The sequence below is a fragment of the Selaginella moellendorffii genome, unplaced genomic scaffold (assembly GCF_000143415.4).
Source record: "Selaginella moellendorffii unplaced genomic scaffold, v1.0 SELMOscaffold_6, whole genome shotgun sequence".
In the NCBI taxonomy this organism is placed as follows: Eukaryota; Viridiplantae; Streptophyta; class Lycopodiopsida; order Selaginellales; family Selaginellaceae; genus Selaginella; species Selaginella moellendorffii.
Genome location: NW_003314267.1, coordinates 2,415,865 through 2,543,968, shown reverse-complemented (window position 1 = coordinate 2,543,968; position 128,104 = coordinate 2,415,865). Strand labels below are relative to the sequence as shown.

Genomic DNA, 128,104 nt, shown 5'->3' with positions numbered 1-128,104 from the left:
GGCGAGATCGCTCTCGTGCCAAGAGCAGGAGATCGACAGCGATGTGTGGAATTCGCTCATGGCTGTGTGTTCTTGGAATGGGGAGGGGAGAAGGGGCTTGGAGATTTTTTCTGGAGGATGCATCAGATGGGAGTGAGGCCGGATGGATTTAGCTTCAGCACAGCGATTGGCGCGTGCACGGCGATCGGCGTCTGGATCGAGAGAATGAGATCCTCGCCCGAGATGCTTGCAAAGAGCGGGAAAATTCAAGAAGCCTGTAGCGTCTTCCAGCACGTGAGAATCGGACGTGAACTTATCTTGGGAACGCGACGATCGCGGCGCTAGCGCAGGGTAGCAGAATCGGTGCTGCGCTCCGGCTCTTCGAGATGAAGCGTCCAGATGCCGTTTCCTGGACGACGCCGCGAGGAGGAGGCGTTCCAGCTCTTGTGCAGGATGGATTTGGAAGGTGTGAAGCCAGACAGAGTCACATTCGTCGCGATCGTGAATGCCTGCTCTGATTCCTTGAGTAGCGTCCGGGAAATCCACTCCAGGATTGTTGGATCGGGCTTTTCATCCTTCTTGGAGATCAAGAACGCTTCTCGAGAAGATCGATCTGGCCTCCTGGAGACCACTGCATTGGGAATATTTCGCAGCGGCCAGCACAGGGACGTGATCTCGTGGAGCTCCATGATAGAATCGTGCGCCCACCACGGCCGCGGCGAAGAATCCCTCGCTCTCTTCCGCCGGATGCAGCAAGAAGGCGTCGATTCAAACGCTATCACCTTCTTGAGCATTCTCTCTGCGCGCCGGCAATCTGGATTCCTGGACGGAGGAGGCGCTGGGTTGCGTGGGAGCGATGGAGGCGTCCTGGGCAAGAAGGCCGCCGCGCTTGCGCCGTGGATCTTCTTGGAAGAGCTGGGCGGTTGAAAGAGGCCGAGAATCTCATCACCGCTGATGGGGAAGTGTCGTCCGGACGAAGCTGGAGCAGCAAGAACACATCTTTTTTCACGAAGAACTTATGCGCAAGCTTACCTGTCATGGATACTTGTCAGCGAACCAAGGTCCGGAACAAGCACTCTCTCGTCCTTCTCTTCCGCTCCAGCCCAGTAAGAGATGTTCCCAAGTTTCTAAAGAACAAACAAAGAGATCATGAGAGGAAGCTAAGAAGGGTATTTAGCAAGAAGGGTTTAGCAAGAAGGGCTGGTTCAGCAAAGAAGATGCAGGGAAAGGGAGATCTGGTTTTGTATGTGACAGTGAACACTGCATAGTTGAGTAGAGAGTTTTGTGATGGGCTTGCCATGGAACATCATCTCTTCCCAGACGAGGTAATTGATGCAATCATTGATAGGGCAACGTTCTCGAGTGCATGGACGTTTTTCAAGCGCACGGGCAGGGGGCATAATAGGATGGCAAGGAGGTTCCTCAAAGAAAAATTGCCATTGCAAGCTCTGGACACTCTGGATGAGACTTGTGATCAAGACACGTTTGAAGAGGTGCTTAGTTATCCCTATGACATCTTCGACTTGTCACTTGAACAGCTCATTGAAAAGATGGACATCACGAGGAAGAAAGGTTACAAATGTGGACCCAAGGTCCTTTTGAACGTGCTTACCTTGCTATCAAAGTGCAATCTGGGGAAGATGTACAGCAGTTATATGCAAAGTCTCTTCTTTGACATGATTCGGGAACACCCAATGTTAGTGGCAAAACAAGAGTTCAGCCAAGTTGTCCTGGATAATAACCTGGACAATTCCATGCTTATTAAGCAGTTGATTTGCAAGGAGGCATTCACATTAAATGGTATGGTGGATCCAGAACTATTGATCAGCACATGCGGTTGCAAAGTTGACAGATATGGCTGGAGAGAAACTCTCCATTTGTTGCTTGAGATGGTTGAACCAGAACGAGCATATCAATCAGCTTTGGATGCAGCCACAGGTGATGAAGTTGTATTCTCTATCATAAGAGAAGCCATGCATGCTAAAGTGATTGTGGATCCAACTGAAGCACTACTATTTACTTGTAGCAGGGATATTTCAGCAAAAAAAGAGCCTTTAGCATCTGGCTTGAAGGCTGGTCTGCTCAAGTTAAACGATTATATCATATCCCAGATGATTCCAATGGATGCCGAGGCTGTTATGTTGTTTGAGCTAGCAGGCAAAGGTTCCTACCCTTTGCCTGAATCTCTACGAAGTGTGCTAGATATGCAGTGTAATATTGGAGTGACGTTGCTATTCGAGGCATGGTGCAACCTAGAGAAAGCTGATAAGGAGACGTGTCTCAAGCTGGCGGAGAGACTAACAGCGGAAGTATTGCCAAGAGAAGCTCTGTTTATATTGAATACACACCTCAAATTTGACAAGTCACCCGAAGTAGCCGAAGCTGTGAAAGCAGCAAGTGAAATGGAAGCTACTGTAGCTAGTTTATTTGATGAAAGAAGGCACTATCCTTATTGTGTGACTTAACATGGGTGACAAAAAAATATGAAACGCTTCTTCCAATATAAATTTTTATATTAGTTTAAAAATAATAAATATTTATTTTACCTTTAGTGCCATATATACTCTTGAAAATAGCTTTTATAAAAAGTACACCAATAATAGTATCAACAAAATGCTTAAAGGTTCCACCTGGTATGCACTAATGAATCACTATATATTGTATACAAGTAGAATGACAATCTATACCTCTAAATACCTATTGTCCAGGTACTCTTCTTCCACAGTTAACTTACACTTACCAGATTTCACTTCATCAATTTGCCAGGCAATCTTTTGAGTTTTCTCTGTAAACTAATAGAACAAATGTCATTAACTTGATGATGGTGCTCTTGTCTTCTCTAGAGCAAGTCACTAATTGTTTTTCTCTCACACTAAAGCTTGAAAATTCTATCTTAAAATTAAATAAATAATTTTTGTAAATAGGTTTACTAGTTCTAAGTTATTAAAAATTGATTACAAATAACTTAAATAATTTACTGTGCTGTGCAGCATATTTGATTTTTATGAATTTATAATATTTTAATAAATAAGGGGGTGGGGGGGGGGGGGGGGGGGGGAGAGAGAGAGAGAGAGAGAGAGCGCATAATATACTAATTATAATAGTATAGTATATGGATGATCTATTGAATTGAATTTAATCCATTCATTCATGTATATAAGCAGGGGTCTACACCTTAACATACTTATTCCCATATCCTGAATATTCACATTTGAGTTGAGGGGCAATGCAAATTATCTTTGGAAGGCAAAGTCTTATATTAGTGATTTGCTTAGTGTTTAGGATTGTGTTTTTGTTCTTATTCTTTTGTTCTCTTTTAGATTTAGATTTGTATTCTCTTTCACTAGATTTAATATTGTATTTTTCCTTTAATTTTCATTGCATTCCCTTCTTCCACCATGTTATGTCATCATTGATTGAAGGGTATATCATTTAAGGTTATAATGGATGTCATTATTGTCATATGGCAATGTTATTTCTACTACTATATCCTCTTTAGATTGATTTTTTGATAATGTGAGGTATGATCTTATTAATGCTTCTCGGTGTGTTTCCATTTTCAACTTATGTGAGGTATAATTACATGACTTCTATTCTTAGTGTTTTACCATCTTCTGTTAATATAATGTCAATTGGAGAAGCACAGATAATGCAATTCAATTCTTGGAGAGTATTTAAAGATTAAGCTTATAGGAAGACAATATTCACAAGCTTGAGTGGATTCCCATTAACAAAAAATTTGATTATTTGAAGATAACTTTAGAGACAAATTAAAGATTTCATGAGGTAGGTGTCCATCCTTCAATTTGCCATCTAAAGTATTGGTAGCAAAAGCAGAAAGAGCTACACTATATGCTATGAATGCCAAAATCAACTAAGTATTATTAATTAATTACAACTACATAGCATTAAGCAACTACACCAATTATTGCTCAAGGAGTATGTTATTCTATGATGAAAATGAGCTGTGCAATTTAGTTCTTGGATCTTATAGGAAAACGATGTTTACAAGTTTGAATAGATTTTTACTAATAAAGAATTTAAAGTTTAAGGATAACTTTGAAGATAAATAAAAATTTCATGGGGTATATGTTTATCCTTGAATTTACCATCTAAAGATTGGTAGTAAGACCAAGAGGAACTACATTATATGTTATGAATACTATTATTAACTTAGTCTAATTAGTAAGTTGCAACCATATAGCATCTAGTAAGTGTAACAATTGCTACTTTATAGTTAAAGAAAGAGTATGTTGCTTTGCCATGAATATAAGTTATAGATAATCCTTCAATCTGCCATTTAATCTTTCCTCTTTGCCTTTTACTTTTTCCCATTTCTTTTGTTATTTCCCGGTCTTTATTATTCTTAGGTTTTTAGTGTTTTTTTCCTCATTTGCAAAACTTTTTTTTATTGGTACATTAGTTTGGACTTCCAAGAGGTCATCCAACTCTGTACTTCTCAAATCAAAATATCCTAAAACCCTTAACTATTTGGAAAAGGAGGTGTATTTTTATTTATAGGCCCTTTCTCTTTATATTTAAACTTTTATAAATTATCTTTTAAGTCATTCTCTTTAATTACTTATAATTTATCATATTTCCTTACAAGTTCACACTCTTGTGAAAAGAAGTTAAGAGTTGCATTTCTTTTGACAACCCCACTCTTTTAATACCTTATAAAATATAAGTTTTTTAAATTTAACCTCCTAGGACATTCCCTTTAGTTATTTATAATCCATCATATTTCCTTACAAATTCATGCCTTTCTAAATAGAAATTAAGAGTTATAATTCTTTTGACAACCCCAATCTCTTAATACTCTACCCTTTGGGTAAGTTTTTTAAATTTGGATTTCCTAAAAAATCACCCAATTTAGTACTATTTAAACCCAAGGACATATAACTTTAAAGATCCCAAATATAAACTTTTTAAGTTTGAATCTCTTAGGTGGTCACCCAACTTAGTATTATTTAAACCCAAAGATGTTTAACTTGAAATATCCCAAATATAAACTCTTAAGTTTAAACTTCATACCTAGTACTAAAGACATTTAACTTTAAGTATTCTAAGACCTTTAACTAATTAAAAAGGGGGGGTGCACTTTTATTTATAGGCTTTTTTTCTCTATATAAATTTTTATGGATTGTTTCTTTAGCTATTCCTTTTGATTATTTAAATTTTTAGTAAGTTATTTTTGAGAAAAATTAAATTTATTATATTATTATTAAATATTATTTTTAATTTGAAAAATGTAAGCTCATAAATTTAGACTTCCTATGAAGTTACCTAGCTTACTACTACTCAAACTCAAGGATGTTTAACCTCAAATATCCTAAAACCCTTAACTAATTCAAAAAAAGAATGCACTTTTATTTATGGGCCCTTTCTCTTTATATTTAAGCCATTATATTTAAACTCTAATGAATCATCTCTTAAATCATTCTTTTTAATTGTTTACACTATCATCTTTTATACCATCTACACTTAAATGCTTATTTTCAAGGTTCTAAGATGGATAGGAAGATGGGCAACCTCCTCTTCTTATTAGCATCCTTGACAATGTCTTATTTACTACCATTATTTATAGTTATAGTTTATAACCACTTCATTGTATCTTTAATCCTCAAGAAATCATAATATTGCAGAGAATTGGAGTAGTGTAAGGAACTAACTCCCTAAGGTGTCGTAGGCTAAAGGATCCCCAAAAGCACGATTGAAATGATAAAGAGTTTATCGAATGGGACCGAATCCTAGATCAAGTCCAAGACTGACTCTGAAACCGAGTTCGAAATAAAGTCTGGGATCCAATCTGAGGCCGACTCCAAGACCGAGTTTGAGACCGAGTTCAAGATAGAGTTCGAGATCTGAGATCGGGTTCGAGACCGAGTCCAAGGTTGAGTCCGAGGTCGAGTTTGAGATCGAGTCCGAGGTAGAGTCTTAGATCGAGTCCAAGACCGAGTCTGAAGTCGGGTCCGAGATCGAGTCCGAGACCGAGTCCAAGTACTAATACAGGTCAAGGGGTGGAAGCCCAAAGCGTGTGTCTCCCGGGGGGGGGGGCTGGCTGTAGGGGGTTCCAAAAGTATAATAGAGATAGTGAGGTTTAGGAACTAGTTTTGAAGGAAATCTCTAGTGGTGCTTCCAAACTGACTTGAGGTTGAAATTGGGACTGAGGGGCCTTGGGTGGGAGTGAGCATGGACTCAGGTGGTGCTAGAGGGGCCAGCCAAGGAAGTGCTCAAGAGTAGCTTCCACTCCCGGAAGGGAAACCGACTGTAATGCTCTCGACTCATATGGAGTGGTGCCTCACTACCAGACCATCAGGCCATGGTGTTTTGCCCTAACATCCTGAAGCAAGTGTTGCACTCAAGGCTTGGGATTTAAAGGGTCCCATGATCAAGTTTTGTTGTACTAAGGGATGTTAGGAACCTGGAGGTTTGGTGTGTTTGGCTGCTTGTGCTTGCAGGGAGTGTAGCCAAACTTTAAGTTCAATCTAACCCGGGGAGGGGGATTGGGAGAGATTTGGGAATCCGTGGATGGATGGCTAATGCTCCATTGCTCATGTAGTGAGTAGTTAAAACCAAGTAGAATTAAGTAGGAGCTGGTACAATAGGTGAGAACCTTGGCGAGGGAATTTAGCTCAAAGCCAAGACAGTGTTGGTCGGATAGATGAGGTAAGTTGGCAAATTGGAAAGGAAAAATTTGTGGCTTACAAGTAGGCTTAGTGGTGGCAATCTTGGTGATGGTGGTGGCTTTTACAATTAAGAGGCAATGAGAAAGAAAACATACTACTCAACTCAATTGAAATGCCAATTCTAATAAATATGTTGTGGATCCTCTTACAATACATACTAGTTAAAAAAGATGAGGCTTTCACTTGCATTGGTAAGTTGGTAAGTTGTCAAATGGAATGTTGATCTAGCACAATCTCATTTTCTTCCCTAGTAGCTTTCTTAGTGGATAGTGCTAAATTTGGCAACTTGTTTTCACCCTTTATTTTATAGTGATTTATTATAAGATAACTACATGTAAACCTTTGGCCACATATCCAAAGGCAATGCAAAGGAATATAAATTTCAAGGCTTTGTGCCACTAAACGAAAGAATGGAGCCAAACTTCTAAGCATATAGCCAAAGATTGAAACAACCAAAGTATAGAATAACTTTTGAGCATTCAGCTTAACGAATGAAGGGACAGGAGCATGGAATGACATTAGAACAATTTAGAGCATCCAACATCCAAATATCAAGATTAATATGCAAAATAGAGCCAAATAAAATCTAGTATTATTTAAACATATTAGTGGCGTAATACGAAGATATAGGTACTATAAGCCTAATATATTTAGGACAATCTCTACATTCTAATTAGCAAATCTAGAGATTTTGCATAAATAACCAATAAAACTAAAAAAATAGGGTATAATAGCAAGGGTGTTTTGGCAAATAATATAAACTATCATTTAGCAAGTATTGAGGGATCAAACTTAATATCACAAAGGTCCTAACACTAGCAAGTGCAAATCAATTAATGAATTTCTTTAACTAGATCAAATATGCTTGACTAATAGCATTTAGAAATTTCATTTTTATACTCTTTTAGCCAAATCCACATGTAATAACCAATTTCTCAATTAGGTTGAGTGGAGACTGATAAAGGATCTAGAAATACCGACCTCTTGCTATCATGATAGTAAAAAAATAACATTTAAAAGTATTTAATGACAAGTAATTTTTAATACTTGCAATCGCATTCACAACATTGAGCCTGATCATGGCATAGCAGCCATAACCTGGCCATAGCTCTTACAACCATAGCACTAAAGCTTGCTCAACTTTAGTTTAGGAGCTATGATATTAGAAGCTTGGCAAAGTTATTTTTTAGCTACTAAAGAGATACCCTAAACCCTAATCCCACTAAAGTTTTCTTAGAAGTGCTACTTATAAAATGAGATTAAATCTAATGTATTTTTCATTTCAGATATATCTATCAAATTGAAAAGATAAAATTTGATAATATTAGATATATCAACAATAAATATTCTATTAAGAAATCATCTTAAATTTTATTTTCTATTGTGAGGTCCAAGTGTACAGCTATGATGCCATATACTAATATTAGTGCAATGGGATTTTGGTAGTTGTCGGATTGGTTTCAATCTGGACCACTCACTCTTGTATATAAATTAGGATTTTTGGGTTAATTGATATACATATTTTCTATATTCCCTTTCCATATTGTATGCATTCACATTGGTGGAGATGAGGGGCACTTTGGATTGTCTTTAAAGAGTGCTTAGATTTGGAATTTTAGTTTAGATCTACATCTAAATCTAGCTTTTTCCATTTCCTTTCTTTTGTTCTTTCTAGGATTTAGCTTTTGCATTATCTAAATCTCCCTTTCCTTCTAGTTTTTTTTCATTTTTTTTCTTTAACTCTTTCTTTTTCATTCATCTTCATGGCAAAGTAGTAGTTTCTTTCTCCTTTAACTCTAGAGCAGTAGTTGGTACAATTGCTTGATGCTATGTGCTTGCAATTAAACAACCAAACTCAGTTGATAATGATATTCACAACATGTGGTATAACTCCTCTTGCTCTTGATGCCAATCCTTGCATTCGGCCAAAATTCTTTTGTGGGAATCTTGGGGATAATATGTACTATTGGTTTGATCACTTCACAGTGATTGCCATATATCATTTTTAGGATGATGCTTGATATTTGCATGAGTTTCCCACATGTCTTTAAAGGATGACACTGTAGTGGTACAATGGTTTGAGTGCAACCACTCGTAGGGATTATAGTGTTCTCCCGGATGTCTTCAAACACACATTCTGACATGCCGAAAATTCTGATGACATCTTCCAATAACTGCATTGTCTTTGTTAAGGGACATTTGAGTTGGTGATGCAATTTGGTGTTCATTTCTAAAGCCTCTTGCTTCGTGCGAAGCCAAATATATCAGAGTGGATCAAGTTAGGAATGTTGTGGTTAACACTTCATCAAGATCTTGTCAGACTTATGTATACACTTGCTCTAGCCACCCTTGATGATGTTCTTCGCTTGATACAACGTTATGAGATGTCACCTCTTCCACTTTTTGCTACACATCCTTCAGTTCCACTTTCTATGGGTGATGGTCTTGTTCCAATGAAAGTTGATGCTACTACTATCCGAGCCTAAAAACAAGGGAGAGGATGTGGTCGTGGCCGTGATGTTCATTGCTAAGTATATGATGAAGTTGGTCACACTTATCAGCGTTGTCAGCATTTTCCAGATTAGTAGCCTCCATTTCCTAGGTGGAGACCTTGGTGTTAACAACGTTCTATTAGTGTTGCTGTAGTGGAGGGTCTGGATACCGAGATGTATCTGGGAAACGAGGAATCACACAAGTAACAGAGGGACCTTGCATGAATAAGTTAGTGACCTTTCCATCTTTCTTTCAAGAGTATTATCAAAGGGTTTACTCGGCACTAGTTCATTCAGTGTTTACTTTCCAAGTTCATTTTTATAACAAGAGGTTTCTTATTATTCTCTCCATGTTGGTTGATATAGATTCAAATTTATCTTCTATTGCTCGACCTATTGCCACACATTGCTATCTACACTTGTGTTGTGTGGTAGAGTTTTTTATGGCAATGATCGTACACATGCATGTGCATGGGATGAAGTGGACTTAGTTGTGCATGTGGGCAATCTCGTGCTTGGGTTATAGTCATTGCAAGTGATGTCAACTTTTGACCTCATCCTTGGTATGGATTGGTTGCAGCACAATCATGCGAAGTGTGACTTTGAGGCTTCTGCCCCTTATCTCATATTTCCTTATATTTCATCCATTCCTCTCACTTTTGTACTTCATCTCTATATTTTTACCTTTGCTTCCATTATTTTTATCTCCCTACTACTTCCTCCTATGTTTCCATCTTGTTCCACTCTTCCCTTTTCCAATCCCTCCGACAGTCTTTGTGTTGCAAGGGTTAACTGGCTCATTAAGGAGTATGCTGATCTTTTTGAATATGACTTATCATCTGGGGCCAAGATTGCCACATGTCATCCAATTCCAACTGAGGATGCTCATCCTATCAAGGTTTCTGTTTGTTGTCGATCACCCAAAGAGATCAAGATTTTACATCCAAACGTCAAGGGGATATTGGAAAAAGGTGTTATTCAAAAGTTGCAGAGTCCTTAGGCATGTAAACCTCACCTTGTGATGAAGTTTGATGGGAGCATTCATTTTTACATCGACTATTGTCCATTAAACGAAGTGACAATCTCAAATATATACCCTTTTCCTTATATTGCTAATCTTTTGGATTGTCTAGGGAGAAGTTGTTGGTTCACCAAGCTAGATCTTGCTTCTAGGTACTGACAAGTATTGATGGCTGAAAAAGATATTTCTAAGATTGATTTTTGTATATAGTTTAGTTTATACAAGTTCTTGGTGATGCTGTTTGGTTTGAACAATACTCAAGCAACTTTTCAGCAGATGATGAATGAGGTTCTTTACAATATGCCGGAGGTGACTGCTGACTTCATTAATGATGTCTTAATCCATTTGGAGGGGACATGGAAGGAACATGTCTGTGATATTTGTAAAGTGTTGGATTGATTATGGGACATTCGTTTAAAGCTGAAGTGATCAAAACACGTGTTTGGGTCCAAGAACACGACTTATCTTGGGTATTGTTTTTTTGTGAGGGTTTGCAAGTTGATCCTAATAAACTTGTGGCTATCCTAAGGTTCCCTACTCCAAAGTGTGTGAATGATATGCAATGCTTCCTGGGCAAAGTGCAGTATCTTAGTTGTTTTGTTGATCATCTTTCTGATCACACTGCACCGTTGTGAGTGTTGTTGAAGTCATTAACGTCATCTTTCATCTAGTCTCTAGATTGTGAGTTGGTGTTCATGGATCTAAAAAATCTATTGATGATTTTTTCAATTTTGGCATATCCTAACTACACTTAACCTTTTATTTTGTGCATGAATGCTTCTGATATTAGTCTTGGAGGAGTGTTGATGGAAGAGAGCCCAAGTGTGTCTGGCCAGTGCCATCTTATTGCATATATAAGCCATATGTTACAATCAATGGAGGTGAACTACTCCATGATGGAGAAGGAGTGTTTAGCAGTAGTTGAAACTTTATACATATCTACATAGTTCTCAAACGTTATTAAAAAATGATTATGGTATCGTTACTTTATTATTAAAGCAGAAGAACCTGGTTGGTCATACTACTCAGTGGGCTTTGAAACTTCAGATATATGATTTTGTTCATCGCTTAGAGAGTTCTATGATTGATACTAATGCTCTTTCTTGAGCTCCTTTTCCTTCTTCACTTTCTTCTCATGTTTTTTACGAGTCTATTGTTTTAGCATCTGTGGATTTTCTAAACAAGGATTCTGTGCCGTCGACAATTATTGTACTTAATGTTTAATATCCACAAGGTGTAGAGTAAGATATACCTTCTTTTGATGAGGTTCACAGTCTCAAAAAATTAAGCCATGGATTTGAAGGCCTCGAGATGGGTTTAAGAATCCTACATCACTTGCTAATAACTTGCCATTCCGGCATTTACATTCTCAATATTGCCTTAAAGATGGCCTTCTTTATTTTGTAGGGACGAATTTTGAAAATCATTTATGGCTAATGGTGCCTTCCGTTTTTATTCCATAGTTTTTCCATGCTTACCATGATTCTCTTGTTCTAGGTGAGTATGGGATATCATCGTATGACTAAGAAGCTACACAAGTCTTTTTATTAGCCGGTATGATGTTATCTAGTATGTGCGCAGTTGCGTTTGGTGCCAAATTCGTAATATTCCCCCTTGTGCTGCAGAAAAATGGTTGGAGTCAATTGCAATTTCCTGTCCATTTGAGTTTGTGGCATTTGATTTTATGGAACCTTTTCCACAATCGACTTTTGACAACAAATATGTTATTGTTGCTTATAATTATTTGATTCATTGGGTGGAAGTTAGTACTCTTGCTAGTGCCTCTGCAACTACTGTTAGATACTTCCTCCTCAATCGAGTGGTGTTCCAACATTCTTGTCTAGAGCGGATTCTTTCGGATAATAATCTCACATTTATGATTGAGGTATTTCATGTTTTGATGTCTTAGTTGGGGATACGCTACACTTTCATAAGTGCTTATTATCCACAATCAGATAGTTTGGTGGAACAACTTGTTCAAACATTCAAAGGAATGATTGCGAAGTACGTGAATTTTCAGTATTTGGATTAGGATGGTTATTTGCCATCTCATATATAGTCCCCGCATATGTCACAGGGGTGTAGAGTTTTGTTGGTCTTTCACTAAACAAAACTCTTATATAGTCATGATCCAATATTACCAATGGAGCTAGGTTTACCTTCGCAATTGCCACAAGCTGCTGATGCTAGGTTGTGGGATCAGTATTTGATGAGTATTCTTCCACTTGTTCGAATGGAGTTTGCCAAACACTTAGGCCGCACACAAATGGGATAATAATGGTGTTACAACTCCTATCATCTTCCACTTACAAAGTACAAAATGGATGATTGTGTTAATCTGTTTTTCCCATCTTATGGTATATGATTTATCTAGGGGGCTCCTTGCTTAGTAGAAAGGACCGTATTGAGTGTTGTAGCAAGTTGGACCATAAGTTTATGAGGTTTAGCATGATGTTTAACAAACTAATCCTCTAGAAATTATATATATGCACAAGTTGAAATGCTTTGTACAACAGGATCAGGAACAATTAATACCACATACAGATCCGTTGATGCCTCCTCATAACATTCCTCCAGATCCCAGCCCATCTACAAAAGAACCCTGATAGTCTTATGATATAAGGTCTAAGTGTATGGCTATGATATATTAGTGTAGTGGGATTTTGGTAGCTGTCAAATTGGTTTCAATATGAACCACTCGCTCTTATATATAAGCTAGGGTTTTTGGCTAATTGATATGCACATTTTCTATATTCCCTTTCTATATTCTATGCACTCACACTATTAAATTTCTAGACTATTTTTTATATTATATTTTAAAATGTATCACTATATTAAGGCCATTATAAGCCACAACACTATTTATACTAAAAAAGTAATGTATTCTATTTCATGATTTCTAGTACTGTCCATAATTGATATGGATAATCTTAATAACTATATTATGTAGTTTTACAATAGTGTTTGAGAGAATTAAATATCACATGAAGTTATAGCTTATTCATCAGGATTTTGTATATTTTTACTTATGCTTATCCATGGTTTCTGGTTCTATTTTTTCCATGGTTTCTATTGTAAACCATAATCATCAATCAATATTTATAACATCTTGATAAATTGGCTACAACCTTGTCAACAATTAGTAAATGCTTAAGCCACTTGCAATCCACTAAACACACTGCAATAAATGATAAACCCTATCTTTACATTTTCCTTCTAAGCAACTTTAAAGACTTGCATTAACTCAGACTAAGAACTTTCATCATCATCTAACATAACATATAAGAAGTCATGCTTATTTTATTTGTCCTTTATATCTTTAATATCCCATTTTAAAGCATAAATTTGTTTCAACTTGCTATATATGTTATTTACTTAACTTCATTTTGTTTGGGCCAAACATTTCATTGGTCTTGTTATACTTGTCCTCACCCTAAAATCCTAGTTGTATACCATTATCACTCATCCTCACTCCATTTTTGGGGCATCTTAAAATAGATGTTATTTATCATGACTCTATACTATTATCACATATTTTCACTCCATCTTTAGAGCTGAATTCCTATCTATAGCTCTCTACCTTAAAAAAAAATAAAAAATTTAAAGCATCTAAATAACTATCATGAATGTGATTATATTGAAAATTACTTGACAGTGAGTCCTTTTGAATATTCTTTCCTTTGTGCCACAAGGTTAATATTATTGAACCCTTTATTAATCCTTCTTGTTCAAGTGTTAATAAACTTGATTTAGCATCTATACTTAGTCGAACAAGCATAAGGAAGGAATTCCTAAATGTCCATTTAGCTAAATATATTTAGTTCAGTTTGTTAGTTCTTTTTTACTTTGTCATGCACTGGCTTGATAAGATATTGAGATTGGTCTTTCAATACTCATTAAATGATAGTTTATTATATCTACCAAAACACTCTCGCTATCATGCTCTTTGTGTTAGTTCTATTTGGTATTATTGACTATTTATAGAAAGTGTTTAGATTTGCTAGTTGGATGTAGAAATTTTCTTGAACATAATAGTGTTGCTTTCAAGTTTGTAATCTAGTGCCATTCCATATTTAATAATTTTCATAATTGTGTTAGAGACTAACTCTTGACACTAAGGGTAAAAGCTCAAAGCATGCATTCCTCAAGGTTTAGTTTAGCTCTTGCTTATGTGCCTATCCTTGTTCTACATTCGATCTGAGTCTAAACCCAAGTTCCATACTATACTAATTAGTAGAGTACCCATATCCTTGTGTGAAACCACCAGTATGCTAAAATAGCATTAGACTCTGTTTAGTTTTATTTTACATATTAGTTTTAGCATTGGGATGTTAAAAGCTCTAAAATTGTTCTTACATCATTCTTTGTTTTTGTCCCTTCGCTCCTTGGGTTGAACACTCAAGAGTTGCTCCATACTCTAATTCCTTCATTCTTTGGCTATAAGTTTAGGAGTTTAACTTTGTTCTTTCATTTAGTGGCCCAAGGCCATGAAACTCAAGTTTTACTTTATTGTTTTTAAACATGTGGCATATAACACATGGTATATAACATGTGGCACATAAAGAGTTTAGGTTTTACTTCATGGTTATCCTATAGTAAATTATCATAGGATAAAACGTAAAAACCACATGCATTATATGAACAAGGAGAAAGTAAAGAAAAATTGATGAAAAAACAACATAAAAAAAGAAAACATAGAAAAGGAATTTTCAGTAGCTATTAAGCCAAAAATTGAAAAAGCAAAAGATATTTGGATAACAAAGGAACTTATGTTATAAAAGACTCTACTTAAGTAAAAAATTTGGATAATCAAGAATATCTTATTACAAAATACTTCTACCAAAATGAAATAGTCCAGAAGTTCAACCTCCTTAACATCAAACTCAACACTTGCAATGTGAAAATAAAAAAGAAACTCTGAAAACTCTCCTCTTTAACAACAACAATAAAACAAAAATTCATTATCATATAGGAAATATAATCAATTTTAAACTTTTGCAAAAGTAATTTAATCCTTACTTAACATAAAAAATGATCAAAGATTCCACCAATAACATACAAACAAAATTCTCTATGATATACACACTCTAAAAAATCTATATAATTTTGGGGAAAATAAGGAACATTTAACTTAATAATACATTGAGAACAAGATCAACATGCTAAAAGAAGAAAGTATTGTACTTCCTACAGATATAGCATCTCCAAGCTGTGGCGTGCAATGCTCTGCAACCTCAGTAGCAACGACAATGATTATTATACTGAGAGAGTGTTGTATGGTTTGCCCAAGAAGAATTTTGGCTGGGAGATGGAGATGTGTGATGGAATAGAAAACGAGCTGCCAAAACGTTTCTCGGGTCCTTCTTGGATTACAAGACAATGACTTGGGAGCCACGAATTGCAACACTAGCTCAGTCTGACGACTTGGACTTCGTGCCAGTTTCAATCAAACGTTACCCATTGATACAATGTTGTGGAGAGTGTTCATGATGGACGACAGGAAATGCTCTCCATTCCATTTGGGGAGATGGCGATTGATCTAAGTAAGGCTTGGATGTTGACGACATTGAAGATTCTGGACGATGTGGATGAAAAGCAGAAGGAATCCACTTGGAGGTCATGTTTGATGAGTATGATTTGGATCAGAAACTCTACAGTAAATAAAAACTACCATAAGCTGTGTCTAAAAAGATTTAAGATGAAAAAGAATTTTATTATTTTGAGGGTAATTATATAGACGAGTTAGATTGGGAAAGGCAAAGAAAATAAAATTATATGGCAATTTAAAGATTGGCATCCTCTCTTATTTGTTTCAGCCTTTATTGTTTTTTGTGTTTTTAGTGTTGTGCTCCAGGAGAACAACTGCTTCCGCCATCGCCATAAACGCCATGAACCAGTTGTAGCTCCCAAGCCTGGCCAAAAGAAAAGCCTCCCTCGACTTTCACCAATAAACACCTCAGGTAATCAGTAACAACCGCTTTATCAAGATGCGTCAACTTTGAGCTGGTTTTCTGGGGCCAAACAACTTTCGAGAGGATCATAAGTAAAAGCCTTCGTCATAGCTGGAGCACTGCCAGTCTTAGTGAGGATACGCTCATATGTTATGAGATCCCAATGCTGTCAGCCGGCAACTCGAGTGCGGTTTGCATCCTAAGAGCATTATCTCATCGGTAGTCTTCCCCGTCTTCTTACCATACCAAACCAGAGCAACCCGCATCCTGTGAACAATCAGCCAAACCTCTAACAAATCATTGATAACGTCCATAGGCGCCACCGCATCTCGATGAAACTCGTCGCGGCCATGCCTATGTAGTTTATATGGACTAAGATTAATTAGTTTAATAATTAATCAAGGACAGTCAAACATCCTTAGAAAATGTTAAGTATACATCCTTACAGAGCTTCTAATCGAAATTACTTGGTGATCAAGAAATAGCGCCAAAGCAGATTTGAATTTCTTACAAGTCCTCCTCAAATCAGGGCTTCTTGAGAAGATCCATGGAAGGATTCATGGGCTCTGTCTTGAGGACGTGAAGTAGAGCCTTGGAGCTCTCCAAAATCTGCGAGATATGGACAATTTGTGATCAAGTTCAATGGAGATTTGTGATTGAGATTGATCGATCGGTATGGAGTTGTTCGAAGGACGAGGAAAGAGAGACGAATTCGAATCGAGCGTGACATACCTTCGCGTAAGCGGATTCCACCTCGCGGATAGTCTTGTCATACTCGCTCGAGTAGGCGTACTTCCGGGAGAGGCTATCCTCCAGTTCCGCTAGGCGCTTGCTGAGAGCCGCCAGATCCTTCTGGATCACCGCCTTCTCCTCCTCCTCCAGCTGCATTATCCTCTTGATCTCATCGCGCTTCTCCCTCAGCTCCTCGATCCCTGGAGAAGAAGAACAAGAGACCAAGAACACAGCCGATCGATCAAAAAACATCGATTTCACCTACGATGAACCAGCTCCAGATTGTAGTTTTGGAGCGCTGCCGCCCTCCCCATATTCAATGCACCCCCTCCTCCTCCCGATCCGGCCACCGCCGCGCTCTGCCATTCCATCACCATGCTGTGCGATCGATTCTCGATCTTCCCTACCGCATCGTCCGAGCGTTCCTTCATGGACGACGCCGAGGAACCCTAAAACTAAAACTTGCCATGTGGACACGCATAACTGGCGATGGTTTACACGTGGAAGGCAGCTAGTGGCTCGTTCTTGCCACGTAGCAGTTTAACGGTATTTTTCTAGGGCAATTTAAACCGTCCCATGGAATGGGGGCGCCGACGAGGAATGCGCCGCGCTTGTGCTAGTCCATGTTGCGGCGATTCTCCGGCGCATTCGACGAAGAATGGCCGTGACATCGACCATGGCCGTGGACGACAAGGTGAAGAGGTGTCCGACGGTATGGAGTGTGATCAAGCCCTTTGTGAATGGCGGCACCGCGGGGATGTGCGCTACGGCTGTGATCCAGCCCATTGACATGATCAAGGTGCGCAGATCGCATATCCGTCCCGAAATATTTCGATTCGACTGGATTTTGCGGTGTGCCAGGTCCGGATCCAGCTAGGGCAAGGAGGAGCGTTCCAGGTCGCCAAACAAGTGATCAAGAACGAGGGATTCTTCTCTCTGTACAAGGTACTCCATATTTCCATCCTTGCACTCGAGCTCCGGCATTTTCATTTCGAGGAGTGTCATCGAATTTTTTCTCTCGATTGTTTGAAGTTCTATGTTTTCTTCTATGAAGCCTTCCTTCTTCTAATTTTCTTCCATGCAGTCCTTAGACGTTTTTCTCTTGGCTGAAGCTCCAATTTTATTCTTTTCTTTGTTCCAGGGTCTCACTGCTGGATTGCTGCGTCAAGCAACTTACACCACCGCTCGTCTCGGATCTTTCAGGTACAAATCGAGAATTGTTTACTCTAAAACCTCTATTTTATTTGTCTCCTTGACTTCAGACTTGGCTTTGCTCTCTGCGTGTGAAGGCTGCTGACCGCGAAAGCCACTCAAGCCAACGATGGAAAGCCGCTCCCGCTCTACCAAAAGGCCTTTTGCGGTCTCACTGCGGGAGCGATCGGTGCCTCCGTTGGAAGTCCCGCAGACTTGGCACTCATTCGCATGCAAGCCGATGCCGTGCTGCCCCCAAATCAGCGAAGGAATTACCAGCATGCGCTGCACGCTCTCTCTCGAATCGCTCACGACGAGGGAGTTTTGGCACTGTGGAAGGGAGCTGGCCCGACTGTTGTTCGTGCCATGGCTCTCAACATGGGAATGCTGGCGTCTTACGATCAGTCCGTGGAGTTCTTCAAGGACACGCTCAATTTCTCCGAGGTCCAAACTGTTGTTGGTAAGCTCTCTAGTTTTTTCTTTGTAGTTTTGCGTCAAAGTTTCCTCTTTCTACAAGTTCCTTCTTTGTATTCCGTCGATGAGCTCATTTCTTCCTATCTATACTTTCTTTCGCTTTTGTGGTTCTGTGTAAGCTTCAGTTTCGTTCTTTCTCGTTTCTCTCTTCAGACTTGAGAGCTCCTCCTCCTCTTTGTGTGGCTGGTTTTTCTTGCTCTTCAAGCTGGTAAGCTTAAATACTTGTCCCCTTGCTTGTCTGCTGCGGTGCTCTCTCTTTGAACTTCGTGAGCTAATCGAAGACATATCGTGTGTCTCGCAGGTGCCAGTGCTGTGTCGGGCTTCTTTGCGTCGGCATGCAGCCTCCCTTTCGATTACGTCAAGACTCAAATCCAAAAGATGCAGCCCGGCCCGGACGGCAAATACCCGTACTCGGGCTCAGTTGACTGCGCTGTCAAGACGCTGAAAACTTATGGGCCTTTGAAGTTCTACACTGGCTTTGGGACATACTGCATTCGGATTGCTCCTCACGTTATGGTACAGATACAATCTTTGTTTCCTTCTTTTTTCTAGTGTTTAATTGGCCTTGCTACTTGCAGATGACTTGGATATTCTTAAATCAGATACAGAAATTCCAGAGAATCATTGGTTTGTAAATGCAAACCGGTGGATTTGCTTTAAAATTTTTGAGAATCAGTCAGCCGCGAGGTTTTTGTTCCTCCTCTCTAGGATCTCACCAGTGACAAAACATTGGAAATCAATTTAACCAGTGAGGAGATCTATGAACACCTGGACAAGGCAGAACAAGAACTAAAGAAAAGTAGAGCTTTGACTTGCGGGAACAAAGAGAATTTTGGACACGTAAGCATGAAGTTGGACTTTGCTTGATCGTTTGCTGTCGGATCCCGCGAAGACTCTGCATGCATGCGCTGTTCCATTAAATACCACGAAGTTAATGCAAGTCGAAGAACACCCAAGACGTGAAAAGTTGGCAAAGCCATGAGATCAAACATCAATGCTCTTGTTTATGGTTCTTTGTTGTAATTTATTCACACAGCAACCGTGTAGCTTCCACCAGGTTGTAGAGGATCTAAAGTCAAGCCTTGCTCGCTCGTGGCCACCACATGACCTCTCGGATCTAGCAGCACGGCATTGTCTCCAAAGTTACTCCTTACGTTGATTCTCCCTGGTTTTACTTTCCAGGCCTTTCCATTGAGCATGACGACCGCGTAGCGAGTTCCTGGAGAATCAAACGAAAAAAATCAGAGAGTGCCTGGGAACCGAGAAAAACGATCGATGAAAACTTACCAATCGCTTCGGTGGTGGTGTTGCTTTGATCCATCTGGAGCTGCTGCTGCGGCGTGGACGAGCTTACTTTGCTCCTCTTTTCTTCCGGCGAGTGATCTCCATCGGTCTCCACTTCCGATTCGGCGTCCTTGTGCTGCGAGGAGGTGGTGGTCGTGGAGGGGGTCGCATTGTTGTGTCGTTGCTTCCTCTTTGCTCGAGCCTTCCGGTTCTGGAACCAGTTGTAGACATTGGTCTCGGAGATTTGGCCGTGCTGGCTCAGCTCGCTCGTGATCTCCTTGATCCTTTGCCGGTTTGGCGTCCCATTGCCCTGCTTGAAGAGCCTCTCGAGGATCCTCAGCTGGTTCTGCGATGGTGTCCATCTTTGCCGCGACGTTGGCTTGTGGTGGATTCCCAGGAGCATTGGAGACGAGTCCTGGATGGCAGGAGATTGGTGGCCGAGAAGCAAGCCTGATCAGGAGCACACGCGGCGAATGTTTCAAATTATCTAGCGAGATTTCCGCGACCGAGAAAGAATATGATCGAGAGGGAAGAGAGAAGGGAGAGAGTTCTTACCATTGTATGTGTGCTGGTGTGAGATCGTTGCCTTGTGCATCTCCACGAGCTGCTGGCAGATCGTGGCGTAGACCGAAATCTGGCGCCGCAGCGTCTCAAGCTGCTCCTCGGTCATCACCTGCGCGGGATTGGCGAGGCAGCTTTGCGCGAAATTGTGAGGGAGATTGGGAGGAGGGAGCAGGAAATGAGGCATCTGGAACGCATCGTCGACGACGACGCCCGCGGCATCGGCAGCAGCAGCAGCCATGGCAGCTGAATCCTCCGTCCAGATCGATTCCATGTCCACCAATCCATGGTGCTGCTGCTCCTCCGCTGGCGGCGGCTGTGGCGGTGGCGACGACGACGACGCTGGCGGCTGCGTCTGGAAATGCTGCCGCGATCCTAAATCCATGGGGCGCGCGGCGAGGTAATTCTCTCAGCGCTCGGATTCGCCAAGACCTAGAGAAGAGAAGGCGCCCACGATACTATTTTTTCAAACGCTCCTCGCAGAGAGAAGCTCGTTATGAATGTATCCATCCATTCATCTATGGGCATGGCATGGACCATGGCGCAAATTCAATGGCCATGTGACCATCGCATGTGCCATGCCTCCCACGAGGCGGCATACATACGTGTGCCCTAAGTTGATGACGTCAGCGGCTCCACATCCATCTCATCCGTCCATTACACCCATACATCCCAGCCGTCCATTCATTCACATCCATCCATCCATTCTATTTAGGAAATATTTGTTTCCATTCCAGGAAGAAAAAACTCGCGCCATTTTAACTTGCCCGTTTATTTACAAATCTCGTTTTTTGCCTAGCTGCAAGCACTGTGCTGAGAAAGAACTAGAAAACTTGGAGGAGAGAAAACCAAGGTAAGAAGAAAGATCAATCGAACAAACCTCTAGCTCTTTCTTGTCACTAGCTTTGTGTACACTCGAACGGATGAACAGCGGCTTCTACTCCTCTAATCCGCTGGAGAAGTTCTATTGGCCTGTTCCAAAAGAAGACAAATACACAACACACAAGCACGAGTTAGTACACAATGAAAGAACGTAAGGACATCGATGAAAGAAAAAGAAAGGAAGAAACCAAAACGACGAGAAAGACCACCATAACCAGAGCACAAGAACAAGAAAAAAAGAGAGGCAAGGATGGAATGAATCCCAGCACTCAGTCGGGGGATTAGATCCGGTTTCAGCACCACCGAGGTGTCCATTCTCTGGCATAAATTCGAACCGCCTGGCACTCCACCATTGAGTAATCAGCAAGCTGTTCAAGCCAATCGATCCAAAAATGTTAAGAAAAAAACAGCGAGGAGCGAAACAAACGACCGAGGCACTCAGTTCTTGTTAGTAATGCATGAAACGAGTGAGCTGGAACCAAAGTTAAGTTGGGCCCAAGGACGAAAAAACACACAAGAAAGCAAATCGCTAAAGAATGGAGAGAGCCAGGGACTTACAATCCAATCTCACGATGGCGGCGCATCTGTTGTTGGTTGTCGGCCATGATGCGAAGAGCGTCAGAGTCGGCTCCTTTGGCACGCCGAGCTTCAGTATTAGAACTGGGTGACCAGAGCTGCATAAAAACTCATTCAGTTGGCTCTCAAATGAAAAGGAGAACAAAGCCACCTTAATAGTGTTGTCAATGCCGCTCGTTGCCACCAAGCAATCATGAGGATGGCACTGTATACAATTTACAACTGCATCCAAAACTATATGTGATAACTAACCGAAAGAAAAAGACGAAAAGCTTCACAAACCGACCGCTATCGTCTCCGGCTAGCATCGTTACAAATCTTCCAGTTTCTTTCTCCCAGATAAACCACAGGCCATCGTCACTACCGCTCGCAACGAATTTCCCTGGCAATCAAGTTTTGAGAACTATTCTGATCCCAGAAAAACCTTCGAACCTCTTTCTCCGAGAAAGCTCGCCTGCTTGATGTCTGTTCCGGTGTTGCAATGCCCCACGTATCGCTGCCGCATGTCCATAGCAATGTCCGTCTTCCGGAAAAGTAAAAGCTTGTCACAATCTCAAAAAGAACTAGATTTACTTACTTGTAGTTCTGGTGCTCCTAAAGCCACCGTATTTGCCTGCTTCTCTCGAACACCATCACATTTTCTTCGAACTCTTAAGTTCAAACTACTAGGGGCTCCGCTTTCTCGGTCTCGATCATTGTCCTCAGTGACGGACATCTCGATCTCCATCTCCATGTCCTCTTCTTCAAGATCAGAGTCATATCTTTCTGCTCTCCTGCTTTCGTCTGAAGAATCACTGTGATCTTGTTCCTGTCTAAATAAAAATTCTCTCAAGGATTGAATCCTTGAAGGGCGTCTCTCCGGTTTTGTTTCTTCGTTATTCCAGACGTTCCGAGCTTGCTCGGCTAAAATAAAATAAATGAATCGAAACCATGAGAACCGAGCATTTAAAAGTGTCTTACCAGCAACAAGCTTCGCATGCAGCTGCGTCACATGATCGGAAAGAGTACCATCTTCAGGATCGAGATGGTGAGCTCTCGTTGCGAACTCCCACGCTTCCTTATGTCTCCCTAACTAATAGTCCCGAATCATAAGTTTGGAAAGCGACGCTCAGTATTTTCGAACCTGAGAAAGTGCCTCGGCCATTCTGTGATGAGCCACTACTGACATGGGATCAATAAGTCGAGCTGCATTGCTATCGCGAACAGCCATATGCATGTCGTTTTTCCATCCTCTCTGAAACCACGATTCAATCTCGATCATCAAACAGTGAGAAAACTTATACCTTCACAAAAGCTCCGGCGCGAAGGCACAGCAAATCATGCCGAAGCTGTGGTTCTAGGACAACTCCAGTAGTTTCAAGAACTTCACTTGTCGTTTCAATCGCACAGAATGAATTTCCTTCTTCTAAGGCTCTCCGTGCCTCTTCCAAGAGCTCCTTGCATTCCTACAACGGTGATGCCGGAATCAGTGACAGAAAGAAAAAAAAATGGAATGCTTTAACCCGAAGAAGAACTCTTTTATTGCCTGAAGGCACTTCTTGTGTTGAGGGTACTTTATACTGTTGACCATTCACGATAGGGACTAAGGCAGTCCTTCTCGGAACATCACCGGCAGCATAGACAACGCTAGCATCATTCCCTGGAAAAGAGACACCAAAACACTAGGCCACCCTTCGTAAATAGTTGCATACCATTGTACGCATCTAACAAGTAGACGTGTTCTCCGCTGTAGCTCAAAAGTACCTCGCCGCCATCAGGGCTGAACGTAACATGTGTAAGGTGCAAACTGGCACGCTGCATGAAAAAAGGGGGTTTACAAATATGTGCATCGCAAGGCTTTCAGTACTCACATCAGAAAGATGCATTGGACAGTAATAGCAAACGCATGCTGGTGGTTTAGATTGCTGGCCAGATGGAGTCAGTGGCGGAAGCATCCTTCTATCGTACAGACGGGCAAATGAATCGCTGGAGTAAAAAAAAACAAAAGTGAGATACAATCACCCAGAATGTCAACAAGTACCTGCCACCAATGAGAATTTGATGCGGACGGGTCGGATTTATAGAGCATGACTTCAGAGCAAAAGATCCTTTGGGAGGATCAGACAGGGTTTTTTTCGCTCCATTTCTTAAATCGAGCTAAACATGAAAACGCTTCAGATGCGAAGCTTTCGATGCAAGAACAACTTACGAGAATATTACGGCATTCCTGCTCCGCTCCGCACGTCACGGACTGGCGTAAGTCGTGTTGCCTAAGAGTACCATCTTCACTGGCACTCCAGATTAAGTGTGGATTTCCTTCTTCAACCTGCACTTTCGGACAACATCAAACCGCTTGCTGCCACCAAAAATAGCTTACAGCCAGTTTCTTCACGCGCTTGGAATGACAACGGAAGAGTCCAAATGGCTCACTGCTTCCAGTAGCAGCCACACGACTCCGTCTGTGTATCCTCACCTAGGCACCCAGAATCTAGTTGAAGTTAAAAGCAAACAACAAAGATTCATTTTTCTCACCTCCGAATCACCGGCTCCAGACACAACAATGTCGTCCCCGCTAGCCGGTAAGAACTTTGTGCAAAAAATGTTGGCGATGTGACCGGAATCAACACTTTGTAGGAGCTTCCGTGTGTTATAGTCCCAAACATTCACCTAAGAATAAGTCGGTCATAAAAACAGAAGAAAGCAAAAGGAAGAAAGAATGAAAGACTGTACCCTTGTGTCATCAGAGCCCGAGAGTAACAAGGAACCAGTCGTGTTCCACGCCAAAGAATTCACACATCCATTGTGACCCTGTGAAGAACAAAAATCTTTAAATTCCTGCAAAGTATCTTCCATCTACTATCACCTCGAGGGCCTTTTCGCGTTGCAAGCGAGCTAAAAGAGCTGGATGCATTTGGAGCGCTCGCATTGGATTGTGCTCCTGGTATGGATACGGCACCTGGGAAGAGCCAAAAACAAGAAAAATTCATCACCAAAGAACCTAATCCAGCTAGAAGTCACCGATCGCGCGAGGAAATCACGAAATATCGCTGCTCGACCGCCGTTTCCTACCCCAGACCTCATCCATACCTCTTGCGAATCGATGCTGCGGCCATCGACGAGGCCGAAAATGTTCCTGTCTCGCGCGCTCACCCGCGCCATCGCCGCCGCCTCCTCCCCCTAACCCCAGCAATTCCGCCACGCGCTCCTGCCACGCACCGATCAGCGCCGCCAAGATCACCGGCAGCGCTGCCACTGACGGATCTTCTTCTTCTTCGTCCCCAGCCCTCGCGCTTGAGCCATCCTCTCCTCTCTTAACAGCTATGATATGGTAGCGAATATTCCCTCCATTTGGTATTCTAGGGTTTGTGCCAGAGCTCGCCCCCTTCAATGGCGGCGACGCGGCTGTCGATCAGGAGCGGCATTCACAGGCTCGCACAGCTGCGATTCAGTGCGTAGCTGATGGATTTCTCCGTGCTATCCGCTTAGATTTCCCTCTTTCTCGCAGGTCTGGGGCCGCGATTCTATGCCACCAAGCAGGAATTCGACGATGCGTATGAGAAGGAGGACGATGAGGAGCTCCGGGCTGGAAATGCGGACAAGTTTGGGATGTCTAACAAGCAGCGTGAGCAGCTACTGGGAAGGGCTGCGAATCAACGTTCTCGGCAGCAAGAGCCTCTTCCTCCGATGAAATGGGTAAGATTTCCTGGATTGAGAGCATAGATTGTGAGCGTTTCTTTGTTCTTCCAGCAATTCGATATGAGAGTGGTGGATGTGAACCGGACGTTTAGAGTGACAAAGGTACCTACATTGTTGGTTTTTTGGAGTTCTTATGGTCTTTAGAACAGGCTGGTGGGATCCAAAGCTTCACGGCCTTTGTGGTGTGTGGCAACTATGAAGGGATCGCCGGCTATGGCAAGGGTAAAGCCTCGGATGTTGGCTACGCTGTTGACAAGGTGATTCTTTTTACTTCTTTTGCTACAACTTTTTTCTCTCTTTTTCCAGGCTTACAGGAGATCGCTAAGAAACCTTCACTTCTTTGACATCTACATGAACCGGACCATTTATCACAGCCAAAGAAGCAAGTTTGGAGCGACACACGTACGTATGGTGTTTTCTTTTTTTCTTTTTTTTTCTTCGTTGGTAGTGATGTAATTGATCACAGGTGAAGTTGTGGCCTGCTGACAAGGGGGTCGGCCTAGTTGCAAGCGATGTTGTTGGGGATATACTGTTCTTGGCAGGATTCAAGGACATGAAGTCCAAGGTACGTCCTTACCACGGAATAAGCCGATGGCAGCTTTTGTTTTGTCAGGTGATTGGGTCTCGTCACCCTCACAGCACAGTGAAAGCTCTCTTTAAAGCCTTGTGCGAGGTAAAATTGCTCCATCCTCGTATCACTTTTCATTTTTCGTTTCAGGTCGAAACTCCTGAGGTTCTACCAGCCATTCGACCCCAAGGTCTTTTTTCATGGTCATTGTAACGAAGCCATGGTATGACATGCATGAATTTTTTTGCGAAGCTGAGAGTTTTTTTTATTTTTTTGGAAGTTTGACCAGATGCTGGATAGAACAGTTTTGTTTCACTCTGTACATGGTAAGCTTGTGTTTTACTCCTCCTCGACGAGAACTTGATTACAGAAATTCGTCCTTGTCCTCGCAGGATAGAAGATGTTTTGTCTTCTGTAGAAGGTGTCCTTGATGACGGGCTTATTGGCAAATTGTGGCTTAGCGTAGTTGAATGTCTTTGCTGTTCTTCCGATCTCATCATTGGCAGTTCGATAGCCACCACTTTCCTGATCACGCAAAGACTTCCACAAGGTCAGAACTTTTATTTCGATTGAAAACTTCAACCTTTTCAATGCTGGGATTGTTGCAGCAATAGGCCGCTCTGTGTTGGCAGTAGTATGTCTCGTGATGGCATTTGGAACAGAAGGGAGTAATTGACAAGCCTGGTTTTCCAACATCGTACAAGTACTTGGGTCCTTCGAACTGCCATATAGTAAACGAGCTGGTCACTCTCTCCAGATGCAACAAATCTTCTGCCGTACCCGTGTGGGTTTTCTCTCGGATTTGGTCGCATCCTTTTCTAGCTTTTTCATTTTCTTCGCCATGGTTTCCAGCGATTTAACCGAGTGCTTGTAGTCCATCTGTGCAGGCAGAAGACAAACAAGCCTCAAGCGTTTTCCTCACGCTCCACGTACCTTGAGCTGCTCCCGATACTGGTTCGTTCGCACGACATTGCTAAACTCATCTCTCTTGGAAAAGTCTGACGTTAAGAAACCTTTGTATCTTTCAGGCTGGAGCTCGGCGTACATGATCCGATCAGCGTATGGGTCTCCCTGCGGGGATCAACAAGGCAAGTCTTTTCAATCACTAGGCTGGTTTCTGGATATCCTCCTTACATCGGAGACCCAAGGGTGCTCTTTCTGGAAGTAGACATCGATGGTCTTTCCGTGCTTTCCAGGATTGGTCATAAATTGCTTGCCAGTGAGCTGAGACGGCAGCGCTGCACACAAAAGAGCAAATTGAAGCGAGCAGCTTGAGCTGCGAGCAAGAAATCCTTGCAACTTACGAGGCCGGTGTCCATATTCGAATGGATTGTCTTCGGTGCCCACTGTGATGTAACTCGTGATCTCGAAGACATCGCGAAGCGCTCTCTCGGTGAGCAGATTCTTATTCATCTTCGGTCACTAAGAAGGAGAAGAAGAAGATCAATCGCGCTCTCCACAAGAAGATTGCCTGAAACGGAGCTGCGGCAGCGGACGTGTCATTCCTCTGAAAACTCTAACCGCCCTGAGAGATAATCTTTTCAGCTGAAAGGAAGTTATAATCAGCTGAAAGGAAGTTATAATTGATGACTATGTAAAAAAGCCACAGCTTAAAACACATAAAATGATCTCCTTTCACTTCATCTACATTGAGAATCTTGTCATTATAGATTTTTGTCAAATTCTCCATGGACAGCTTTTATTTATCTTTTAGTTGTCTAGGGTTTAGACAAAATAGTTATTTCATAACAAAGATATCACACTAATGCAAGTGGTGAACTTGATCTAGTTGAACGTTTATAAACCTCATGTCGTGGCAAAGCTTGATTGAAATTATGTAATCATCCCAGAGGTGTACACTCTTCCTTTTTCTGGATCATCTGGCAAGAAATCGTTGATTCACCAAATTAAAGCTGCTGATCGAGATCCACCGAAAAAATCTTGACAATCTGCTGTGACAGGGTGTGGCAAATGGTTTGGCCATAAATAACTGCAGACACGTTGGTCCTTTTGTTGGGCTCCCCATTCAAGAGAAGTGCGTAGAGAGCCTTGATGTACGCAGGAAATTCATATCTGCTGTTCTTGGTTTGCGAGAAAAAGAGCCTGGAGGAACTCCACCTACAAGACAAGATCGAATGGAATATATTTTGGCCTTGCCGAAAATAACTTTCTTTCTGTATGCGTGATGATGTGCACGAAGCTGGATTATAATGATAAAACTCGCTCATCAGCTCTAGTGATCATCTCTGCTTCATCAAGCATCACTTATGATTGTGCTGTTAATCATCTCCACTCTAGCAGAGTTAAGCAGAAAGCTCAGATACAGTTCCCTGCGGTCTTTTGTTCGCAATCCAGAAAAAGCAGATGAACACGGGGGAATTTCCTGCAGATCTCAAGTCTCTCTATTGGGGTGGCCGCCAGCAATCGACCAATGTGTCAGCAAAGATCTATGGTGAATCTTACACAGTTATTTTTTCTCAAATGGCACAGCTCGAAAATGCTTCTCCGAAGAGCTCGACAGATTCCAAAAGTGAGTTCCATAATCGTTTTCACCTTTGTGGAACACGTGTTGGAGTATTTTACATTGTAAGGAAAGAATTACCGATTTATCCAGGTTGTAAGGCTCCACCTCCTTGGTCTCGAGGACGCTCTTGGGGCATAAAGGCATCCACCATAGCCATTAAAGTCGGCTTAGAAGAAGGCAGGATTGTACAAGAGAGAATGGGGTGATGAAAAGCTTTGGAAAACACCAGAATATCTTTTCAATACTGTTATCTATGGAGGCTCCATGGACGGACTCCATGGATGCTTGCGTACACTCAGTGACGAAGCAATAACACATGTTAAGCTGACAAGAGCAGCGAGTAGAGATTTCAGATCCACAGGAAATTCACCGTGTTCATCTGCTCTTCTTGGCTTGCGAGCAAAAAAAGCTTGGGAAACTCCAGACAGAAACAATCTGCGCGGAGGATGAGCTGTTTTGACATCGATATCACGAATACCAGCAAAAGACCAATGTGTCCGAAAGAATCTATGCCAAACCAGTTGCTACACCAACTTTGGGTGTAGGTATCTGCTTGTCGGCTAGACAAAGTTACCCCTTGCATTAGGAGCACAGATTTGCGAGGGGAATGGCGCGCGCGTGCTATCTCTGCTATGAAATGTATACATTTTGGTCACCTTTATTCACTTCCAAAGCTGTTCAAAGATGTAAAAAGTACTAACAAAAGGGAAGAGAACTATTCCATTATTTTAGTATGCTTTGTGACTTCAATGTTATTATTTTTACTGGCTATACTATTAACGTAAAGTACATATGCACTGCGGTAGGACTGTTGGATCCATCCTCAATCTGTCGTAAAGACACGCTAAGAAACACTTTCCTCGATCGGAGCTTTGCATCTAAGAAAACTCTAAGTAAGCAAATATGCTTAAAGATATTCTTTTCAGCTGAAAGGAAATTCTGATTAGCCAAACAAACTTAGGAAATAGTCTCCAAAATCTATCATCTCTCAAGCTGATAGTTTTAGTATTATCTTTGGGAAGTCCGTGACGATGTCCACGAAGCTCGATCCATGGCAAAACCCTGTCTATGTTGTGGTGTCCAAAGCAATTATGATTGCTCTGTTGATCATCTCCACTTTGGCAAGCTCATCCTCCGTGAAGATTGTTCCTGTCTGTCCTGCAGGTGGAGTTTCATCAGGCGCTGTTGCTCGCAATCCAGGAACGGCAGAAGAACACAGTGAATTTGCTGCGGATCTGGAGTCCCTTTACTCGCAGCTCTTGATGGGGAAGCCCAGCAAAACAACCAATGTGTCTGAAAGAATCTATGGCCAAACCATTTGCTACACCGGCTTTGAGATCAACGAGTGTGTAGATATCTGCTTGAACCACTTGAAGCTTCGGCTGGACGAAGTTGCACCCCTTGCATTAGGAGCACAGATATGCGAGGAGAATGGCCTGTGCTATCTGCGCTATGAAATGTATAAATTTTGGTCAGCTTGATTCATTTCCAAAAGCTGTGCAAAGATGAAAAGAGACTACCTTGACAAAAATTATTACCTGGAAAGAAACTACTCCATTACTTACAATTATCTCAGCGTAACTTGCAGCTGCTTTGCGACTTCCTCCCTCACTTTGTCCTTGGAGAGGAGAACAACTTAAAATTTAGCAAGAAAACTTGGAGCTTCGTGGCTTTACCTGAATGGCATTTACTTCCTCATCCGTCAGAGAGCGCTCCATGGATCGGTAAGTTATTCGATAGCAGTGGCTGGAAATCCCCTTCTTGTTTGTAAACTGGTCGATGAGGCTCACTTCTTCGGCAATGTCACCAGCGACATCTCTGACGAGCTCGCACAGGTTGTTCTCCGTGAAAGCATCGGTAATCCAGAAGCTTATGTCCTTGTAACAGGGAGGATACTGCCAAACCAGAACGAAAGTTAGAAGAAGCGAGCGCGTATGGCGTACCTTTGAAAAAGGCTTAAACTTCGTTCCAAGTTGCCCGGCTTTGAACTGCATCCAGAAATTTCGGAGAGATGTAAACTGCGCAAAATGTTAGAAGAGGTTAATTACTTGAGCAGTGAAGCGAGGATCTGACGTCCAAAAGAGTCGGATGTCCGGTATATCAAAGAGAACCATGGCGAGGCGCTCGAGGCCCAGACCAAATGCCCACGCAACTTTACCACTTTGTCCATTGCTTTTCAAGATTTCTTGCTCGGTGACTCCGCAGCCTAGAACCTCGAGCCATTTTTCCTGTCCCATCCACACATTTGATTGAGCACCTAATGGAAAGAAACGAAAAGGTAGAAAGAATAGACACCTTGAAGAATATTTCCAGCTCAAAAGACGGATTGGTGAATGGGAAGTACGTGTCTATCCATCGCATCTCTACGTTCCCTGCCATTACAGCATAAACAGATTGATGCACAAGTCATGATTTCATCGAGGCTTACCAAAGCTTACCAAAGAGTCGTTTGGCAAGACCCTCGAGAGTTTCTTTCAGATCCTTTACAGCTAAATCTGTACCATCCAAACCCGTGTCTTTCCATTCCGACTCACTAAAAACACGAAAGCCTTCCATCTGCCAAAAGAAGCGAAGATAACTTACTGTAAACGCAGGACGCAAGGAAAAAGAAAAAGCGAACTTGCCTGGTGGAAAACTGGATAGTGTGTCGCGTCGATAGCATCTCTTCTGTATACATCTCCGGTGACGAGGAAGTGCGTGAGGCCATCTCGAAGCATTTGCGCTTGGTGCGCACTCGTATGACACCGCAAAACTGTATTTCCATCGACATAGTACGTATCGTTGTAGCTTCTGCTTATGTGATCGGGAGGCACTAGAACATCATCAAAGTTCTAGAAAAAAAAAAGGAGACAAAGTCGAGCCAAAGAGCCAAGAAGAAAAGATTTACGTTCGACAGCACTCACAGATTTGACGGAAACCACTGGACTCAAGTCATCGAATTTCCGAAACAGCCCGGCAGGGAATTTCTCGTCGAAGAAGCTGTAGATTTCGTTCTTCAGGATCCCCAGAGGATGATCGGGCCTTCTATGGAGCTGGAGTCCAATCTTTGAAAAAACCGAGTCGGGCACATTGTTTGTGGGATCGTCCTGCCTCACAACCTCTGGAAGAACAAAAAATAAAAGAAATGCGAGCGTTTCCTCGATATTCCATCACAGTCTTACCTTCGCGAGTGAGCGTGACGCCGCCGATTTGCACCGCTGCTACAATTGGCGCCGATCGCTTCCGGGAAGAGCGAGAATCGATCGCTACCTGGCCGATGCCGCGCCTCGCATGCCCGCTCCTGAGCGCCAGCACGCGGTGGCAAAATGTGGGAGCCGACGACAGCGCCAGCGCCATGGCCTGGGCGCCACACAACCTCAAAGCTCGCTTAAACCCTAAATTCGAGGGGCAGAGAAGATATTCCCCCATTTCTACGCTTGGAAACCCTACCACCTTTTTTGCGTGGGGGAATCTTTCAACTGGCTATAGTGCAGTGCGCCAGGATTCCGAGATCCTCCATCATCACTTTTGTGATCTATGTGGAAGGAATCATATCAATTCCCCCAAATTCCTTTTTGGCAATTTGATTCCTGCCGGAGAACACACATGCTGATGGATCCGTGGAAGCAGGATGCCTTTCCACGCACTACACTGGCAGGAATATTTTTCTATATTTTAGATTTCTTTTCCTCTCTTTTTCTCATTATTTTCCGCTTTTAGAGACAAAATTTGCACAAAATGTACAAGGTTGTCTAGCATATCATAAAGCCCAAAATGAAAGGTTTTGCAACTCTCTCCTGGTCTCTGTTAATGGATCATGAGCTCACTTAACATTGAATGACGACTTCGGAGCTTTTTACTCTCTTTACCAAAACTGTGGTTTTCTTTCTTTTCTTTTTTTTCTTTTTCTTTTATCATTGGAATCTTTGCTTGCGTTGCTGTTGTTGTTGTTTGATTTGAGAGGAGGTATATGATTGGAATATGTCTTGCGCGATGAGTCGCGCATCCTTGGAGACCCCCAAAATCCCTTTTCTGGACAGTCCAGCCACATATAATCCCCGCTGGCCTCGCCACCCGCAACTGGGGAATCCATCGCTGGAAAAGTTTAGGTGAGGATCCTGGAAGAACAAAGCACCCACATTAATTGGATCCACTATAGAAGATTTAGAGAAATCTAGCGAGCTTACCTTGAGCCATTTGGGAACATTTGGCTTGTAACCAGTCGCCAAGACGATTGCATCGTAACAATGCTGCTCTCCATTCACGAATTTGCAACCAGAGGCCGTAAAACACTCAATCGCCGGTTCTACCTGTGACAAGAGGAGAGAAAGAAAGAAGATGTTTGAGAGATCATGCTATGAGCAAAAGCTAAAAGAGTAGCAAAGTTCCCCATTGTTGTCACTTCTTTGGACGTTGGATCGCTCGAATTTTGCTAGAATCGATCGATCCAACTTCCAAAGAATTGAATCAAAACAAAGAGGAAGATCAAACATCGCAAGCAACCACCAATCCAATCAATGGAAACAAGAGAAGAGAACAAATTCTCCAAGAAAACAGAGCTATGGCGTTACCTTGATGTTGCCTTGCTTGATGTGAGCCAAGGTTCCCACGTCCAGGACTGGCGTCTTGCCCATCTTCTCCTTCATCTCCAGAGGCCCTGTTTTAGGGCGCCGGATCCCATAGCGCGATGTATCGCCCAGCGCCAGGAGCGCGTAGAGCAGCAGCAATCGATCCGTGAGCCACAGCGGCAGGAACTTGAGCATCGCCACCGAGACACCAAATGTGGATTTGCCTAGCATCTCTCGCGGAAGGATGTGAATCTGGCAAGAACAAGAACCACGCAAAACATTTTAGCCCGGGCCCCCGGATGGAAAGAATTCGCGATCTCTCGCGAGGAATCGCGATGCTTACCGGGCTGCGCACCACAATCGACGGCCTGGCATCGTGTTGCACGAGATCCATGGCGATTTCCATGCCGGAATTGCCCGCCCCGACCACGAGAACGCGCTGGCCGGCAAATCGCGCGCCGCTCTTGTAGACGCTCGAGTGCCGGATCTTCCCGGCGAAGAGATCCATGCCCGGGATCTCCACGGGGATCCGCGCCTCCGCATTCTCGCCCGTGGCGACGACGATCCATCGGCCCACGTATTCCATGGTGGAAAGATTTCCTTCGCTGGAAATATTTCCAAGATCAGGGTTATTGATCTTCATCGTCTGGACGCGCCAGAGCTGGAGGCGCTGATCGAATCGCGCCGACTGGACGATCTCGCCGAATCGCGGCCGGATGTGGAAGCGGCGCGCGTAGTCGTGGAGGTAATCCAGGAATTGCTGCTTGGCGGGATAGATTGGGAAGTGGGATGGGAATGGCGCCAGTGGGAGCTCGCAGAATTTCTTGGGGAGATGGAGGCGGAGGCGATCGTAGGTCCGCTCTTGCCACAGCGATGCGATGCAGTCGCTCTTCTCGAGCAAGATCGAGGATGTGATCCCCAGCTGCTGGAGGCATGCCGCGGTTGCCATGCCCGATGGGCCAGCGCCAACGATTATCGCTCCTTCCACCCAGGTATATGGTGTTCTTGGTGTTCTTGGAGGGTGGCAGCATGGATTTATGGAGAGCCTGAATTCTTCCACTCCTCGTTTGTGATCTTGGTGGCACGTCTCTTCTCTTTGATCGCTTTCTTCTCCTCTAGAGGCTCTTAGAGAACTTTGATCCTGGCCTTCTTCTCTTGTTTGATGAGATTGCTCCTTGTTTTCTTCTCTTTTTTGATGATTTTGATGTTTTGCTTGAGGAAAAAGCTCATTCTTCTTCAGGTTCTCAAGGTGGTGAAGCAGTTGCTTGTGACTGAAAAGATTTCTCCACCACTCCTCTGAATCTATGGCACAATGTGGAGGCATGCTTTGAGCAATGCAGCTCTCTTGATCTTGATGGCTTGCCTGCTCTTGAAAGCTTGCAACTGCAAACTCTTGGAAAATTCCGGGAGAGACTAAAGATGATTCAACACAGAGCAAGGAAGGAGTAGTGCTGCTAATCAGCATCACCAAACAGCAATCAAAGTTTTGGAGAACTCTCACAAGACAAGGGAGAATTTTTGGAAAGGGGAGACTTCGCTTTTTTGGGAGCTTGACTTGGAAGGAGTTTCTAGAGCTGCTCCAGTGTCTCTCGGACTGATCAGTGGTCTTTGAAAAGATGATTCAACAACTGATGCGGTGATGCATTGGCCAGAGTAACATCATCACCAATGCTCATCTCCTAAAATTTATAGATGATCCAAAAGGAGTGATGGGATCCAGAGATCTCAAGAAATCTCTCCTAGTCTTCCCTCTCAAATATACAAATTCAGATGGGCTGGAACTACCAAACTTCTGGCCAAAAAGAAAGCTAGGAAAGAAGTTTTTATAGCCGCCTCAAGCCCGGAGGAGAGGCCACCTCTCAACAACAAAACAATGCAGCTGAATGAAAAGAACTCCAATCCACAAAAGCTTTGGAGAGGAAGATCAAAGCGTTAGAAGATCCGTCCCACTGAAGAGCTTTCAAAAGAATAGTTTGATCAACAAGGCAAAGAAACAACTACAAAGACAAAAGAGCCCTTTGGAAGAGAAGACGTTTGTTCTTATAACCCCACTCTATGGATGCACTGGAGGAGAAAGTGGGATGGAATGGATTGAGTGTTAAGCAGAAGCACAGCCGAAAGCAACAAAAGGGAGAGAGAGAGAGAGAGAGAGAGAGCGAAAGAGAGAGAGAGAAAGAGGAACTGGAAGTTGGAATGACAGGTCAATTATTTATTTGTAAACTAGCATAACTGCTGGGCTTGATGAGAATTGTGTGGGTGGTGGTGGCGGTGGTGGCAAAAGAAAGGTGGTGGAGGAGGTGGAGGTGGTGGCACTGGTGTTGCACGAGAATGATCGATGATCGGCCTGCTGTATATAAAATCAAGGAAACAATGATTGAGAAGGACTTTTCGGGCTTCCTTGTTGTTGCTGGTGCTGCTGGGATGTTGTTGTTTGCGTCGTTTGCTAGGGGATTTGTTTTCGTGGGCATTTGTTTATGCAGCTAGCACGCAGCTAGATTGGCGTTGGCAGGGAGATCCAGCCATGTTTTCATGCACCACACAGCAATGTAATTGGGCTTGACATGTTCAACTTGGTTGGATCTCGGGCCCGTTTCGTTCCCTATTTACAGATTTTGAAATCCCTTTTTGGGTGAGTGCCAGAATTGAGATTTCCACGACACCACTTTCGTGCAGCCTGAGTACGTAAAATAAACAAACCTTTGTTCTTCGGAGTAAATATCACCGCGCATTGGGCATTTAATTTATACATAAACTTTCCTGGATTCCAGATCACTCAACTTTGAAATTACAAAGAAAAATCTAGAGGCAAAAAGTACACAACAGATGCATCATTTGGATGGGTTCCTTTTAGCTATCAACAGAGAGTTTACCAACTCGATGATGATTTGAAAGAATGAGACCATATCCAAGCTGGGTAAATTCAACGCATGCCTGAAATGATCTCGGGAAGAACTGCTCTTTGAACAAAAGTGCCGAGGTCTTTTAAATGGTTTGAATCACATGAGGATCTACGACAAGAGGACAAATCCAATGACCGATAACATGGTGTGTGACATTGAGGCTTTTCCGAATCTGGGCTTGTTTAGCAATTTATTTGTCAACCAGGGCCACAAAAGCACAGCCACGGGGATTAAACTATGGGCAAAGCTTTGCATACACATGTATGCATAGTGCTTGTCGTGCTCAAGGAACCTCTTTGTGCTTGTCCTCAATTGGGCGAGCTTAGAATTTCTCCTCTCGCTCGCTCGCGCGCGCGCTTCCATCTATTTCACACCTAACTTCGAGCAAATCCATACACACAAAGACACTTAGAGAAAGTTGGTAGTAGTTTTTTCTGGATGCCAAGTCAAGAATGGCGGTGCTTGTCGTCTTGTCAACTTGTAAAATCCGTCTTGTCAACCTCCAATTGACAAACAGCGTCAACTTTGTTTTAGCACCACCGCCTTGGAAAACCCTTTTCTAAACACGTAGAGACAGTCGATCTATCTAGCATGCCGTCTTGCAGCAGATTCCATCTGGATCAATCGTGAAAGGTCGCGAGTATCGAAAATGTAACAATCGGATCGTCAATCAAGAGCACCCATTATCCCTGTGTTTAATGCGACACTAATGCATGCCTGGATCAAAGTTTGTGGGGCGTGAGGGCTATGGAACGTTATGGAGGATCAAAGCTCACCATCATGGAGTAAGTGTTTGCCAAGGAGATGAAAGCACCGGCGCCGCCATAGTTCTTCGAATTGCCAAGTTGGTCACGCAGTACTCGCTCGGCCGCGTGAGCTCCACGGCTAGCATCGCTAAACTCCACACAGGAGCTAAGAATGGTGGTCCAAGCTATAACATCCGGATCAAACGGGACTCCCGCAAGAAACTCGATCGCAAAACTCAGCTCTCCAGACTTTGCCAAACCATCCGCGATGCAGTAGAAGTGATCCTTTGTCAATTGGATTCCAAAGTCCGGGAGTATTCTCACAAACCAATCTCTAGAACTTTGTAAATCTCCAGCGTCCTTGAGCGAAGCTAGCAAGCTCGTCACACACACCGGGTCGGGTTCGATTCCCTCGAGGCCCATTTCCCAAAAGCGCCGGTAATCCCAGCTTAGAGCCGCCGACCACGAGAATCGATCCCTGACCGGCATGGCGCCAAAAAGCAAGCATGCCTTTTCAAGATGCCCGGAGTGGGCATATGCTACAAGCATCGAGTTCCACGCGACGAGGCCGTGGTGGGGCATCTTGGAGAGAATCTCCTCGGCGCGCGCGATCTCCCCGGAATGCCCAAACCCACGGACCAGGGAGTTCCACGTGGCGGCATCGCGGGCGGGTATGGAAACGAAGATGCTCCACGCGCCCGACAGATGCGACGCATATTCCCCAAATGCCGCGATTGTGGCGTTCCACGCGACCAGATTCCTGGCAGGCATCCTGTCAAAGAGAGATAGCGATTCCTCGACTCGCGGGCCACCGTCGATCCCGCCCCGCGCAACGGCCACGATGAGCACGGTCCAGGAGAAGACGTTCCGTACGGGCATCTCCGCGAACACGCGGCGCGAATGGCGGAGAAGGCCGGCGCGCGCGTACGCGTCCATCAGGGCCGTCCACGTGGCGACGTCCCGGTACGGCATTTCATCGAAGAGCTCCTGTGCTTCGTCGCTGCCAGTGGCGCTCGCGGCGATTAGGGCGTTTAGGGCGAAGACGCTCCACCACGGCATTCGATCGAGCAGCGCGCGCGCGTCGTGCGAATTCCCGGCCTGGGCGATGGATTGGATGGTACACGACCAGGAGATTTCGTTCCTCTCTGGCATCGCATCGAAGAATTCGCGCGATTGGGCGCTGGATCCGAGCTGCGCGAGCGCCGCCGCGATGGTGTTCCAAGTCACGATGTCGCGAGAAGGAGCCCTGTGAAAGATTTCTTGCGCTTCGTCAATATGCCCATTCTGGGCATACGCTGCCGCCATCGCGTTCCAAGAGATGAGATTCCTCTCGGGCATTTGGAGGAAAAGAGCTCTAGATCTCGCGACGAATCCGGCCTGAGAGTATCCCGTGATCATCGAATTCCAAGCGATCACATCCCTCTCCGGCATCCTGTGAAACACAGCCTCGGATTCTCGCAATTGCCCATTCTGCGCATACGCTGCCATCAAAATGCCCCAGGAGAAGGCATTGCGGCGCGCGATGCCCTCGAACGCCCGCCGCGCCTCCTCCGGGCTCCCACACCGCCCATACATTCGCACCACGAGATTGCCCAGAAACATATTCCCGGGCTCCACGGCCGCAACGATCCTTTGAATCCGGCGCGCTTGATCGAGCGCTGTGCACGATCGCAACAGCCGCGCCACATCCTCGAAGAACATACGCGTGGATCTCTTCCCCTTCCATGGCGCCCTGGCCGCGTCGAGCTACATGGATCGATCCAAAAACCCTAAAATTTCGACTCCAAGAACCCTAAAATTTCCCTACCAGATGCCGGAGAGTCAGCCGGCAGAGGCCGGTCAGATCCACGGCACGTCGTGCTGCCACGTGTCTGACGATGTCACTTGCCGGCGGAATATGCCGCGGGATATTCCGCCGCCATAGCCATGGCTCTTTGCTAGCAGCTTCGCGGAGGGCTTCTCTTTCTCTCCTCGTTGCTTGATCGTGACGACGAAGGGGAGGGAAATCGCGAGGAGCGCGCACACGTGCAACGCATCGACGCTCTGACTCTTCAAGGCAAGGCCGCCGCGCATTTTCCACATTTTTCCGGCAGGGCCGCGCTAGGATCCAGCAACAACAGGGCAAGGAAGGAGGAGCGCCATAGCTAGGCGCCGCGGCAGGGACGCGAGCGATGAAAGCGCCGTCGATATTCTCCTGCCTCTACAATCTCCCCGGCCATTGCCTGCTCCAGAGCAATCCCGCGCGGCTGGGCTTCTCGGATCTTCCTCCGGCGCCTCCCGCGGAGGAAATCATCCCCACAGAGGTAGAATCTCTCGCTCTTTCTCGCGGATTTCGAAATATTTTTGGGATTTTCTTGGATGGATGGATGGATGGAATGGATGGATTGAGAGCTTCTATCTGGCATTGTTTCGCAGGACACGCATGCCAAATTGTTTGCCACAGAGCCGGTGTCGTTGCCCGGAGGGATTATCCTTCTCAAGGTCGGTCGAGTAGTACTAAACAAGAGAAAAAAATCTCTAGTTATGTTTTGTCGCTTTAAGAAAGAGCTCTGACAGGATCATCTGGTTGTCTCCATTTCTTCTTTCTTCCAGGGCCGGATCACTAACAGCGATGTTGCCGGCATCCCCAGCGCTGATCTAGTTCCTGGGACGTACGAAGGTAAGCTGTTGCTTTCCGATTCGTATGATCAAGTGGGCATTGCTAACGACTTTTCTCTTCTCTCTTCTCCAGGAGGATTGAAGCTCTCGGAATGCGCCACCGATCTCGTCGACACGCTGCGACGTGAGATCCAAGACGGGCAGCTCTCGTTTCGAGGAAAGCGGGTGCTTGAGGTGCGTGGTCGACTTGATCAACTCTTTCGTTTCTATTAAGTTATCTTATGCTTTGTTTGAATTGGCCACCACCAGCTCGGTTGCGGGCATGGACTTCCAGGCGTGTTCGCTTGCATCAAGGTAGGCTAGAAGAAATACGTGCCCGGCATCTTGACTCTAGCCAAGTGTAACACTCGTTTGTCTTCCAGGGTGCCTCCACAGTCCACTTCCAGGACTTCAACATCGAAGTTGTCAAGCGGCTGACGATCCCAAACGTGTCAGCTAATCTGGACTATGCCCGCGCACGAATCTCTCGCCACAATGGCTCGCTCACCCCGACGAGGAGCATGGCCGTGTCGCCCGACCTCCGCTACTTCTCCGGCGACTGGGCCGACGTCCAGAACCTCCTCTCCCAGGCCAGTCCGCCCGACTTGGACAACGACACCAACGTCGACTTTGGATTCAGCTTCGACTACTCGTCCCGGCCATCGACGCCGCTCGGCGAGCACTCGAGGCCATCGACTCCGTCGACTCCGGTGGGCGACAGGGAGCCTTCGCGGCCATCGACGCCAACCGAGAATGGTGGACGCTCCAGGAGGCGCTCGAACGGGAGCCGGGCTTTCGAGAGCAGTCGAGAATGCAGCGGCTACCAAGAGGATGGCTACGACATCATCCTCATGTCCGACACCATTTACAGCTCCTCGTCTCTCTCCAAGCTTTACACCCTGCTCAAAAAGGTACTGTGTTCTTCTCTTTGCTGTCCCTTCCTTGGTTTTCTCCGTCCTTATCTTTGTCTGTTTTTTCTATTTGTTTTCCACTGTCCACTGTTTGACCCCGTCGGCTTTTGTTGCAGTGCCTCAGGCCTTACTACGGTGTCGTGTACGTAGCGGCGAAGAAGCACTACTTTGGACGTGGCGGTGGCAGCCGGCAGTTCAAGAACATGGTCGAAGACGATGGTAAGGCTCTTTGCTTTGATCGATCGCTTGGTTCCATGGCTGAAAGAAAGCTCTTGCTGTGACAGGCATTCTAGGCGCTCATCTCGTCGCAGAGTTTCCCGATGGCTATTCGAGCACGCGGGAAGTGTGGAAGTTCTTCTTCAGGTAGAGATTCTTTTGCTCGTCCGGTACATCGCTGACTGTAGGGGAGATCCCTCTCTCACGATTCGAGTGTTTTGCGGGGAAATGCCACGTCTCGACACGGCTAAGCTAGTTTAGAAATCCCCGGCACCTGGCATTTGTAACCCCAAAGCGTCAAGTCAGCCTTCTCGAGGATATGATCCAAGTGGAAGTATTCTAAAATTTGATTACCTTTCAGCTCCGCAGAGGCAGGGGATCTTCTGATCCTCGTGAGGAAATTTGTAGTCGTATGTAAGCTCGGTCCCGGGAGCAATGTGTGTTCTTGCGTAAATAAAAACACGTTTCTGTCCCTCTACTGTGATGATCTTGGCATAGCAGTTTGGCTGGTGTTTTAAGATGAGAACGTTGTTGTTACAAAGACTTTGGAAACTCACCTCGCAGGAGTGATTTATAAACCTTCCGAGTCCTCCGCGCTGGGTGGCATCAATCTATACGATCAAACACACCAAGATTTTAGTCCCAGATCTGGGGTGTAAGAAACTGATTTACCACAAAGCCATCGCCAACGCGGAAAAAATAGCTGCTACCAAGTCCCTGCCTTAAATATCGAACTTCTCGAACGTCTGCCACCTTAAGAAAAAAAAAGAAGAACCATAAGTTTTGGAGAAAAGAACGAAGAAAAAAGGAACGGTATTACCTTTGGACGAAGAACTTCTCCAACGTACTCGACAATGAAGTCTTCAGGCTCAATGAACTCCATAGCCACCACTCCCCATGCGTGTATCTTGCTGCGCTGGAACTTTAGCAACTTTTTGCGTGCTCTCATCTTCTCCATAGCTCTTGAGCCGCCGAGCTTGCGAACCCCAGCTCTGTTCGATCGTGCCGACGGTAAAGTCCCAGCTCTCTCCTTGGCCCTGGATTGCTTGCGATCGATGCAACAGTAACTCTCGTAGCTGGTCTTCCATAGCTTCCACTCTGATCCAGGCAGTGAGCTTCGTGCACAGCCTGGAAGTTGCGGTTGTCTAGCCTCGTCCTGCTGCAACAATATAGCTGGTACAGGCCGCTTGGAACTCAACGATTTTAGCGGAGAGCCTTCGTTTTCTTCTTCTTCTTCGCTGAGTGTAGAATCACTAGATTCATCAGTCTGTTCCTTGATAGTAGCGAGCTTTGTCTCCGATTCGGAAGCTAAACTGACCATCCAGTCAGAGAAAACAATGAAACGAAATGAATCAAAAGAGACAAGACGTACCTTTTGCATCGGTGAGCTCCGTGAGCTTCAGCGTTCGTTTCTTTGCCACGGCCTTGTCTGTTTCCAACGGAATCGCTGTCACCTTAGTAGTGTCATTTGGCTTCTTTGTCTTGCGGAAAACTTTTAGTACCAGCTGCGGAGGTTCACTTCCAGAGACGGTGTTCTTCTTCTCAGCCGGAACTGAAGCTGGAGTCGGAGGAATGATCTCTTTCACCACCTTCACCGGTTCAGCGACTTTTTTCTTCTGAACAGAGTCGAGATTGGTTGGAGCTGGAGGAATGGTCTCTTTTACCACCTTCAACGGTTCAGCGACTTTTTTCTTCTGAACAGAATTGGCTGGAGCTGAAGCTGGAATGCTCTCCTTTACAGCCTTCAACGGTTCAGCGACTTTTTTCTTCTGAATGGAGTCGAGTTTAGCTGGAGCTGGAATGCTGGTCTTTCTCGAGTTCTTGATAACAACCTTCAGAGGGCAGCTCCTCGGTTCAGCCATTGTTTTCTTCTTCTCGTCGACTAAGATCGTAGTTTTCTCATTCGCTAGAACTGGAGCTGGAGTTGGCACGCTGACCTCAGTTTTTTTATCACCAGTGGACCTGTTCAAGCTTTTGATGACAACTTTCAAAGGACCGCCTCTTGGTTCAGGAACTTTTCTCTTCTTCTCGTAAGGCATGAAAAAGTCGAGATCGACTGCATCTGGAGCAGGAACGGTGGGCTCTTCTACGGCTTTCGAAGGACAGTTCCTCTTGAGACGCTTGAAAACGGTAGTTTTGTTCGTTCCGACAGGCGTAGGAGACGAGTCTGCGGTAGCTTTACTATCTTCGCTGTGCTCGTGCTTGCTGTCTTCAGAGATAATCTCTACCACCGGTGAATTGGGCATCGATGTCAAGTTTTCTTCTTGTGGTTCCTTGGTCCAGGTGGCCATTGCTGCCGCGCTCTCTACCGCTCTTTCGGCTCTTTCCTTCAACCTGTTGATCCTCCAAGATACCAGAGAAGTCTCCATTGCTGGCGTGCTGTCTATGACTTCAACCGTTTGCTCCTTCCTGTCTTTGTTCTTCCTCACGCAAGGGGAGCTTTCCATCTCCGACGTGTCCTCTCCGTCTATAGCTTTCTCCTTTCGACCAGCTTTCTCGTAGGTCCAATCCTCTATAACTGACGTGGTCTCAATCACCTCTATCACCGGCTCCTTCTGGCTCGCTTTCGCTTTTCGTTCGATGTCCCACGTGTGCAGATACTCTCCCACAATGGCGTCTACGATACCTCCTCGTGCTGCTTCAAGCACTCCGGAATGAATGCACTTCTGAATTGCCGCCAGTGAGTTGGACATAGGATCTTCCAATGTCGAGTCGGTAACATACTTCTCACAACACTCCACCAACATTGCTGACTTCTGTGAATGTCCTTCCTGTAAAACGAAGGCGTGAATTAAAAACACATAACAAGAAACGACGTAGCATGTACCATTTCTTTCGACCCTTGAACACCATCGGGAGAGGAGAGCTCGCAATCTGAGCTATGAGGTGGTCCGCTACCATCAGGATCAGAATAGTCCTGAACAACGAAGCTGTTGAGTGTGAACAGCAGCAGAAAATTAAAACGGATGGACTTACCTCCGCGGTTTGGGAAACTTGTTTCCCCCAATACTTTCTCGCTGTTTTATAAGTCTGCAATGCCTCGTTCATACTGCTGATAAAAAACCACCGAACCGTAGTTTCATAGATGTCGAAATGAAGCTTGTTCTGGAAGGCCGATAGAGACTTATCCACGCAGCTCTGGGCGTCCATCTCCTCGCCGAGGAATGATGCCGACTCCGGCATGCATCCTAACAGCGAAAGCACCGTTTTGCTTTTCGAAAATTTTAAAAGTGTCTCGAGAGGGATTGGTTTGATGTGTTCATACATGTGACGAACCTGACACGAATTCAACGTGTTAGACCCCAATACCGAAGAGTCAGTCTAGCCATACCAGTACATTCTTGTCCATAATGCCCTCTTGAAGTCGGGTTGACATAAATGAGAGCGAAACTGGGCCATGCATTTCCCCGTTATCATCCCAGTAATTCCAACAGGCACTCTTCAGCAGCTGTAACCATCGGATGATGAGGCCGTCCATAATCAAGTGAAGGAAAGAAAATGGTACCTTCAAGGCAGACTTGTGCTCGCGGTCCTCGAAAACATACTCCAGTCGCTTCTCGGACTGGGGGCAGCTATAGTATGGATGGCCCGACTTGCCGCACGTAAAGCATTTGTTCTGCCTGAGGTACTGGTTTTTCTCCGCGTCAGTAAGTTTCGTCTTGTACAGAACACAGGCATTATCCGCAGCCGATCGAGCGCTTTCGTTTCGAGGGGCATCACCATCTGAAAACATCGGGCACTCGAAGAGAAGGTGACCACTCTCGTGGCAATTGAAGCATCGCTTCTCATCCGCACGTCTTCCACCATCTTCCTTGTTGGTTACAGAAACACTGACTTTCCTTGGGCAAACTCTGCTCTTGTGGCCTTCTTCACCGCAGTTGTAGCACTGCTTCCCACGGCCTCTCTTCCTGTCATCCTCGGACGGCCTCAAACGTTTTGGCGATCGTTCCCCTCTCTCGGTCTTCAGCGGGCACTGGGCGCTCAGATGCCCAACTTTACCACAGTTGAAGCATGACCTCCGGTCTCGTTCGTCATGTCGTCCTGGGCTCGGAGATCGTTTGCTCTCAGGCTTACGTTCAAAACCGGGAGGCAAGTCCTCCTCACTTCTCGCACGGGCTTTTGCCGCAAGTAATTCAGCATCTTTTCTGCCATCGTGATGATCTCTCCAACTACTAGCATAGTAGTCATAAGGCTCCCTGTCCGGCGATCTTTGTCTCTCTCTCACGCGCTGGTAATCCTCGCGCTGGTAATCCTGTAAAGAAAAGTAGTTAAAAGAGAGGTACATTTTCTTTACAAAGCTCAAGTTGCACTGACCTTTGCAGGAGGGTAAAAGTCCGGAGACTCTGCAACAAGGAACTTCAAGCTGTGAGAGAGAAAATAAAAAATAAAAATCTACTTACCTCGACCAGAATAATGGCGTCGCGCGGAAATGCCGCCCAGAGAGCTGGAGGACACGAGAAGAACTTACGAAGCCAGAGTTATAAAAGAGAGCTTACCGTGGTGGTGGCATTGGTCGTCCACCGAGATCGTCATATCTGTAGTCTTCTCTTTTGTGAGTTCTTGCTCGCAGATAATCATCCTCAAAATTGTCATAAATTTTGGGAGAAGAATCCTCCTCCGAGTCCCAGAGGTCGTATGGATCATACCGTGGCAGCTGCTTCCGCTCCCAAGAAGAAAAAGAATCCCTGCCATAGCCATCCTGGTAGCTCTCCCTGCCATTCTCAGGGTGGGATCTGGCGTTGGAATTTCGAGCACGAATCGTCATGCCACCGCCTGTCCATGACACGGAGCGGTTGCCAAGGGATTTCTGGAAAGATTGAAACTCCAACTCATCCTCCTCGTCCCAGCCAAGCTCATCCTCCTCGTCCTCCCACGGCATTGACGAGTAGCCCCCATGCCGAGAGGATTCCCTATCCTTGTCGCTCCTGGAGCGCTTCCTGTCGAGATTCCTACATTCTATGCGGCAGCTCCTACCTCCATCGACCGCAAAGACCTGCCTCATCGCGCTCGCGTGCCGGAAAATCGCTCCGCTGCTAAGAAACCCTTCGCCAGAGCACCATTCCGAGAATGCCAGGCACTAAAGCCCTAGCTCCACCATAGCCGAGAGGTTTTAGAAAAATCCTCATTGATCGGGCGGCCAGTAGCGCGCCAAGTGGACAGCGCTTGATCTGGGACGGCATATCCCTGTAGACTAGATATTTTGGCAGTGCTCGAGATATTTTCGCCTTGAAAAAACCCTAAACCCTTAATGTGTTTGGCGGGAAATGGATTTCAAACAGAAGAAGGCTGGGCGTCGAGAATTAGGGTTCTTGGGCGGGCCAAGAATCTCGCCCAGCTGCGCCAGATCCATGGCGCGATCACCGCGAGCGAGCACAGGCACAGCAGGTACTTGGCCAATCTCATCATCGACGCGTATGGGAAATGCGGTAGCGTGGAGGAGGCCCTTGCGGCGTTCCAAGGGATCGGCAGTCCCAATCTGTTCTCCTGGAACACGATGATCGCCGTGTTCTCGGAGAATTTCCTGGCAGTTGAAGCCGAGGGGATCTTCTGCGGCATGCCGCTGCGGAATCTAGTCGCTTGGAATTCGCTGTTGCTGGGGTTTGCCCTCCAGAGGCGATTGGATCGAGCTCGTGGGGTCTTTGATTCAATGCCCGAGAGAGACGTCGTCTCTTGGAACACGATGATACAAGCTTATGCTAGTGACCGTGATATCGGCAAAGCGACGGAGATTTTTCTGGCCATGCCCGATCCCGACATTGTCTCATGGACGTGTATGGTTGGAGTTTATGCCCAGAATGGAGATCTAGAACACGCTAAGGTACTCTTTCATCAAATGCCTCAAAGGAATGTGGTTTCTTACAATGCTCTTCTTCCAGCTTTCTCTCAGAGCTTTCAAGTTTACGAAGCAAAGAGGATGTTTGACTCCATGCCAGAGCACAGTGCGTTTTCTTGGAATGCGCTGATGCTCATCTGTGCTCGTCATGGACTTCTCGGAGAAGTGGTAAGAATGTTTGACGAGATTCCAGAAGCTGGGATTGTAACTTGGAACATTTTTCTCCAGGCTTACATCCGAAAGGGATTGATCCGAGAGGCAAAGGCTGTGTTCTACCGAATGCGTCTGTGCAATGCGGTGTCATGCACCGCGATGATTTTAGCCTGCGGTCTTAACGGAGAGATGGAGGAGGCCACAAAAGTATTTCAAGGTATGGTGGAGCGAGACGTAGTGGCTTGGAACACGATGATCCAAGGTTTCCTGGAGAACCATCTATGGACAGAAGCTAAAGCTCTCTTTGACGAGATGCCTCACAAGGACGTGACTTCTTGGACGAGCATGGTTTCGGCATTTGGTCGCCAGGGAATGGTGGAAGAAGCAAGGAAGATGTTTGAAGCAATGCCAAAGTACGACGTGGTGTCCTGGAACGCTATGATCCAAGCTTACGTTGATGCCGGGAGATTGGAAGAGGCTAGAGCCATCATGGACAGAAGTATGCCTGCGACGAACGAGTTTATAGAACCATGGACAGTTTTGATGGTCGGGTATGCTCGAGCAGGCCAAGCCGAAGAAGCCAGAGAAGTTTTCACGAGAATGCCGGGGAAGAATGCTGCTGCATGGACTGTCATGCTGGCTACTCAAGTCTCACAGGGAAATGGTGGCGACAAGTTACTTGAGTCCAGGAAAGTTTTCGACGAGATGCCGGAAAGGAGCCTCGTGTCCTGGAACCTCATGCTGGGAGCTTGCTTTCAAGCTCGCGAACTCGAGCAAGCCAAGGTGGTGTTTGAAACAATGCCCGAGAGAGACGAGATATCCTGGAACACAATGCTGGCTGGCTACGGTGTTCATCACGGGAAACTTTTGGAGGCCCAGGAGATTTTCTACACGATGCCAGCTCGCAGCATTGTCTCCTGGAACTCACTGCTCGGATCTGTCACTGGAAACGGCAACTTAGAAGCGGCAGCGCGGTTCTTCAAGCGTTTTCCCGAGAAGAACGTCGTCTCCTACAACACCATGATCGCGGGGAATGCTCAGGCCGGAGAGCTAAGCTCTTGCTTCGATCTGGTGGCGAGCATGGCAATCGAGGGACTCACTCCGGACGAGCAATCCTTCTCCAGTGTTCTCGCTGCGTCCAGCCATGGCGGAAAGCTAGAACAGGGACTCCGCCACTTCGTGCTCATGAGCGGCGACTTTGGAATCACAGCTTTGAGGGAGCACTACGATTCAGTCACAGACATCCTGGGACGGGCCGGGAACCTGGAACTCGCTCGCGAGGTCGTCCAAGCCATGCCATTTCTCCCGGATCTTCTGGCTTGGGGATCGCTACTCGGTGGCTACCAGATGCAAAGTGGCCAAGGCCTCACGCAACGAGCAGCCAGGAGCGTTTTCGAGCTGGGCTTGGGGCGAGCAAACAACCATACCAAGTGGTAGACAAATTCACGTTATATCATTGTATGATCCGTATGATCAAACTACACCCTGGTTTACATTTATCTCTTCATGTACTAACAGTAGGCGCTCACCAAGTTGGCTGATGGAGGCATGTATTTAACACACTCACTTTGCATCTGGTAGCCACCGAGTAGCGATCCCCAAGCCAGAAGATCCGGGAGAAATGGCATGGCTTGGACGACCTCGCGAGCGAGTTCCAGGTTCCCGGCCCGTCCCAGGATGTCTGTGACCGAATCGTAGTGCTCCCTCAAAGCTGTGATTCCAAAGTCGCCGCTCATGAGCACGAAGTGGCGGAGTCCCTGGCTCGTCACCTCCGGGGCCATATGCTTCCCGGTTCCACAGCACTGCGACATCTCCCTGGGGTCGTCCATGGCCACGCCGAGCGCAGCATTTGCTCGAGGAGATCTAACACGCTGCTCGTGTCTCCCGCGTGGCTGAGCAGCGAGTTCCAAGTCCCAGATCCTTGCTGCCTCGATCCATGGAGTGGAAGACTTGGCGAGCTTCGTCCACGCTCCCCCACTTGCCATAGAAGCTGACGAGAGAGCTCCCAAGGACGGGATCGTCCCTCTGGAGTGATCCAATCTCCTCGGCATGGATCTTCCTCCCAGTTTCCAGGTCCCCTAGGCTTCCACAGGCTTTGAGCACCTCGGCGAAAGTTAGAGCGTCGAGCTCCACCGCCAGCCTCACATCGCCACTCTCGGCATAGCCGAAGATGAGAGCGTTTACACAACAGATCCTCGATTGCGAGGACTGAACTCTGGTAACAAACGAGCTCGTGGAAGTTCCATAGGTGATCAGAGATGGATTGTCTGCGAGGCAACACAAGGTTGTGGAGATGAGAGGCTACTGCATCACGCAGCTCGTTCTCCACAACCTTCACGTGAATCACAAGCCCTCTCTTAACGACAGCACGGTCTATTTTGGGGAAGCATGGGTTCCCCGCCAACTTCTGGTTTGTTTTATCTTTTAGTTAAAGGTCTAGAAGTATTTTTATTTTAAAAGTATTTTCGAAATCTTTTTGCTAGGGCATATTGGTATGAGAGGACAGGAAGTAGTGATGATGGAGAGTGATGTAAATAGTTTTTACATTATCTTGGAGGAGCTGGGTCATGGTGGCTAAGCGGTTAATGTACAAAATTAAGTGCAAGGTGGATGGTGAATTTTTCACATGCAAGTTGATTTCAGTGAGGGATTATTTAGCTAAGGACTTAATCTTTGAGTGAGGGATTACCCAACTGGGGACTTAATCATTGATAACACACTCCCGGATAGAGGCCTACGAGGGGAGGCTGAGGCAGAGATCAAGGCACTAGCCCATCTCTCAAAGATGCATAGCCTACATCATAGATCAAATAATCTTCCAAAGTGCAAAACTAAAAGAGGCAATGAAGCCATAAACATATGTTTGTGGAGGCTTTTAAGGACAAGCATTAGTACCATGGAGTTATGCCAATATTTGCTTAACGATATGTTGCTCAAACAAGAAAGGCTTAGCAAGCATGAAGCAACGATAAGAGTGAGTGACGAATTTAAGAGATTCATCTTTCATTTGTTCAACATAGACCTTGAGAAAAAACTGTCTTTGTAAAAAGTGAAAAAGCATCCTTGAATGATGAGGAATTTAATGAGTCTATAGCACATATTAACAATGGAAGAGCTCTAGGATCAACAAATGTAGAGAAGATAAGTTTGAAATTAGTTTTCCAGCAGTTGGAACTCAAGAAATAATGCGTAAAGAGGAAGTGAAAAGAAAAGCAATTAAAAATTGTAAAGATAAAGTCAATAAAAATTTAGTTGCAATGTGTAAATAGAGCATACCAAACAATCTACTAAGAAATCATTCACACATTCTTTTGTAACCAAACTATACACTTATGCATGAAGAAGTAGGGCTAAATTTCTTTGTGGATATGTTAAGTTGTATAATGAAATGAAGAGCCAGAATACATTGATATATCACTAAACTCTTCCATGACTGCTACTAGGACGAGCAAAGTAATTTTATTATTTCATAAAATGAAATTAAAGTCAGTTTTGGAGCGTTGCCATTCTCATGCTAAGGCTTTGAAACGGTTATTGTTCAGTGGCCAATCAACTGATGTTTCAACTGAAGCTGCAGAAAGCTGGTTGTGCGAAATGCTGGGAGTCGGATGAAGGAAAAATAAATAAAAAATGTCAGAGCAGCAGCACCACCAAAATCTCTCCTCCCATCTCCAAAATCACCACCACCACCACGAGAAGTCGGGCACCAGCTCTGCCTGAGAAGCTTGCGAAACCGCCGGCGGCGCTGCACGCCCGAGTGCCTGTTCGCCCCATACTTCCCGCCGCCATACATACGTCGTATGAAAAGCTTCTCCACTTTTTCCAGGCCTACTCGGAAATATGCAAACAAAAAGTTTCAAAACAACAAAGGTGGCTCACCCTGTCAGAGCTGCTAAAGTACGAGCTTTCGCAAATAAATCGGCATTGCTTTCCTGCCAGTCACCTAAAATAAAAAACTTTCAGAGCTTTCTCTCGAGTCCTCACAGATTTTCACCCTGACATATTTTTTCAAGATCTTTGCGAATGCCACCACGTTCAAAGAGCTGTAATCAGATGGAATAAGCACGAAAGGATCTTACACAGACTAATTTGGAATAACCTGAAACTCTTGAGCAATCCAAGGCCATGATGATTAGTGGCAGCCACGCGACCAAGAAAAAGGTTCACTCTGCAGAGAAGGTGCTGCGCTTGGCATTCATCGAGTAGGCCGATCGAGCTGCTTGGAGAACTTGACCATGCTGGATGACAAAGATGATGCATCCTTTTCTTCTCGTTCTACTTCTAAATGAAAGACCAACTCTCACCAAGTAAAGCGGTGCCACTGCCAGTCCACACCCCATTTCCCGTGAATCGATCGAGCGAGCAAAGCTTGCCTCGGGTTTTCTGCCTGTCATGGCGGGGATTGGGATCTGCCGCTGGAAATGCGAGGCCTGGCCGTGGATTCAAGGCGCTCGCGAAGTCCAGGCTCCAGCATTGCCTCCACAGAAGCGGCAATGCAGGCGCGGTTCTCAAGCACCCATTTTGTATTCCTTTTCGTTTCTCTCGCATCGCAGCGCTCTGATTTGGATGGATCGAGGGCAGCAACAGGTGCGCGGCGTGTATATCGATTGCAAGGGGCTGAATTTCGAGCAAGCCGTGGCGCGCTATGGCCGGAAGTTGCGACAGGACAAGACACTAAGCTCAATGATCTAGTACTACGTAAAGCCGTCGGAGCAGCGGCACCAGGCGGAGAAGGAGCGTGTCAAGCGAACCAAGAAGAGGTTCTTCCTGGAGAAGCTCAAGTTCGTCTTGATGCTGCGAGCAAGGTTTGCATTCCTCCTTTTGTTCTTCATCCACCATAGCTGGTTTTCATTTCTTCTTCCTTTCTCTTTCTCCTCGGAGAAATCCATTCTTTTCCTTTTTGCGAGATGTTGAATTGCTTAGTGATGATCTTCTTCTCGTTTTTCCATAGGGCTGTGATCGAACTTTGGTGTCTCTACTAGAGTAGAGGTACTGTTCTTATGAACCAACAAGAGCCCTAAGTTTCTTTTCTATCATGGCCTCGGGAGGGCCTCTTCTCGCTCTCGACGATCTCATCCATGATCTCAACAAAGACCAAGCTTCACCGAATTTCCCCTGGTTGGATCGCCCATCAGCAACGCAACAAGATGATCATCTCCCTCAGGATCTCGATCTCGTAGAGGTGCTTCCTCTTTCTTTCAATCCCTCGATCAGTGCTCAGGAATACCACCGTTGCAGGAAATCCAGGAGACCTGCCGCGATCTCAATGCCGCATTGGAGCGCCCCGGCTACGCTTGGACCTCGCTCAACCAGAAGGTGGGTCGCCTCCATCGGTCGATTCCTCCCCAATTTCTCATGTGGGTCGTGTGGGAAATCTCAGCTATGCACGAGCCTGGCCGCGGCAGCCGAGATCGTTCGAATCAGCCACGCGAATTTCGCGCAATTGCTCCAGAAACTCCAGGCCCTGCGGGCGATTGTTAGCAGGGGAGAAGGAACCCTAAAGATGATATAAATGCCGAGTATATTCTCTTAGGGCAGGGCGTAACAATTTTGCAGTAAAGTAAATCCTTAGAATATGCTCATTTCAACTACGCGCGGGAAGTCTCGATTTCGTGCTAGAAATCTTGATTTCTACTGTAGGAATTGTGTGCTCGCCAAGGGAGAATCTGCTGTGTGCTTTCTACCCGAATTTTTTCGAGTACCAGAATTAATGGTTTTTTGTTCTTCTCTTTTATATCCAGATCGAGGGTGTGAGGCTTCTCCGAAGAGGGCAATTGTTCTAGAATGTTTGGAGGTGGATACAGGAAAGGCAATGGATTGCCTGCTGTAAGCACCGCAAACATTTTCTCTGCACTTGAGCGAAAATCCAGCAAGAAGAAGTCGGACAAGCATGCATTGCAAAGCAGCCAGAGGAGGACGCTGGCCAGTTTTGGGTGCCAAGTCTGGCTACCGTCAAGTCTTGGGCCAATGTCGAGGATGACGATGATTACTTTGCGACCACCACGCCAGCAATAACAACAAAGGCCTCGCAGGAATCCTCCGTGAACCATAACTTAAATCACTTGGAGGTAACCATCTTTTTCTGTAGCTCTCCTCTTTTTTCTTTTCTGTTCTTCCTGATGATATGTTTATTTTCTGGACAGGATTCGATGATGATGCTGACTGAAGAGGTTGAAGAAGAGAAAAGTGAAGGAGCTTTTGTCATAATTCCATGCCCCATGTTGTTTGCAACATACCATGATCTCAAGCTTTTAATTTTGGAAACACTACTACTGTCATTTTTATTTCTAAAGAATTAGAACAAACTTAAACATAAAAAAGGTTTTGTCTAAAAAAGTGTAAATATTTGCTTGTGAACCTTCTCGCCTTTACCCATATTTCTTAACACTAATGTCTGGCCCAGATTATTGTATACACTTTCATTTCTCGGAGAAAATGCCCTAAACCCTAAACCTAAATTTTCGATGGTCACCCTTTTTCGATTCACCTTTACTGCGACTATAAAAGAGAGTGTTTCTCCATAGGGTTTCTCCATAGCTTGAGAAATGAAAGTGTTGGGCAGATATAACTATGCGTCTGGCTATGACGAAAGCTCTGTGGTGGCGCATGGATATGATGATCTGGGCGAGAGAGTAGTGATAAAAAATATGGGCAAAGGTGAGGAGGTTCACAAGCAAATCCTCAAGGAGTTTGAGATCATGGTAAATTGCAAACACAAAAACGTTTTGGACGTGATTAACATGGGGCTAGACAAGGATGGGAATTACTACATGGTATTCGAGCATACTGATGGTAACATGTTGGAGTACCTAGAAATGGACCTTTCGAAAGCTGGCAAAGAATCTGAGCTTGGTTTGAGGATTTTCACCAGGGAAGAGAAGATCAAGGAGATAATGCGCCAGCTCCTTTTAGGGCTTGCCTGGCTGCATGAACGTGGGGTGGCGCACCAGGGCATGACAAAAAATAACGTCCTGGTGAAGGTCAAAGGATGCAATTTCAAGGTGAAGCTGGGCGATTTTAGCTGTGCAAGGAGGCTTTGCAACAATCCCCCAGAAACAACCCTGAAAGTGGGAACTGCGGTGGACATATGGAGTGCTGGGATATTGCTAGCAGGGATGCTCTTGCCATTGGAAATGCCTGAGCTACCAGAGAAAGAGGCTAAAGGAGAGGTGTTGGAGACGATCAACAAATTTCTCCGGGCTTTGGATGATTTGATCAAGGACAAGGATGCCCTGGAGTTAGTCAAATCGATGCTAGCGTCTGATCCAATTACTGCCCGGCAAGCCTTAGCTTTCAGGTATTTACATCGCAATACCCAATAACATATGAGAATATCTTAGATACAAAATATTGTAAGAAGTATAGATTACAACACTAAGTAAAAATATGAGTTACACAAGAAGAATATAAGTAAAATAGACTAATAATAATAAAACTTAAGCAACCTTTGAATGTACTATACTAAAAAGTGTTTAGGAATGTTTTAAATTAAAAGTATGTTTATAATTATAAATACAAGATTAATCTCAACATTGTAGAATATCCCAGAATAATTAAAAATATACTTACTAAAATAAAGAATAAAAATTAAAAATACATAATATCTTAATTAAAAATGATATTATGAAATTTATTATAATTATGTTTTTAAGATCGCACTATTTGAATTTTAATTTTGTCTCCTGGAACTCAGTGCTCGGATCTGTCACTGGAAACGGCAACTTAGAAGTGGCAGCGCGGTTCTTCGAGCGTTTTCCCGAGAAGAACGTCGTCTCCTACAACACCATGATCGCAGGGAATGCTCAGGCCGGAGAGCTAAGCTCTTGCTTCGATCTGGTGGCGAAGATGGCAATCGAGGGACTCACTCCGGACGAGCAATCCTTCTCCAGTGTTCTGGCTGCGTCCAGCCATGGCGGAAAGCTAGAACAGGGACTCCGCCACTTCGTGCTCATGAGCGGCGACTTTGGAATCACAGCTTTGAGGGAGCACTACGATTCAGTCACAGACATCCTGAACCTGGAACTCGCTCGCGAGGTCGTCCAAGCCATGCCATTTCTCCCGCTTGGGGATCGCTACTCGGTGGCTATCAGATGCAAAGTGGCCAAGGCTTCACGCAACGAGCAGCCAGGAGCGTTTCCGAGCTGGGCTTGGGGCGAGCAAACAGCCATAACACAAATTCACGTTATATCATTGATTTTAAAATAATATTTTAAAATCAATGATATAACGTGAATTTGTGTTATGGTCAAACTACACCCTGGTTTACACTTATCATCTTCATGTACTAACAGTAGGCGCTCACCAAGTTGGCTGATGGTGGCATGTATTTAACACACTCACACTGCTCTAACTTTCTTGACAACCAAGTCGCTACTAAAACCGGGAGCACTCCTCTTCACTCCACAGCGCCTCCTGCTTTGAATCGTCTTCTTGATCTTACTGCTGCAATTCTCCACGATCCAGGGATGCTCCAGCACACCATCCAGCGTCAACCTCTCGCTCGGCTCCACAGCCAGCATCCCGCAGATGAGATCCTCCACCTCGTCTGAGAGAGGACAACCATCCGGGAGTTCCCCGGCTCGCAGCAACTCGATTTCCCTGGATTGCTTGTAGCCTCTCAGCAGCTCATATGCGATCACTCCCAGCGCCCACACGTCGATGGCCGCAGTGTAAAAGCTCTGCGACCTTGCGTCGCCCTTGCAGCTCGTCACCTCCGGGGCCATATACTTCCCGGTTCCACAGCACTGCGACATCTCCTTGGGGTCGTCCGTGGCCACGCCGAAGTCTCCAATCACCACCTCGTGCACGGCAGTAGCGTCCAGCTTGACGAAGATGTTCTCCGGCTTGAGATCCCGGTGGACGATGCCGCTGCTATGTATCCCCTTGAGCGCCTCCGCCAGCCTCTGGATGGTCTTGGCGGCCTCCTCCTCGTCCAGCGGCCCTCCCTTGATCAATCGATGGAACAGGCTAGGACCGCACAGCTCCATCACCATGGTCCCGTAGCAAGCCCCGCCGCTCCTCTCCTTCACGAAGCCCGCCAAGGAGACCACTCCAGCGCAGCCGCGGAGCTTGGACATGAGCCGGAGCTCTCTCCCGGCGTCCCTCCCCGCTCGAAACATCTTCCCGGCGTAGCTCGTGGCACCCTTGAGCACGAAAACCTGGCCCTGGCTCCCGCAGCCCAGCCTCTCGCCCCTCGTGTAGATCTTGAGGAGCTCGGCACAATCGTCGTCCTCAAACTCAACGTCTTGGCGCACCATCGCAGAGCTTCTCCTCTCGCGCAAGCTTCCTTGAGATGAGAAAATAAAAAGGGTAGAAACCCTAGCTTCTCATAACGACTATTTGTCGACGGTTGGGATGGCGTTCTACCGACGGCTGAGATGTGACTGCGATCTTAATTGTTTATTGAATATTCACTATTGACCCGTCACCTTCTTGGGAGTTGACGTCCCAAGCTTGTTCTTGGGGTTGTGCGTTGCCAGACCAGCTTTTGCAAGTTCCCCAACCTTCCCGGCAAACACATCAAAGTTCTTCCTAGTAGATCATCCACTCTGCATGCGTTAGATCGAGGAGTGAAGGTTTGGAAACTTGCCTTTGTATGAGAAACACGCAACTCCTTGAGAAGGAGCACGAGCTCCTCCAGTTTCCAGTTGATTGCAAGTCGTTTATAATCCTAGAACAAAGCTTGCAAGGTGAATCCTTGTGAAGAACATGAAAGCTTTGTAGAGGAAGCAAACCTTGTATCTTTGGTCGTATACAGGACATGCCTCCAGTTTTGGGAGCCTCAGCCGCTCCCTGTGCTTCCAAATCCTCAATGTCTTGCTCAATAGAAGTCCTTTTAAAAACCAACATGTTAAACTCATTTAGAAACTTGTTTTTTATTTTTTTTAACAAGTTTTTCTTTAATCTCACTTAATGAGTTTTTCTTAATCATTTTAATGTCTATATTTCACCATCAATGATTCTAACCAAGATAATCTTTTCCGATTTTGATATGTAAGTGCATAAATGTTTTCAGGCAAGCCTTTCACGTGTTGCAGCCAAGTGACTTGGCCTTCCTCTCTACTTCAAAAACCTGATCAACATAAAGGTGCTCTCACTTGAAGAATATCATGAGATTTCGGCCATATTGGAACAACATCCCCTGATTCAAGAAGTCTACATGGTAGCCTTGAGGATTTTACATCTTAAACAATTTGAACTCTACGCCATTTTCCATCTGGGATTAGAACCACACATATCTCATGCTCTATGAGCTCAACAGGTTCAATGCAATCAATGCGTAACTTACACATTGTGCTTGTAAGCAGATGCATACTTGAAAGCTCACATTTTTCTGGATGACCATTTGTTATTTCATAACGAAAATAATCTGCTGCACAGTAAACCTGCAAAAGAATCAAAGTTCTTCGTAGTAGATCATCCACTTTGCACATGTTAGATTGAGGTGTGAAGGCTTGAAAACTTGCCTGAGAAACACTCAAGTCCTTGACAAGGAGCACGAGCTCCTCCAGTTTCCTGTCACAGGCTGATTGCAAGTTGATCAAGTTCTTGGCCACCACCAAGTTGTCGTGCTTGTCCCAAGTTGAATCCTTGTGAAGAACATGAAAGCTTTGAAAAGGAAGCAAACCTTGTAGCTTTGCTCGTAACTGTGACAAGCCTCTAGTGTGCTGCTCCCTGTGCTTCCATATCTTGGATGTCTTGCTCAATCTTTTTACCAAGAAACATGAGATCAAAAGATTTTATATAGCTAGAAATGTTTAGAGGTTCACAAGAAGCACTTATTTTTGGAGCGTTAATCTCAATTTACAACTATGTTGTTTTGTTTTTCACAGACTAATTTATTAAGTATAAGGGTACCTAATGAGACTGGTAAGGATCAATCATATGTTTTTCTATATTATTATCTAGTACCATTTAAACATAGATATGATTTCTCCTATGCATTTATTACATAAATTGGTGTATTTATTTTAAGCCTAAAAATATATTATTTATGAGAAATATGAAAATTATTAAAATATAAATAATTAAATAATTCCATCACCATACCTCTATAAGGTTATAAATAGCATTACAACCTTTCACAAGGAAATTATTAAAATTTTAATTTTTTATTTGTAATACCATGGAGAGGAACAACTCAATAACAAATAGTATGAGCATTATCAAATTAATGAATGAAAAATATTAATTCTATTTCTTTAAAACTCTGACATTTTTTTAATAATTGTTTCCAAGTCATCATATATTTTAGAGATTTTTTGAGACTATAGTGGAGTGGAAGAGGAAGTAATTGCAATAAATAGTTCATATTTTTTGAAATGGCTATAATTACAGTTATAGTGAGTAAAAAGCAAAGCCACTAGATTAGTGAGTGAAAGATATAGTTGTGACACTACTAATAGTTACACAAATAAAAAATTGGTGAGTTTATTTAAAAAAGAGTGTGCTCAAGTTATAGTGGTGTTGTAATGTATAAATAAAAGATTGCATTATTAATGAAAAACCAAAGACCAACACAAAAACCAAAAACCTTAACAATATTAGTATATTAAGCTTTAGTAGTTTTTGGTAGTTAAGCCCACTATTCTTCACTTTTAAATTTTATTTTAGAAGTATTTTTTTGCAATGATATTAAATATTTAACATAAATAATAAATAATGTGAAATTTACTAAGAAAATATTTCACTTTCCTTTTCTATTGAAAATACTTTGTTTTCTCTTCAATCAAATAGATTTTTTACTAAATTTCAATAATAAAGATTAAAAATATAAAATATAAAACAGGTAAATTTATTTATCTAATATTTAAACAAGGTTAATTATGACTTATAATATGAAGTTCCTAAATCTCATTATATTTAATGATAAATAGAAAGTTATGCCTGTATAAAAGCTTGTGGAAGAGAAGATGTGTTAATTAAAAATATTTATAATGATTAAAGAGAAATATTTTTTTTTTCTTTTATAGATTTCATGAATATTATTTTTTTGTCATTAAACTCTATCTCTTCATGATATTATTCATCAAAAATTGAAATGTTAAAACTTTCTTGAATTATATCACCATTGTAGTGGTGGAAAGATAAACAAATTCTAAATATAATTACTTATATTTTAAAAATTTACATGTTACTCTCTCTCTCTATATATATATATAGAATAACTAATTTCTAGCTTAAATAAATTAACTAGTTCTATGTAATAAATAATAATACTTTAGAGAATCATGTTTATATTTAAATAGTACTAGGTAATTTTCAAAGTTTTTGATAAAATATAGTAGAAAATAATACTAACTAAATCCTTATAATTTTTTGTTTATTATTCTTTATTGGTCTAATTAAGTACCTCTAATTTAATAGATTGGTGTGTGTTATCTCTAGACAGGTAAAATAACATAGTTATAAATTGAAATCAATACTCCAAAAACAAGTACTTGTTATAAACTTCTAAACACTAAAAGCCAATATACTGAGTTTTAATGTTAAATTTGAGTCAAGTAAAAACGTAAAATCAATATGAGTTTGTATCATATAAGTTTTGAAATATATGTATTATTACTTAATTATATAAGTATTAAAACACATATAGTTTTACATATATAAGTTTAGAGCTTAATTAGACTTATACCATGGTTTTCAGGTGCTTATGTGCATAATGAAAGTTAAGACATCCTCTTGGAGTCAATGGGGTTTACAAAGCTTGTTAGATATTTACAAACAAAGAATCAAATAAAGGTGTTTCATGTAATTTTAAAACTGAATTTTTTAGATCCTAAATCATTTTTTGTTTTTCTTTTTTTTAGATGCTACGAGCTCCAGCTATATATATATATATATATATATATATATATATATATATATATAATCATAGAAATATTGAACTTATGGTGCAAGTTGACTACCATCAACTTCAATGATCTTCAACATAAACGTGATCCAAAGATGGAGGGTACAATGAAACAAGTTTGGCATAGTTCAAAATGGATAAAGTACTTTGCATTCTGGGGTAGTGGTAGAACTTTTGAGCTTCCAATTCACTGCTTGTCATGCAAGAGATGGATTCAGACTTGGCCACAAAGACATATAACGTTCTCTAGCCAATAGTACAATTATTGTCATGGTTGTAGTTTTACTATATGCCCAGAATGCAGCAGTGATGTCCCATGCAATCCAAGGTTTGCAAATGGTGATCCACAAAATTTAGCACTAATGCTATATGCTGATGGTTTTCAAGTAACATCAACTAAAATGAGAAGCATAATATTGTCATGCTCAATGAAGGGACACAAGGCATTCACGAGGTTAGGATGAGCTACCTAACAATATGGACAATGCAAATGTTTTTGACGTCTTTTTAGATCATATCATGCAACAGTTAATTTGTACCTGAATGGACACGCAACTAAATATTTAGATTTTAGGGCTTGAACAAAAGTTCAGCATGTGAGCTCACAGATTTTAGGTATGGAAAGAAATTCATTTTAGGGCATTGTAAATGAAGATGAGCTTTAGTAAGTTCTTTCTTCTATTTAATCATTTGTAACCACTTTATATTTTCTATTCTTCTGCAGTGGGAGGAAATCCATATAGATATTGCTCAATTCGTAATACTAGAAAGTAGAAACTTTATAGAGATGTTTGGCAGAAAACCAAGAGACTGAGATCAATGTCAAACGATGGAAGAAGTCGAGGTAGCTATTAATCATCTTCAAATGGGAAATACCTCTACAGAAAAGAGTTATGGAGCAAGAGGCAAGTCTGCTCTACATTGGGTTTACCATCAGCAAGGTCTAGACTTACTCCATGATTCTGTTTCATACTTTGGCAAGATACAAATAATATGATGTGGAAGAAAGTCTGAGAGGCTATTGACCGCTAGAAAGAATGCTTAGCTTTTTCGAAAGCATGTGAGCATCATAAGTTTTTTCTAGATGATCTTAAAAACACTAAAGATTTTTTATGACTTTGGATGAGACCATGGTTGAAATGTTGAATCATTGCTAGTTTTGGACGGATGGAGAGTGTTATTGGTAAAATGAGATCATGTATTGTAGCTAGGCATATGGTTCAAGATATATTTCATATTGGACCACATGATGCAACATGGTGCTAAGAATGTTTGATGATATTAACAACATGAAGACAAATCACAAACGAGGACACATTACTTTTTTTAGGATCCATAACAGGTGCTTCAAATAATAATAGGATAAATCATTTCTAATTTGTTTTTTTCCCAGGTTGTTTTTTACTAGAGTACAAGCTTTACTCTTTCAAGATCATGATCATCTTCTTCCTCGAAACCATTGGGAAGGATTGGTTGTAAAATGCTTGCAAGAAGTTAAAAACCCAATGCAAATCAAACACTTTCTTTCTCTGCAATGTTTTCAATCCTTTTTCCACATGATGTATTGGAGTATTTTGCCAAGCAGTAGCTAAAGCTTTATTTGCAGAGGCTCCAAACTCTAACAGGGACGATCTGATAAAGGAGAAGGGAATTATTATTGGCAAGGGAGTTAAGTGACCTATTGGTGTTCACAAGCTTAATGCAATTGCAGGATTCAACAATAAAAGTGAGGATGCATAGTGCAATGACAAGGTGATTCACTTCAAATTTATTTTCACAGTGGGATATATCTTTGGAGGCTAAAATGTTCACATTGTAGTGAAGAATCGAACTTGGGGAGAACTTCCTTGGATTAAGAAGTTTAGATATGCTTTTAGTCATAAGTTTGAACAAAGCTACAAGGTAAAGCATATTTTATTTTATTTTATGTTATATTCTCTTGCAGGTTTACTTTGCAGCAGATTATTTTCGTTATGAAATAACAAATGGTCATCCAGAAAAATGTGAGTTTTCAAGTATGCATCTGCTTACAAGTGCAATGCTTAAGTTCAGCGGTGATTGCATTCAACCTGTTGAGCTCATAGAGCATGAGATATGTGTGGTTCAGATCCCAGATGGAAAATGGTGTGGAGTTCAAATTGCTTAGGATGTAAAATCCTCAAGGCTACCATGTAAACTTCTTGAATCAGGGGACGTTTTTCAATATGGCCGAAATCTCATAATATTGTTCAAGTGAGAGCACCAAGGACATCTCATGAAGCTTGGTATGTTTATGTTGATCAGGTTTTTGAAGTAGAGAGGAAGGCCAAGTCACCTGGCTGCAACACGTGAAAGGCTTGCCTGAAAACATTTATGCACTTACATATCAAAATTGGCAAAGATTATTTTGGTTAGGACCATTGATGGTGAAATATAGATGTTAAAATGATTAAGGAAAACTCGTTAAGTGAAATTAAAGAAAAACTTCTTAAAAAAAAAAACAAAACAAGCTTAAGTTGTTGATTTTTAAAAGGACTTCTAGTGACATTGAGGATTTGGAAGCACAGGGAGTGGCTGAGGCTCCCAGAACTGGAGGCATGTCCTGTATACGACCAAAGCTACAAGGTTTGCTTCCTCTACAAAGCTTTCATGTTCTTCACAAGGATTCACCTTGCAAGCTTTGTTCTAGGATTATAAACGACTTGCAATCAACTGGAAACTGGAGGAGCTCGTGCTCCTTCTCAAGGAGTTGCGTGTTTCTCATACAAAGGCAAGTTTCCAAACCTTCACTCCTCGATCTAACGCATGCAGAGTGGATGCTCTACTAGGAAGAACTTTGATGTGTTTGCCGGGAAGGTTGGGGAACTTGCAAAAGCTGGTCTGGCAACGCACAACCCCAAGAACAAGCTTGGGACGTCAACTCCCAAGAAGGTGACGGGTCAATAGTGAATATTCAATAAACAATTAAGATCGCAGTCACATCTCAGCCGTCGGTAGAACGCCATCCCAACCGTCGACAAATAGTCGTTATGAGAAGCTAGGGTTTCTACCCTTTTTATTTTCTCATCTCAAGGAAGCTTGCGCGAGAGGAGAAGCTCTGCGATGGTGCGCCAAGACGTTGAGTTTGAGGACGACGATTGTGCCGAGCTCCTCAAGATCTACACGAGGGGCGAGAGGCTGGGCTGCGGGAGCCAGGGCCAGGTTTTCGTGCTCAAGGGTGCCACGAGCTACGCCGGGAAGATGTTTCGAGCGGGGAGGGACGCCGGGAGAGAGCTCCGGCTCATGTCCAAGCTCCGCGGCTGCGCTGGAGTGGTCTCCTTGGCGGGCTTCGTGAAGGAGAGGAGCGGCGGGGCTTGCTATGGGACCATGGTGATGGAGCTGTGCGGTCCTAGCCTGTTCCATCGATTGATCAAGGGAGGGCCGCTGGACGAGGAGGAGGCCGCCAAGACCATCCAGAGGCTGGCGGAGGCGCTCAAGGGGATACATAGCAGCGGCATCGTCCACCGGGATCTCAAGCCGGAGAACATCTTCGTCAAGCTGGACGCTACTGCCGTGCACGAGGTGGTGATTGGAGACTTCGGCGTGGCCACGGACGACCCCAAGGAGATGTCGCAGTGCTGTGGAACCGGGAAGTATATGGCCCCGGAGGTGACGAGCTGCAAGGGCGACGCAAGGTCGCAGAGCTTTTACACTGCGGCCATCGACGTGTGGGCGCTGGGAGTGATCGCATATGAGCTGCTGAGAGGCTACAAGCAATCCAGGGAAATCGAGTTGCTGCGAGCCGGGGAACTCCCGGATGGTTGTCCTCTCTCAGACGAGGTGGAGGATCTCATCTGCGGGATGCTGGCTGTGGAGCCGAGCGAGAGGTTGACGCTGGATGGTGTGCTGGAGCATCCCTGGATCGTGGAGAATTGCAGCAGTAAGATCAAGAAGACGATTCAAAGCAGGAGGCGCTGTGGAGTGAAGAGGAGTGCTCCCGGTTTTAGTAGCGACTTGGTTGTCAAGAAAGTTAGAGCAGTGTGAGTGTGTTAAATACATGCCACCATCAGCCAACTTGGTGAGCGCCTACTGTTAGTACATGAAGATGATAAGTGTAAACCAGGGTGTAGTTTGATCATACAGATCATATTTTAAAATCGATTATATAACGTGAATTTGTCTACCACTTGGTATGGTTGTTTGCTCGCCCCAAGCCCAGCTCGAAAACGCTCCTGGCTGCTCGTTGCGTGAAGCCTTGGTCACTTTGCATCTGGTAGCCACCGAGTAGCGATCCCCAAGCCAGAAGATCCGGGAGAAATGGCATGGCTTGGACGACCTTGCGAGCGAGTTCCAGGTTCCTGGCCCGTCCCAGGATGTCTGTGACTGAATCGTAGTGCTCCCTCAAAGCTGTGATTCCAAAGTCGCCGCTCATGAGCACGAAGTGGCGGAGTCCCTGTTCTAGCTTTCCGCCATGGCTGGACGCAGCCAGAACACTGGAGAAGGATTGCTCGTCCGGAGTGAGTCCCTCGATTGCCATCTTCGCCACCAGATCGAAGCAAGAGCTTAGCTCTCCGGCCTGAGCATTCCCCGCGATCATGGTGTTGTAGGAGACGACGTTCTTCTCGGGAAAACGCTCGAAGAACCGCGCTGCCACTTCTAAGTTGCCGTTTCCAGTGACAGATCCGAGCACTGAGTTCCAGGAGACAAAATTAAAATTCAAATAGTGCGATCTTAAAAACATAATTATAATAAATTTCATAATATCATTTTTAATTAAGATATTATGTATTTTTAATTTTTATTCTTTATTTTAGTAAGTATATTTTTAATTATTCTGGGATATTCTACAATGTTGAGATTAATCTTGTATTTATAATTATAAACATACTTTTAATTTAAAACATTCCTAAACACTTTTTAGTATAGTACATTCAAAGGTTGCTTAAGTTTTATTATTATTAGTCTATTTTACTTATCTTCTTCTTGTGTAACTCATATTTTTACTTAGTGTTGTAATCTATACTTCTTACAATATTTTGTATCTAAGATATTCTCATATGTTATTGGGTATTGCGATGTAAATACCTGAAAGCTAAGGCTTACTGGGCAGTAATTGGATCAGACGCTAGCATCGAGATCCGAGCATTGAGTTCCATGAGACAAAATTAAAATTCAAATATGCGAAGAGATATCATATCTTAGAAATATAATTATAATAATTTATATAATATCACTTTGTGAGGGCCAAGTGTACGGTTACAATGCCGTATACTAATATTAGCGTAGTGGGATTTTGGTAGCCTTCGGATTGATTTCAATCCGGACCACTCGCTCCTGTATATAAGCTAGGGTTTTTGGGCTAATTGATATGCACATTTTCTGTATTCCCTTTCCATATTCCAAGCACTCACATTGGTGGAGATGAGAGGCATCTTTGATTGTCCCTGGGGAGTGCTTGGATTTGGGATTTCAGTTTAGATCTAACTTTTGCATTGTCTAGATTTAACTTTTTCCATTTCCTTTCTTTTGTTCTTTCCTTTCAGAATTTTGGTTTAGATTTAGCTTTTTGCATTGTCTAGATCTACTATTTCCTTCTAGCTTTTTGTCATTTCTCTTCTTTTGCTCTTTCTTTTTCATTCGTCTCCATGGCAGATCAGCAATCTCCTCCTTTGACTCTGGAGCAGCAGTTTGTACAATTGCTTGATGCTATGTGCTTGCAATTGAACAACCAAACTCAGTTGATGGCGGTGTTCACGGCACATGGTACAACTCCTCCTGCTCTTGGTGCTAATCCTTGCGTTCGGCCGGAGTTCTTTCGCGGGAATCCTGGGGATGATGTGTACTATTGGTTCAATCACTTTACGGTGATTGCCATATATCATTTTTGGGATGATGCTCGACGTTTGCGTGAGTTTCCCACGTGTCTCCAAGGGACGGCGTTGTAGTGGTACAACGGTTTGGGAGCAGCCACTCACAGGGTTTAGAGTGTTCTTCCGGATGTCTTCAAACGCGCCTTCGGACATGCCGATGATTGTGATGATGCTTTCCAACAATTGCATCGTCTTCACCAAGAGCCATCTGAGTCGATGATGTAATTTGGTGTTCGTTTCCGAAGTCTTTTGCTTCGTGTGGAGCCAAATATGTCGAAGCGGATCAAGCTAGGAATGTTGTGGCCAGCACTTCGTCAAGATCTTGTCGGACTTGTGCATGCACTTGCTTCTGCCACCCTTGACGATGCTCTTCGCTTGGCACAACATTATGAGATGTCACCTCTTCCAGTTCTCGCTACACGTCCTTCAGCTCCACTTCCTGTGGGTGATGGTCTTGTTCCAATGGAGGTTGATGCTACTGCTGTTGCTCCAGTCCAAGGCCAAGGGCGAGGACGTGGTCGTGGCCGTGATGTTCGGTGTTAGGCATGTGATGAAGTTGGTCATACTTATCGGCGCTGTCGGCGTTTTCCAGATTGGCGACCTCCATTTCCTGGGTGGAGACCTTGGCGTCAGCAACGTCCCATTGGTGCTGCAGTGGAAGGTTTAGACACCGAGATGCATCCGGGAAATGAGGAGTCGCGCGAGTAACGGAGGGACCTTGTGCGAATAAGTCAGTGACCCCTCCATCTTTCTTTCGGGAGTATCATCAAGGGGTTCACTCGGCACCAGTTCATCCAGTGTTTACTTTCCAAGCTCGTCTTTATAACAAGAGGTCTCCTATTATTCTCTTCGTGTTGGTTAATACAGGTTCGAATTTATCTTCTATTGCTCGACCTGTTGCCACATGTTGTCGTCTACACTTGCATCGTGCGGCGGAACCAGTTTTCATTCTTTATGGCAACGGCCGTACACATGCATGTGCACGGGATAAGGCAGACCTGGTTGTGCGTGTGGGCGATCTCGAGCTTGAGTTGCAGTCGTTGTGGGTGGTGCCGAGTCAAGCTTTTGACCTCATTCTTGGTATGGATTGGTTGTAGCACAATCATGCCAAGTGTGACTTTGAGGCTTCTCCCCCTTGTTTCATACTTCCTTATGTTTCATACATTCCTCTCACTTCTGTACCTCTTCGTCCCTCCACTTTTACCTTTGCTTCCATTACTTTTGTTTCCCCACTATTTCCTCATGTGTTTCCATCTTGTTCTGCTCTTCCCTGTTCCGATCCCTCCGAAGATCTTTGTGTTGCAGCAGTTGACCGGCTTATGAAGGAGTATTCTGATCTCTTTGACTTTGACCTATCGTCTGGAGCCAAGATTGCCACACGTCATCCGATTCCAACTGGGGATGCTCGTCCAATCAAGGTTCCTGTTCGTTGTCGGTCACCAAAGGAGATCAAGATTTTATGTGAAAATGTCAAAGAGATGTTGGAGAAGGGTGTTATTCGGAAGTTGCGGAGTCCTTGGGCATGTGAACCTCATCTTGTGATGAAGCTTAATGGGAGTATTCGTTTCTACATCGACTATCGTCCATTAAATGACGTAACGATCCCGGATGTGTACCCTCTTCCTCACACTGCCGATCTTTTGGATCGTCTGGGGCGAAGTCGTTGGTTCACCAAGCTAGATCTTGCTTCTGGGTACTGGCAAGTACCGATGGCCGAAAAAGATATTCCTAAGACCCCTTTTCATACGCCATTTAGTTTGTATGAGTTCTTGGTGATGCCATTTGGTTTGAACAATGCTCTAGCAACTTTTCAACGGATGATGGACAAGGTTCTTTGCGATATGCCAGAGGTGACTGCTGACTTCATTGATGATGTCTTGATCCACTCAGAGGGGACGTGGGAAGAGCACGTTCATGATGTTTTTAAAGTGTTGGATCGGCTACGCGACGTTGGTTTAAAGCTGAAGCGGTCAAAGTGCGTGTTTGGATCCAAGGACACAACTTATCTTGGGTACCGTATTTCTCGTGAGGGTTTACAAGTTGATCCTGACAAACTTGTGGCTGTTCTAAAGTTCCCTACTCCGAAGTGTGTGAATGATGTGCAATGCTTTTTGGGCAAGGTGCAGTATCTCTGGCGTTTTGTGGATCATCTTTCTAATCGCATTGCACCATTGCGAGTGTTGCTGAAGTCATTAACATCATCTTTCATTTGGTCTCCCAATTGTGAGCGGGCGTTCGGGGATCTCAAAGAGTTATTGACAACTCCTCCGGTTTTGGCATATCCTAACTACACTTGACCTTTTATTTTGCGTGTGGATGCTTCTGACATTGGTCTTGGAGGTGTGTTAATGCAAGAGAGCTCGAGTGTGCTTGGTCAGCGCCATCCCATTGCATATATAAGCTGTACATTACAACCAGTGGAGATGAACTACTCCATGAAAGAGAAGGAGTGTTTAGCAGCAGTCTGGGGTTTCGAAAAACTTCATGCATATCTACATGGTTCTCGGACGTTACTTGAAGGTGACCATACTGCTGTTACTTTGTTATTAAAACGGAAGAACTTGGTTGGTTGTACTGCTTGGTGGGCTTTGAAGCTTCAGATATATGATTTTGATGTTATTCACCACCCAGGGAGTTCTATGGTTGATGCTGATGCCCTTTCTCGAGCTCTTCTTCCTTCTTCACTCTCTTCTCATGTTTTTGACGAGCCTGTCATTCCAGCATCTGTGGACTTTCTAAACGAGGATTCTGTGCCGTCGGCAGTTGCTGTACTTGACGTTTAGTGTCCACAAGGTGCAGAGCAAGATTTACCTTCGCTTGATGAGGTTCGCGAGGCTCAAAAGATTGAGCCATGGATTCGAAGGCTTCGAGATGGGTTTAAGAATCCTGCATCACTTGCTGATGACTTGCCTTTTCGGCATTTACATTCTCAATATCGTCTTGAAGATGGCCTTCTTTATTTTGTGGGGACAGATCCTGATGATCATTTACGGCTGGTGGTGCCTTCTATCTTTATTCCACGGTTTCTCCATGCCTACCATGATTCTCCTGTTCTAGGTGGGCATATGGGACATCGTCGTGTAATCGAGAAGCTATGCAGGTCTTTCTATTGGCCAAAGATGCGACGTGATATTATCCGGTATGTGCGTAGCTGCGTTTGGTGCCAAGCTCGTAATACTCCCCCTCGGGCTGCGGAAGGACGGTTGGAGTCAATTGCAGTTTCCCGTCCGTTTGAGTTGGTGGCGTTTGATCTTATGGGACATTTTCCACGATCGACTGCTGGCAATGAGTATGTTATTATTGCTTCTAACTATTTGATTCGTTGGGTGGAAGTTGGTGCTTTTGCTAGTGGCTCTGCAACTGCTGTTGGATACTTCCTCCTTAATCGAGTGGTGTTCCAGCATTCTTGTCCAGAGCCGATTCTTTCGGATAATAGTCCTGCATTTATGGCTAAGGCATTTCATGTTTTGACGTCTCGATTGGGGATTCACCACACTTTCACGAGTGCTTATCATCCACAAGCAGACGGTCTGGTGGAACGGCTCGTTCGGACGTTCAAGGGGATGATTGCGAAGTATGTGAACTTTCAGCATTTGGATTGGGATGGTTATTTGTTGTCTCTTCAGTATGCATATGTTATTGGGGTGCAGAGTTCTATTGGTGTTTCACCATAAAAACTCCTATATGGTCATGATCCAATATTACCAATGGAGCTGGGTTTACCTTCGCAATTACCACGAGCTGCAGATGCTAGGTCATAGGATCAATATTTGACAAGCATTCTTCCACTTGTCCGAGTGGAGTCTACCGAACACTTAGGCCGCGTACAAGTGGGACAACAATGGCGCTACAACTCCCATCATCGTCCACCTGCAGAATACAAAGTGGATGATTTGGTGTTAGTCCGTTTTCCCCATCTTACGGCATGTGCTTTATCTAAGGGGCTCCTTGCACAGTGGAAAGGACCGTATCGGGTGTTGTGGCAAGTTGGACCACAAGTTTATGAGGTTCGGCATGACGTCCAGCAAGCTGATCCTCTAGAGATTGTGCATGTGCAGCGGTTGAAACGCTTCATACAAAGGGATCAGGAGCAGTTAATGCCATCTACAGATCTGCCGATGCCTCCTCCTTATGTTCCTCCAGATCCTGGCCCATTTACAAGAGAACCCTGTGTAAGCGACTAGATTTTCCATTCTACTTTAGCCACTTAACCCCACCTTCGACCACTTGGAGGAGTCTCACTCACAATCTCCATAAGTCCTATTTCGTACTTGGGCTTGCTAGCCCCAAAAATGGCATCCGTGCCACTCAACCGTTGCACTTGGTCCAAGTGCTCCATGTGTTTGGTCCCATGGCCGACACCCAAAGATACCACTGACATATCGGCCCATTACGCTAAGGCCATGCCCATTCACCTTTGCTGCACTGGTGGTCCAATACCAGTTGCGTCACAGTCTTGCCTCTCCAAGACTGGGCCAACCATCCATGAATGGTCATCACAGATCCACTCCTTAGCATCCTTCAGATTCCCACCGACAAGGAGAATAGCCTTCCCCAATATCCCTCTTTCAGTCCCAACCAAGTCCTGTCCTACTCATGGTTGTGTTCACCAACACTACCACTGGGTCAAGGCCCACATGCCCAACCACTAAGTCCTAATGCCCTCTGGGACTTCCTCACCATGTGAATATGTCCTTAGTCACTGTGCCAGAGGTCTGCTCCTCTTCCTTTCCACAGTCTAGGACTTTGGGGCAACATTTCGGAACACTATGGCCTTACGCGAGCCACCTAGGTACTCTCCCTGCCTTCTGCCCTTGGGTGCTCTAGCCATGGGCTTAGAGCGAGGTTCTATTGAGCCACGCTTGGTATCCAAGTAGGTAGTGCCACCCACACTTGGATTAGGAGCATCGGCCAGTCGATCTCCCAGGGGAACTAGAGCCGGCTCTTGAACACTTCACCAAGCTACCCCGCTTATCGGTCCGTGTTCACTCTAGTCTTGGACTTCCCAGTGGGCAACTCATCACCCAACACTGGGTATAGCCTTCCTGGGCCAAACTAGCCTTTCCTGGCCAAACTGGCTCCACTGCAGTCCTCCCCCTTACTATACTTTTGGAGCTCACCAAACCCCCCAGGGTTTGGGAGACAAACGCTTTGGGCTTTCACCCTCTTAGACTCAAACTCGGACTTGGACTCGGGCTCAGACTCGGACTCGGACTCGGGCTTGGTCTTAGACTCGGACTCGGGCTCGGTCTCAGCCTCGGCCTCGGTCTCGGTCCCGGTCCCGGTCTCGGTCTCGGTCCCGGTCCCGGTCTCGGTCTCGGTCCCGGTCCCGGTCTCGGTCTCGGTCCCGGTCCCGGTCTCGGTCTCGGTCTTGGTCCCAGTTCCGGTCTTGGTCCCGGTCTCAGTCTTGACCTCGGACTCCATCTTGGGTCCTTCTCGGACTCCATCTCGGATTCCATCTCGAGTCCATCTCGGACTCAATCTCGGACTCCGTCTTGGTCCATCTCGGACTCCATCTCGGGTCCATCTCGGACTCCATCTCGGGTCCATCTCGGACTCCATCTTGGGTCCTTCTCGGACTCCATCTCGGACTCTACCTCGGACTCCAACTCAGGTCCATCTCGGACTCCATTTCGTGTCCATGATTGTAAGCAACCAAAGGGAATGACTTGAAAGACGATCCATGGGGTTCAAATATAGAGGGAAAGGGCCCATGAACAAGAATGCACCCCCTTTTCCAATCAGTTAAAGGTCTTAGGATATTTGGGGTTAAGCGTTCTTGGGTTTGAATAGTACTGGGCTGGGTGACTTCCCGGGAAGTCCAAATTCAGGAGCTTACATTTGCTCTTTGCTATTTACCATCCCTCTCAAGCATGACCATCAATTGAATAACTACCACTTACCACTTGAATCCTCCCCTTGACTTCATCATTTGTCACTATCAGCATGCCAGTAGCAACATTATCATTTGAGCCAATTATATATACAAATCCATCATCATCTATAGATAGTATTGTTGATTTACAACTTTGACAATTAATATCTATAAACCATATGTCTACATCTTTATAATCTTTTATTACTAATTTTCTTGTCTCTAAAAGTAACTAGCAATCAATATCTTTGTTAGTGGTCAGACTTTCCCATAAAATATGCATTCTCTTCCATGTTAACACTAAATTACAATTTTCCTGAAGAGTTAATTCATAATATCCATTTGGAGAAACTAGTGAATTCAAATTGAGTAAATAGGATCCTATCTCAAATTTTTCACCACTCATAAGTGTAGACCTGTAAATCCAACAATTATTAACAGCTGTATTTATATAAGTTTTATTATTATTTGCAGCGATACTCATAGGGTTATATCTTCTAGCATTTAATAGTTTGTATTTTATACCAACATAATCCAAAGTAGCAGCTATAAGACCATAATTTCCCACTCGAGCTTCTTTTAAGATATCAAATAAAAGCTGATTAAGTTTTCCAATAATTTCTTCTCCTGATGCCCCTATCCCTGACTGTCTCCATGCCATATTACACATCCCATTAGGATTTTTACTGTATATCCATATGGTAATTTCAATAACTTTATTTGATAAAGAAAGAGTTTCAGTCCAAGTAAATGCATTATAGTATTTATATGTTTCTTCGATTTTAGTATCCATCATATCCACTAAAAACTTTCCAATTTCATTAATATCACTTCTAGTAATAAAACCATAAAGTGTAAGAGCATCCCAATTTACATCTGCTTGAACAGTCAAATCTGCTAATCTGAGAATCACTATTAGAACAATAGCTAGCTTCATGGAAAATACACAGAAATGTCCAAATAAAATAATTACCAGCTATTTTGTATCCATCAGAAATAATATTATAAATGTCCTAAAATCACCATTACAAGACTGTGAACCATTAGCTTCATATAGTGTATTGCGTGTCTCGCGGCTAATAAAACAATTTTCATAGGGGAAGCTTTAGTTTCTTCTTCCTTCACTCATCAACTGTGTCGTTATAGCTGTCATTGGAGGATCTGAGAAGGATGACAAGCTCTCGCCCGCACTCACCCGCACTCACGAATTCGACAAATGCCTCAGGATCAGTGACCTTGATCACCTCAGAGCTGATGCCCGACGAAGAATTGCAGCTCAGCATCGCATCTTCACTGGTGCTAGAAGAATAGCTTGCGTTGCAGTTGTTCCTGGCGACCAAAATCATGGCTCAGGGAGGCGGCATGAGCACCCTTGCGGCTGACTCTCGTCTCTGGAGAAAACCAAAGACAACCAAAAGCAAAAGAGAATGTTGTAGATTTTTCATTGAAAAGATTACCTCCCTATGCTGTGGAGCAACATCTGTGTCCCTTGAGGCATCATCCCTGTCATCTCATTTTACTTATCTTCTTTTCGTGTTGGACACAACTCATATTTTTTACTTAGTGTTGTAATCTATACTTCTTACAATAGTTCGTATCTAAGATATTCTCATATGTTATTGGGTATTGCGATGTAAATACCTGAAAGCTAAAGCTTGCCGGGCAGTAACTGGATCAGACGCTAGCATCGATTTGACTAACTCCAGGGCGTCCTTGTCCTTGATCAAATCATCCAAGTCCCGGAGAAATTTTTTGATTGTCTCCAACACCTCTCCTTTAGCCTCTTTCTCTGGTAGCTCAGGCATTTCCAATGGCAAGAGCATCCCCGCTAGCAATATCCCAGCACTCCATATGTCCTCCGCGGTTCCCACTTTCAGGGTTGTTTCTGGGGGATTGTTGCAAAGCCTCCTTGCACAGCTAAAATCGCTCAGCTTCACCTTGAAATCGCATCCTTTGACCTTCACCAGGACGTTATCTTTTGTCATGCCCTGGTGCGCCACCCCACGTTCATGCAGCCATGCAAGCCCTAAAAGGAGCTGGCGCATTATCTCCTTGATCTTCTCTTCCCTGGTGAAAAACCTCGAACCAAGCTCAGATTCTTTGCCAGCTTTCGAAAGGTCCATTTCTAGGTACTCCAACATGTTACCATCAGTATGCTCGAATACCATGTAGTAATTCCCATCCTTGTCTAGCCCCATGTCAATCACGTCCAAAACGTTTTCGTGTTTGCAATTTACCATGATCTCAAACTCCTTGAGGATTTGCTTGTGAACCTCCTCGCCTTTGCCCATATTTTTTATCACTACTCTCTCGCCCAGATCATCGTATCCATGCGCCACCGCAGAGCTTTCGCCATATCCAAACGCATAGTTATATCTGCCCAACACTTTCATCTCTCAAGCTATGGAGAAACCCTATGGAGAAGAGCTCTATTTTATAGTCGCAGTAAAGGCGAATCGAAAAAGGGTCACCGATTGGGGTTCGAATCCCGGGAGTGTCGAAAATTTGGGTTTAGGGTTTTAGGGCGGCATGGGCATTTTCGAAGCCTTCCGGGCGATCGGCTACATCAGTGATGGCGTCCCATTCGCAGTGCAGCGCAGCGGCGTTGAGACGCTCGTCACGGTGAGCGTCGGCAAGGCGTGGCAGCGATTCAATGTGAGTGTTGCCAGATTCTTTGCGCGAGTTTCCTTTCTTGACGGGATTGTGTGTTGCAGTGCTCGAAGCTACTGCTGGTTTTTGTAGGTCGGTTTGTGTTTTCTTTTGCAAGCAGAGGTGAGTAACTTCATTGTTTTAAGCAGGTCCTCAGCTGGAAAAATCCATCAGAGCGTTGGCTTGCTACGAAGGCTTTACGTTTGCAGCCAGTGGAAAGAATGTAGTGGTTTTCGATCGAGCACACCAGGTGTGATATATTTTTTTGCCTTTTCTGTTTTTTTTGTTTGGTTGCTCTTGCAAGTTTCTGCTAAGATTGAAACTTGATTGATTCAGATCGCTGTGTGGAAAGCTCACTCGAGCAAAATTAAATATCTCCTGGAATTCGGCCACTTCATCTTGAGTTCCGACACTGAAGGACACGTATGTGTGTGGGACACGGGTATTCTTTCTACGAAGGGAGACGGTAAACCGATTGCAGAACTCCATTTTGGTCGTGGCGTGACATGCTTGATGCATCCACAGACATACCTTGACAAGGTTAGTGATCTCATTGTGAACTTCTCATTGCCAACTTATGTGCGTCCCCTTATTTGACAGGTTCTTTTTGGTTTCGAGGATGGTCGATTACAGCTTTGGAATATTAAATCCAGAAAGATGGTCCATGAGTTCAAAGGATGGAACTCTCCCGTTCTTACTTGCGTATCGTCTCCCGCGCTGGACGTCGTTGGAATTGGGTGTGGAGATGGGAAAATCCATGTGCACAATATCCGATACGATGAAACTATTGCCACTTTTACACATACTACCAGAGGGGGTGTGACGGCACTTTCGTTCAGGACAGGTATGCATGCTGGATATCTTTGTGTATCTTGTATATGAACTGTATCCTACAGATGGTCACGCGTTCTTGGCTGCCGGAGGATCATCCGGTGCCATAAGTATTTGGGACTTGGAAAAGAAGAAACTGCAGACTGTTATCAACGACGCTCACGACTCAGAAGTAGCGTCTTTGCATTTTCTAGCTAACGAACCTGTATTAATGAGCAACTCAAAGGACAATTCTTTGAAGGTTTGGTTTCCCTCTGTCTCTTTCTGCTATTTTCCTTGGCAACTTACTTTATCGTCAATTCTCGCAGATGTGGATATTTGATTCATTAGATGGTGATGCAAGGCTTCTGCGGTACAGGAGTGGTCACAGCGCTCCACCTACGTGCATAAGGTCTTCGAGAGTTTTTGGTTGCCTATGCTTATCTTGAGTTTTTGCAGGTACTACGGTGACGGGCGATGCATCTTGTCCGGTGGCCAAGACCGTGCTTTCCGCTTATTTTCGACCATTCAAGTGAGTTCTTGAGTTATAAATTCGGATCTTATCTTAGCACATGTTTGCATATATATATATCAGGATCAACAGAGCAGAGAGCTTTCTCAAGGGAATGTAACCAAGCGCGCTAAAAGGCTAAAGCTAAAGGTCGGTGTTTGTTGATTTCATGCTTGTACTAACTTCGTTGCTGTTCAGCTTCTCAGGAAGAAGAAATAAAGCTCGCACCTATCGTCGCTTTTGACGCAGGTAAATTTTTGTGAAGTGGAAAACAAAACTAATCACAACGTCATTGCGTTGCAGCCGAAATCCGAGAGCGGGACTGGTGCAATGTCGTCACATGTCATCTGGACGATTGCTCTGCATATACCTGGCGTTTACAGAACTTTGTTATTGGCGAGCATGTCCTCAAGCCTTGCCCTGAGAAGCCTAGCCCTGTGAAGGTTAGTGAGAACTCTAGCATGTTTTGTCATGATCAAATGTTATCCTTTGACAGATTTGCAGTATCAGTGCTTGCGGAAATTTTGTGACGCTTGGTACTGCGTCAGGACACATTGAGCGGTTTAACTTGCAGTCGGGACTTCACCGTGGTTCATACCGCGATGGCACGTTGGCTGATCAAAGCGCGCATAGAGGAGCAGTGCATGGTCTCGCTTCAGATGCGACGAACGCGTGCCTTTTCAGCGCTGGCTACGATAAGTTCATCAAGGTATGGCTGAGGACACTGTGTTATCACTGCCAGACCTTGCGATTTCAGGTGTGGAACTTCAAGTCCTTGCAGCTAAAAGCCTCTATTAGTCCCGGCTCTCCGATAATAAAAATGACTTACCACCGTGGGAACGGTACGTCATCTTCAAGAACTTGAGTAACCCTCTGCTTCTTTTGTCAGGCCTCGCTGCGGTATCGTCAGACGACCACGTTATAAGATTGTACGACATGGTGGCAGTGCGGCTGGTTCGAGTTTTCTCGGGCCACACAGACCGGATCACCGATTTCACTTTCAGTGAGGATGGGAAATGGCTCTTGTCCTCGGCTATGGATGCAACTGTAAGAGTATGGGATGTGGTTGCAGCAAAGCAACTGGACGCAATGCGTGTAAATGCTGCAATCACGGCCCTCTCTCTATCACCAGGCATGGACATGTTGGCTACATGTCACGTAAATCATAAAGGCATATATCTTTGGTGAGTTCTTTTAGTTTTTTTTCCTTTATTCTTAGTTTTTTAATTCTGAAAATTTGCAGGGGTAATCGCTACATGTACTCTGCTGGAGATATTGAACTTGGAAGCGGAAATGCCGTAAAAGATGTCGCGCTCCCATCGTCGACCGGATCTCGGCCAGAAGAAGACGGGGACAGTAATCCAGAAAAAGTCTCTCGGGATAATATTGAGTTGCCTGGCCTAGAAGAGAAGTCCGAGCTCCCCAGCACTGCTCAAATCACTCCAGAGCTGGTAACCTTATCGCTACTTCCGAAAAACCAGTGGCAAGGTCTTGTGCATCTTGATACAGTCAAGGTACGCAAAGTTCTTCTAGGAAGACTTCTAATGTCTATGATGAATTCCAGGTTCGCAACAAACCGATAGCAGCGCCTAAAAAACCAGAGAGAGCTCCGTTTTTCTTGCCAACGCTTCCTTCTCTCTCTGGTGTCCCTGCGTTCGCTGCTCCAGACCAAGACTCGCAGAAAACCAAGTCGGTCCGTTTGCAGTCTTTATCTACTGGAGCGGACACGCCATCGCAGTTTATCCAGCTCGTTCACGACTTTGCCAGAGGCGGAGAATGTAAGCTCTTTTGGTTCTTTAGAAGCAGCTAACTTTTGTTTTTCTCAAGGTCTGGAGCTTTTGGAGCACATGAAAAGCCTGACATCGTCATCTCTCGACGCCGAAATTCGCTTCTTGCAAATAGTAGACGAGGATGCTCCCGAGGAACAGATCCAGGATATCGGTTCGCTCATCGACTTTCTCATCAAAGCTACCTCTCTAAACAGAGATTTCGACTTTGTCCAGGCAGTAATGCTGCTCGTGCTTCGAGTAAGTTTCTCTCCATCACTTTTGGAAGCGATTAATGCTTTCGATTTACCGCAGATCCACGGCGAGAGCATTCTCACTTACTCGCAGCTGCGACACAAAGCAGAGACGCTGCGTCAAGTGCAAAGCTCGACATGGAAGAGACTAGACGAGCTCCTCCAGAAAAACAGGTGCATTGTAAGTTTTCTCAGTAACTCCGCGTACTAAAAGCCTTGTAAGCTGGAAATTTTATTCAATATCAAGCAAGCGAGAAGATCTTCGCAATCTCTGTCCAAAAACCTGTAGAGGGGCGATCTTCTACTTTCACCACGACTTTGTTTTCTCTAATAACCGGTGGTGTTTGTACCGCTAAGTATGGTGAATCCAACGCTTCTTGGGCAGTAAATCTCTTCTCTGGATCCCAAGCTAGCATACCTTTCAACAATTCCACTGCAGCCTTGTCCTCAATCAACTTAAACATATCTTCGTCAAGAAATCTATGAATCTCGCCCACCACCTTTTCTCTCTCTTGCTGATGGCTAATCCCAGGGTAAAAAGGGTTGTATCCCATTAGCATCTGCAAGAAAACAACACCGGCACTCCAAATATCAGCCTTAGCTCCCATCCTCTCGGCTTCCATGCGAAGAACTTCCGGAGCACTGTATTCCGGTGATCCCGCAATCTCCGGATTCGCCGGCGTCGTAATCCTCCTCGCACAGCTGAAATCCGCCAGTTTGACCACAAACTCGTTGTAATTGCGCTTGACCAGCAGGCTGTAGTAGCCGACGTTCTGGTGCGCCACCCCACGTCCGTGCATGCATGCAAGCCCTAAAAGAATCTGGCGCAGGATCTCCCGGATCTTGTCCGCCTTGGAGATGCTGTAGTAGACCTTGTCCTGGCCGAAGAAGTCCATGAGATCACAGTCGATATACTCCAAAACCATGTAAGTGTAGTAGTGCTCGTCGGTGCCAACGTCGAGAGCCTTGAGGACGTTCTTGTGCTCGCACTCTATCATGAGATCAAACTCTTCCTCGATGCGATCCATGTCGAAGACCCTGGGATCTTGGTTCATCGATTTGATGACCACCTTCTCGTTGCTACCATTGTAGCCCACCCTTGGTATGCCGCGATCGATGCCGCCATAGCCATACCTTGGCACTCTCTCCTCGCGGAAGCTATATGCGCCAAGCACTGACATTGCAAGAACCCTAAAAACCTTTCGTCTTTAAAAGCCTTTTAAACATTCTTTTCTTCCATCTTTTCTTCTTTTTTTCTTCCTAGTTTTGTTTTCCCCGTTTTCTTACCAGCCATACTTTGCGTGAGTTTGAGCCTTGCTCAAGAACCCTCTGGCGCGGCGTTCCATGAGCTCAAACTCCTTTTGCTTCATGTCGTAGTACAGCGATCCGATCTGGTGCTTCTTCTTGTGGAGCTTGGAAGGCTTGTTCTCCTCGTCATCCTTCTTCTGGAAATCAAAACACCACCGGTCAGAACCAAGGAAGAACAAAGAAGAAGATCGCAAAAACTTACGTCAAGCACGGAGCTAAACGTCGAGCCAAACGCGATGCCAGTCATCCGGAGCTGATCCTCTCGCGGCCTGTTGGCGGTGAGATCGTCCTGCTTGATCTGGACGAACTTAACCGGCTCCACTCTTCCTTTCCGATTCTCCTGCCTCATAGCCTTCGCAACCGGATCCTCCTCCACAGGAGCTTGGGCTTGAGCTTGATCATAGACAGCATCTCCCTCGTAGTACTGGTATGGATGATCCTGTCCTTGATCCTCGTAGAAAGCACCACTTTCCAGGCCCTCATAGCCATTCTCCTGGCCTTGATAGCTTTCTTCCTGCGAAAGACCATCGTATCCCTGTGTCTGATATCCTGGAAAAGGATCTTCGTAGTAAAGACCCTCTTGAGATCCCGACTCCTCCACATTTTCGCTGCTAGAAGGAACCATCTCTTCCTGATCTAGATTCCTCTCTGGCAGTGACGAAGAACCGTGGCTAGAAAAATCCAGAGCTTGGCCACGGCCTCCACCCAAAGCGCCCCCAATCCCCAAACTGTTCCTGGGAGCCGGCAATACCAATCCCCCCACCACGGTCATCTCCTTCTCGTCCAATCGCGGCTTCTTCTTCGCATTGCCGGCATCTTCTTCCTCATCCAGGGCCGAGGTGTCGATCGGCGGGTGATAATCCAGCCCCTTGTTCCTCTTCGGCGCCGGAAGGAAGCTAAACATGCTCTTGCCGCCTCTCCCTTGGTCGCCATTGCTGATCCGCGGCTCTGGCAATGGAGGAATCGAGGACTTACTTGTCACTGGCGCGCGAATTTCCTCCTCTCCTTCCTCGTCGGATGCGTAGCACGCGAGAAGGGACTCCATAGCTGATGAGCCCTAAAACTATTTCCCCCTTGGAGTTTTAATTAGGGTTCTTGGATAATGGGGAGCTGGAGGCGCTGGGTCCTTGCGCCGGCGCTGCTGCTCGTGGTGCTCGCAGCTTGTGATGCGATTTACGAGGATCAGGTCGGGCTATGGGACTGGTGAGTGAGAATGCTGAGCTCAAAAGGATGGGATCCATGCTTAGAAACGAGTTTTCTCCATTGCAGGCACCAGGAATACATTGGAAAAGTAACTCACGCAGTGTTCCAGACTGCTAGCGGCAAGAAGCGCGTTATTGTAGCTACAGAGAAGAGCGTGGTCGCATCACTCAATCTTCGCTCTGGAGAGATTTGTAAGTTCTCTTATGGGCTTGAAAGAGTTTACGAGATGGATTCCAGTTTGGAGGCAAGTTCTAGAGGAGTCGGAGCCGATTGATGGACTCCAAGTAGCTCTTGGCAAATGTAAGCATTTTTTTTCTTTTTGTTCTTCTTCCTGTGTTTGAAAGGCTTTCTCGGATGATCTAGATGCGGTCTCATTGTCTCGAGGAGGCTCCTTGAGATCATTCCATCTTCCTGACGGTTCACTTATCTGGGAAACTTCGTTATACACTTCGCCATCTCCTGCTCAGCTTTTTCTCCTGCCGGTATGGAGTTCGCTTTTGCATTTCTCTTGACGATTTACTGTTTCTTGTGTGGCAGTCTGATGATCTACTTGTTCTGAAACAAGGGATAGTTTATGTCGTGTCAAGTGCCGACGGCCGGCTTCTTTGGACTGCGGATTTGCTGGATGAAAGGTATGTGCCACTAATGTTCGAGGTGAAAGTTTGATTTTGTTTTTGGATGGTAGCAGGCTGGCTCAGACCTCCTTGAGCTTTGAAGGCAAGAATATATACGTCGCTGGGTTTTCTGGATCATCCATCGCACTTTTCCGCATCGATGCGAGCACTGGCGCTTTCACAACTCTAAAGACAACCGAACCGTTGAATCCTTCTAGCTTCGTTTTGAGCTCTGGAGTTTTCGCGGCTCTGGATACTCAGGGAGACATTGTTACTGGTCTTATGGAAGGCGAAGTGGTAGAGCTGCAAAAGACAAGTCTTGCTACACTTCTCGATTCGCCAGTTTCAAGCGCGCAGCTTTTACCAGACAAGATCCCTGGAGGTTGCGTCCTTTCTACAGACGGCGGCTCCATTTTTGTTCTGGGATTGGACAAGAAAGGTGTGGAAGTGCTTCAACAGATCCAGGGGCCAGCGGTTGTCAGTAACAGCATCGTTCTCGATGGTACTTTTGCGCAGTCGTTCCTTCAGCGTGTCAACTCCAAAGAAATTCGCGTCCGTGTGCTCAGTGGCAAGGAATGGATTGAGACTGCTGAGGAGACAGTGGAGGTAGATCCAAACAAGGGAGGGGTACAGAAAGTGTTCATGAACGCTTACATCAAAACAGATAGAAGCCGTGGATTCAGGGTCCTTATAGTCGGACAGGATCACTCCTTGGCTTTGCTGCAGCAGGGAAAGGTGGTGTGGAGCAGAGAGGAAGCACTTGCTTCCGTCGTGGATACTTTGACTGCTGAGCTTCCGTTGGAAAAAGCTGGTGTTTCTGTCGCAGAAGTCGAGCACGATCTCTACGAGTGGCTCAAGGTAACGAAATATGTTTGCAACGTTGAGACGTCAACTTGCTGTTTATGCAGGGGCATGTTTTGCGCTTGAAATCCACGCTTATGCTTGCAACAGCCGAGGAGCAGACGGCTTTACAAGCCTTGCGCCTGAATAACGCAGACAAGACGAAAATGACGCGTGATCACAACGGTTTTAGGAAGCTCATAGTCGTCCTCACAAGTTCCGGAAAGCTTTTCGCTCTTCATACTGGAAATGGCGGCATAGTGTGGTCGCGCTTCATTCCTGAATTGTCGACGAAAGGTTCCTTGAAGCTGTATCCGTGGAGAATTCCTCACAAGCACGTCGACGAGAATCCGGTTGCTCTTGTATTGGGATCGTCCCACGATGGAACTGGGTTTGCGGCCTGGGTAGACATGCTCACAGGCAGTGTGCAGGAAACCTTGGCACTTCCTTACTCGGTCAAGCTTGCTCTCGCTCTGCCACTCGTAGATTCATCGGAACGAAGGCTCCACTTACTTATTGACGACCAGAACAAGGCTCATCTTTATCCTACGAGCGACGAGAGCTTGAGCCTCTTCGAGAAGTACATGCAGAACGTCTACTTCTACATAGCTGATAAAGGAGCCGGGCAAATAGAAGGATACAACATCAAGTCGCAGATAGACTCTGGAGAAGAAGGCGGACTGGTTTTCCTGTCGCAAAAGATATGGTCTGTACTGTTTCCGAAGGACTCGGAAACTATTGCGGCAATCACAACGAGAAGAGCAGATGAGGTAACTTTCGGGTCTTGATCTTCTTTTCTTGATATGGTTCTGATTTTCTCGTCACAGATGGTGCACACCCAAGCTAAAGTTCTGGGCAATCGTGACGTATGGTACAAATATCTCAACAAAAACATGGTTTTCGTTGCAACAGTGACACCTCAAGATTCTAGAGTTGGCGCCGCCAACCCGGAAGAGACGTGGCTAGTTGCGTACCTTATTGACAGTGTCACTGGCCAAATTCTCCATCGTGTCTCGCATGCACACGCACAGGGTCCCGTTCACGCGGTAAAGAAAGAATCACCTTTCTCTTTTCTTCCAAGAGCTGATGGATTTCTCAACAGGTTTTCAGCGAGAACTGGGTTGTCTATTGCTACTTCAATGTGCGCAACCACCGTCACGAGATGTCTGTGTTGGAAGTTTATGACAAATCCGCGGTAACGTCTTTTTTGACAAGTTGAGCTTGAAAGGAGAGTTTTTTCTTGACTTTCTTTTCGCACGCAGGACGGGAAAGATGTGCTTCAATTAATGCTGGGACGCTACAACGCCAGCGTCCCGTTTTCGTCGTTCTCACCACGCAACTTGGAAGTTAAGGGACAGAGCTACTTTTTCCCGTCCACAGTCAGGACAATGAGTGTTACGTTCACTGCAAGAGGCATCACGGGAAAGCAAATACTCGTTGGTACTATAGGAAACCAGGTGAGCGAGCAACTTTGATGGAGTTTGGACGAACTTTAGATCGTTTTCCCGCAGGTAATCGCTCTGGACAAGCGGTTTTTGGATCCACGCAGGTCCGCGGATCCGACTCCCATGGAAAGGGAGGAAGGTGTGATTCCTCTTTCCGAGGGTCTCCCAGTTTTTCCACAGGTTTGCGTCGTTTGCTTTTCGGGACTGTTCTAAAGGCCGTGTTCTTGGCAGTCGTATCTCACACACGCGGCTCGAGTGGAGGAACTCCGGGGGATCATCAGCGTCCCTGCTCGGCTAGAATCGACGTGCTTGGTATTCGCCTACGGGATCGATTTGTTCTTCACGAGAACAGCGCCATCGCGAACTTACGACTCGCTCACCGAGGACTTTAGCTACGCTTTGCTGCTCATCACGATCGTGGTGCTGGTGGTGGCCATCGCCGTGAGCATGGTGCTGTCGCAAAGAAAGGAGCTCCGAGAGAAATGGAAGTAAGAAAACGCGAAGAACGAAGAACTACACGAACGAGCTTTTTTGTGTCATATAGGGCGGGGCCGTACGAGTGTACCGAAAATGTACGATCCTGCCTTTAAGATTCTAACGGACTCGCGATAAAAGAAATATTTTGTCACCGTTGTGCCGCCCTAATCTTTCTCTCCCAGAGAATCGCGGCGATGGAGCTCGCCCGGCAGCTCAACAGGGAGATCGATCCCTCCTTTTGGGATCTTGTGACGCTGGCGCCGATATTCGCGATAGGATTCCCGGTTTGCCGCTTCTTCTTGGATCGATTCGTGCTCGAGGTAAGCGGCAATGCGGATTTCTGGCAGATTTGAGCTCGCTCGCGTAGAAATTGAGCAGGAAATCGGTGTTTGGCACGCACGAGTCCAAGTTGAGGAAGCTGAGCGACGCCGATAGGGACGCGCTGAGGAAGACACAGATTAAATTCAAAGAGTCGGGCTGGAAATGCGTTTATTACACCACCGCGGAGATCTTTGCGCTATATGTGACTTATAACGAGACTTGGCTGACCGATAGCTACAGCATTTGGGTCGGACCCGGGGATCAAACGTGGCCGAATCAAACCATCAAGTAAGAGGTTTTCTTTTCCTTCCAAGTTTTTCGAGTTCTTTGATTTTTCTGGAACAAGTTCTAGAGTTTTGTTCTTTGATCTTTAACTAGTTTCTAGTTGGAACAGTGTTTCTCGTACTGATCTTCATTTTTGTTTCTTTTTTTCCAGGGTGAAGCTCAAGCTCCTGTATGCTTTTGCGGCGGGATTCTATGCCTACAGCATATTTGCTCTTATCTTTTGGGAAACGCGAAGAAAGGATTTCGGAGTGAGCATGACCCACCATGTGGCAACCTTTGGCTTGATTTCGTTTTCGTATTGGACCAGGTTGGTTCTTTTAATATTCTCGTGGAGCCTGTCAAGTTCGTGGTGCTTTATTTTGGTGCAAGCAGATTTGCTCGGATAGGATGCGTCGTGCTCGCACTACATGATGCGAGTGATGTTTTCTTGGAGCTGGCCAAGATGTCAAAATATGCGGGAGTCCGTGTTGTTCCAGATGTCCTGTTTGGCTTGTTTGCTCTTTCGTGGGTGCTCTTGCGGCTTATTTACTTCCCAGTCTGGGTTATTTGGGGGACAAGGTAAGCAGTATCTGATCTTTGCTAGTTGTTCAAGCTTTTCACTGGTGTTTCCGTGTCATCCACGACAGCTACTTGTCCATCAAAGCCATCAACATTCATCTACATAGAGGTTACGGGCCAATTTACTACTACGTAACGAATACCTTACTCATCAGTCTTTTTGTACTTCACATCTACTGGTGGGTACTTATTTACCGAATGATCGTCAAGCAGATACGGGCTGGAGTTATCGGAGACGATGTTCGCTCAGGTAGAGTACAGTTTTTCTTTTCTAGGATCGTTCTTTTCTCCGTTTTCATCAACTGGTGGAAACATTACAGATTCCGAGGGTGAGGATGATGACTGAGACTCGTGGAAATTAGGTAAGGCTCGAGCTTAAGTTAGGTGGCATCGTGATGGTTTTTATCCGGTGGATGTGTGTTTTCAGGAGTTGGAACCGTGTCATCCATCCTTTGTATTTTATGGCCTTCAAATGTACAACGTTTCCTCTCTCTATCTTATTCCTTTGTTCCGTGGTGGAGAGCGCTCGTTCACGTTTTCTCTATTGTCAACGTAGCGTCTTTATCTTTTGACGTGTCAGAGCAGTGTCGGTCGACCGCTACGAGTAAGAATCCTGGCCCTTGGATACGGACAGGCAAGCAAGCCTTTGAGTAAGATTTTTTGCGTGCTTGCAAGTTCGGCCGCTCTTGCTTCCTTGGGAGTGATTCGTTTCTTCTTTTCTTTTCAGCCGCACTGGGAACTTGCGTCGCCAACACTGAAGTTTTCTGCTTCTTCGCCGGGTGGAATGGAGGAGCTGGACAGGCGTGTCCCCTGGGATCTCAGTTGCTCGGTGGAATCTGGAACGAGCAATGGAACCGAGGCCTTAGTTTCTAGAACGGGGATGGAACAGCAGGAGGATGGGGAGCAGGTAGAAGATAAGAGGGAAGAAGAACAAAACGAGAGGGGTCGCAGGAAGTATGGTTGTCCGCACTACAGGCGGCGGTGCCGTATCAGAGCTCCGTGTTGCAACGAGGTTTTTGGTTGCCGGCATTGCCACAACGAAGCAAAGGGCGAGGAGGCTGACCCTCGCGAGAGGCACCAAATCCGTCGCGAGTCTGTAAGGCGGGTCATTTGCTTGTTGTGCGACACGGAGCAAGACGTGCAGCAAGTTTGCGAAGGCTGTGGAGTGTGCATGGGGAGCTACTTTTGCTCAAAGTGCAACCTTTTCGACGACGACACGGACAAGCACCAGTACCACTGTGACGCATGCGGCATTTGTCGCGTTGGAGGAGCGGACAACTTCTTCCACTGCGACCGTTGTGGCTGCTGCTACTCGGTGGCTCTCCAAGGCAAGCACGTCTGTGTGGAGCGAGCAATGCACCACAACTGCCCGGTGTGCTTTGAGTTCCTCTTCGACTCCGTGAAGCAGATAACCGTGCTCCAGTGCGGCCACACCATGCACGCCGACTGCTTCAATGAGATGCGGTTGCACTCGAGGTACACTTGTCCTATGTGCTCCAGGTCGGTGCTGGATTTGTCCGAGTACTGGCAAACTCTAGACAAGGAGATTGCTGCCACTCCCATGCCGGAGGCCCTGAGGGGGAAGACGGTGTGGATGCTGTGCAACGATTGCAATCACAAAGACGAGGTACCGTTTCATATTTTCGCGCTTAAGTGCCCCGGTTGCGGCTCTTTCAACACCAGGCAGACAAAGAGACCGCCATCTCTTCCGCCCACGGCCGCTGCTGCGACCAGCAACACTGCCAACGACAGCCACTCGAGCAACAGCAGCAGCAACAGCAACGACTAGAAAACAAGGAGGAGTTCGTTGTGGCGCCGACAAAGAAGAACCAGACGGACGAACGGGTCAAACTCTGGTCTGGCACCGTTTTTCTTTAGCAAGATACAGGGAACAAGGCAGGAGGAGGAAAAAAACAGGAGTATTTTGGAAGGAATCCCCGAGGAGTGGGATGTGTCTTCTCACACTTTTCACAAGCATTGGGATCTTTACACCACAACAAACAAACAGCGAAGAAACAACAGATATAGATGGATAGACGAGACACACAGGATTGGGATTTGGATTTGGGAAGGAGAGGAGGAAGAGAAGAAGATGAAGACGAAGAGTTCGTGGAACTTGGTGGTGGCATAGCGCAGTGGAGAGACGGGTCTTTCTCACAGGATACACGCAAAGCTAGCTAGTCATTGAAGAAACGGCGTGTTCCACGCCACTAGCTATACCACCGCTGCGTTTCTTGTGGGACAAGAGATTGACTTTGGAACAGTGAAGAGATTCGAAGCAAAAGAAGAAAAGGAAAAGCTCTCCCAAGACCCGACCCTTGGCGCCGCCGCTACCTAGATCGATCGACAGGAGAAAAGCCAGCCAAGGAAGCAAATCAAAGCAAGCAAGCCAAGCAATTGGAGCGTTTCTCGTTTGGAAGTTCCCGAGGAAGGAGTCGGGACAAAAGGAAGAAAAGAAAAAAAAGAAGAGGTACTCGCTGCCGAGAAGGAAGATTTTTTCGTCCGTTTTGGGAGAGGTTTGTTTCGTAACGACGACCTCGTTTGTCGACCACGAGAATATTCTTGTAACTGGAGGATATTCCAGTGCAAGAATGGGGGATTGGAGACAAGCCCTAGCTTTTTTGTCTGGCGCTTGTCTGGGCATTCCCGACACGCCTGACTGCTTGATCTTTGCGTAGAGCATGTTCTCTAGAGAAGATTAAAAACCCTATTCTTCCATGGATCGATCTGATAGAATCTTGGAGAGTTCGTGGATTGGGCAGAGCTTTGAGCTGATCACACGACCCACGATGGGGGCAAATGCCAAAGTGGGGCATTTAACGCCGCGGCGTGTCCCACACCCGCCGCCGCCGTTCCTTGCGAGATAAGGAAGCGAGCGTGGATGGGTGGGACTCCACCGCATTTTTACTTAGACTAGGCCTAGGTCTCCCAATATGTACAAGGTTACGGGGCCCTCACGAATTATTCCTTTTACAATCCAAGGTAGAGATTCCAAGATTAATCCAGAAGGATGGAATCGCGATTGAGCGTTTTCTTTCCCTCTTCAATGTTCTTTATGAATGAGACGGGGCAAGCAAAGACTGCTTTTTCTTGCTTCGCTCGTAAATCCGAAGAAAAGTAAAAATGCTGCAAAAAAAAAAAATGGCGAGTGATTGGCGATCGTAACGGCCAATCAGACGAGATCTAAAATGGCCTACTCTATCCCATCATCATGCCAAGTTGCCCTAGGACAAATCTCAACCGCCCAACGAACAAAGGGACAGAAGCCGTAACCGTTCGATGGACATAAATCCCGCGCCGCAGGAACGGCGCCATCCTGACCGTCGGATCTGTTCACGATTCCGGATCGGAATGCCACAAAAACAGTTTCCCTCGATCCCCGTTGCCCTATATATGTGGCCGGCTGTTTTGTTCTTGTTGGCTATGGCGGATGGGGGCTAGGGTTTGATCCAGTCCAGTGAGAGGAGCGCCAAGATTTCCAAGATGTCCGTGGCGGTGGTGGAATCCGGCTTGCATTCGACGCTGTCGCACCAGATCGAGATCGCGACGGCGGCGGAGGTTTTCAGCCAGGAATCCCTGGCGCGCGGCGTGGAAGAGCAGATCCGGGCGCTCAAGGAGGGCGTGATGGAGTATGGCTGTGCGCATTACCGCCGGCGCTGCTTGATCCGGGCTCCCTGCTGCAATGGGATCTTCAATTGCCGCCACTGCCACAACGAGGCCATGAACGCCAACGAGGCCGATCCCTCCAAGCGCCACGACCTCCCCCGGCACAAGGTAGAGCGCGTCATCTGCTCGCTGTGTGGATTGGAGCAGGATGTCCACCAGGTCTGCTCCGGCTGCGGCGTCTCCATGGGCGATTACTACTGCTCGATCTGCCGCTTCTTCGACGACGACGTGAGCAAGGGCCAGTTCCACTGCGATTCGTGTGGCATCTGCCGCGTCGGCGGGCAGGAGAAGTTCTTCCACTGCGACAAGTGTGGCTGCTGCTACGCGGTGGCGCTCCAAAAGGGGCATTCGTGCGTGGAGAACTCGATGCACCACAATTGCCCGGTTTGCTTCGACTACCTCTTCGATTCCATCAGCGACATCACGGTTCTGCGCTGCGGCCACACCATCCACAGCGAGTGCCTCCGCGAGATGACCCTCCACGCGCAGTTCTCGTGCCCGGTGTGTTCCAAGTCGGTGTGTGACATGAGCTCGGCATGGGAGAGGCTGGATCAGGAGATCGCCGCCACGCCCATGCCCGATGCCTACCGCAACAAGCTGGTGTGGATCCTGTGCAACGATTGCGGTGGATCCTCCGAGGTACCATTTCACATTGTTGCTCACAAATGCCTCCACTGCTACTCCTACAACACCAGGCAGACTCGACGATCGGCCTCCTCTCCGCCCATCTCCTCCAATTCATCGCCCAGTTCGTCCTCCTCCCCCGATTCTTCTTCCTCTTCTCAATCTCTCTACTGATCAATCGATTTCTCGGCTGCCCTTCTCGATTTTCTTCCCGATTTCCCCGATTTCTCCTCACGCATCGCATTTATTCCTCTGGATCAAAGACGAAGAACAGCTAAACAGCCAAACCAAAAAAGGGTCCGAATTGGCGAGGCCGAGCGCTCTCGTGTCGGATGGTTGTAAATTTCTCTCTATTTTTATTTTTTTTACTGATTAAAAGAAATATTTCTATTGTTGGGTGGTTGAATCGTGCCCGTCGGATGGCTGTCGGGGGTTGCATCCCAGCCGTTAGTTGCTCACGAACCCTAGAATTAGGGTTAGGCGATGGAGGATCGAAGGACGCGGCTCAATACGCGAGGGCTCTACATCTTCACCGCGATCGTGCTGGGCGTCACTGGCTACTTGATCTTCGTCAATCGGCAGCCCGACAGGAATTCGCCAATGATGCTGTCGCGGGAGCGCGAGCGCGAGCGCGATCAGATCAAAGAGTGAGTACTTGCGGAAAGAGAAAAACGGAATTTAGACAATGTATGTGAGAGTGACAATGAAGAAGAAGCTCTCTCGATTTCTATCGGGGGGATAGAAATCGCTGGAAATCTCTAGAGAATTTAGGCAAACTCGTTGATCAAGCGCGATCGCAAGCGCCCTAGCAGCTCCTTGCTGGTCTCGCACAGGGAGCTCGGGAAGAGGGTCGTGCAGCGCGGGCGGGAGATCGTGATGGGGGTCTCCTGGATGTACGCCGCCTGGGAGAGATACTCCACCCTCTGGAAAACAAAGCGATCGGATCGATCAGTCAATCGATGGAGGAAAGAAAAAATTTCTAGAGACTTACCTCTTTCAAGACGAGGATCTGGTTGTGCTGCCACACGACGATCGCCAGGAGAGCCGCGAAGAGCACGGTGCTAAGGACGAGAAATCCCAGGCTCTGGAGCCGATACGCCTTGTAATCGCGGCCGAGCTCTTGCATCCATCGCAGTGCCGCCGCGGCATCGATGATCTTGGCGGCGCTCTGCGATTCTTCTTCCACCGCCTCCTTCTTCTCGGGAATCACTGGCGCCGGCGCTGGAGGAGGAGGATCGACGACGCATGATTGGGAGGCGCGATCGTCATCACCGCGGTCGCGGCCATCATCGCCGCCAGCTCGCTGCTTGTCGCAAAGGATGTAATCCTCGTAGACGTCCGCCTCGATCAGCATCCTTCCTCCTTTCCCCAATCCAATCCCTAAAATCCAAACAAGGCCAAGCCCAAAAATATACCCCTTTCTTCCTTCCATCGCTCGAATATCCCTAGCGAAAGATTTCGATCCATCGCCAGTTCCATGAACGCGAAATCCTCCTCCGAGAAGCGATCGTCCACTCACATTGATCCAAGAGCGGCAGCAGCAGCGACGGGATCTCGGCAAGAAACGGTGAGAGTTTTCTGATCGATCGATAGATTTTTATCTTCTTTCTCCTCTTTCTCTCCCTCTTTCGATCGATCGATCAATCATCGATGGATATTTCTTGGATCAGATTGTGGATCTGAGCAAGCTGGAGACGGCGGCGCTGAGGCGGTACCGGCGCCACTTCAAACTCGTACGCATCGATCGATCGCTTCTCTTTCTGGCGTCCTGATTTTCTTGCAGCCTGTTAGCCCCAATTCTTCCAAGGAGGAGCTGCTAGAAGCCGTGATCCGACATTTCGCGTCCCAACAGGCAAGCCCCACAGCCAAGCGCTCCACTAATCGATCGTTTCTATCTCTTCTTGTCACAGCATCTGGACGAGTTCCAAGTGATCGCGCGATTCGCCAAGAGGCTCAAGAGCTAGAGCACGAAGAGTTTTCCTTTTCCCGGAGTAAGATTATTCGTTGGGCATATTCGCGTGAAAATATTTTTAGGGTTTTAGGTGATGACGATGGAGGAGGAGCTCGCGGAGCAGGGCGAGGGCGGCGACGAGGAGATGGAGGACGAGGATCGCACTCCATCGCTCCGGCTCGGCGACGACGACGATGACAACAACAACAGCCCGAATGCGGCGGGCGATGACGACGAAGGGGTGAGTAGGGATCCAAATTCCACTCCGGATGCTACCGACGCAGTGCCGATCGAGAATGTGAATCGTGGGGATGGGAATGAGGAGGAGGAGGAGGAGGCCGCCCCCGGGACTCCAGCGCCAGAGACTCCAGAGATGGAGATTCCAGCTGCTGAGGGAGGCAACAACAAGAAGAAGGGAAAGGTGAGCCAGAAACGCAAGCAGGGGGACGAGGGGGCATCCGCGGCGGCAGCGAAGAAGCCAAAGAAGAGAAACACAAACGTTTGGAGCAAGAGCACGACGAGGAAGAGCAGCAAAAAGGGGGGCAGCAAGACACAGGCGAAAGCTCTGGAGAATGAGAACTCGGTCTACCTCAGTCCCGTGGTTCCCAAGATCGAGGATGGGCCGGACTTGCCAGTTTTGCTCTCCAAGCTCCAGAAGGCCGAGAAGGTGGAGCTCAGCGCCGACCAGCTCTCGGCTGGGAGTATCAAAGGGTACCGGATGGTCCGAGCTACTCGGGGTGTTGTGGAAGGAGCTTGGTACTTTGAGATCACTGTGGAGCACTTGGGGAAGACTGGGCACACGCGGCTTGGGTGGTGTACGCAGAAGGGTGATGTCCAGGCTCCGGTTGGATACGACAGTCATGGATATGGCTACCGGGACCTGGAAGGGAGTAAAGTCCATGCAGCGCTCAGGGAGCCTTATGGAGAAGCCTACATTGAAGGTGACACGATTGGCTTCTACATCAACTTGCCGAATGGTGCTGCTCTTGCTCCAAAGCCACCGGAGATTGTGAGCTTCAAAGGCTTGCCTTACACTGCCGAGACGAAAGAGGAGCCTCTCAGGCCTTTGCCTGGTTTGTATCGACTCTTGTTTCTTTTCACCGTTTCGTAACGACGTCTTGGTGCTTTCTGTTTTCAGGAGGCGAGATTGTGTTCTTTAGAAACGGTGTGTACCAGGGCTGTGCTTACAAAGATATCTACGCAGGACGGTACTTTCCTGCTGCTTCAATGTACACGCTTCCGAACGAGCCAAACTGCACGGTTCGATTCAACTTCGGTCCGGACTTTGCATTCCCAATCACGGATTGGAAGGACCATACGCCTCCGCAGCCGATGTCGGCCGCTCCTTTTGCCGGTACCCACGAAATGGAGGCAGTGGCAGCGATTGCAGCAGCAGCAGGCGGGAGACTGCAGATGGAACCTCTGAAACAGGTGCCTCCATGTCTAATTGATCTCGTTCTTTCTCAAAAGTTTGCCTTGTTTTTTTCCCACCAGGAGACTGATGCGGGTGGTCAGGAAGCAGGAAATGGAAACGGCCACAGCAAGTCCAACTCCCCGGGAGAAGCCGCAGAAAAGAAGCCGAGAGGCAAGCCACCAAAGCCAGGGTCTGCGAAGAAGACCACACCGGGTAGCAGCAAAAAGAAAACGACGACAACGTCAAGCAGCATCATCAGACACAGCTTGCAATTAGCAGTAGAGGTACCGATCGAAAGCACAGATGCGATCATTTCCCAGGTGGATGAAGTTAGAAGGATAGCACAGGAAGCAAGCTTCTCTTAGGGACAGGGAAATTCAATTTTAGTTTACACTGGTTTTAGTTTCCATAGCTAGGCAGGAAGCAGGATTTAGGAAGGGGAAGAGTCTGGAAAGCCCTAGCTACTGTCCAAGTGGACTTTGTGGGTTTTGGTTTCTCTTCCTTGGTTTTGGGCGACGATGATGAGCAACATCAGCCGGATCGGCCTTTCAACCTCTTCTTCTTTGTCTTGCTTTTCGTTCCAGGCCCCAGCAAATCGGTCTAGATGCTACTCGATTCGTCCTCAACGCTTTCGGGTGGCTCGGTGCAGCAGTAGTGCTACTGGTAAGTCGGATTCTTGTTTGTCTCTCGAGTTGCCGATTCACTGTAATGCAGACGGAGCTCCAGCAATAGCGAAAGAGTTTCAACATGTTCTACTGCCCATCATCGATAAGAACCCGTATCTGTCGGATTCGACTCGTCAGGTTGCAAAAACTCAGTTTTTTTCTTTGATTGATTCTGAGTGCTGTTTCTTTCTTTGTTTTTCTTTTTGTAGGCCGCGGCAACAGCTACGTCTCTAGCGAAGAAGTATGGCGCAAAGATCACAGTTGTGGGTACGTAACTTCGTTTTTTGTTTGGGTCCATCACGTCCATTATGAATTTGCCGTGGCTGCAGTGATTGATGAGGAGAAAAAGGAGAAAGACTACGAGCAGAGACTTCAAACAATTCGCTGGCACCTGGAAGAAGGTTGGGATTGATATTCATTGGTAAACTTGTGATACATTTTTCTTTTGTAGGAGGAATCCAAGACTATGGGATGCTGGAAAAGATTGGAGAAGGCAAGAAAGCAGCAGTGGTAATAGGAGAAGTTGCGGATGACATGGGGCTAGACTTGGTCGTTCTCAGCATGGAATGCATTCATTCCAAGCACATTGATGGGAACCTCCTTGCAGAATTCGTTCCTTGCCCCGTGTTGCTGCTTCCCTTGTGAGAAATTCACGCGTGTCTGGCTACTGACGATCTTTCTATATTTTTTAATTACAGCTAACACTTGCAATGCGATAACAGTAACAGTTTGTCTCGAACAAAACAGATCAGCGTCAATGCATTCTCCCTGCGAAGTCTCAAAAAACAGGTACACTTTCAATCTTCTCTCATTCTCTCTTGTAGCACGGCTGAAAAAAGCTATTTTTCACTTGTTTGCCTGCAAAGGAAAAGAACAGTGAGGGAGTTCACAGCGAACAAGCTTTTGTCTACCTGTGAGTACAAGAAGGTTCCAAAAATCGCAATGGCTGCACCAATCAGATTCACAGGCTGCACCGGCGTCTTGAAGATGAAGATGGACGCCGCAATGACAGAAACTCTCTTCATGGTGTTACCAATGCTGAAAGTCAGCGGAGATATCTGGTCCAGCGACATATACGAGACTTGGTTGTACAAGTGGTAGAAGACGCTCTGTGCGATCACCCACCTGGTTAGCAGACGGACGGCGTGAGAAAGAAAGAACGACGGGGAAGGCAGAGTCTCAAGTTTGGAAGTGACCAACGTTACCAGAGGAATGGGGGACCGATTGCTCGAGACGCAGTTTGCCAGCCAACGTTCCAGTTGTGAAAGCCTTCTATGGCGATTGCGAAGGGCGTCAAGATGGCCAGAGACATGATGCACAGGCAGCCGTAGTAGTTGAGGCCGCTGACCTTCTTGCTCATGCCTCTCTTGGAGAAGAAGTTCCGGAAGACAAAGGCAACGTTGGAGATGTTGGCTCCCAAGAAACCTGTGACAAACAGGAGCTCGATAAGTCGAAGAAAAGAGGCAAGCGAAGAAGAAGAAAGTACCTATCATGTCGAAGTTGAGCTCGGTGGCGGCGGACAAGCAGCAACCTCCAACGACTGGCAGGAGTGATAAGTAGACGGGAAGAGGATACCTTTCTCCGAGGAAGAGTCGCGACAGCACCACGCTAAACGCGGGCTCCGCGCTCTTGATGATCTGCGTGAAGGCCACAGCACTCCTCGCCATGCTGATGGTCGCAGCGACGTGTCCAATGGAATGCGCCACTGCCACCTGAAAAGCTTTCAAGGTGAGTTCGTTCCTACGCTCTCTTTGGTTTCGTTACTTCAAGTTCGTGGACTGACTAATGAGTTCTTTGGTTCTTACAGGGAAGAGATTCTGCCAGAACTGCATGTCCGTGTCGGGAGCTTGGATGCATCCCGTCATCCACGAGCCGAGCATGATGACGGTCCCGGCGAAGAGCGCCATGACGGAGGTGAGCCACGGAAACGGGTAAACGTTGAGCACCTTCTTGTTGTAAACGTTGAAGATGATGTTGAGCCCCCACCAGGAGACGAAGTAGACGGCGATCCTGCCCGTGCCGCCACCTTTGTCGTCCTTGAGCCGCTTCGCCGCCTTGGTCACCTCCTTCTTGGTGGTCTCGTAAGTTCCATCCGGATCGCTGCTCTCTCGCTTAACTCCGATTCTTCCAGGCTTGAGGAACGAAGGACCCTTCCGCTGGTGGAGGCGTGGAAGCTCCGGGCCGAGGTGCAAGCCGGGATCCAGGCTCTTCAAGGGCTGGCCGAGGAGGTATCCACTTCGCTGGAAACGCGTGGGCGGTGCTCCACCACTGTCCCGAAAGGTATCAAAGCTTCCTCCCAGTGTCATGGTGACGGTGGTGGCTGTTGTTCTTCTAGTTTGCACAGGCCTCCAATCTCTCCTCGCTACTGACGACGATGACGCTCCTCCTCCTCCTCCAAATGCGAATCTAGTGCTGTAACTCCGCCTGCCGCTAGCGCTGCCGCCGCTGGATCCACTGGTGCTGCAATTCCCGGAGCACATCCGCTGCTTCTCGCGCAGCATGGAGGCGCACTGCGGCAGCGCCAGGCCGGAGACGCTCAAGCTCGCCATGGCCGCGATGGTATGGTTCTTCGGGGCTACAAAGAAGGGATCAATCACCTCGCTTCTCGATGCGCCGCGCCGCGCATCCTTTCAGCCCAACTGGCCGGCCGAGTGGATTTGGAGGCGGCGTCGCATCGTGGATGGATCGATCGGGAGAAAGAGGAGAGAAGAAAGACCTAATCTCTTTCTCCTCTCCCGGATTTTCAAATTTTAACAGGCGCGGCCGTTGGAACACGCAAGCACTGTACGGTGGGGCAAGCCTTCTTTTATATTCCTGGGCATATTCTTTATGACGTACATGGTATATTCTTGTTCACGTAATTCTTATACTATTTATAAGCTTCGATTTCTCGTCCATTGGCAGGCTGCATGGGCCTTGCGTTGCTTCCCTATGGAGTAAAAAAGTTAATAAGAACTTCACTGTGATTGACTTACGTTGACATAGCTGTGGATGAACTGGAACTGGTCAACGGACATGCGGCGATTCTTCTTGACCACGTACCAGTCAACGCCCTCCGTACAGGGTGGGCTGGTCAGCGAGCCCGAGTAGCGGTAGTACGGCCTGCCCACCATCTTGAGTAGCGTTGGGTTGAGCTCGCCCAAGTTTTGGGTGGAGTTGAGTGCATCGATCACCTTATATTATCAGTTTGATTATTTTGTAAATATTTTGAATAGAAATCCAAGAAAGAATGAAATATTCCTACCTGGCCAATGAAAGTGTTTGGACGCCCGAGCTTGAAGTAGAATGCTACGATCGCAATGCGGCTGGAGTCGTCAGTGCTGTTATGGACGAGATGGACTTCGGCAGGAAACCTTTTCAAGAGAAAAACCAAAATTTCATTTCATTTCCGAAGAGAAAAGCTTACGTTTTTCCTTCCAGCATATGCTCGCTGGGCGAGTGGACACGGATCTGGACTAGCTTGTACTGGGTCGCGTTGATCATCAAATCACCAGCATTGTCTGGGAAGTTAAGCTGGAACAAAGAAAACAAAGTATATCATTTCCCAGGAGAAGATCGAAGATCAAAGATCAAAGATCTCGGAGTGTAACTTACGACCACATCCTCTTTCCAGTCCAGAACCGTAGCGATGGCAGTGGAGTTGTAATTGGAGTCGAGCTTGTGCAGGGTTTTGTCGCGCAAGACCGTCTCTTTGGTGAGATTGATGGGCGACTGGAGTGAGCCGGAGCTGCACAGCGTCCACGATCGGTGGAGGCTCGCCCATCGCTGCGGCCCGCGCGGGCTGTTGTTGGAGTAGTCATACTCTCGATCAGAAGCATCTAAACAAGCACGAAAGCAAAGAGATAAAAGAGTTTCATAAGAAGAGAGCTCAATTGGATGGAATGATCAGTTCAAGCAATGAGTGCAGTACCGCTCGAGTGGATTAAAAACGTCAAGAAAATCGCAAGAAACGCGGCGAAGCTGCGAAGATTTCTTGCCATCGCTCGGCCCGTATGATCCACAGAGCTAGAATGACAACGAGGAAAAGATCACTAGCCACTAGCTAAATAAAAAAGAAGCTCTTGGCAGAGAGAAGTGTTTTGTCAAAGGGGGTCTTTGCGTGGAGGCGCGCTTTGCTTGGCATGACTTTATACGGTCGCAGCCGGTTGTTAGCCAATGTTTACTTCATGAGCTCGTCACTCGTGATCAGCAAAAGTGGCATGGCCTCATCAAACAATGGCCAAAAATCGGATCTCCATTTATTTTCTTTTTCAAAGCTAATCACGAAAGGGGGCGATCACGAACTTGAAAGACTATAGATTTGGAATGGATATTTACAAGTGTAGAAAAAGAAAACTACAAAGATTGGAGCTCTTCTTCCCGCCACCATTTCAATGAAGTGGTGGAATCCAGCCGAGGAGTGCTTCGCCCTGAATGATTGGTCCCCTGCTATCTGACTGTTAATTCTTCACTTCGTCTCACTGCTGTTCTTCGTTCCCAGTCTTCCTTACTATCTAACTCTATCGTGCTATGTCTCGTTACCTACGTGCTTCTACTACTCACTCTGCTACTTTCTGCTCGCGCTACTTAACTACTGCTCTTGCGCTGCTGCTGCTGCCTGAAAGTCTGTGGCTACCACTACGTGACTGAACTTTGCGCTCCAATTTTAGGGTTAGGGATTATTTGGTATCTTTCAAAAACGAATCTTCCAAATATTCGAAAGAAAATGGGCTATTAGACTTTTCTAGCCAAGGTTCTTTGCTTCGCGGCATGCCTCACAAGATTTTCCTTGACAGCCAATCCCTTTCGTCTCCTCACTGCGTCAATCAACCGCTTCGCAAATCCCCCTCCTTGTTCTTCGTCCCTCTCTGGAAAAGCTCCCATCTCCAGTCCATCATCTCCATCGTCCTCGGCTACTTCCCAGTGACTAAACCGCAGCTGGGGGCTGGCCGCTCCAGACGTCCTCTTTCTCAGCTCCTCCGCCAGGCCAAAGCTCTCCGCCACGGGGACAAACGCTACCACCGCAAACACGTCCCTCCCTTCCGCCATCTCCTCCTTCACCACCCTCGCCCGCCTCCTCGCCAAAACTCCATACATTTGTCCCAGGAACAAGGAGCTTGTGCTCACCTCGCACAGGTACATCGCCTCCACAAGCCTGGGATTTCTCTTCGCCACTGCTTCCAGGCACGCCTCCTTGATCACCTTGATAACTTGTCCCGAGTTTTCAACGCCACCATGGCCAGCATTGCTGCAAGTCGCCACCTTGATCCTGAAGGCCAGTCCCCACAGTGGCTCCTTGCACAGCGGACCGGCGGTACAGGCCAGCTGAAAGCCCGTCACGATGCTGCTCTCCAGGCTCGCACTGTCTTCCTCGCTGCCACAGCTTTGCAGGAGCTCCGGCGATGAAACGAGGAGATTGGCTCCACAGCACGACCAGATGATTTCGCCCAAGAGCTCCCTCTTTGTTGCTGCATTCGCGAGAAGATGAGCTGCCAGAGTCTCGGAGCAACAAGTCTCCTTGCCGGTTTTGACGAGGCCCGAGCTCTCGATGGCTTCCAGCACCGAGCTTGGCAGCCTCCAAACCTCAACACTTCCTGTGTACCTGCGGTTTGGAGTGGTGAAGCTCACGCATCTCTCCTTTCTTCCTTCTTCCTGTTCTTCTTCCTCCGATCGCTCGCTCGTGATCGCACTGTCGTCGTCAATGGTTTCTCGGAATGCTACCAGAGGAGCCGAGACTTCAAGCTCCACGCGAGCAAACCTCTCCCTCAGCTCCTTCACGCAGAGCTCGAGATGAACTTCGCCTGCTGCTGAGAGCACGTACTCACCAGTGCTCGAGAAAGTCACCTGGACCATGGGATCGGCGCGGTTGAGAAGCTTGAGTCCCTTCAAAAGCTGTGCCAAGTTCGCAGGATTCGACGGCTCCACCGCCACCCTCACTATCGGAGCCGCCTGGAAACTTAAGCCCGCGAGTGGCCAGCAGTTTGGAGATGAGCTAAGTGTCGCCGTCTTGAGAACCTCTTCCCCAAGTCCCTGGATCGCCACCACGTTTCCAGCCGCTGCCTTGTCCACGGGCTTGAGTCCTCGGCCGATCATCACGTAGAGAGCCGTGACAGTCGCCACCTCAAAGCTCCGTTTGTCCGTATCCACGGTTGGATCGTAGACATCCGAGAGCACGTAGACTCTCTGACCAGCAACAAGGACCCCGCTAAACACCCTCGCGAATGCCAAGAAGCACTCGTCTTCTTCATCTCCTCGACCACGAGGAATCATCGAAGCCGGGACCGCGAACATCTTGGAAACGTAAACCACACAAGGAGCTCCGCGGCTGTCATCACACTTCTTTACCGACATTCGTGCATGCTCAATCTCGTCGAGAAGTTGCTGCTGGCTCGGGCTGATCAGGGTCGAAAAAGACGACGCTGCTCTTGGCGGGAGTAAGTGATTGCTTCTGTAAGCCTGTGCTCGAGCCGGGTCCGGGAGAGCTTGGACAACCATGTCGAGGAGCTTGTCCGAGAGTGGAAGCCATCGGCTCATCACGGCCTGGAGAGACGCCCTGCCTCCACTTCGTAGCTCTCGCTCTGGAACCGAGAGCTTCATGACGTTGATCACCTTGCTCAGGATCTTTGCCGACTCGTCGCCAACTTTCTCTAGCGACGAGTAAACTTGCCACAAGCTCTCCAGGACAAGTCGCACGAACAGAGGCTTCCTCGTGTTGGGGGCAGCGGTCTTGGCCCCGTTTGGAAGCTCCTGCTCGGACACAATCTTGTGTTTCTTGTCCTCTGTTACCAAGAAGAAGCCCCCCCATAGCTTCTCTTCCAGCTCCCGAGCAGTCACACAGTGATCCAGCTTTATCTCGCAAACTTCCACAAGATCGTGTGTTCTAAAAGCCCACCCGTCCAGAGCACTCGCAAAGGCCACATTCCCAGCCACCGGAGAGAAGTCCGCAAAACCACTCTCTTCTTCGTGCTGTTCTCCGTCGCGGAAGAAGTAGCTCTCGGATCGAAAGCCACTGACAATGCCGTTCACCTCGGCGATGATCCGCTCCATTCTCCGGTAGGCCTCGAGCGGCGAGAGCTTGAGCTCCGTGACGAGCCTGTCCACCTTGTTGAGCACCAAGCACGGCGCCACCCTCTCCAGCCATGCCTGGCGGAGCACAGCGTGGGTCTGGACGTGGATTCCCTCGCAAACATCCACCAAAACGAGCGCTCCATCGCTCAACCTCACTGCCGTGGAGACCTCGCCGCAGAAATCGATGTGCCCCGGCGAGTCGATGAGATTGATGGCGTGATCGCGGTAGCGGAGGGCAATGGAGGCGCTCTTGATGGTGATGCAGCGCTGCTGCTCGTCGTCGAGGAAGTCGAGGTAGCGAAGCTTACCCGCTTGCTTGGGGTGGACGACGCCATCGCCGGCGGCGGCGATGAGATGGTCCGCCAGCGTCGTCTTGCCGTGATCGACGTGGGCGAGGATACAGATGTTGCGCGTCCTCTCTCGCAGGCCTCCATCGCTGACCATAAACCCTAATTGCCTGTCTTTAGGGTAGTGTATAGCATTATATCAGCTAGATTCCAGAATTTTCTAAGAACTAGAGCTTTCCCATTAGTATCAAGGCGCGATGATGCGCAAAGAAAAACAATGCACGATGAAAGAAAGAAACTTTCTAGCTAACATGGAAAGACCTCTTCGATGCAAATGCCCACTTTGGGTATTTTGCGCACCCCGCGGGCATATTCTTCCTTCCTCAGGGACGAGCAAAGCCTGGCTGCCACACAAAGCAGGCCTTTTCCAAATCGTGCCAGCGCCCATCCGCGTCGTCGCCCAAGTCGAATGTCGCCACAAACTGTAGCCATTTCAGCACCACCAACTTGTCGCCGAAGAACGCCTTCCAGTCGGAATCGTCGTCGCAGAGGCCGCTCAGGAGGAAATCCAGCTCGTACGAGCCAGCACCGAGCCTGGACCACGCACCACCAACCAGTTCCCAAAGCTCAAAATCGTTACCCCGCGATTTCCTGGCGAGCGCGAGCGAGCGGAACCGCACACTCGTCGCCGCATTCGGATCCACGCGCGCTCTGGTCGCAGCCGCTGGGAAAGGAGGGACGTTTCTGGGCGGCTGGCGGAGCTCCTGGTGGAACGAGCAGGCTTTGGCCCAGTCGGCTTCTTCTTTCCAGAAGAAACCTTCGTGGGAATCCAGCTTCTTGGCTCGTTGGTGGCCGGGATCGGCGACATGCACCGAGTAAGAACCAGAGGAGTCGCTCTTGTGCTCGATGGAGACGTAGAGACCGGAGATGTCGCCAAGATCCGGATCCGGCAGCTTATCCCACAATCGCAGCAGAGGATTGCCCACAAAGAGAATGTATGATCCAGCTTCGTCTTCGCAAGAACCAACTACGAGGCCTCGAGAGCTGCTGTTCCACGATCCAGGAACTCCAGAGAAGAGGTAGCGTCCTAGATTCTGGGTGGTCGCCCACGACGGCAGCAAGGATCTCATGCTGGCGATCACGCAATCGAAGGCCGGGCCGCGCGAGTCCCGGACCCTGCCATTGGATTCTTCCACAATCCACAGCCGTGTCGAGAGCTCTTGATCCACCGCCACGCGCCACAGCTTGGAGATCCCCCTGCTCGCAATCATTTCCCTGGGAGTCATCTTCCCCAGGATCTTGGCCCAGACCTCCACCGGCAAGTCGTCTCGATCGATCTTGGATTTCCTGGGCCTGCGCATGCGCGGGATCAATGCCCAGAACGACGTCGCAAGCGCTGCTGCGAGAGCAGCACAGCCGATCGCAATGAGCTTCGAATTCGCCCACACACTGCCGGCCATCGTCCCCCTGGCGAGCTCTCCACGCTCGCGCGCTCAGGAAGCACGAAGATGTGCTGGACGGACAGGATGGATCGCAAGTGTTTGGACAGCCTCGATCCATCGTAAGTCCCCATGATCACAAAATTCTGTTAGAGTGCACCCGTACACATTTCTGACATGTATCGTTTGGATTTGTTACCAGGCTTAGAGAGTATATTCTGGTATATATTGGTTCATTGGTAAATTCGTATTCTTTTTTTTTTTTTTACCAACTGTAAGGCTCGTAGATTCCAGATTCTCGTGGATCACATTGCAGAATTCCTTCGATAGTAGAGTGTAAGAACTAAGAATTGATCACGCCCAAAGAAATAATGGATATTTACATACGTGAGATACAGACGGGAACATTGAGTTATATGGACGGGTTTCTTGCCACCAAGAAGAAATCACTAAGGTAGCTGCGGAGGTATCACTGATGCTCATCTTGCGTCGGGCTTAGAGAGGGTCTAAACCGCAATATGATAATACTATTCTAAATGAATGAGATTTGCTCGTCCGTGAGGAAGGAAGAATATGCCCGCGGGGTGCGCAAAATACCCATTTGCATCGAAGAAGTTCTTTCAGGTCTTTCGATGTTAGCTAGAAAGTTTCTTTCTTTCCTCGTGCATTGTTCTTCTTTGCGCCTTGTAAGATACTAATGAGAAAGCTCTAGTTCTTAGAAAATTCTGGCCAGCGCACTTGCTAAAAAACTCAAATCCAGCTTTTTCGACTTGCGACACTCCAATTGACATCTTCTTTCGCTGCTTTTGCGAGCACGCCATCAAAGCCGCGATGAAAGTCCGCGCGTCCGGCGTAGCTTCTTGAGATGTCTGGATTTGCGAGAAGAGATCGAGAGCAAAGTCTTCTTTGCCATCCTTGCATGAGTGCATTCCACGAGAGCACGTCATGGAAAGCCATGCTATCGAAGATCAGTGCCTGATCTGAGTTCCCACACTTGGCAAACATGTCCACAGCCACGGCTACCGCGAACAACCAAAAGCAATGCCTGAGACGAATATCCACACTGGTCGCCATCGAACACTATGAGACAATGCCGCTGATGATCAAGATTTCTATGCACCATGCTCACGAAACGTTTCTAGCGAAAGACCCAAGCTACCTCGATCGATCAAAATAATTACTGCCGATGAGAAATGCTGCTGCTTCCTCAGTGCTCATCCAAAACCCTAGAATCCATCTTCTCGTTTAGCCCTTTCATATACAGCCGTCCGATTTAAAACAATCTGACGGCATACATTCAAAAGTGATTTTCGCTGATTGAAACTCGGTGTTCCAACATGGTGGCTCGCTCGGCTTTCCAAATTAGTGTGTACGCGCACGACCACATTTTCGAGGTATATATATCATTCAAGGCAACGGTTCATCATAAATCCAGCGATCCTCGTCTCCAATTAAAGATTTCTCCCCTCTTGATCGACTATGGCTGTGTCCAGATCTCACGCTCTCTCATTTGCTTTGCTCTCATTCTTCGTGTGGACAGTAGTCTCATCCGATCCAGATCCACTCCAGGACTTTTGCATTGGAGATCTCAACGTTGTCCCCGGGATCAATGGATTCCCATGCAGGAACGCCTCCGCAGTCACGGTCGACGACTTCATCTACAGCGGAATCGTCAACTCCTCCAACACCACAAACATCAACAGCTCAGGTGCCATCTTTGGAACTGTGCTGAGATTTCCAGGCCTCAACACTTTGGGTCTCTCCATCGCTAGGCTCGACTTTCTCCCCGAAGGAATCATCCCTCCACACACCCATCCCAGAGCCTCGGAGATGGTCTACGTAGAAGAAGGGACCGTCTACGCCGCCATCGTCACAGCGGATAATCGTCTGTTTGCTCGAGTGATGAACAGGGGAGAAGTCATGGTGATTCCTCGCGGATTGATCCACTGGCAGATGAACGTAGGACGTACCAATGCCAAGATCATCGCCATTCTCAACTCCCAGCTTCCCGGAATCCAGTTCATTGCCAGATCCATGTTTGGATCCCGACCCGAGGTCCCGGACGAGGTGCTCGAGAAGACGTTCTTCTTGGGCGAGCGTAGCATCAACCAAGTCCGATCCAACTTTGTTTGAGATTGTCCCGTTTATAAAATTCTTTTCTCCTTAGTTGTGGATTCGTTGCAAGCTTGTCCCTCGCATTCCATGAAGCGACCAGAAAAGCAAAGATGGAACTCTACCTCAATGCTAGAAAATTGCTCATGGGCTCCTCCACTCGCATCCGTCTCTCGAACGAGCCGAGCAAAGTCACCAGTAATCTCCGCAAGAGCACGTGCTCAAGCGATGGAGCCGACTAGCGTCTGTCACAGTTATAGATCGTCCCACCAAACTGTTGTAAACTAAGGAAGAAGAGAAAAAACTCTCTCGCTCAGATATCATCATCGCTATACATACAGAGGTGAGAGTCGTGACTCTCCACGTGTCACCACGTGTCTCAGCCGTACGGTGATCTCGGATGTATTACATCCTCACACCCCCACTCAGCCGAGATCAGCGTGCGATGGCTGGATCAGAAAAAAGAAACTAATGCTAAACCACTGAGAAACCTATCTCACTCCCCCCACTCAGCCAAGAAAAGCTGAGCTCACGAAATCAGCATCTTGTGGTGTTGAACAACAATAGCAGCACGTTCCAAGGTACCCAAGCTTGCACACAGCCCAGCTTGTATCAGGACCTGTCAGGAACCAGCATTTTGTTCCATCTCCCCCCCTCAAATGTGATCTCTCCATCAGCCTCAAGGCCCTTGCACACAGCAATTCCCAGGAAGAACAGAAGCCTCTTGGCAGCATCAGAAAATCTCCAGCCCAAGGAAGCCTTCCCTTGTAGCAGTAGGGGCATCAGATCGTCTCCAGCGGTAGCAAGCAATGCCACAACCCTTCCAATTCAAATCCAGGCCAGTCCCAATTAAGAACCGCCTCCATTTTAGGGTTGCCTGCACAAGACAAAATAAACAAAAAAACCTCCATCTTGATATTTGCAATTCACAGCCGCTCCAGATCAGGGGGCTCATCGTCTTCCTCCTCTTCCTGCTCCATTCAGCCCAAGATTTAATCCCTGACCTCTGATACCATGTTGTAAACCAAGGAAGAAGAGAAAAACTCTCTCGCTCAAATATCATCATTGTTATACATACAGAGGTGAGAGTCGTGACTCTCCAGATCCACCATGTGTTACCACGTGTTTCAGCCGTACGGTGATCTCGGATGTATTACATCCTCACACAAACTTGATAGCTGAGCGCACACACCCAAAAGTTCATGATGATCCTCAGCGGCAACCCTTGCTGCGTGCTGATCAATCCAAAAGCCACAGCCATCTTCTCGCTGTGGTAGTGCAGCAGCTCCTCCTTTTGCTCCTCGCCAACCTCGTACAAGATCTCATTCGTGTCAGGAACATAACCAGCGGCCAGCCTCTAGAGCTCCCCGAAGTTGTCTTTGCTGCGAGGATGCGAAAGATCCCCCACTACGAAACTGTGAACTTCACTGCCGATGTTGCTGATCTCCGGAAGTTTTCTCACTCGCCTCGACTTCATGAGGTTCCAGATCATCGAGACCTTGTCCCTCCTCCCGATCGACGAGCACATGTTCGAGAAAACGACGTAGGCAGTCGTGTAGCCAGGCTCCAGCTTGAAGATCGCTCGGCACAATCGGCATGGCGGTGGAGGCGCCAAGCTCCCAGCAGCGACATCCAGATCACGACTTCTGGGAGGAATGGCATCAAGTTGACGAGGTCCTTGGCACTCAGAGTTCTGTGCTCTGATGTGTTCCAACCCCTCGGGCACGAGACGCTCCGGAACGTCACCTGGTTTGACGCCCTCAAGATTCATAAGCTGGAAGACTTCCACTGCTCAGTTGTAACACCATGGGGAAACCAAACTGTGCATTTTCATGCTCTCGAACACGCTCCTGGCGCGGCCGAGATCACCCAAATTGTAAACTTGCGTGAGAGTTGCGCAGGACACAGACCTTCACGGCCTCGTCAAACTGCCCATTCTCGGCATATGTAAAGAGCATCACGCTCCACGACACTGGATTCTTCTTCGGATTTTATTAAAGATGTTCTTAGCAAGGAAGGAGAGCCTTGGCAACCGTAAGCTTGCACGATCACCGTCCAAGCCACCACGTGTTGATCAGGCAAGGACTCTTACATCTCTTTAACGGTGGCCAAATACCCGCTCTGGGTATTCACAAAGATCATCGTACAATTCATGAGTCTAGAGATGGAAATGAATGACCATGGCTGTTTATATGGGCCGAATTCCTGGGCTAATGGGTGAATTGGCTGGTGCCTGTCGTGGACGATCGCGTGCGGGCGTTGCTGCTTGCAACCGCCTCACCTCCCTTTAGCATGCTCTGGCTCCAGGTCGTCAGTGCCCTGCTGGAGCATCTTCTTGACACACCTGCCTCTTGCTGGTTTTCGTGGAGTTTGCCATTAGGGCCACACATAAGAACAAGGGAAATGACAAAGACAAGGATAAATATATCCTATAGCTTCATCTTAGGGTGGGTATTAACAATTCAAGTTAGTTGTAATCCACATGGCACGTCCAGTTTGGGCTACTTCTCCTCTTCTCTCTTCTTCTTCTTCTTGCCCTGAATGCTCTTGAGCTCGTTTGGCTTATCAATTGCAGCTCCAAGGGCCTTTTTGTAGCCTGCCACCAACTTGTAGCACCAAAGAGATGCCACGTCTCTAGTGAATCTTTCTTACTTTTAACTTCTTATGTTGTACACAGATTCTTTAGTGAATTTTTCTTACTTATAACTTCTCAGCCATAATAAAAATGCCCTCTCTCTCATGCACTATTTTGTTCTCAAACATATCTGGGAACACCACTAGTCTAATTTTTAATGACCCAACTTGCCCACAAAAGTGATGAGCTCTTTCTTGCACTAGGACTTGCTCTTGGTCACTCCAACTCACTAGAGATCTCTCTCAAGACTTCTAATTCATTGTGTTTCCATAACCAATCATGAACAACTTTAAGATTTCCTCCCATGACCTCAGAATCCTCTCTAGACATTCCTCCAACACTACTACAAGCTTAAAAACACCAATGGACTATAATTGTTCATAAACTTTCTCTCAAAGAACACTCTCTGCTTTCTAAATAAGATGGAAACTTTTTCTTAATACCAAAGGGTCATAATTGTTCTTTAGGTGAAGCTTAACTTAACCTCCATCATGCCACCCTTGCCTTTTATCCTCAAGAGTCTACTGTTTATGATGCCTCAATCTTCCAAAATTTTGGATTGTTATCCCAAAAACTTTTCACTTCCTTGTTTTGCTGGTGATTTTCTTGAACTCGTCCAAGCTCTCTGGATTGCCGATTCTCCTGCTAGAATCACAAAGATTCCTTAATCTCATCATCTAAGATATTATCTGAATCTAAATTTAATTAACCACTTAAATTAAAGAGATTTTTTGTGTGTGAGAACGACATATTTAAGAGAAAGTACACCAAAGCTTTATAGGTGGAGGTGTTAACAGAAGTCTAACACTATAGTTAATTTGTGTTGAGGAGTTTTGAGTAGAAAATCCAGACTAAGTTTTTTGCTATAAATTAAAAACTTAAACAAACTTATAAAAAGTAGCTATCACTTACTAGTGGACATTTTAAATAATTTTCTACATGTTGAATGCAGCCATGCTTGGTTTGCTTAATAGTAGTGTTTTTTTATAATTTATCAAATAGAAGTTTATAATTATAAACATAAGATTAATCTTATTAAATATATCCTATTAGATCATAGAATAAATTAAAATATACTAGAAAGTGTTTAGAAAAGTTTATAAATTATAAATACAAAATTAATCTAAATGAATAACAACTGATTGATAGATAGTAGTATCCTAAAATATCTAAGCATATTCTAGGTATATCCACTACCCCTACAGGTTTACCTAAAATATATAGAAAATTAATATAAATTAATGATATATTCAATGCGTCAATAACTTCTTCTTTATCATTTTCTTCAGAGCTACTACCATTTTTATTATTTACATCATTAGAAAAGTGAATTCCATCATCTGGTAAGTCATCTTCGTCTTCCATGTTGCATATATATGTAAGTTCAAGAACTAATTCAATAAAAATCATTATATATTAACTAATATTCATTACACTACTAAATAAAAATTAGACCAGTAATTATATAAATAATCTTCACTTCACAAGTTAAACTTAATAAAATATTTTGAGAGAAGTGAAATTTAATTTTAATCTCTAGAGTAATACTCTAGGTTTTTTTTTCAAACCATTGATCGTTAATTTTTTTTATACACATTGTAATATATGCTGTTATTCATAGAACATATTCAAATAAGTTAGTGGTTTTCAAGGCAGTAAAAAAAAACATATCAATAAGAAGGAAAAATAGATATAACTTTGGCCATTATTTAAGTTTTTCAATTTCAATTATAAAATGTTTGAAGTTTATAATGTAATATACTTGTACCCCACGTTTTTATTTTGAAAAATTTTCACTCTAAACCTGTTAAACTTGTTGTCACTTAGGAGTTAAGAAATTTTAGTTCACTATGTAAACTTTTTGTGAATAACTACAATCTCTAAAATTATTATTACAATCCAAATTTCAAGTATGATCAACCATATTTGAACGCATTCAGTATTTTGAAGATGGGATTTTTTAAAAATCAATAGAGTACCTATAACAAAAGTGTATTTGAAAATTATAATCACTATAAAATGTAAAAATAATTGATTTATAGTTTGAATATCTTTTAATTTTATATGTTAATCTCAACATCTGGTGTGATTACTTTGCCATTGCAATCCAAGTTTCAAGTATGATCAATCATGTTTGAACACATTTAGTATTTTGAAGATGGAATTTCTTTGGATCAATAAAATATCTATAACCAAAGTGTACTTGAAAATTATAATCATTATGCATGTGGTTTTAACCCTTTATCCTATGGTGATTTACCATAGGATAACCATGAAGTGGAACCTAAACCCTCTATGTGCCACGTGCCACATGCCACATGTAAAGTACAATGGTGTGAAACTTGAGTTTCAGAGCCTTGGGCCTCTGAATGAAAGAATGGTGCCAAACTCCTAGCATGGAGCCAAGGAGTGATGGAACTAGGCAACGGAGCAACTTCTGAGCATACAACTCAAAGAGCGAAGGGATAAGAGCATGAAGCAATTTGGAACAATCCTAGAGCATCTAGGATCCCAATGCTAAAACCAACATGTAAAACAAAGCCAAACAGAGTCTGGTGTTATTTTGGCATACTGGTAACCTAATGCGAGGACATGGGTACTCCATCAGCTAACATGGTGTGAAGGTTGGGCTTAGACCCAAGCTACACGCTGAACAAGGACAAGTACACAAGCGGGAGCTAGAATATGCTTCAAGTTGGTCGGCCATACCCAACTTACCTACTATCCTTACTATACATTTGAAACCCCCCATATGCCCCCCCCCCCTTGAGGAACACACGCTTTGGGCTTTCACCTTAAGTCTCCCTTAGTATCAAGAGTTAGTCTCTAGAACAAGCTTGAAACTTACTAAATATGGAATGTCCCTAGATTGCGAATTTGGACATGGGACGAACACCATTGTGTTCAGGACAATCTCTACATTCCGTAGATATTCTAAATAAGAAAATGTAGACACTTTCCATAAATAATATTTAAGACCGAAATAAGACCAATACAAAGGGCATGATAGCAAGGGTGTTTAGTAGATACAGTAGGCTATCATCGAACAATATTGAGGGACTAATCTTAATATACAAGGGTTCTTGTCAAGTCAGTGCAACACAGAGCAAAAGAGAACTAAGAGTTAGGCCAAGTATGCTCAGCTAGAAACACATAGGAGTTCCTACCTTATGTCCATCTGGCTAAGTACAGCTACTAAGCCCAGTAAATTAACACTTGAACAAGAGGGCTGATAAAGAGAACCAACAATACTGACCACCTGCCATCATGGCAGTAAGGAAAGAGTGTTCGTAAGGACTGGCCAATAGATAACTTTCAATGCCCAAAATCACATTCACGACACTCCTTCCCCCTTAGGGAAGATTGACGTCTTTGTTGATGCATACTCTAATCTAGAATACTGCCAAGGAAACAACTCCAGAAAAAGTTTACGATATTCACACTATGTGAGGAATGCACCAACTTAAATGAGTTAAGGTAACTTCTTTTTCTAACGTGGATGTGCTACCAACTCAGACACCTTCCGGCTGTCGCCGACAAAGAAATGACCAATGGAGTTAGCCACCCTTGCCGCTCTAGGTGTCATCTAGCTTACAAAAGTGTGATACGCCCCTACCTGTAGGGACATAGAAAGAGAAGCCAGAGGCCCCAACCCTCTTGAGTAAAGAAACCAAACCCGTTAGTAAGGTTTAGATAGACTATTGTTAGAGTTGTTTACATAGTCACGCCCTTTTAACGAAATAAGATAGATCGACAGAGAGGTAGGTTATGTGACCAATCAATAGTAGCTACCCCATGACTAGAAATTTCACCATGCACACAAAGTTTATACTGGCCCAAACTCAAAAATTAATAGATGGACAATATCAAAGTTATAAACAATGATATCTTAGAGAATTAATTATCAATGAATAAAGCTTAGATTAGAACACAAGAGTATTCCAAGTAAGTTATCATCTGATAAATCAGTATTAGAGTACAGGAACCACCAAGATCACTATAATTGGAAAACATAGAATTTACTATCCAACAAAATTCAATAGCAAGTGTATCATTGAGAAAACTCAATAATAACACATAACTATGAAAGAATTTAGATAGCATGCAAAACAATTTACAAAAGACAACTAAAAGAACACAAAGTATCATTGACTAGCAAATATAATACTCGCGAATATATCACCCAAAGGAAATAACATCCAATCTATAGAAACCAACTATAGCAACAATCAGCAAAATAGAATGAATGTGGTAAAACTAATAAACACTTGTGCATGCTAACTATCACACTAGCCAATTTCAATAGATCATAGTCAATAATACCAAGGAACTAAAGTTGCTTAAGCAAGCGTCAACAACATCCTACTCATATCTCAAACCCAAGAGACCAATCCATGTGGTAATGCAAAAAACCATAAACCATCAAAGAGAATAACTAACTATTATGAAAGATCATCAATCATCCCATTAACAAAGACATACATAATCATCGTCGAAAAAAGAATTCACCATCCTAAAGAATGGCAAATCATTCTAGATCAACAATAATCAAACAAAACTTTTTGACAAGAATAATCAACTATCTTAAATGATAGTCAATCATTACCAATGATTACCAGATGCAAATACTAACTTCAACATCAAAGCTAAGGAGTTAACATACCTTCCCCAACAACTTTTAACAAATAAAACAATGAGCATAAAACTCAAGGAACCAAAAGCTCGAAAAAGCTTATAACTAAGTCTTGTTTAACAATGATCACAAGTTTCACATAAACTAACTTCAATGCCAAAGAAGAAATCATGGTTCAACCATTAATATCCTCCTCAACACATCCATAAACTAAATTTCATAATGCTAAAGTTAATGAAGGGTATGTTTGCATCAATCCAAAAGCCAAACACTACGAAGTTATGCTCAACAAATGATCATCTAATCGATCCTAAGGAGTTAACATACCTTCCCCAACAACTTCTAACAAATGGAATAATGAGCATAAAACTCAAGGAACCAAAAACTCAAAAAAGCTTATAACTAAGTCTTGTTTAAAAATGATCACGAGTTTCGCATGAATTAACTTCAATGCCAAAGAAGAATTATGGTTCAACCATTAATATCCTCCTCAACACATCCATAAACTAAATTTCATAATGCTAAAGCTAATGAAGGGCATGTTTGCATCAATCCAAAAGCCAAACACTACGAAGTTATGCTCAATAAGTGATCATTTAATTGATCCTTCATGAATTTATCTATAGCAAGATGTAACTCACTTAATAAAAAGTATAAGAAGAATCATCAATGATCAATATATCTTATCTTAAATCCAATAAAGATTCAAACATTTTAATATCAATCACTAACTCTTCCTGTTGTAGAGTTAGCATTGTCCACGACTGAATCACTTTTCAAGGAAAAGCTTAAAGCTCAACCCTTACTAAATAATCTCGTTTAGAACACAACTAACTCAATTTGTCACTCAGCTTGTTTGAACGTCAATATAGTTGCTAACTAGCAAATGCATAAATGCTAATAACACAAAGTTACAGCTAAATCATCAACACGATCTTCATCGAGATTAATGAAACTCAATATCAATCATATGGAAAGACATCTAATTTCACTTGAATTTCAATATCAACAATATCAACGACAAAGCATCACTTCAATGCTATTAACACCAAAACAAAACTAATAGAAAGTAAGAGTGAATCACCACTCAAAGCTCTTTAGCAACCAAGTTAACCAAAGTCGAAGATACTTTACTCAATATCTGAGACTAATTCTTCAACAATACTTAGTTTTAGATAACACATCATCAAGGAGTGATTTGCTATATCCAAGACTCAATGAAATTTAACATTACAAACTAAACACAACCAAACGATATCGACAGAGGTAGAGTCGACATGCCAATATGGAAAACCCATGTAAGTCTAACAACACAATCCTCCGCAACACTATCCAGTGAAGCAAACCCATCACTGATAAATCTTCTTCAAGTGAAGCAAGTGTCAATAGTCCTCGACAAAGTCTACAAGCAATCACTAGTCCAAAGCAACTAACAATCACTTTTCAACTTGCCTTCACAAGAACCAAACACTAAACTCGTGCCATCGAGTTATATACTTGTCCAATATAAACGTAATACCTAGGTACTAGATAAAAGTTCATGGACAAGCACGAACTAAATGACCACTCGAATCTAACTCAACCGCAATAAGCTCACTAATGCATTTAACCAATAGCTCTAAGCATGCCTTGAAGAGGCTAACTATGCATAATCAATATTTAGTCGAAACTAAAGTGAAGACTATGAGATGAACTTATATTAGTACACAACCTCCACTTAGATAAGCTATAGTACAGGTATTAACATTTTAAACTCAAACAACTAAGTTGGACATCACCATCCTTAGCCAAGGTGTAGGACCACTAAAACCAAGCCAGAATCAGTAAGAGCTCACTACTCTCATAGAGTTTTAATAAAATACAAGATGCAACCTACCACCAAGCACACCGCTAAAGAAGAAAGGTGCAAGGGTCACTTTTCTAGAAAAGCGTAAATACCACTTTTCTACACCAACTCCAGACTCTATCCAACTCAATTTCTTTAGCCCCAAAAGTTAGCATCCCTTTTGGGTTGCATCATGCAAACTATCTACTAAAGTTTAAGTTAACTAAAGTTAACTTCAACTCTTTCACTAGTTTGTATTGGTTTTTGAAAATGGAATGAGTTTTGAGTAAAGTGATCAATAGATTAGCCATTGGAAAAGTCTAAAAAAATTTGTGGAAAATTTTCCATCTTAGGGAAACAATCTAGGAATGCAAACTTTCAAGACTCAACTAACTTCCTCTTACTAACTTCATATAGGTTCACCTCAACACAAATTTTCATGACCCAATAGTGTCTAAGCATTGAACATTTTTGCCCATTTTTCGACATCCAACATTGACATCCACAAAATGCAAAATGACTATCCAAGGCTTGATTACGAAAACCATATCTTTAGATATCCACATTGCATTAACACTCTTCTTTAACCACCTTCAAGATTCAATGTGAAGCTAAAACACTAACAAGAAAAATGACATAAAAAATCAAGTTCCAAGGAAAAACTTCTTATCACTTGAAATAATAATGCCATTTCCACTAACACAAGTGCTAGCAAAGTTAATGCTTCAACTACACACCTTCTTCATCCAATAATCTACTCCAAGTGCAACAAATTTACCAATGAGCTATAGCAAATGAAAGATATAACCTTTTTCCAACACCTCAATGGGCAAATCTTCAAGGAAACAAGGTACCAACTTAAGTTTAGCATATCATAGATCATTATTGAGAAACCAGTCAAGGTTACTACAATGTTACTACTTTGCAAGTAGACTAGCTTCACTATTAACCACTTTGGGGTTGATCATCATTTAACCAAGCAACTTCATAAACACATTGCTCACTATCACATGGATATGATATAAGAAATCACAATGATTTAATCATCTATTAAGTAGCACCATAAGCAACGCCCATATCATTACTTCAAAGGTTTATGTGCATATCAAGTGCCAACTCAATTCGACAAAATGTAACATAAATGCCACACTCCACCAATATAGATTTACAACACCTAACATCACTAACTTTTGTTCACAACATGAATAAGCTTATGCCACTCTCTTTTCGACCAAACTCAAAACTAATCTAACACCAAACTACTTAAGGAGCAATAGCAAGGTTCCCCAAAAAAGAATTGAGTATTGTAGCCCAAGTCTTCAATAGTAAGCCTAGACAAAATAGTATAGCGCTTCACCCCATGACTCACCACCTGTAAAATCATCATTTCTAACATGCATCAAGGTAGGGACTCTTGATTGCATAATGTGAACATGAGCAATGAGTTAACACCTTGTTGCAAATCATCTCTTTAAGAAGAAAAAATTATTTACGTGTTTGATCCTTCATCCCTGATGACTCTCTTTTCGGTCTCATCTTTAACCAAACCTTAAGCTTGCTTTTGCACTACTTTAAGTCTAATCTAAGAAAAGTTTATAAGAGAGCACGGCAATAACTACTTAAACCAATAGACTAATCCTTATAATCTTGGTTGATCCACTTGTAATCATGCTTAGGAAGGATCCACTAGTGCCATGCTAAACAGCTACAGACCAGCCTATTTGCCACTTATAGCAAACCTAAGGGAGGTTTACTTTTACTTAGGGTACAAGGAAGAACTCATAGTAACCACCAATAGGTTAATATTAATCCTGCCAACTCAAAGTGTAACCTTGAGTTGCTAATGTGCTTCACTCACAAGCCCAAGCGCAAACTTGTACTAATGTGCCTCATTCATGAGCCCAAGCACAATCTTGTGCTAACAGAGCATCTGAATCCTTCTTATGAGCCCAAGAGCAAACTCACTTAATAAGGTAAAAAAAGGTAACCAAATCTATACCCAAGGAACGATTGCGAAGCCTTTGCACCAAAACATGTACCCACTTGGATCATCGTTTTCATCTCTGCGTATGTAATGAGACTAATTGCCTAATCTCATTGAATAATACTCGCTGAGACTCATTCTCTAATACCAAATGTAATGCATGTAATTTTTACCCTTTATCCTATAGTGATTTACCATAGGATAACCACAAAGTGGAATTTAAACCCTCCATGTGCCACGTGTCACATGCCACATGCCACGTGTCCAAAAAACAGTGGTGTGGAACTCGAGTTTGAGGGCCTTGGGCCTCTAAACGAAGGAACAGTGCCAAACTCCTAGCATGGAGCCAAGGAGTGACGGAACCGAACCACGGAGCAACTCCTAAGCATACAGCCCAATGAGCGAAGGGACAGGAGCATGAAGCAACTTAGAACAATCCTAGAGCATCTAGGATCCCAATGCTAGGACTAGCACGTAAAATGGAGCCAAACAGAGTCTAGCACTATTTTGGCATACCGGTGGCTTAATGCGAGGACATGGGTACTCCACCAGCTAACATGGTGTGGAACTTGGGCTTAGACCCAAGCCGGATGCAAAACAAGGATAAGCACGCAAGCAGGAGCTAGATTATACCTTAGGCTGGTTAGCCATACCTAACCTACCCATTATCCCTACTATACATTTGGAACCTCCCATAGCCCCCCCCTATGTGCCACGTGCCACATGCCATGTGTAAAGGACAATGGTGTGAAACTTGAGTTTCAAAGCCTTGGGCCTCTAAATGAAGGAATGGTGCCAAACTCCTAGTATGGAGAGCCAAGGAGTGACGGAATCGGACAATAGAGCAACTTTCGAGCATACAACTCAAGGAGCAAAGGGATAGGAGCATGAAGCGATTTGGAACAATCCTAGAGCATCTAAGATCTCAATGCTAAGACTAGTATGTAAAACAAAGCCAAACAGAATCTGGTGTTATTTTGGCATACCGGTGGCCTAATGCGAGGACATGGGTACTCCACTAGCTAATATGGTGTGGAGCTTGGGCTTAGACCCAAGCTACACGCAGAATAAGGACAGGTACACAAGTGGGAGCTAGATTATGCCTCAAGTTGGTTGGCCATGCCCAACCTACCCATTATCTTTATTATACATTTGAAACCCCCCCCCCCCCCCCCCCTTGAGGAACACACGCTTTCGGCTTTCACCCCAAGTCTCCTTTAGTATCAAGAGTTAGTCTCTGGGACAAGCTCAAAACTTACTAAATATGGAATGCCCCTAGATTGCGAATTTGGACACAAGACGAACACCATTGTGTTCAAGACAATCTCTACATTCCATAGATATGCCAAATGAGTAAATTTAAACACTTTCTATAAATAGTATTTGGTACCGAAATGAGACTAACACAAAGGGCATGATAATGAGGGTGTTTAGCAGACACGGTAAGCTATCATCCAGTGATATTGAGGGACTAATCTCAATACGCAAGGGTTCTTATCAAGCCAATGCAAGACAGAGCAAAAGAGAACTAAGAGCCAGACTGAGTATGTTTAGTTAGAAACACATAGGAGTTCCTACCTTATGTCCATCTAGCTAAGTACAGTTGCTAAGCCCAGTAAACTAACACTTGAACAAGAGGGGCTGATTGTAAGCGACTAAATTTTCCATTCTACTTTAGTCACTTAACCACACCTCCGACCACTTGGAAGAGTCTCATTCACAACCTCCATAAGTCCAATTCAGGACTTGTGACTTGCTAGCCCCAAGAATGCCATCCATGCCACTCAACCCTTGCACCTAGTCCAAGTGCTCCATGTGTTCGATCCCATGACCGACACTCAAAGGTACCACCGACATAGCAGTCTATTACGCTAAGGCCATGCCCAATCACCTTTGCTGCACTGGTAGTCCAATACCACTTGCAACACAGTCTTGTCTCTCCAAGACTGAGCCAACCATCCGTGAGTGGTCATCCCAGATCCACTCCTTAACATCCTTAGGATGCCCACCGACAAAGGGAACAGCCTTCCTCAATATCCCTCTGTCAGTCCCCACTAAGTCCCTCTTTGCCTTTGGCCGAGTTTGCCAACAGTGCCACTGGATCGAGGCCCATAAGCCTGACCACTAAGTCCTATGGTCCTCTGGGACTTCCTCACCATGTGACCGTATCCTTGGCCACCATACCAAAGGATTGCTCTTTTTCCTTTCCACAGTCTGGGACTTGGGGACAACACTTCGGAACACCGTGGCCTTATGCGAGCCACCTAGGTACTCTCCCCGCCTTCCACCTTTGGGTGCTCTAACCATGGGCTTAGAGCGAGGTTCCGTTAAGCCACGCCTGGTATCCAAGTAGGTAGTGCCACCCACACTTGGACTGGGAGCATCGGCTAGTCGATCTCCCGGGGGAACTAGAGCCGGCTCTTGAACACTTCACCAAGCTACCCCACTTGTCAGTCCGTATTCACTCTAGTCTTGGACTTCCCAGTGGTCAGTTCATCACCCAACACTGGGTCTGGCCTTCCTGGGCCAAACTAGCCTTTCCTGGCCAAACTGGCTCCACTGCAGTCCTCCCCCTTACTATACTTTTGGAGCTCACCAAACCCCCCAGGGTCTGGGAGACGAACGCTTTGGGCTTTCACCCTCTCAAACTCGAACTCGGACTCAGACTTGGACTCGGACTCGGGCTTGGTCTCGGCCTTTGCCTCGGTCTCGGTCTCAGTCCCGGTCTCGGTCTCGGTCTCGGTCCCGGTCTCGGTCTTGGTCCCGGTCTCGGTCTCGACCTCGGACTTCATCTCGGGTCGTTCTCGGACTCTATCTCGGATTCCATCTCGGGTCCATCTCGGACTCCATCTCGGACTCCGTCTCGGTCCATCTCGGACTCCACTTCGGACTCCATCTCGGACTCCACCTCGGACTCCATCTCGGACTCCGTCTCGGTCCATCTCGGACTCCATCTCGGACTCCACTTCGGACTCCATCTCGGACTCCATCTCAGACTCCACCTCGGACACTTCCACGTGTCATGTGTTGGTCCTTTTTGGGTCCCTTTTTTGGAGCCTCGCTTATTGCTCGCTTCGTGCTTGTTCCTTGAGCACTTTGTTGGGAGTTCCACTCCCGCTCTCGACCTTTCAAGTCGGAGCTTTTAGTCCAAACGTGTTATGCTCGTTTGGCTTTCACTTCGGCCACTACCACGTGGCACCCTTTCCAGCTCCACTTTGGGTCCTAGGGATTTTGTGTCTCACAACTCCACCACCCATAAACGAAGTTCGATGTCCTCATCAAACGGTAAACCCTTTTATAAAGTAACACCCGCAGATATTACCATTCCCATCCTTGGCACCTGGCCAATATTTGTCTATGGTTTGACCCCGAAGGCTCACCATGCCTTGTCCATCCTCTAAGGAGGATAGTCTCTCCAACTTAGAGACTGATTGGACCACTTGTGGTGGTTCTTTTTGTTTATTGGTTTAGTTCTCGCTAAACTTGTTAGAGACACCGACTCTATCTCAATCCCACTACTCCATCTTGAGTAGTCTCAATTTTCATCGATATAACCTTTGCACTTTGGAACGTTTACTTTTGACTTCTTGAAGTCAATTTTCCTAGGTGTCTCCAACACCTTGCATTGCACATATTGTGCAACTCCACTTCCTATCCTAGGAAGTTCTTTACTTGAGGGCACCCTCATCCTCTCTTCTATTTCGTGCCACCTTGGGCACTAAGTTCCATTTATCATACTTTGTGCTAGGGCTGTCTATGGCCTTATCATTTGGCTACCTTACCGCTCCTTCCCTTGGAGCTTCCACTTTCGCCAAATCGGAGCAATTCGGAATCCATCCTTGGAAACACACTTCCTTTCCCGCAATTTGTTAGCGTGCAACACATTATTGTTTCTCGCCTAACTTTGTCACTTGGATTCCTTCCAAGGGATTCCACGGCCCTATCTTGGCCACTCATCTTTTGCTCCTATCCGTTGATTGTTGCACCAAGCAACACTGAATCTCTGCCTCCCTCCTTGAGGTATTCTTTTGATTCCATAGCAAAGGCTCTACTTTGCCAAGACTAGGGTGTTCACCCCTAGTAAGTCTCTTTAGCATCTTCTGTTGTGGGCTCTATTCACGACCCAACTTTGTGACCCTCCTATAGGTCTCTTTAGACACTACTTGCCTTGGACACACTATGCCATCGCAATGACATAGCTCATTTCCCTAATATGCTTTTCCCACTTGGTCACCTTGACCAAGCCACACCATCATCAATAGTGCAAATCAACACTTTGAACTAGGAACCTTATTCCTTAGCCCAAACAAGGACCTTGTCCTTATTAGCCACAAGATCACCTAGTGATCTCACCTCGGCACCTTAACAGGTTTGCCAATAGGTACTAGGTCTTCCAAACCTTTAACTTGTTAACTACGACCCCGGGGGCATCCCCCACACTTGGCGGTGCACCCAAGCCAGCCCTTCCGACCAAGGGTCCATAGCAACTGAGACTGGGTGTCCCCATCTCATTCACCACGTCCTTGGTGCCACTGGCACCAACTGTTCAAGTTACATATGCTGAGCCACACTAAGCAATCTAACGGTGCATCACAACTCCGAGGCATCCCTCGCTTGGCGGTGTGCCCAAACCAGTCTCCACACTGAGAGTCTATGACCACCGAAAAATGAGTGTCCTCATATTCCAAACCATCACCACGCCCTAGTGAGTTGGGACTCGAACCCAAGCACTAAAGGGTCGGGACTCGAACTCTACGGACGGCATCACCCAGGATGCCTGGCGTGACTCCCCACGCCGGTGCACCAACTTATACTCAACGCGCACTATAGATCACAGCTTAGGAACCTAGTTCCTCCACACTGCCAAGTCCTCTTACTTGACAAGTCTATGATCATGCATGGACTCCTCCATGCTTGGCCCCATGGCCCACCCTTTTTGAAGTTATCACCTTCAACTAGGGTATTTGTTCCCCTGACTTGCTAATTTCGCTTTGGCAAGTCCTCTGACCACTGTAACATGGTTCCTGCACAAGCGTGAAAGCCGTTGAGCATTGACTTTTGTTCAAAGCCCTCTCTTTGAACACTCGGGAACTACTTCCCTAACCTTGATAGCCTTGCCTCATGGCAAGCTTCAAGACCACACTTCTACTGCGCCACTCTGATTTCGCGCGTTCTTTGAACCATTTATGCTTGGCCTATCTAGGTACTAAACTACCTAGAATCATCTTTGGGAACCTTGAAGGAATTCTGTCCCTTAGCTTGCTAAGGCCTCCCTTTTTGCAAGCTTTCCAATTACCATATAGTTTAACATGGACAATTCCATATTTTAGACTCTCCATGGCATCACGGTTGCTAGCGGCAACACCCTCGAGCCCCCACTTGATTCTCCACTCCCAACTGGCATAACCAACCTTGGTTATGCCCTTCGATTCCTATGGTTTGGTTCTACCCCCATACTTCTTGCTTTTGGCTTCACACCTTTCCTTCGGTCATTCTCCTCCAGACCAGGAGGATAGCTTTGCACTTTCTATCATGCCTTAGCAAGTATTCTTAGGGATGACCTACCCGATAGCCTAGGGAGTGGTTCCTCAATCCAGGTATGCCTTCGATGGATTAAGTGCTTCGCTCGTACTTACTCTATAATCCCACACACCGAGATTATGTTGTTGCTTATGGGCCTTTACATGCCCATCGCTAGTCTTGCCAAAATTCCATTTTTGGCTTTGTCCAATTCGAGTAGACAGTCTTCTCCTGTCTCTGCCACCTTGGACATTTGGATAGCACCTTCTATCCATCATTCGCTAGGGACTTAGTCCCTTCGGCCTTATCTATTGCCCTCGCGACATCAAACACCACCTCCTGGTGTTCTAGAGTGTTCAGGTGTCCCAATGACGGCTTCCTTGACAATGAATATTTTCTTTCATGACATTGACTTACTATATCGCAACATAAGCAACTTATCCCCCGTAAGGGTATATTCAATTTCCTTATGCCATTAAGAAGGCTTGGATAGCTACCTTCTACCCGTTTAACCAATTATTTTGCACTTCTTTCTTAGTTGCCTCATAGTTGTCAAGTCCTACAACTCATTGCTGGTGCTTTCACACCTCCATCATTATCTGGGTCACCACACTCCAACTGCATGCTCTGCAACTTAGGCTATGCCATTCCCATTTCCATTGGGATTCCTTTGGCAAGGGGTTCTCATGAACTCACCAACATAGCCTCAAGGTATCACCCCTTGGCACATTTGGTGTCTCCACACCATCGGCTCCACGAGGCTACCTCTATAACACTTCTTCTTTGTGTCTAAGTCTTTGCCAAGATCAATACCACTCTTTCTCATGCCAACCATCCGTTAGCACTGCACCATAGAGGTCACACACAACTTTGTTTCAAAGTTGTTTTCTTTTTTGGGAACACCCTTCCCACGACTTTAGCATGGCACATTTTGCCATCGATGAAATACCCTCTATTCTCATCCTTGGATCCTATGATCCCCCCCATCCTTCATGGGGTACCACACACTTCAATCCAAATGCTTCCATCAGTCCTTTAGGACCATTCTTTGACTCTACTTGAGTCATCCAACAGTTTTGGACTTGGTTAATACACAGACCCGTAAGGTCCTACTTGTCGGGCACTAGCTCATTGGAATACACTTCTTGCATTTATGTCCTCACTCACAAGGACTATTTTCACAAGTGTTGCTCTGACACTTGATTTTGTTCTCTAGGGCAACCTTTGCCCCTTAGGACTACTTGTCCATGTGATGAGAATACCAACTCATCTCTAAGTACACCCCCCAACTCCTTGGGTTGTTCCAGCATTTATCAAAGGTAGCCCCGGCTACCATTTCAAGGACTTGAGCCCTCTTCCGTATTTGACCTCCCATAGTCATTACTTCTGGTCTCACATTCATGAGCACCAACCTCAACTATATGAGGATAATCTTGTGACTCCTTTATTGCTTTGGAGTTTTTATCTTTCCCGTGATCCCAACTATAGTTGTTTATCACAACTACGTTAGCCCGTTTGTTGCGTCAAACACTCATTTGGATCACATCCTCAGCTCTCTGAGGAAACCTTATACTGTTCCCAAGATCCCAAAGTCGTTCCATTATTGGCCCCTTTTCTATCCACCACATTGTGCCGAAGTTCACGCATGAACTTGAGTGGAGAGCCATGTCCTCTCGACATGCTACTCCTCAAGGATAAGCCCACTCCTAGGACCTTCCGATGCCAACATCAATGGTGATATACTTGAGCACCAATAAAAGTCGGACTAAGGAACAGCTCCGATACCAAGTTGTAAGCGACTAATTTTTCCATTCTACTTTAGTCACTTAACCACACCTCCGACCATTTGGAGGAGTCTCATTCACAACCTCCATAAGTCCAATTCAGGACTTGGGACTTGCTAGCCCCAAGAATGGCATTCATGCCACTCAACACTTGCACCTGGTCCAAGTACTCCATATGTCTGATCCCATGACCGACACTCAAAGGTACCACCGACATAGCAGCCTGTTATGCTAAGGCCATGCCCAATCACCTTTGCTGCACTGGTAGTCCAATACCACTTGCAACATAATCTTGTCTCTCCAAGACTGGGCCAACCATCCATGAGTGGTCATCCCAGATCCACTCCTTAGCATCTTTAGGATGCCCACCAACAAAGGGAACAACCTTCCCCAATATCCCTCTGCCAGCCCCCACTAAGTCCCTTTTTGCCTTTGGCCGTGTTTGCCAACACTGCCACTGGATCGAGGCCCACAGGCCCGACCACTAAGTCCCACGGTCCTCTGGGACTTCATCACCACACGACCGTGTCCTTGGTCACACCCCAGAGGACTGCTCCTCTTCCTTTCCACAGTCTGGGCCTTTGGGACGATATTTCGGAACACCGTGGCCTTATGCGAGCCACCTAGGTACTTTCCTCGCCTTCCGCCCTTGGGTGCTCTAGCCATGGGCTTAGAGCGAGGTTCCATTGAGCCACGCCTGGTATCCAAGTAGGTAGTGCCACCCACACTTGGACTGGGAGCATCGGCTAGTCGATCTCCCGAGGGAACTAGAGCCGGCTCTTGAACACTTCACCAAGCTACCCCGCTTGTCGGTCTGTATTCACTCTAGTCTTGGACTTCTCAGTGGTCAGTTCATCACCCAACACTAGGTCTGGCCTTCCTGGGCTAAACTGGCCTTTCCTGGGCCAAACTGGCCTTTCCTGGGCCAAACTGGCCTTTCCTGGCCAAACTGGCTCCACTGCAGTCCTCCCCCTTACTATACTTTTGGAGCTCACCAAACCCCCCAGGGTCTGGGAGACGAACGCTTTGGGCTTTCACCCTCTCAGACTCGAACTCGGACTTGGACTCGGACTCGGACTTGGACTCGGACTCGGACTCGGGCTCGGTCTTGGCCTCGGCCTCCGCCTCCGCCTCAGTCCTGGTCTCGGTCTTGGTCTCGGTCTCGGTCCTGGTCTCGGTCTCGACCTCGGACTCCATCTCGGGTCCTTCTCGGACTCCATCTCGGACTCCATCTCGGACTCCGTCTCGGTCCATCTCGGACTCCATCTCAAACTCCATCTCGGACTCCGTCTCGGTCCATCTCGAACTCCATCTCGGACTCCACTTCAAACTCCATCTCGGACTCCACTTCGGACTCTATCTCGGACTCCACTTCGGACTCCATCTCGAACTCCACTTCGGACTCCATCTCGGACTCCACTTCGGACTCCATCTCGGCCTCCACCTCGGACTCCACCTCGGACTCCATCTCGGACTCTGTCTCGGTCCATCTCGGACTCCATCTCAGACTCCACCTCGGACTCCATCTCGGACTCCAACTTGGGTCCATCTTGGACTCCATTTCGGACACTTCCACGTGTCATGTGTTGGTCTTTTTGGGTCCCTTTTTGGAGTCTCGCTTATTGCTCGCTTCATGCTTGTTCCTCGAGCCCTTTGTTGGGAGTTCCACTCCCGCTCTCAACCTTTCAAGTCGGAGCTTTTAGTCCAAACGTGTTACGCTCGTTTGGCTTTCGCTTTGGCCACTACCACGTGGCACCCTTTTGGCTCCACTTTGGGGCCTAGGGATTTTGTGTCTCACACTGATAAAGGGAACCAATAATACTAACCTCCTGCCATCATAGTTGTAAGGAAAGAATGTCTGTAAGGATTGGTCGATAGGTAACTTTCGATACCCGAAGTCACATTTGCGACAAGAATGTAAAAATAATTAATTTTTAATTTGAATATCTTTTAATTCTATATGTTAATCTCAACATATGGTGTGATTCCTCTACTAACCAATAAAGTTGAATATAAAACCTCTTTGATACCAAATATAAATTTTTTAATTTGAACTCAGAGATGCTTAATCCCAAATATCTCAATACCCTTAATCGATTGAAAAAAAGGATGCACTTTTATTCATAAGTCATTTCTCTTATATTTAAACCCTATGATTACCTCTTGAATAATTCTTTTTAATTATTTAAATTATACCACTTTCATGTCTTGTTTTTTCGCATTTTTCACTAATTTCGTATCCTCTTACTAAACTTGACTTGTACCTTCCTCAAACTTTTATAGACTAGTTTTGGTGGAAGAACTCTTTTTTTCAGAACAATCTTTATGTGAAACTGTATACTTATACCAATTAATGGACCTAAGCTCCATTACAAAAGTTCAATTAAATTTAATATAAACAAATAGTTATTTCTTTGTATAATGTGATGCCAAAAAGGTCATGTAAATCATCATGTTGACATGATGGAGGTCTCACTTAGTATATTAATCATTTTCATATTTTTTATTAATTATATCATATACATAGCTAATTAATTAGGATTAATTAAAGGAACATTTAAGCTTGATTCTTATTATACAGCAAATAATTATTATAAAATAAGAGTTGCTGCAGCGACCAGCGCCCGCTGTCATGGCCTCGGGGCGGAGGCCAAGAACGAGCTCCAAGTGATTCTCTCACGATTCGAGGCTGTTCTTCCGGGGATCGATTGCCAGGTCTGAATTTAGCTGCATCGTCACTGCGACTGCGAGTGGCTATGGAACGAGATGCCCCGCTGCCGCCGCCATTAGGGTTTATGGCTTTGCCACGTGGCGAACAGGGAAGCAAAAGTACGTTGTCTTCGTCATACGACGCCTGGACAGGTGTCACTCGAGAGAGGCAAAATATTTCTAGCGAGCCCACTCCATCGATCGATCGGTCGCGTAGCTTTCTGCGCCTATGAAATTCTCTCCATGGGAATCCATCGCCGTAGCAGTGTCCTTCGCCGTGCCGCATCGTCGTTCCTCTCGAGCACCAGCGGCGATCTTCTCTCCAGGCGCTTGTCCATGCCCCGGGCCGCCAATGCGGCATTCTTGACGGCGTGGCTCAGCCGGGGCGATCGCGATGGCAATGGCGAAGGCGGTGATCGCGGGGTAGGGGGCACCGGCGGTGGCGCTAAGCCCGATGATAATCCTCCTCCTCCTCTTGGTAATTGCAGAGCTCGAGCACCAAAATATTTCGGATCACCATCGCCATCTCACTCCTTCTTGTTGAAATTCATTCCTTCTTGTTGTTTGTGAGTGCATGGTTTTTTCTTCTTTTTTCCCTTTTCTCCTCCTCAAGTAGTAGCATTGTGTGCTGTTGTGAAAGTGACTCCGAGAGGAATTAAGAATCCCAGGGCATTGTAGCCATGTGCTTTGCTGCTGGGTTACATGACACACTGCTTTACATTAATAATCCCCACTTATAAGTAGAGACTCTCAAGGGATCAGTTTCTCCTATGATCTGTGGTGGGCATGTGCAAATTCAAAATCTTTTATACAAGCATACATGCATGATGAGTGGACAGACAGAAGTCCAAGGTATTTTTTTTCCATGCTTTCAAGTTTATAGTAGCACTTCGTTTCATTCTTTTAGGCCAGGAGATGACAGGGATGATGCCTCAAGAGACACAGATGTTGCTCCACAGCATAGGGAGGTAATCTTTTCAGTGAAAATTCCACAACATTCTCTTTTGCTTTTGGTTGTCTTTGGTTTTCTCCAGAGACGAGAGTCAGCCGCAAGGGTGCTCATGCCACCTCCTCGAGCCATGAACATGGTCTTAAGGAACGTTTCGGTCGCCAGGAACAACTGCAACGTAAGCTATTCTTCTAGCACCAGTGACGATGCGATGCTGAGCTGCAATTCTTCATTGGGCATCAGCTCTGAGGTGATCAAGGTCACTGATCCCGAGGCATTTGTCGAATTCGTGAGTGCGGGCGAGAGCTTGTCAACCTTCTCGGATCACTCCAATGACAGCTATAACGACACAGTTGATGAGAAAAGGAAGAAGAAACTAAAGCTTCCCCTATGAAAATTGTTTTATTAGCTGCAAGACATGCGATACACTATATGAAGCTAATGGTCCACAGTCTTGTAATAGTGATTTTAGTACATTTATAATATTATATCTGATGGTAATTAGCTGGTAATTATTTTATTTGGACATTTCTGTGTATTTTCCATGAAGGTAGCTATTGTTCTAATAGTGATTCTCAGATTAGCAGATTTGACTGTTCAAGCAGATGTAAATTGGGATGCTCTTACACTTTATGGTTTTATTACTAGAAGTGATATTAATGAAATTGGAAAGTTTTTAGTGGATATGATGGATACTAAAATCGAAGAAACATATAAATACTATAATGCATTTACTTGGACTGAAACTCTTTCTTTATCAAATAAAGTTATTGAAATTACCATATGGATATACAGTAAAAATCCTAATGGGATGTGTAATATGGCATGGAGACAGACAGGGATAGGGGCATCAGGAGAAGAAATTATTGGAAAACTTAATCAGCTTTTATTTGATATCTTAAAAGAAGCTCGAGTGGGAAATTATGGTCTTATAGCTGCTACTTTGGATTATAAAATACAAACTATTAAATGCTAGAAGATATAACCCTATGAGTATCGCTGTGAATAATAATAAAACTTATATAAATACAGCTGTTAATAATTTTTGGATTTACAGGTCTACACTTATGAGTGGTGAAAAATTTGAGATAGGATCCTATTTACTCAAGTTGAATTCACTAGTTTCTCCAAATGGATATTATGAATTAACTCTTCAGGAAAATTGTAATTTAGTGTTAACATGGAAGAGAATGCATATTTTATGGGAAAGTCTGACCACTAACAAAGATATTGATTGCTGGTTACTTTTAGAGACAAGAAAATTAGTAATAAAAGATTATAAAGATGTAGACATATGGTCTATAGATATTAATTGTCAAAGTTGTAAATCAACAATACTATCTGTGGATGATGATGGATTTGTATATATAATTGGTTCAAATGATAATAAAGTATTAAAGAATTTTCCATAATAAAATCTTTTGATTGCTTATATCAATATATATATATATATATATAAAACATTAAAAATATAAATATAAAATATTACTATAAATGTATGAAATATAAAAATGTGTATATCCTATTAGCCCAAAACTCTAGCTTATATACAAGAGTGAGTGGTCTAGTTAAACATGTATATACATTCCTTATATCCCAATGGGACTAATACAAAAATTAAATGTCCTACCCTCTCAACAAGTTACCTATGTGATTGTCTTGCGTCTCAACTAATCCTAATCCTGAAGTAGAAGCTGTCATGGTCATCTCTTTCAGATCATATTGATATCCAAATCTTCCCCCCCTTGAGCCAAATGTAAAACAGAGTCAAGGAGGCACCACTGCTAGTGAATCTTATTGTTGTCCACTCTCTCAAAACATGGGAGCCATCTATTCTTCCACCCCTCTAAGTCAATTAGGTTTCACCCATTCTTTCAAGATGGCATAATGGAGGTGCATAGCTGTAAGAATAAGTCTCCACCATAAGGCCACCACCACATATATCCTCACTTATTGTCTATCAAAATGATAGTGATTATACACCTCCCAAAGTGCTTACACTCTTGTCACTCTTTATCCCAACACTTATGGCCCATCACCTCCCAAACCAACATGCCAACTTTAGCTTTTGTCATATCTCACCAGACTCACATACCCCATCCATGCCATCCTCAACACTGAATGCATTTCCAAGCTGGACCATTACCCAAACCTCTTACTCCTTCGAACTAGTAAAGAACAACTTTGAACTCTCAAATGTCTTTTAATTCTTATGTCATCTTGAGAATCTATTGCTATACCTCTTTTGCCACATTACATTCCCACAGAACATGCCACACTAGTTTGCCAAACTCCATGCACTGTCAACATGCTCCATCTTGAAACCATTGTCCCACTAGTAGCCTATCGGTCACCACCAACCAAAAGGTGGCCTTAACCTTCTTCTATATTGGTAATTTCTAGAAGGTAAGTATGTTGTCCACCACTTGGTTTGCCTTGACTCTTTGCTAGATCCACTTCTTCCATAGCTTGGGGTTCTCTCTATAGACCTCCTCTTTGCTTGTCAAGAGACCATTTTGTGCTTCATTGACTTTAAATGAGAAGAAGCTCTTTGCTATTTATTTCCATGTTAAGGGATCTTAGTCTAGATGCTCAATCAGCTGCTATCACCACTACCTGAGTATGCCATCCCCCCTTAGGCATGACCATCAATTGAATAACTACCACTTACCACTCAAATCCTCCCCTTGACTTCATCATCTGTCACTATTGGCATGCCAA

At 45.4% G+C, this 128,104-nt stretch overlaps 29 protein-coding genes and 1 pseudogene across 43 annotated transcripts; 14 read left to right on the top strand and 16 right to left on the bottom strand.

The window, feature by feature from the left end:
* Positions 1-378: 378 nt before the first annotated feature.
* On the top strand, positions 379-906 carry LOC112344986 (pentatricopeptide repeat-containing protein At5g56310-like). The gene has a single exon (XM_024670749.1). The coding sequence runs from the start codon at positions 379-381 to the stop codon at positions 904-906; it is 528 nt and encodes a 175-aa protein (XP_024526517.1).
* Positions 907-16,657: 15,751 nt separating this feature from the next.
* On the bottom strand, positions 16,658-17,178 carry LOC9636039 (Sjoegren syndrome nuclear autoantigen 1 homolog). The gene is made up of 3 exons (XM_002965579.1): positions 17,130-17,178; positions 16,865-17,064; positions 16,658-16,741 (listed from the first exon to the last, which is right to left on the bottom strand). The coding sequence occupies exons 1-3, from the start codon at positions 17,176-17,178 to the stop codon at positions 16,658-16,660; spliced, it is 333 nt and encodes a 110-aa protein (XP_002965625.1).
* Positions 17,179-17,540: 362 nt separating this feature from the next.
* LOC9634902 (mitochondrial dicarboxylate/tricarboxylate transporter DTC) lies at positions 17,541-19,217 on the top strand. The gene is made up of 6 exons (XM_002965925.2): positions 17,541-17,663; positions 17,726-17,809; positions 18,006-18,067; positions 18,154-18,515; positions 18,831-19,045; positions 19,108-19,217. The coding sequence occupies exons 1-6, from the start codon at positions 17,541-17,543 to the stop codon at positions 19,162-19,164; spliced, it is 903 nt and encodes a 300-aa protein (XP_002965971.1). The 3' UTR covers positions 19,165-19,217.
* Positions 19,218-19,494: 277 nt separating this feature from the next.
* On the bottom strand, positions 19,495-20,840 carry LOC9634901 (WUSCHEL-related homeobox 13). Its single transcript, XM_002965578.2, has 3 exons — positions 20,369-20,840; positions 19,817-20,263; positions 19,495-19,748 (listed from the first exon to the last, which is right to left on the bottom strand). Exons 1-3 carry the CDS (start codon positions 20,757-20,759, stop codon positions 19,558-19,560), a joined length of 1,029 nt encoding a protein of 342 aa, XP_002965624.1. The 5' UTR covers positions 20,760-20,840; the 3' UTR covers positions 19,495-19,557.
* Positions 20,841-21,084: 244 nt separating this feature from the next.
* On the bottom strand, positions 21,085-25,130 carry LOC9636038 (WD and tetratricopeptide repeats protein 1). 8 transcript variants are annotated; one of them, XR_002991876.1, is made up of 19 exons: positions 24,899-25,130; positions 24,675-24,767; positions 24,542-24,619; positions 24,344-24,478; positions 24,189-24,284; positions 24,021-24,137; positions 23,853-23,968; positions 23,683-23,797; positions 23,524-23,626; positions 23,335-23,471; positions 23,116-23,277; positions 22,956-23,066; positions 22,410-22,904; positions 22,265-22,355; positions 22,119-22,214; positions 21,984-22,054; positions 21,815-21,930; positions 21,255-21,624; positions 21,085-21,187 (listed from the first exon to the last, which is right to left on the bottom strand). XR_002991876.1 is itself a non-coding variant. In XM_024670495.1 (19 exons), the coding sequence occupies exons 1-18, from the start codon at positions 24,968-24,970 to the stop codon at positions 21,274-21,276; spliced, it is 2,277 nt and encodes a 758-aa protein (XP_024526263.1). In that variant the 5' UTR covers positions 24,971-25,130; the 3' UTR covers positions 21,085-21,187; positions 21,255-21,273. The 8 variants fall into 8 exon arrangements, 6 of the variants coding, with proteins under 6 accessions (XP_024526263.1, XP_024526264.1, XP_024526261.1 ...); XR_002991877.1 differs by having other exon boundaries at positions 21,085-21,169; XM_024670495.1 differs by having other exon boundaries at positions 21,255-21,346.
* A 32-nt stretch (positions 25,131-25,162) lies between these two features.
* On the top strand, positions 25,163-27,718 carry LOC9634675 (30S ribosomal protein S5). The gene is made up of 12 exons (XM_002965924.2): positions 25,163-25,259; positions 25,317-25,504; positions 25,559-25,609; positions 25,657-25,764; positions 25,814-25,909; positions 25,974-26,072; positions 26,121-26,180; positions 26,226-26,298; positions 26,356-26,401; positions 26,468-26,625; positions 26,684-27,029; positions 27,104-27,718. The coding sequence occupies exons 1-8, from the start codon at positions 25,199-25,201 to the stop codon at positions 26,286-26,288; spliced, it is 726 nt and encodes a 241-aa protein (XP_002965970.2). The 5' UTR covers positions 25,163-25,198; the 3' UTR covers positions 26,289-26,298; positions 26,356-26,401; positions 26,468-26,625; positions 26,684-27,029; positions 27,104-27,718.
* Positions 26,415-27,488, bottom strand: LOC9634674. Its single transcript, XM_024670747.1, has 4 exons — positions 27,210-27,488; positions 27,009-27,146; positions 26,856-26,954; positions 26,415-26,756 (listed from the first exon to the last, which is right to left on the bottom strand). Exons 1-4 carry the CDS (start codon positions 27,486-27,488, stop codon positions 26,415-26,417), a joined length of 858 nt encoding a protein of 285 aa, XP_024526515.1.
* A 1,846-nt stretch (positions 27,719-29,564) lies between the features above and the next one.
* Positions 29,565-31,998, bottom strand: LOC9634673 (phenylalanine--tRNA ligase, chloroplastic/mitochondrial). 3 transcript variants are annotated; one of them, XR_002991878.1, is made up of 10 exons: positions 31,761-31,998; positions 31,503-31,699; positions 31,224-31,430; positions 31,038-31,155; positions 30,895-30,971; positions 30,648-30,827; positions 30,543-30,587; positions 30,276-30,494; positions 30,138-30,210; positions 29,565-30,044 (listed from the first exon to the last, which is right to left on the bottom strand). XR_002991878.1 is itself a non-coding variant. In XM_002965575.2 (9 exons), exons 1-9 carry the CDS (start codon positions 31,933-31,935, stop codon positions 30,167-30,169), a joined length of 1,269 nt encoding a protein of 422 aa, XP_002965621.1. In that variant the 5' UTR covers positions 31,936-31,998; the 3' UTR covers positions 30,058-30,166. The 3 variants fall into 3 exon arrangements, 2 of the variants coding, with proteins under 2 accessions (XP_002965621.1, XP_024526265.1); XM_002965575.2 differs by lacking the exon at positions 29,565-30,044 and having other exon boundaries at positions 30,058-30,217; XM_024670497.1 differs by lacking the exon at positions 29,565-30,044 and having other exon boundaries at positions 30,058-30,210.
* Positions 31,999-32,487: 489 nt separating this feature from the next.
* On the bottom strand, positions 32,488-35,030 carry LOC9634672 (probable indole-3-pyruvate monooxygenase YUCCA9). Its single transcript, XM_002965574.2, has 4 exons — positions 33,490-35,030; positions 33,150-33,398; positions 32,766-32,888; positions 32,488-32,696 (listed from the first exon to the last, which is right to left on the bottom strand). The coding sequence occupies exons 1-4, from the start codon at positions 34,609-34,611 to the stop codon at positions 32,493-32,495; spliced, it is 1,698 nt and encodes a 565-aa protein (XP_002965620.2). The 5' UTR covers positions 34,612-35,030; the 3' UTR covers positions 32,488-32,492.
* A 1,771-nt stretch (positions 35,031-36,801) lies between these two features.
* LOC9636037 (pentatricopeptide repeat-containing protein At4g02750) lies at positions 36,802-38,874 on the bottom strand. Its single transcript, XM_002965573.2, has 3 exons — positions 38,677-38,874; positions 38,170-38,538; positions 36,802-38,076 (listed from the first exon to the last, which is right to left on the bottom strand). The coding sequence occupies exons 1-3, from the start codon at positions 38,872-38,874 to the stop codon at positions 36,802-36,804; spliced, it is 1,842 nt and encodes a 613-aa protein (XP_002965619.2).
* Positions 38,713-40,921, top strand: LOC9634671 (histidine protein methyltransferase 1 homolog). 2 transcript variants are annotated; one of them, XM_024670499.1, is made up of 8 exons: positions 38,714-39,095; positions 39,208-39,273; positions 39,385-39,451; positions 39,524-39,624; positions 39,700-39,744; positions 39,813-40,340; positions 40,457-40,559; positions 40,625-40,921. In XM_024670499.1, the coding sequence occupies exons 1-8, from the start codon at positions 38,964-38,966 to the stop codon at positions 40,705-40,707; spliced, it is 1,125 nt and encodes a 374-aa protein (XP_024526267.1). In that variant the 5' UTR covers positions 38,714-38,963; the 3' UTR covers positions 40,708-40,921. The 2 variants fall into 2 exon arrangements, with proteins under 2 accessions (XP_024526266.1, XP_024526267.1); XM_024670498.1 differs by having other exon boundaries at positions 38,713-39,095; positions 39,385-39,624.
* Positions 40,251-45,650, bottom strand: LOC9636036. Of its 4 annotated transcripts, XM_002965572.2 has the most exons (13): positions 45,053-45,649; positions 44,957-45,000; positions 44,871-44,899; positions 44,062-44,808; positions 43,888-44,004; positions 43,533-43,832; positions 43,384-43,473; positions 41,929-43,327; positions 41,377-41,864; positions 41,229-41,309; positions 41,114-41,167; positions 40,911-41,062; positions 40,251-40,830 (listed from the first exon to the last, which is right to left on the bottom strand). In XM_002965572.2, the coding sequence occupies exons 1-13, from the start codon at positions 45,556-45,558 to the stop codon at positions 40,809-40,811; spliced, it is 4,029 nt and encodes a 1,342-aa protein (XP_002965618.2). In that variant the 5' UTR covers positions 45,559-45,649; the 3' UTR covers positions 40,251-40,808. The 4 variants fall into 4 exon arrangements, with proteins under 4 accessions (XP_002965618.2, XP_024526256.1, XP_024526257.1 ...); XM_024670488.1 differs by having other exon boundaries at positions 40,911-41,167; XM_024670489.1 differs by having other exon boundaries at positions 40,911-41,167; positions 44,062-44,793.
* A 154-nt stretch (positions 45,651-45,804) lies between these two features.
* Positions 45,805-48,041, top strand: LOC9636035 (pentatricopeptide repeat-containing protein At4g02750). Its single transcript, XM_024670746.1, has 2 exons — positions 45,805-46,557; positions 46,618-48,041. Exons 1-2 carry the CDS (start codon positions 45,805-45,807, stop codon positions 47,977-47,979), a joined length of 2,115 nt encoding a protein of 704 aa, XP_024526514.1. The 3' UTR covers positions 47,980-48,041.
* Positions 48,042-51,328: 3,287 nt separating this feature from the next.
* LOC112344936 lies at positions 51,329-52,130 on the top strand. Its single transcript, XM_024670590.1, has 3 exons — positions 51,329-51,724; positions 51,781-51,858; positions 51,923-52,130. The coding sequence occupies exons 1-3, from the start codon at positions 51,578-51,580 to the stop codon at positions 52,052-52,054; spliced, it is 357 nt and encodes a 118-aa protein (XP_024526358.1). The 5' UTR covers positions 51,329-51,577; the 3' UTR covers positions 52,055-52,130.
* A 2,748-nt stretch (positions 52,131-54,878) lies between these two features.
* On the bottom strand, positions 54,879-55,799 carry LOC112344985 (calcium/calmodulin-dependent protein kinase type 1G-like). Its single transcript, XM_024670745.1, has one exon. It carries the CDS (start codon positions 55,797-55,799, stop codon positions 54,879-54,881), a length of 921 nt encoding a protein of 306 aa, XP_024526513.1.
* A 6,677-nt stretch (positions 55,800-62,476) lies between these two features.
* LOC112344984 (calcium/calmodulin-dependent protein kinase type 1G-like) lies at positions 62,477-63,397 on the top strand. The gene has a single exon (XM_024670744.1). It carries the CDS (start codon positions 62,477-62,479, stop codon positions 63,395-63,397), a length of 921 nt encoding a protein of 306 aa, XP_024526512.1.
* A 9,317-nt stretch (positions 63,398-72,714) lies between these two features.
* On the bottom strand, positions 72,715-73,491 carry LOC9636032 (serine/threonine-protein kinase STE20). Its single transcript, XM_024670743.1, has one exon. The coding sequence runs from the start codon at positions 73,489-73,491 to the stop codon at positions 72,715-72,717; it is 777 nt and encodes a 258-aa protein (XP_024526511.1).
* Positions 73,492-73,602: 111 nt separating this feature from the next.
* LOC9634667 (WD repeat-containing protein 36) lies at positions 73,603-77,370 on the top strand. The gene is made up of 18 exons (XM_024670223.1): positions 73,603-73,753; positions 73,813-73,840; positions 73,897-73,997; positions 74,084-74,287; positions 74,348-74,591; positions 74,644-74,819; positions 74,887-74,969; positions 75,017-75,089; positions 75,153-75,218; positions 75,275-75,317; positions 75,372-75,511; positions 75,565-75,777; positions 75,826-75,910; positions 75,958-76,252; positions 76,312-76,582; positions 76,633-76,846; positions 76,896-77,095; positions 77,150-77,370. Exons 1-18 carry the CDS (start codon positions 73,628-73,630, stop codon positions 77,297-77,299), a joined length of 2,712 nt encoding a protein of 903 aa, XP_024525991.1. The 5' UTR covers positions 73,603-73,627; the 3' UTR covers positions 77,300-77,370.
* On the bottom strand, positions 77,331-78,269 carry LOC9634666 (calcium-dependent protein kinase 2). Its single transcript, XM_002965568.2, has one exon. The coding sequence runs from the start codon at positions 78,267-78,269 to the stop codon at positions 77,331-77,333; it is 939 nt and encodes a 312-aa protein (XP_002965614.2).
* Positions 78,270-78,275: 6 nt separating this feature from the next.
* On the bottom strand, positions 78,276-79,474 carry LOC9636031. The gene is made up of 2 exons (XM_002965567.2): positions 78,599-79,474; positions 78,276-78,533 (listed from the first exon to the last, which is right to left on the bottom strand). The coding sequence occupies exons 1-2, from the start codon at positions 79,439-79,441 to the stop codon at positions 78,372-78,374; spliced, it is 1,005 nt and encodes a 334-aa protein (XP_002965613.1). The 5' UTR covers positions 79,442-79,474; the 3' UTR covers positions 78,276-78,371.
* Position 79,475: 1 nt separating this feature from the next.
* On the top strand, positions 79,476-83,126 carry LOC9636030 (ER membrane protein complex subunit 1). Its single transcript, XM_024670222.1, has 12 exons — positions 79,476-79,599; positions 79,666-79,790; positions 79,837-79,899; positions 79,963-80,081; positions 80,137-80,231; positions 80,288-81,071; positions 81,122-81,823; positions 81,881-82,099; positions 82,156-82,248; positions 82,316-82,510; positions 82,565-82,678; positions 82,730-83,126. Exons 1-12 carry the CDS (start codon positions 79,499-79,501, stop codon positions 82,988-82,990), a joined length of 2,871 nt encoding a protein of 956 aa, XP_024525990.1. The 5' UTR covers positions 79,476-79,498; the 3' UTR covers positions 82,991-83,126.
* Positions 83,127-83,142: 16 nt separating this feature from the next.
* Positions 83,143-84,632, top strand: LOC9636029 (ASC1-like protein). Its single transcript, XM_024670226.1, has 7 exons — positions 83,143-83,295; positions 83,343-83,584; positions 83,733-83,888; positions 83,954-84,139; positions 84,208-84,389; positions 84,460-84,501; positions 84,567-84,632. Exons 1-6 carry the CDS (start codon positions 83,170-83,172, stop codon positions 84,483-84,485), a joined length of 918 nt encoding a protein of 305 aa, XP_024525994.1. The 5' UTR covers positions 83,143-83,169; the 3' UTR covers positions 84,486-84,501; positions 84,567-84,632.
* Positions 84,633-84,657: 25 nt separating this feature from the next.
* On the top strand, positions 84,658-86,857 carry LOC112344818 (E3 ubiquitin-protein ligase MIEL1-like). Of its 2 annotated transcripts, none has more exons than XM_024670225.1 (2): positions 84,658-84,743; positions 84,867-86,857. In XM_024670225.1, the coding sequence occupies exon 2, from the start codon at positions 84,924-84,926 to the stop codon at positions 85,926-85,928; it is 1,005 nt and encodes a 334-aa protein (XP_024525993.1). In that variant the 5' UTR covers positions 84,658-84,743; positions 84,867-84,923; the 3' UTR covers positions 85,929-86,857. The 2 variants fall into 2 exon arrangements, with proteins under 2 accessions (XP_024525993.1, XP_024525992.1); XM_024670224.1 differs by having other exon boundaries at positions 84,697-84,789.
* A 694-nt stretch (positions 86,858-87,551) lies between these two features.
* On the top strand, positions 87,552-88,835 carry LOC9634665 (probable E3 ubiquitin-protein ligase RZFP34). Its single transcript, XM_002965915.2, has one exon. The coding sequence runs from the start codon at positions 87,623-87,625 to the stop codon at positions 88,601-88,603; it is 981 nt and encodes a 326-aa protein (XP_002965961.2). The 5' UTR covers positions 87,552-87,622; the 3' UTR covers positions 88,604-88,835.
* Positions 88,836-89,091: 256 nt separating this feature from the next.
* On the bottom strand, positions 89,092-89,892 carry LOC9636028. Its single transcript, XM_002965566.2, has 2 exons — positions 89,421-89,892; positions 89,092-89,352 (listed from the first exon to the last, which is right to left on the bottom strand). The coding sequence occupies exons 1-2, from the start codon at positions 89,859-89,861 to the stop codon at positions 89,197-89,199; spliced, it is 597 nt and encodes a 198-aa protein (XP_002965612.1). The 5' UTR covers positions 89,862-89,892; the 3' UTR covers positions 89,092-89,196.
* Positions 89,893-90,343: 451 nt separating this feature from the next.
* Positions 90,344-92,201, top strand: LOC9634664 (protein TRAUCO). Its single transcript, XM_024670342.1, has 4 exons — positions 90,344-90,420; positions 90,464-91,453; positions 91,519-91,811; positions 91,875-92,201. Exons 2-4 carry the CDS (start codon positions 90,475-90,477, stop codon positions 92,157-92,159), a joined length of 1,557 nt encoding a protein of 518 aa, XP_024526110.1. The 5' UTR covers positions 90,344-90,420; positions 90,464-90,474; the 3' UTR covers positions 92,160-92,201.
* Positions 92,202-93,298: 1,097 nt separating this feature from the next.
* On the bottom strand, positions 93,299-95,008 carry LOC9634663 (annotated as a pseudogene).
* Positions 95,009-95,310: 302 nt separating this feature from the next.
* On the bottom strand, positions 95,311-96,439 carry LOC9634662 (alpha carbonic anhydrase 7). The gene is made up of 6 exons (XM_024670742.1): positions 96,370-96,439; positions 96,054-96,277; positions 95,866-95,972; positions 95,704-95,812; positions 95,435-95,632; positions 95,311-95,388 (listed from the first exon to the last, which is right to left on the bottom strand). The coding sequence occupies exons 1-6, from the start codon at positions 96,437-96,439 to the stop codon at positions 95,329-95,331; spliced, it is 768 nt and encodes a 255-aa protein (XP_024526510.1). The 3' UTR covers positions 95,311-95,328.
* A 655-nt stretch (positions 96,440-97,094) lies between these two features.
* Positions 97,095-99,950, bottom strand: LOC9636027 (elongation factor-like GTPase 1). Its single transcript, XM_024670741.1, has one exon. It carries the CDS (start codon positions 99,948-99,950, stop codon positions 97,173-97,175), a length of 2,778 nt encoding a protein of 925 aa, XP_024526509.1. The 3' UTR covers positions 97,095-97,172.
* Positions 99,951-102,711: 2,761 nt separating this feature from the next.
* On the top strand, positions 102,712-103,365 carry LOC9634661 (germin-like protein subfamily T member 2). The gene has a single exon (XM_002965913.2). It carries the CDS (start codon positions 102,712-102,714, stop codon positions 103,363-103,365), a length of 654 nt encoding a protein of 217 aa, XP_002965959.2.
* Positions 103,366-128,104: the final 24,739 nt, after the last annotated feature.

Coding starts and splice junctions, on each gene's coding strand:
- LOC112344986 (XM_024670749.1), top strand. CDS start 379: ATGCCGTTTCCTGGACGACGCCGCGAGGAGGAGGCGTTCCAGCTCTTG.
- LOC9636039 (XM_002965579.1), bottom strand. CDS start 17,178: ATGGGGAGGGCGGCAGCGCTCCAAAACTACAATCTGGAGCTGGTTCAT. Junction 17,065..17,129: donor CAATCTGGAGCTGGTTCATC/GTAGGTGAAATC, acceptor CTTCTTCTCCAG/GGATCGAGGAGCTGAGGGAG. Junction 16,742..16,864: donor TGGAATCCGCTTACGCGAAG/GTATGTCACGCT, acceptor CATATCTCGCAG/ATTTTGGAGAGCTCCAAGGC.
- LOC9634902 (XM_002965925.2), top strand. CDS start 17,541: ATGGCCGTGGACGACAAGGTGAAGAGGTGTCCGACGGTATGGAGTGTG. Junction 17,810..18,005: donor GATTCTTCTCTCTGTACAAG/GTACTCCATATT, acceptor TCTTTGTTCCAG/GGTCTCACTGCTGGATTGCT. Junction 18,516..18,830: donor CGAGGTCCAAACTGTTGTTG/GTAAGCTCTCTA, acceptor TGTGTCTCGCAG/GTGCCAGTGCTGTGTCGGGC.
- LOC9634901 (XM_002965578.2), bottom strand. CDS start 20,759: ATGGATTTAGGATCGCGGCAGCATTTCCAGACGCAGCCGCCAGCGTCG. Junction 20,264..20,368: donor ACACCAGCACACATACAATG/GTAAGAACTCTC, acceptor GCTCCTGATCAG/GCTTGCTTCTCGGCCACCAA. Junction 19,749..19,816: donor CACCACCACCGAAGCGATTG/GTAAGTTTTCAT, acceptor TTGATTCTCCAG/GAACTCGCTACGCGGTCGTC.
- LOC9636038 (XM_024670491.1), bottom strand. CDS start 24,970: ATGGCGCGGGTGAGCGCGCGAGACAGGAACATTTTCGGCCTCGTCGAT. Junction 22,356..22,409: donor TAGGAGCACCAGAACTACAA/GTAAGTAAATCT, acceptor CTTTTCCGGAAG/ACGGACATTGCTATGGACAT. Junction 22,055..22,118: donor GCTAGCCGGAGACGATAGCG/GTCGGTTTGTGA, acceptor TTTTGGATGCAG/TTGTAAATTGTATACAGTGC.
- LOC9634675 (XM_002965924.2), top strand. CDS start 25,199: ATGGCGGCGACGCGGCTGTCGATCAGGAGCGGCATTCACAGGCTCGCA. Junction 25,505..25,558: donor CTCTTCCTCCGATGAAATGG/GTAAGATTTCCT, acceptor TTGTTCTTCCAG/CAATTCGATATGAGAGTGGT. Junction 25,910..25,973: donor GCAAGTTTGGAGCGACACAC/GTACGTATGGTG, acceptor AATTGATCACAG/GTGAAGTTGTGGCCTGCTGA.
- LOC9634674 (XM_024670747.1), bottom strand. CDS start 27,488: ATGAATAAGAATCTGCTCACCGAGAGAGCGCTTCGCGATGTCTTCGAG. Junction 26,955..27,008: donor AGTATCGGGAGCAGCTCAAG/GTACGTGGAGCG, acceptor CTGCCTGCACAG/ATGGACTACAAGCACTCGGT. Junction 26,757..26,855: donor CCGAGAGAAAACCCACACGG/GTACGGCAGAAG, acceptor TTGGAAAACCAG/GCTTGTCAATTACTCCCTTC.
- LOC9634673 (XM_002965575.2), bottom strand. CDS start 31,935: ATGGCGCTGGCGCTGTCGTCGGCTCCCACATTTTGCCACCGCGTGCTG. Junction 31,431..31,502: donor CAGTGGTTTCCGTCAAATCT/GTGAGTGCTGTC, acceptor TTTTTTTTCTAG/AACTTTGATGATGTTCTAGT. Junction 30,972..31,037: donor TCTTGCCAAACGACTCTTTG/GTAAGCTTTGGT, acceptor CTGTAATGGCAG/GGAACGTAGAGATGCGATGG.
- LOC9634672 (XM_002965574.2), bottom strand. CDS start 34,611: ATGCTGATTAGCAGCACTACTCCTTCCTTGCTCTGTGTTGAATCATCT. Junction 33,399..33,489: donor CGATTGTGGTGCGCAGCCCG/GTAAGCATCGCG, acceptor TGTTCTTGCCAG/ATTCACATCCTTCCGCGAGA. Junction 32,889..33,149: donor TCAAGCAAGGCAACATCAAG/GTAACGCCATAG, acceptor CTCTTGTCACAG/GTAGAACCGGCGATTGAGTG.
- LOC9636037 (XM_002965573.2), bottom strand. CDS start 38,874: ATGTGGAAAATGCGCGGCGGCCTTGCCTTGAAGAGTCAGAGCGTCGAT. Junction 38,539..38,676: donor GCGGCATATTCCGCCGGCAA/GTGACATCGTCA, acceptor CGATCCATGTAG/CTCGACGCGGCCAGGGCGCC. Junction 38,077..38,169: donor TGATCACGGGATACTCTCAG/GCCGGATTCGTC, acceptor GCGTATGCCCAG/AATGGGCATATTGACGAAGC.
- LOC9634671 (XM_024670498.1), top strand. CDS start 38,964: ATGAAAGCGCCGTCGATATTCTCCTGCCTCTACAATCTCCCCGGCCAT. Junction 39,274..39,384: donor GAGGGATTATCCTTCTCAAG/GTCGGTCGAGTA, acceptor TCTTTCTTCCAG/GGCCGGATCACTAACAGCGA. Junction 39,745..39,812: donor GCGTGTTCGCTTGCATCAAG/GTAGGCTAGAAG, acceptor TTTGTCTTCCAG/GGTGCCTCCACAGTCCACTT.
- LOC9636036 (XM_024670488.1), bottom strand. CDS start 45,558: ATGAGGCAGGTCTTTGCGGTCGATGGAGGTAGGAGCTGCCGCATAGAA. Junction 44,900..44,956: donor ACGCCATTATTCTGGTCGAG/GTAAGTAGATTT, acceptor TCCTTGTTGCAG/AGTCTCCGGACTTTTACCCT. Junction 43,474..43,532: donor AAGTTTCCCAAACCGCGGAG/GTAAGTCCATCC, acceptor TTCGTTGTTCAG/GACTATTCTGATCCTGATGG.
- LOC9636035 (XM_024670746.1), top strand. CDS start 45,805: ATGTGTTTGGCGGGAAATGGATTTCAAACAGAAGAAGGCTGGGCGTCG. Junction 46,558..46,617: donor ATGGACTTCTCGGAGAAGTG/GTAAGAATGTTT, acceptor ATTTTTCTCCAG/GCTTACATCCGAAAGGGATT.
- LOC112344936 (XM_024670590.1), top strand. CDS start 51,578: ATGGCCTCGGGAGGGCCTCTTCTCGCTCTCGACGATCTCATCCATGAT. Junction 51,725..51,780: donor AGGATCTCGATCTCGTAGAG/GTGCTTCCTCTT, acceptor CCACCGTTGCAG/GAAATCCAGGAGACCTGCCG. Junction 51,859..51,922: donor GGACCTCGCTCAACCAGAAG/GTGGGTCGCCTC, acceptor GGGAAATCTCAG/CTATGCACGAGCCTGGCCGC.
- LOC112344985 (XM_024670745.1), bottom strand. CDS start 55,799: ATGGTGCGCCAAGACGTTGAGTTTGAGGACGACGATTGTGCCGAGCTC.
- LOC112344984 (XM_024670744.1), top strand. CDS start 62,477: ATGGTGCGCCAAGACGTTGAGTTTGAGGACGACGATTGTGCCGAGCTC.
- LOC9636032 (XM_024670743.1), bottom strand. CDS start 73,491: ATGAAAGTGTTGGGCAGATATAACTATGCGTTTGGATATGGCGAAAGC.
- LOC9634667 (XM_024670223.1), top strand. CDS start 73,628: ATGGGCATTTTCGAAGCCTTCCGGGCGATCGGCTACATCAGTGATGGC. Junction 73,841..73,896: donor GCTACTGCTGGTTTTTGTAG/GTCGGTTTGTGT, acceptor TGTTTTAAGCAG/GTCCTCAGCTGGAAAAATCC. Junction 77,096..77,149: donor TAATGCTGCTCGTGCTTCGA/GTAAGTTTCTCT, acceptor GATTTACCGCAG/ATCCACGGCGAGAGCATTCT.
- LOC9634666 (XM_002965568.2), bottom strand. CDS start 78,269: ATGTCAGTGCTTGGCGCATATAGCTTCCGCGAGGAGAGAGTGCCAAGG.
- LOC9636031 (XM_002965567.2), bottom strand. CDS start 79,441: ATGGAGTCCCTTCTCGCGTGCTACGCATCCGACGAGGAAGGAGAGGAG. Junction 78,534..78,598: donor CGTTTAGCTCCGTGCTTGAC/GTAAGTTTTTGC, acceptor TTTGATTTCCAG/AAGAAGGATGACGAGGAGAA.
- LOC9636030 (XM_024670222.1), top strand. CDS start 79,499: ATGGGGAGCTGGAGGCGCTGGGTCCTTGCGCCGGCGCTGCTGCTCGTG. Junction 80,232..80,287: donor GCGGATTTGCTGGATGAAAG/GTATGTGCCACT, acceptor GGATGGTAGCAG/GCTGGCTCAGACCTCCTTGA. Junction 82,249..82,315: donor AAGTTTATGACAAATCCGCG/GTAACGTCTTTT, acceptor TTTCGCACGCAG/GACGGGAAAGATGTGCTTCA.
- LOC9636029 (XM_024670226.1), top strand. CDS start 83,170: ATGGAGCTCGCCCGGCAGCTCAACAGGGAGATCGATCCCTCCTTTTGG. Junction 83,585..83,732: donor TGGCCGAATCAAACCATCAA/GTAAGAGGTTTT, acceptor CTTTTTTTCCAG/GGTGAAGCTCAAGCTCCTGT. Junction 83,889..83,953: donor TCGTTTTCGTATTGGACCAG/GTTGGTTCTTTT, acceptor TGGTGCAAGCAG/ATTTGCTCGGATAGGATGCG.
- LOC112344818 (XM_024670225.1), top strand. CDS start 84,924: ATGGAGGAGCTGGACAGGCGTGTCCCCTGGGATCTCAGTTGCTCGGTG.
- LOC9634665 (XM_002965915.2), top strand. CDS start 87,623: ATGTCCGTGGCGGTGGTGGAATCCGGCTTGCATTCGACGCTGTCGCAC.
- LOC9636028 (XM_002965566.2), bottom strand. CDS start 89,861: ATGGAAGGAAGAAAGGGGTATATTTTTGGGCTTGGCCTTGTTTGGATT. Junction 89,353..89,420: donor AGATCCTCGTCTTGAAAGAG/GTAAGTCTCTAG, acceptor TTTGTTTTCCAG/AGGGTGGAGTATCTCTCCCA.
- LOC9634664 (XM_024670342.1), top strand. CDS start 90,475: ATGACGATGGAGGAGGAGCTCGCGGAGCAGGGCGAGGGCGGCGACGAG. Junction 91,454..91,518: donor GCCTCTCAGGCCTTTGCCTG/GTTTGTATCGAC, acceptor TTCTGTTTTCAG/GAGGCGAGATTGTGTTCTTT. Junction 91,812..91,874: donor AGATGGAACCTCTGAAACAG/GTGCCTCCATGT, acceptor TTTTCCCACCAG/GAGACTGATGCGGGTGGTCA.
- LOC9634662 (XM_024670742.1), bottom strand. CDS start 96,439: ATGGCAAGAAATCTTCGCAGCTTCGCCGCGTTTCTTGCGATTTTCTTG. Junction 95,973..96,053: donor ACTGGAAAGAGGATGTGGTC/GTAAGTTACACT, acceptor TCTTTGTTCCAG/CTTAACTTCCCAGACAATGC. Junction 95,389..95,434: donor TCATCCACAGCTATGTCAAC/GTAAGTCAATCA, acceptor TTTACTCCATAG/GGAAGCAACGCAAGGCCCAT.
- LOC9636027 (XM_024670741.1), bottom strand. CDS start 99,950: ATGGTCAGCGATGGAGGCCTGCGAGAGAGGACGCGCAACATCTGTATC.
- LOC9634661 (XM_002965913.2), top strand. CDS start 102,712: ATGGCTGTGTCCAGATCTCACGCTCTCTCATTTGCTTTGCTCTCATTC.